Source organism: Hakea prostrata, chromosome 8, assembly GCF_041222555.1.
Source record: "Hakea prostrata isolate BN-2017 chromosome 8, UWA_Hpros_2, whole genome shotgun sequence".
NCBI lineage: Eukaryota > Viridiplantae > Streptophyta > Magnoliopsida > Proteales > Proteaceae > Hakea > Hakea prostrata.
Window position 1 is genome coordinate 6,851,662 of NC_142607.1, and position 144,179 is coordinate 6,995,840.

A 144,179-nucleotide genomic window follows, 5' to 3' on the forward strand; every position below is an offset into this window, starting at 1 on the left:
TGTAGCCATATCCTTTGAGTTCATACTTTTATAATAGTAGTATGATAGTATGATAGTATGATATAATATATACATTTAGAAGAGATGTGATCTAAACATTCACAAGTTAGACCAAATGTGAGGCCTCCTTCCAAATACATGGTGGAAAGATGTGAGGTGACTAAAGTCTTCTACATGCGAGGGTAGAGGATTCCAACGCATAACTATTCTAGTGGTTGAAACCAACACCTCTTAGTGAAGAGGTCGTGGGTTCGATTATTGTTGAGGCATATTAATATCCCATCCCCGGCTTAAATAAAGCCCATTTGAAAAAAAAAAAAAAAACTCTATAAATTCTTATGGCTTGAGTTAGTAATTTAACTTATTAATGATGTGAACAGGATTTGAAAATAATACTTATCGACTGAATTGTTAGATAATGGTATTGGGAAGACTACTATGGATATCTACTTCTCTATTTGACTATTTCCCCTAAACCTGATAAGTTGATTTTCTATTTTTTAATGGGAAACTTAATGTTTTTTGTTCAAAAACATCCAAAGAGAAGCTCCTTGAGGTTACAAGGTTTTGTTGCCATCCAAACTCTGAACAACTATAATCTAGATGAACCTCCTAGTAGAAATTAGCAAGGGAATTCGAAGACATTTACATGAGAGAAACTAATATAGTCAGGACTTGATACTAGTTTGAAGATTTTAGTTGAACTAAAGGTAGTTCAACCGCAAGTGTATTCTTGTTTATTTGACGCCTCAATAGCATGTAAACGACCTGAGTTAATCTGGATTTACCTTAGTTGAAGAGTGCTTGCAAAAAATACGGTGTTGCAAATTGCCTCCAACTCCATGGCCTTGGTGGAACTACTATATGCAGTGGAACATTTGGCTGCAAAGAAACCCCTTTGACGTTCCAAATAATGCATCCTTTGGCTCCCTTTGATGTTTCATTTGACCAAATTGCATCCACAAAGTGAGATTGCATGACTAATGGGAGAGAATGAGAATATGGAAGTGGTGGAGGGAGGAGATATCTCATCTTGCTTATCTTGTAGCAATTGTACCTCATCCAAGTGATAACCAAATGCAATCATAGTTATGTCAATAGATACTTGGTTGCCGATGTAACAAAGGTCGTTTCTCGCTTTCCAAGGTTGCCAGAGCAAAATACCAAAAATAGAGTTGAGGTTATCTCTAGGGGCTGCATCCTTTGAATTCGGTGCGAGTGAAAAGTAACCATTGTTGGATGGCGGTTCTTAAAATCATCAAGATTCACTCTTAGAGGTGAAAGTTCTAACACAACCTAGAGTGTTCACACAAAATTAAAGCATGTGTGACACTTTCATCATTAAGAAAACAAATGGGACAATAGGGGGATGGGAAGCATTTCTTTGAAAAAAGTCACCTATTGAGAGCAAGGCTTCATGACCAGTCTTCTATAGGAAAGCTTTCATTTATGGTTGAATTGGCATGTTCCATGTTTCCTTCCATAAGGGGACTTGATTGGAGGAGGAGGTAGTTGTGGAAGTAGTCACGTGGAAGGTGAGGGCAACAGAATATGTTGATTTCACAGTAAATTTTTATTTCTCCGACCATCTCCAAAGCCAAAGTCCTTCATTTCCCAGGATAGGATGAGGATGACAAGATAGCCTTTATATTTGGCTTATTGAAACACACATGGACAAACGAGGGAGATAGATTTCCATGATTTAGAAACCTACCACCTAGTATAATATATTATTGTTTAACATAATAGAAGATGGAACAAAGAGCGTATGAGGAATTTGCGGTTGCCCAACAACAGAGTTCCAATGACCTTTGTCACTGACATTACTACACAGTCGAGCCCTACCCTTGTCAAGTGGTCTCCACCTTCTCTAAGACACTTTCAAGATTAATTGTGATACATCTCGAACCCAAAGGAAAAGACTTATGGCATGAAAATCACAATCTGAGATCATTAAGGTAATATTAGTTTGTCCAAATCAAATGTCAATAATTTCGAAGATATTGCTGTTTGAAAGCAATTGCAATGAGATTTGGCTTATTGGAAGGAATTGTTGTAGCAGTTAATCATCTCATTGTAAAATTAGACAGCCATAGGCGGTTATGAATTACATCACGGAGGAGATAAACTAATTCATTTGAAAATGCAACCGGTTATTGAAGAAATTAGACATAGAGCCTATTTCATGACCCCTTGTATTTATGTTTTTAGTTATAGAGTTACTAATGCCTTGGTAGATGCTCTAGCTTAGAAGGCTTTGGTTATCCAGTATTTGATAGTATGGTCATATGTCACTCCATGGTTGGAGAAGTGTTAGTAATTTTGTGGACGTGAGTTCGTTATTGGTTTCTCAATGAATTTTTAGTTAGCAAATAAAAAAAAAAAAAAAAAAAAACCTTCAATAGTGATATTTACTAAAACGTGGAGCATAAAGAAGCAATTCTGTTCGGGGCACATGTGAGGCTGGTGACGATACCTAGGGTTATCGATGTAATTTCACGATAACCCTAAAAGCTCTTCATCACTCTCGTCTCTCTGCACTCTCTCGACGCTCTGGTTATGGTCTCTCTCAACGGTAATAACTCGCAGCCTTAGATAAAACCTCTCGTCTCTCTCTGCTCTCTCTCAACTCTCTCTCAACTCTCTCAACTGTCTCGCTCTCTCTCAACTCTCTCTCAACTGTCTCGTCTCTATCTGCTCTCTCTGCTCTCTCTCGTCTCGCTCAAGGATCTGGGTTGCTGGACTCTCTCGAGTTTGTCTGCCTGCTTTGTATTGGAGGTTGAAGAAGAGCATCAAGTTGGGCAAACCGATTTCGCGAGAAGAGGAGCCCTTGCATCTGTGACTGCCCTCCTCCTTTGTCTCTCAGCAATATCGCCCGTGGTATGTTTTTGTCTACTCGGTTTTTTCCCCAATAATTTATCGTTGGATTGGAGTGAAATTAAGGGTTACCCATTTGACCTCTGGTTGTGGATTCTGCTCTGTAGTTCGAGCAAGATTAAGAGCTTTTGGTTGTGGATTCTGCTCTCAAGGTCTCTCACCTCGTCTCTCTCATCCTTATAAAACTTGAATTATATTATACGCGCGACTTAAATACTTATAATACTTTCGATAAGGGTATTTTCGTAAAAAAGAAAAAAATTCTGAAAACACAAAAGGAAAAACCTCAGTACCGCCAAATCAAACGTTTTCTTCCTCTGCTTCTCTAGCTGCTTCAACACTAGCCGCCGTCGTTGCTAAAGCGGTTCCTTCTGCTCCTTCTCTGTCTCAGGTGACCCACTCTACTCGCCAAATAGTTGCAGCAGTTCATATCTTTTCCTTCTTCTCCGTCGCGGCGTCTCCTGGTGGTGGGATTCTGAGAAGCAGAGCAGTTGAGGTTAGCTAAATATACCTCAGAATTTATTTTTCAAAGGGGTTGTGTTTGTCTCTCTGTGTTATTATTCTTTTCGATTCATACAGTTAGTGCCCGGAACACATAGCAATGAAGAAACTTTCTTCTGTTCCAAAGGGGTTATGCGAAAATTTCTTCTTCACCCCCTCCCTTTTTTATACAATAAGAAAAGAAAGAAACCGAGATAGACCCAATTTCTGCAACCTATTAGCAGCTCTTGGCATTGCAAGTCCCCATCATGAACTTGGTAACATGAACCGAAATTGCTAGGGAACTTGCATTGATGGGTGTTTGTCTTTCTATGAGGGGACTATGAGCTGATGGGTTTCCAAATTAAGTTTGTGATTATTTAGGGAAACAACAAGCCTGCCCTGTTTGTCACTTGTGTTCATTGTGCATTCTGTGGCCTGTTTTATTTATTATTTAGTTTATCTTCTTGTAGCATGAGCAGCTCGCCCTTTTGACCTTATAACCAAATTACATGTTCCATATTCTTGATAATCAGTAGGGTTTTCATGTGTAGTGCTGGGTTGCACTGATGCATCTTCTCAAAGTTCCATTGGAGAGTGGAAAATGAAAAATTAAAGCTGCATTTGGAACTATGAGAAGGCTGCGAAGGTCCCATGTTTCATTTTTATGATGAACTTTATCTTTTGGTTTGCTTGATTTATATATGACAAATGCTATATAACTTGTATTTTTTTTTTTTTTTGGTTAGTGAATGTTTCATTGGATTTTCATGGTTCTAGACATTATGGTGTTAGCTTTTATTTGATGGATTTCATGGATGACATGATGGATGTTGTGTTGGTTTCTCTTTGACAAGAAAGATCGTGTGTACTCTTTTCTGTTGTAAATGTCTGTAATATAGGTCTGTATTAAACATGTATGTATGTGTTCATATCATATTCTTTGGAAAGTATTATTGTCATCTAGCCTTCAATTGCTGTAAGTGTCATTACTCGCACGATTTCCAAACTCACTAACTAAACCCATTAGGGAGAGTTAGAAACTTAAAATATCACTTGGAGGTCCCCTGTTTTGTATGATGACTGCCTCATAAAACAAAGCTGAGAACTAATTATGGAGTCTTTACCTAGGGACAGAACAAAAGATAAGTGATTAAGAAGTAATTAATGAGAAATACACAAGCACAAGATATTTTTTTTTGTGAAGCCCTGCTGGGCCTGACCAGTTAAACCTCCGTAGACTTAACCAGATACCTGGAACCAAACTGATCTACACCCTCAAACATTGCCTCTCTTTAAAAGAATGACATAATGGGTTTTGTTTCTGTCGGTTCTGAAATTTTCGCCAATCAGATTTTAGTATATATGGTTTCTTAAAATGAGATGGTTTTGAGTTCTCTTTACATTGGTTGTATGACGGGTGATGTATTCAATTCTTTAGTAGAGACAATTTGGTATTGTTTTGGAACACATTATGTCTTAGTCCCATTTTTTATTTTTTATTTTTAAGCATTAATGTTTGGTGAGATGTTGTTATTGATATTTCAATGTTGTTAAATGATACTATAGTCTTAAGAAATAGGCAATGTCATATTATATTTCCTTTAGTTGTGAGGTTTCTTTTTGACAAAAAATATTGTCTATATGCTATGATTTGCTTACTAGGTGGTGAGTTTCTGTTAATATACCTACATGCTGAATATATGCCTGTATTTTTGCTTATACTTTGGCCTGCCAAACATTTACCATCTGAGCATTTTGTTTCTGTATGTATTTGTATCCATTTGATTCCGTTCCAGAACTTAACTAAAATTTTGCCTTGTTAACCTTTACAGTTAAATACTTCATTGGTGCTTGTGCCTCTGTTTCGCTTGAATGGGAATATTCGAACCCTTTCGTCCTATAGGGTATATTACAAGCAGTGTTCCCTTCTCTGTGCGGAGGTTGGGAACTGAAACTTTCGTCACTGTCAGCGTTGGAAAAGCTTGGCAGGTTTACAATGTATGTTCTTTTTCTTGATGCATTCCCCTATAAATCTTCTAGTCTGTTGGGTTTTATTCTTCAGAAGATTGTGGTAGTCAACTTATAACACTACATAGGGTTTCTCTTTGAGCCCCTGATGGTTTTGTTGGATGTGGAGTGAAGTACATAAATGGGGATGCTTGGTTTGAAGTAAAGTTAAGGTAAAACGTTCTATTTATCCAGTAAAAAAGGGGTAAAGTATTGTTAGAAGCGGGTGGAGATTCCAATATTTTCAGATGTAATAATGCAGAAAATTTTCCAGATAAAATTTTATTGAAATTTGAAAAGGAAGAAACATGTAAGTTCATAATAATTTGCATTAGCACATGAATATTGATTTTCATTGTAGGACATTTATTTGATTACACATTTCATTATTTTGACTAGCCATTTGTTTCAGGCTTTCCGTAGAGAGTTACTTTAAGCTTTTCAAAAGTGACATAGCTAGCTCAAACTACTTTAAGCTTTTCAAAAAGTGACATAGCTAACTCAAAATTTTCTGTTCTATACAACAACAACAACCACCTCTTAACTAAATTGGGTTGGCAACATGGATCCTTGCCTTTCAGTCAGCTCTATTTGAGGCTATACTTGATACAAGGCTTAATTTGCATGTCCTTTCTCACCACTTCTCCTGAGATTATCTTTGGTTTACCCCTAGCTCTTTTAGTTTCTTTGGTCTAGATTAAATCACTTCCCTGATTTGGGGATTTTAAATGCCTCCATTGAATGTGGCCGTGCCACCTTAGGCGACTTTCTTGTAACTTATCATCTATCGGAGCTATTCCTAAACCAGCTCTATTATGATCATTCCTCAGCTTATCCTTCCTAGTTTTGCCACTTATGACTCATCCATGTTAGCAATCTCATTTATGCTACAATGAGTTTATCTATGTGATGCTTCTTAACAGCCCAACACACTACAATGTACATCATAGCTGGTTGTAAAACGGGTACTATAGAACTTCCTTTTGGGCTAAACTTTTCTATTATATGTGCTATACAATTCATTGAGATTAGAAAGCTTAACATTTTGGCATGCACATAAATATGATAGAGCTAATGTTCATTTATTACTTTGGAGGTTAGATTGTGATGAAAAATCACTATTAGTTCTATATTAGCGACGATGAATTTGAAAACAGCCTTTGCTGTAAAGCTGGGGTAAGGGTGTGTAAATTGCTACTTCCAAACCCTGCAGCAGTGAAAGCCTTGTACATTGGGTTGGTTTTTTTATTAGCAGTTGTGAATGTTTACTCAGCCAATGTAATTTGGATTATGTGTGAAAAAATATATATTGTCGTGGTTTTTTTTTGCTGCCTTTCCTCCTTGCTTTTGGTACATGATGTGGAGCCTGTTTATTTTAACCTTAACCAGAAAAAGAAAAACATCCTATAAAATTTCGAATTTGACAAGATTGCTGAAAAGCCTAAACATTTTCGAAATCAGTGTTATAGTTGATGTGGATATCAGCATGGGGAGTTCTCTCATCTTCTACCTATTTTCCTTTGAAATCAGCCTAGAGTTGATGGGTGTGGGGGGTTGGGCATATGCTTAATGTGTTTGACTGGTCATAGACCTATTCCATTAGGCCAGAAGTTCAGTATCTAGGTCAAGTACGAAAATAGGTTAGTTTATTAGTTTAATTCGTCTAGTTATGTAATTTTGTACTTGAGTTATAAGGGAAGAATAGGTTTTTTCTTCTTATATAATATTTCAATTAAGAATTTAAGTCAGTTTTATGTATGTTCCTAGTATAAATCAGTTGTTAAGTCGGACTTCTTATGTAAGGCTATAAATAGCAACCCGTCGATTAGATTGGGGAACAGTTCTTAATGAACAAATTCTAGCTTCCCTTCAAGCACTCTTATGCACTTCTATTTTGGTTCTTTCAATTAGGTTGAAGATCCAAGCATTAGGAGTTCTGGTTCTGTCAGTTATTTTGAAGGTCCAAAGCCTAGAGGGTTCTAAGTGTGATCAAGCTTAGAATCTTGACAGTGGCTGTATAGGACAGCCTTTAATCCCCATTTTCAAGTGGATTCCAAGTCTCCAACTTCATCAGGCTCCATCCAGGTATCTGGCGGTGTAAACTCCATTCACCTTCTCATAGAGTCATATCTTCCTTGTTTCTATTTTACTTTCTTGAATATTTGGAGTTTCCCAAGACACCCAAAACTTCAAATATTCAAGGTTAGATCTATGCCATCATCCCTCATCCCTAGTGACTTAAGGTTCCAATTTGACCCCATTCTGACCACCCAATTTCAAGATAAAAATATTCTTTGTACTCCCTAAGATCACCTAAACAAGAACCCTTATATAATTTAGCATCCAAACCTGACCAAACTTGGGGGATCATATCCCCATATAGTTACCTACATCGCCTCCAAGTTTCTCCCCATTCCAATAACTTTTCATCTCATACCTCAAGAACCTGCCCCGTCCCACCAGACATTCCACCATTCTAGATCTCTTTAAAACTAACACTGTATCACACTTGATACTACTCTATTTCAATTAATCCAGCTGGGGATTCATAGATCACTAACCACCTTACTAGCAAGTCATCCCATCGTGGCTCATTTCACAAAGAACCCCCCATATCCCATTACCAAAATTTGGAGAAAACCCTTTCTTGGTCCCATATGAGTTGGTTGTCTTAAAAGATCTTGGAAGAAGTGATCCTTATTATATTGGGGTTGCATTACTATCCTTTTTTCCTTTTAGAGTTGAACATGTTGACAATATCCCCATATTGCTGGAATGGTGATGCCTCAAGTGAATGAGGGCCAAGAAACCAATATCAGATAGATGATCAGCAGGGTAACTAGGGTTCACACAATCTTTGGCCAAGGCTTTTTTAGGTTTGTAAGGCTCTCGGATGGGAGTATCAGGTCTTACTTAAGGTGCACATCTAGGGTTTAAGAAATCTGAACTGAAATTGTTCTTAATTTCAGATTTCAGGTTAGGATTAGGGTTTGGAGAGGGAAAACAGGGTTGGGGTTGGGATTGAGTGGTGATAGGAGTGGAGGGAATATTGGTCTAGGAGGGGAAATTCTGATGGTGGGTCTGTGAGATACGGAAATTAGGGTTTGGGGATATGGAAAATAGAGTTTGGCGGAAGAAAAAGGAAGATCAAAGAGATTAGTAAGTAAAAACATCAGTGTAAAATGGTGGAAGATGAATGGGATGAACTAAATGGTTACGTACCAAATATAGTGGGGCTGGGATGGAGATGGATGGATGGAATGAAGGCAGATCAGCAGTTTGCTGAGGGATAATTTCTAATTCCTTCAATCAGAAATCCTTGATGCTCAACACTTTGATCTCTCTTTGCAACAAAACTCTCAATAGCATCAAATATGTCCTTCTTACAAGCATAGGCTGTCTATTTATAGCCTTTATTACTGACTCCTCGTCAAATTAAAAACAGAATTTAATTAGTACTTCTATCTTAAATAGAACACTTCAAATAGAAGTCTTACTCATCTCAACCTAGACTGACTCAAATATGAATTTTAGAACAGATGAGGACTCCTATTTATAATTATTCCCGAGCTGGTCGGACTATCAAAATTACTAAACTACCCTGTGGTTTCGTTTGTGCTTCTTGTGCCGTGGGTAGCAACCTAGGCTGCTGGGAAGCGGGCCGAGGACTTCTTTCGAGCCTTGGGACTCTTCTTGGGATAGGTCTGGTGACCTACATCAAATGTATCTATAGGATTACCATTATGTGGATGTTTTCTAAAGGGGCAGGCCTTGGCACAATGTTTGGTGGACCACAATTGTAGCCTGAGGTCCAAGTTATCTAAACAGCCTCATGGCAAAAATTGTTGGGGTAAGGCTGCATGGGAAATTTGCGCCCTCGGACTCTGCTTGTGTGGAAACTTTCATCACCAGGTTCTCCCTTTGTCATTGATTTTGAGTAACCAATTTGTTTGGTCAACTGTTAGGTATACGATGCACTTTAATTGAATATGAGACCTTTATGCAGCAGACTGCAGGTCATAATTCACATGGCTGGGACGAATGAGTTATTTAGTCAAAAGACTGGGTAATGGAAGATCTTTGACTAATTAGATTACAGTATTCTGTCTTGGTTGGTACCATTTAAGATATGCACTCCATATATGAAACTCTGCCTGAGATTTGCTGCAGTTAATATAAGTCTGCTGAGCCAATTGATTTGTTGTGCTTGTTTAAACCTCAGGTGTATAAAAGATGTTATCCTTAGAACAAAGTTCAGATTGATGTTTGCAATGGCAAACTAAGCAGATAACATCAATCTAGCAAGCAATTTTATTAGTAAATTCAATCCTTTCTTTTATGTAATCCCATTTTACTTATGTTTTAAAACAACTTCTTTTGGGATTTGTAGTGTGGCAAACTAATAATGTATGTTACATATGCCATACACTTGTCAATTTGTTTTGTATGTAGAATTTTTTTATTTGGTGTTTACTGATCAACTTTTTACTCCTTTCTGTTGCAGTGTGCTAAGCTGTCGTTGGTGCTTGTTGGTAAGGCTTTGGTTTTTGAGCTGCCTTGGTTTTACTAGGTTTTTTGTGTCCATGTGACACCTGATCTGAGAATTTTATGGATTTATATAAAAGCTGATGGGCAGTGACCACCTGACAGAGTAGAAATTTTGATGTATTCTTATTATGTGGTTCGTTTCGGTATTTCTTACAAATTGAAATTGGGGACCCAAGTCCTTGAATTTTATAAGAAAAACTCTTTCTAGGAGAATGCTGGATTGGTCTTCTGTAAAATTTCAGATTCTAATCAGACAAGTAAACAACCCCCCCCCCCCCCAAAAAAAAAAAAAAAAAAAAAAAAGAGAGAAATATGCCCATGCTTCCCTGTATTTATCACTGTTTATGTATTGTTATGCACTCTCTTTCCTAAATTTTCCAGTAGTTTGTCACCCTCCATCCTAGATCTTCCCTGTATTTTTCACTGTTTGTGTATTGTCACCTACTCAGATAATTAGATCTCTGACCTTCCATATGCTGACCTGTAGATATGTGATGGTCTCAATCAATATGTTTGCTACTTTGGGCTAATCTGATTTTGCTTAAACTCTTACTATGTTGCTATTTTCTTCCTTTGGCAAGGTTGAGATTTTCTGTCCTACGGGCGGACAAATTTCATTTTATTTGGCCCCAAGAACTTCTGGCCTTCTGTTAGCGTTATTATATTTTTACTTTTACTTCTAATATTTATCTATTTGTCTGATAAGTCAGCAGTCATCCATAAATATGTTGGTTGTAAGTTGGAATATTCTTCCTTATCTTGCTTTTCTTGTGACTGGAAACTTTTATGAAGGTCCTCAATTGCCAAAGAAGATACGAGCTCTAGCATCCTATCGGGACTACACATTTGCTGCATATGGGAATAATATTGGCGTTTTCAAACGTGCTCACCAGGTTAGTAGTGTGGTGCTTGGTTTCTAGAGAATTGTAAATTTGATTTGATGAAGAATTTTGGTTATCCGATGCTTATTTTAGTATAACTGTTATGTTCATTTGTACATGTTGATTTCCTATTTTCTTCACTGTGAATGGTTCAGTATGGACGGAGTTATGGCTTGCCCTTCTTGTATTTTGTTATCTAGAATTGGTAAATATCCTGCTTCATGCTTCTTGTAGTAGATTGGTTTTTTTTGTCTTTTTACCACCCAGTGTCTGAAGATTTATGGAGTCATGATTTTAAACATAATTATCTAGTTGTAATACTCAAGTGTATTAGTAAATGTAATGAAGAGAAACGTCTGCTGGTGTTTGACCAGTTGAAGAAGCTAATTGACATGGAAGGTGCGGGTATATTGTAGCCGTGTAGGACTAGGTAAAAGATGACCCAACCTATGAGAGGATTGCAAGTTCATTAATGAATAGCCATCGGTTTAACAACCAGCACCTCGGAGAATAATACCCACAGCAGCAACAGGCCGTCCAATGGTAACAAAATTTGGCATTTTGCGGGCCAGTAGAATAGAAGGAAACATTAATTGCTAGAAAAGATGAGAAGGATAGAAGAAGGGGTACAAAAGGGAATGGCCTCTCCCCCGTGGCTTCTTTATGCTCTCCCCCCTTTCTTTCCATTCCGAGCTACTATTCAGAGTCCCAGAATAGCACCTTATCTTCTCTTCCTTCCTCTATTGCCTCCTCTATTCCCTCAATTATGCCCGCCAGAGCAGATCCTTCTTTGATCTGCTATACTTATGGTCATACAAAATCGATGTGGCTCGCCTTCAGAGGTAGGGCATCATATTCATACATTGCATTGTACCATGAACCCACCAATAGAGTATGTGAGTTAACACTTACCAGTAATCCTTGATACTGGTGCTGTTTACCCACACAACCTTGTACAGATTTGGATGTGGTTCTATTTGCAATCCAGGCTTATCCACATCTTCAAAGACAAAACAGGGAATGCCTCTGTCAATTAGTATGCTCCATGGTTCTAATTCACTGTGTCTGGAGAATATTGTTGAGGTGATCTTCCTTGTTAGGAACCTTGTGTGTGGTCAAATCGGACCAAGAACATAGCGAGATTGTCCTTTCCCATCACTGTCGTTACTGTTGCTTTTCTAGGTTCATGCTTCACCACCAAATGAACTATCTTGAGATTTATCTCTCTTCTGGAGCAAGAGAAATGCAAGAATCTCTTAATGTGAGCTTTCAAATGGTTGGACATTGAGAAAAAATATGCTCATTTACTTAATACTTTGCACATGGAGTGTTAACTTGCAACCTTTGGCATCATAGAGGGCCTGTTAGAGCTAAGTCTCAAGGTGGGAAGTAAGGACATTTTGGCCTTCTGGCATAGGTCACAATGGGTAACTTCTGGCTTTCTGTTGGACTTCTTTGGTGGAGGAGGTTGCTTTTTGATAATGTTACCTTTAGAGAAGCTATACAGAAAGCTCCTCCAGTTGTATGACCTTTTCAGAGTGTTATCTATCTGATATGCTACCTGTACAGTGTGCATCATGCAAGCTTCAAAATTTTGGTTTGGAGGTTCATCCATTCAGCCCCAAAGTCGAGATGTGGCAGGTTTTGACCAACAGTCAATTTAAAACCTGGTACGAACAACTCAAAACCCTGGTTTCAAGACCTGAAAAGTGAAAACTAGATTCTTCTTCTGATTTTCATTGCTTCCTATTTTTGACTTTAAAAAACAATCCAGAAATTAGCTTCTCCAAAAAAAAAAAAAAAAAAAAAAGAAAAAGAGAAACACCTAAGATGGTACTTGTAGTGTTGATCCAAGTTCTCTACTGGGACAGCTTGGGAAGGCAAAAGCCAGAAGCCAACAGAGAAAACTGCAGGTTACTTTGCCACCAAATAACAAAGCCCCAGGTTTCCCTCCAAGCAAAACAAACTCCCTTATGTAGAATGAATGGGTTCAAGTTTTTATACTAGCCTTGTTACAGAATTTAGGCAGATTCCTCGACTAGAACTATTTCTTGATTCGTTTTTTCTTGTTTCATTTAGGAAGTCTTTACTTTCATTTGGATATAAATTATATAATTGCCCTTGTGGCCTTTCTATATAAATACCTTCCAAGAGGTTAGAGAACTAACAAGATTTCTCTTCTTTTGGTTGTCTTCCATATTTCTTCTCATCTTCTTCATTTGTTTTTTCATTATATTATCTCTGGTTGATCATTTGCTCTTGTGTTACAATTTTTATTGCTTAAAAGTTACAATTGTAGGTGGGCTGGTGCAATGGTAACATTGTTCCATTGTGACCGTCATGACTTTGAACTTGGAAACTGCCTCTCTGTGAAAGCAGGGAGTAAGCTGTGTCATAGTCCTCTCTGGATCCTGCAGTGGCAGGAGCCTTGTTTACTGTGTGTACAGATCCAAAAAAAATCGATTATATATCAAAATGATGGAGAGGGGTTGTTGGAGTGTATAAACTAGAGAGTGCAAATATCCAGATGTCATGTGAGGTTTTTCATTACCTCCTTGAAATGTACTCTTCTACCGAATTATATGTCTATAAACAATCAAGTTCTATTTGTTGCTAGTAATATAGTGTCTGAATCTGTTGTTAATGTAGATGACACTAAGAGTGGCATTTTGAACAGGTAGCAACATGGACGAGGCATAATGATAAGGTCAATTGGTTACTCTTGTTTGGCGAAAATGTCTTAAGTGTTGATGCCATGGGTAATCTGTTCATTTGGCCTTTCAAAGGGCTTGATGAGAATCCTGCTCCAATTGGACACATTCTCCTAGAAGACAAATTCAATCCTAGTTGCATAATGCATCCTGACACTTACATAAACAAGGTTATCTTGCATTCCATGAAAAAGTCTCTTTCAAAGTCTAAAGCTTGGTTCTGTACAGTTATTTGCCTTTTTTTTTTGATTCCAGTTCCTTTTGGAGAATTATGGGAGTCATGTAATGTGCAGGTTATAATTGGGAGCCAGGAAGGTTCACTGCAGCTTTGGAATATTAGCACGAATAAGAAAATTTATGAGTTCAAGGGCTGGAATTCACCTATATTTTGCTGTGTTTCCTCACCCGCATCACATGTAGTTGCAGTTGGCTGTGCTGATGGGAAAATTCATGTTCATGATATTCAGGAAGACAAAGAAATAGTTACATTCAGCCATTCTGCACGAGGTGCCGTGACTGCCTTGTCGTTTAGAACTGGTAATCGAGGCTTACATCTTATATGAAGAGTATAGGTGTTCGTAATTCTTGGTCTTTTTACACTGCATCTGTTAGGTATCTACTGGGCCTTTTGTTGTCTGCCTAAATGTGCAAGTATGTATGGAGAACTTCATTTCTTCTTTGACATGTAATCCTTAAACTTCTGTGGTCTTTTTTTCAACTGAGTGAAAATTCATCCTGTCTTACAGATTTAACTAACGTTTGGTAATTCAGTTGAGCCTCAAAGTTCCATTGTATCATATCAGATGTTTAAAAACTTTACAAAAAACTAACATTACTCAATAAGAATCCTGGAAAGTTAAGGGGGAAACCCATATATGATGACTCTATGGTCTAGATAAACTGGAATTTGACAGGTGATCTATCGGTCTTCTTGTGATGGTTCTCCCTAGTGCTCTTAGTACAATTGACCAAGGACCTCCCTATTCCCCCACTCCTAAAAACAAAAATTAACGGATAATTATTTTTTTGGGCATACTGGGTGATCTTTGAAATTATTTTCTGAGCCCATTGAAATCATTATTTATTTCAACATATAGAAAATTGTCTGCTTTGTCTGGTGAAATAAAAAATTGATGGTATGGTGATTTGAACTGTTATGATTCACTCAGTGGGATCCACAGATAGCAGTTTGCGTCAGTAATTTGACTGGTTGGTTTAGTTGGTTATGTATATATTAGTCCCAATGAACTGTGTCATTCAGGCTTCTAATACTTAAAAAGTGTAAGAACTGTGTGCAAAAACTCGTGCAAATTGCTTGATTAGTTGGTGGTCCATCTCCAGTGTTCATTTTGTATTCCCTTTATGGAATTGCTTTTAGATATAAGAATTGCTGACTTCTGGTCAGGGGTAAAAGGAAACTGTTTAATTTAGTCTAAACAATATCACTATCAAATGGCTCAAACTCAGCCACAAAGCAATGGATTAACTCTTGGTTTTTTAATTTGTATCATTACGTAATTCTGGGCTAATTAATCCCACCAGTGGGGACTTGCTTCTGGCAGTGGATGGTTCCACTTTGAATCCTACATCTGAGAAACTCCAATGTGTATGCTGTAGTTGTGTTTCATAAGGGTAGCTATTGTATTTGTTGATTATTTGCATACTCTTACGACTTTCGCCTTTGATTTTTCATTTTAGATGGACAGCCTCTACTTGCATCTGGAGATTCATCAGGTGTCATAAGCATATGGGATCTTGAGAAGAGAAAGCTTCAATCGATCATAAGAGAGGCCCATGACAACTCAATAACTTCGCTACACTTTTTTAGTAATGAACCTGTGCTTATGAGTTCTTCTGCTGATAACTCTATAAAGGTAACATGGTACTGTTTTTCTTGAAAGTAAGGTGTCATCTTATTGAATGCTAATTTTGTTCTTAACACATTACAATTTAACAGATGTGGATATTTGACACGAGTGATGGGGATCCTCGCCTTCTACGCTTCCGAAGTGGCCACAGTGCCCCCCCACTTTGCATTAGGTAAGAATCTTTTATAGTTCTTTTCCTTTTGGTTTTTTTCATCAATAATACACAGACAAGGGATCAAGTTTGAACAAGTGAGCCTGCACGGTTCAGCGGATTGGACTCATGGTTTTTTATTATTTTAATCCTGGCACTTCCTAGCCCTATATACATGCACACCCCTGCTGCCAATGGCCCTCCTCTTCCTAACAGACAGTTCTGCCCACACAGTGAGTGGATAATAAAAAAATTACAAAGAAGAAAGCCTGCAGAACAGTGACCGAACAAAAATAAAATTAAGAAAGAAGAATAGATGGGCGTGAAGGAGAATATAGAGAGTAAGATTAATCCAACTTTAGCACTTATGGACTGCTTGCAAAACTGACCAAGACTGGAATAATAGTATAGTACTATTGATGCGCATCAAATTCAGCACCAAAGAGGCCTTCTTTATTTAGAATAGTGTGCCCAGCCCTTGGTAAGGTACCTCGAAGTTTTTGATCAAAGTTCTCTGTGACATTGAGCACAGAACCTATTGGTTCTCAATTTTAAACTACACAACCCATTGCTGCTCCTCTGTCCAGGTAACTGGCAGCCAGCACCCCATCCTGCATCTCCTACACTCCCCCAGCCTTATTATTATCGCCTTGAATTTTCTTGAATTTTTGGACTTCCAAACCCTAATACAATAGACCACATATCTTCCAATTTGCTATTCAAATGCAACCAAACTTGGAGGATCGTATCACTATATACTTACCTACATCCGTCCTAGTTTTAGCATATTCTGACATCTGTAACCCTAGAAACCAGAACGTTCTTGAATTTCATACTAAATGAAACCCTAAAAACAAGAAACTAGATCTAGCTCAATGTACCCATTAGAATGTCACCATTCCACTAAATCATTGTCTTCATTCCTCTTAGGTTCCATCCTATCCAATCATAGGAAGTCTAGGTCTAAGACTCCCAACCTACATCTTTATGAAACATCTATGTAACTAGTTAACAACTTCTTCTACAGATATCTAGTTGATCCCTAACTTTACAGCTGAGACACAACCTCTTTAGCCCTTCTATTGTCGCACCATCTGAATCCCATAGCCAACAATTATCCTAGGAACCTCTTCTAGGATTTCCCTAATTTCTGGACAGACGGTGATGTAGCCCCAATTTAATGAGGCCATTTCTTCCAAGATCCTTTAAGAGAACCAACTCGTAGTAGACCAAGAAAGGGTTTCTTGAAATTGAAATTTTGGCTATGGGGCTATGGATGAACTATGTAGTGTGACCTCAACTGGATTTGAACTAGTGACCTTTGACTTCCCTGGTTTGGTTATTTGGAATTAGTAGTACCAAGGTTGATGGGGTGTTAGTTTTGAAGAGATTTGGATGGTTGAATGTATGGTTGGATGGGGCAAGTTCTTGAGTGATGTGAACTGGATTCAGGACCACCCAAAAAGAGCCCAGGGAGGTTACTCTACGGCCTTACCAGCAACCCAGGGAATTTCAGCCAGCATAGGGGTATATTGGTCATTTGGGTCCCCTGGTCAAACCCAATCTGACCTAGGTTGATTCAGAGTCCTGTTTGGAGTTTAGATCAACTTTTATTTTTGAATCGAGTCTTTGGCTGCTAAGATAATAAAATATGAAAGAGTCCAAGTCTAGGCAAGAGTCCTAATTAGAGAAGGATTCCTTTAGTTGGATACAGTATGTTAGTAGGATCCCATATCTATTTTTTGTTTTTGAATTTGGTTTTGTTTTGGTCAAGTTATTGAAGAGTCGTAGTTAGGTTGGGATTCCCAAATAGCAAGGGACTCCCCTAGTTATAGTCCACTTCTTACAAGGATTTTGTATCCACTTTTTTTAATTTTTTTATTTGGATCATCCTAAGATGAGTTATGATAGAGTCCTTGTATGAATGTGTCTCTTGAGTCCAAATAGGAGTCCTAGTTTGATTACTTTTCTAAGTTTGAGTCCCATTGTGAGATCCTTCTTAAAGGCTATGAATATAACCTTTTTACTTTGTAAAGATATCAGATTCTGATTATTGAATAAAATTTGAGATTTTAAGGTGCAAGGTTGGAGTTGTAGGTTCCTAAGGAGAGGAACTTGCAGGTGCTGTGGTGTGAGATTTCTGCGGAATTTTAAGGTTCTTCAAGCTCCCATCCCCCCCCAAACACACAAAAAAAAAAAAAAAAAAAAAAAAAAAAATCCTAAGCCTAATTAAATGGGTCCAGCACCCCTCCCTATCGCAAGCCTCCCTCCCCCTTACCCTTACCCTACGGCAGCATCCCCTCACCTCATGTCTTCTTCTTTTTTAATTAATTTTCCTGAATTTTTCTCAAGACCTAAAATTCAAGGTCAGATCTACGGCTTTCTAACCATTATATCTGTCCCAAGCTTTAGGAAACTCTTCCCCCCAATACTAGTGACCTTGTCTCTTATTTCCAGGCCAATTGGACCAACCAAACTCTAGTCTAGACCCTAATTCCTATGCTGCCTTAAGTTCCCAAAAACCCTATAATCCCTAACCATACCTTCAACTATAACTTTCAAGCCCTTCATCCAAAACCTAATTCTTTTTAGGATTACCTTCGCCAACTCCTACTTGAACTTTGACTATAACCCTAGCCCTATCCATTCCCCTAGAAACCCTAATTCCATCAAGCCCTAACTTTCAAAACCCTAAATTGAAAATTTCAGTGCTGAAATTAAATTTACACCAAGGTTTAAGAGTGAATCTCATCAAATCCTAAGTCTAGTCCTACCTGATCCCTTGCCAACCCATTCTAAAACCCTAGACCCTTCAAATCAACTGTGTTCCCTCAATTGTAGAATATTACAAATCCTAGTTCACTACTGAATCACTTGAAGAGGATCCGGAGGTTGAACCTAGATCTGGGGCTTGCATCAATCAATTAAGCCCTAATTCTTGGTTCACGTCATTGAGATATGGGATGAAGCACAGAATTTGAAGGGAATAAAGGTAATAATATAAGGATATGATCCTAAGTTTGGTTGGATTTGGAAGGGTATTTTTTTGGGGGGGGGGTGTTAGGGAGTGAAAATTCAAGAAACTATCTATATCTTGAAATTAGACAGTTTAGAATGGCCTAATGGGGTCAAACTGCGATCTAAGGGAGTTGGGGGGGGGGGATGACTTTTGGCTAGATTTCCGTACATCTGAATATCTGATCACCTGCTCTTGAGTTTTGGCATATCGTTATGTAAAATGAATTTTTTTATAAGTTTTAAATTATATATTAAAAAATATATAAATTTTCTCCTACATGAGGTGTAGGTCATTCATAATAGTCTTCTCATTCTTGACAATAAGTAAAACCAAATTGGGTTTTAGTGGTGAAACTCTTTCCAATGGACTTCAACTGGTCTGAAATTTGGGCATGAAGATGCTTAATATCACTGAGTAAATCCGTTCCAGAAATGCTATGAACGGTTGCACGAAGAACCTGCAAAATAAAAAAAGTATGAGTCATGTTCTTACAGTTGATATCATAATCATCTCATGAAATCAGAATCTTATATCCCCCAGTTGGAAAGGAATCTAAGCAACAACTAAAGAGTTATCTTCCAGCACTGAATTTGAATAATTAAAAAAGAACAGAGAAGGAAATCAGAAGAAAGAAGTAGAGGGATATATCAAGAGATACTGAAGAAAAAGAAAAAGAAGCTGCCGAATTTTATGAATATAAGAACATAACAGATAAATAGAGTTGTTAGAAAACAAGCTTTAAATAATCAAAACAACAGTTGAACGTGAACAGAGAGAAGAGAGATGAAGAAACAAGTAGAAGAGACTTGTGATTCTAGCTAAAGAGTCTAGAATCATAGAGTCCTTTTATTTATAGCTTCTAATGAATCTAATACAACTTGAGATGCAAGTAATTGTCCTTTAGACAAAACAAACAAAAAATTACAGCTTTAATAACTTCCTAGATCCTAAAATAGGAAGTTCTGAAAATAGAAACTACCACCAAAATAGAAATTATGCTTTCTACAAACTCCCAAAACTTATGTAGCAAGACTCATATATTAAAAATAGAAAGTAGAATAACAATACTAGCGTAGTTGTACTGTTCACATGAACAGTAAAATAGCCCAAACTTGCGTATACTTAGACAAGAGTAAAGATTCTGAAGAGGTAAACATTGCCTGCTGAAGGACCTGCAATGGCAACTAATCTATCCTCTGTTTGAAGACGAAGACAAGGCCAAGAAATCTGGAGAGAGGCTACCGTGTCAGAAGTTGGGGAAGGGATGCTTGTTGGGTCCAAAGTAAGGACCACAAATGAGGCAGAGCAAAGCTATCCAGTTAATGGATAGCGTTCTGGTGTGGAACATCAGGTGGGCAACTAAGCATTCTCTACTGGAGGCTGTAGATTAAAGCAGTGGATTCCCCACAATAGGTGCTGTATCGTAGCCATCTCAGAGTCTATGATCTGGATCAGAATGTAAAAGAATTGATATCAGATTGAAGCAATCTTGTAATCCCATCACCATAAGAATTTTGGCAATAAACTATGGCTTTTCTGGGATGGTTGCATCAAAGTGCTTGACTCAGTTGTAGCAGATCAGATTCTCTCTCTCTCTTAAGGTACGGTGTGAACCTCTGAATGGATATTTTGCAGAGCAGGGTTGGTTCAGTGGCGCGAGTGTTCTTGCTTTTATTTCTCGCCAAAAAAAAAAGATGAGATACTGAAGAAGAAAACAGATTCCTTCGAGTGAGGGAGAAGAAGAGGTAAACAGCCCAGGGAGGTAAATCAACTCCTTTTCCCATCCAACCTGAAACCTACGATGATTCCTAGAAGAGAATCTATAGACTCAAAACAGTCCTGTGCCGTTATTGAAACTGAAACAGAACTCTGCTCCCACTTCAGAAGACCCTCAAAATATAAAATAGAAAAGCCCCTGAACTTCAATGCCTGAAATGAAGAACAATGTCTTGAAGAAAAATGCAAGAGATGAAAAACAGCTTCATGAGGCCCTGAACAAGAGGAGCTGAGCAAGAGAGGAGCAGCGTCTAGGGAGAATATGAACAAGGTTTATGGAGGGAAACAAAAAATGTTTTATAAAAGAATGTAATTTACTATTTTAACCCCACATATACACATTACAAGCACAGGGTCTTTTGAAAGCCACCACAAAAAACAAATGAAGTTAGTTTTCACAGAAAATAAAAAACAGGTCTCCACTTGTTTTTGGTTTTGTATTTTTTTAACTAGAAATAGGCTGCATAAATTGTACCAAACACTACTATTTATATTTATTTGGGCAAAAATAAAAAAGAAAAACTATACCAAACACTACCTTAACTTCAGTTTTTGTCTAAAACACTATTTTAACTTGCTTGGACTTACTAGAGTATCCTAGATCCTGGATATTGGATCCTAGATTTATTTTTGGTATTACATGTAAGAAACTTCATCTTTTATATATAATCGGTTGAATGCACTTGTTTTGCTTACCTAGTTCTTCTATTTTTGAATGAATATCCTTTAAGAATTAATTTTGATAAAGTAAATTAAACATTCCTATAGTGTCTTCATTTCCATGAAGGTAAAATAGATATTCTTATAGTACCGTCATTTATTTTCTCAAGATTATTTTAAAAATGTGAATGCTCTTGGCCGGGTTTATGAATCAACTTCCTGGATCTTGTTTAGCGGCCCTACTAGTCATGCCTGATTTGCTTAGTTTCCAATGGCATTCTTGAGTTATGAATATACTTGCAGGTTTTATGCTAATGGAAGACACATTTTATCTGCTGGTCAGGATCGTGCCTTTCGTCTTTTCTCTGTTATTCAGGTTTGGCATCAGTATGATTTTTTGTGACATTGCGTCTGTTAGTGATTAACTTTATGTATCAGTAAAACATGGTAGATCAAATGTTTGCTTCTCCATTTTATAATGGATTCTTATCCTACGTTGATAATGGGGCTGAGTTGATAATTACCATATGTAAATTCAGGCGCATGGTACACGTTGGTACTTTAGTGCATTTCTCCGTCTGAGTCAGAATAAATATGTTTTTGGGCCCTATGTCCCCTATCTTTAAAATTTAAAGTAGATTTACTCGCACGAATCTCAGCAATGACTTGTTCTGATTCTACATATTGATCATTTTAAACTAAAAGAAAACTTTTTGGCGGAATATTCACATTATGTAGAATATCATGACCCTCAATACTCGATAATTACAGACAGGTCTGTTAACATAGAAAGACAGGATGTCCATGACGCGTACGTTTGGGATGAACCAAAGCCTCATTGAGTTTGATGTTTCCAAAGTTTACACAGGGTGCAACTTTTGGTTGTTTTTACTACTGAGTTCTGTGCACGTTTCTTACCACCTAAGCACTTCGCAGTTTGGCTTAATTGGAAGTTCATAAAAAAAGGCGCACAGTGCATGAGGTTCCCTAATGCAAAAGTTAACCTCAAACCAGGGAAACTAGCAGGAGATTGATTGCAGTGAGGATCAAAACAATGTGGATGAACAAACTCAATAAAACCAGAAGTTTTATCGCTTCCCCCCACCCCCTTTCCTTTCTTTTCCTGTTTATGTTGGAAATAAGAAATTAAAAAAGATGAGAAGCGATTCAAGCGAATATAAGAAAAAGGGGGAAAGAGGTAGTAGGTTGTATATCTCAGCCTTGGTGCTCTCAGACATAGCTGTCTCGGATATGCAAACGAGTCTTTCTCAGACCAAATACTTGCAAACTAGCAATTGAAATTCCATGAATCAAGTCTTAATTTTAGTATGACTGATGGGTCCTATTTTTAACTTGGCCTAAGCTTGATAAAGAAGAAGGTTTCAAAGTAGAAACCTAGGAAATAGAGACTTCTAAGTATAAGCTAAGCAAACTGAAATAGAAACTCAAAGTCGCCTACATAACTAAAAAATAAGCTTGCCATAAATTTAGCTGCCATATATTGAATTAGAAACTCCAGAAACAAGATAGTAACAAACTAACTTATAGCTACCTGAATGAAATAAACTTACTTCTTAAAGTTGAATGGAAACTAAACTGTGGCAGCACTAGGATAGAATCTTTCTCTATTTTATTCTTCTCACTGATTCAACTTGACTCTGTTCTGGAAGGAAGAGCTTGTGAGAAAGCTTGTTACTGGGAATGGTGTAAAGTCTTAATTTCAAGGATGAGGGATCTATTCCCATGTAGTTGGGGCCAGTCTCACCCGGATTCTCACTAATTAGAAGGAGAAGGTGGTCTGTGATCCATTTTGATTTGGTTCCTTGGTGTGGAGATATGGATCCATAAGATCTTCTGAAAATCCCCTCCACACAAGGCAAATATGAGACCGTGACACTGTTTATATTTTGATACACATCAACTCTCCACCACTTGGAAGAAATTGGTCCTCAAGTTTTATAGAATATGAGTTTTCTGTCCTTTTCTTGGCCAAAACAGTACTCCAACAGCTCAGATTTTTGGAATGAATTCTTTAAGATGGGGGACTTCCTCTTTAAAACAATCTGGTAGGATCATGGACTCTATGTGGTCAACTTTGATATCATCAGCTGTGTCCGTGCAAATATCTTCAATCCCTCTTTGATAATCTGGAGTCTCTGAGTTCTTTCTTGTCATTCATATACTCAATGGTTTCATCAACCTCATCTGCGTTTGTAATTCTGAGTTCTACATCCTTAAGGGCTTCAACTTTGCTTGCATCATTTTCTTTAATATAAGCTTGAAATATCAAGGTCTGATTCTTCTATGATGATAGAAATTGCTAGAACTTTAATTGTTAACCTCATAGATGTCATTGTTATCAGCCAGGTCTTTACTCTTGTCTCCTTCAAAGGCACCATTAACGGCTCATTCATCTCCAAGCTGTGGTTCACATACCAACATCTCCAGAATAAATTCAATGGCTGTGCTTACTAAGTCTACCTTCCCTGTTGCTCTTCCATATTGAATACTTGAACAATTCCCTCAATAGCATCCTTTGGAGGTGGTGGGTAGAGGGAACCAAGTGTGACTTTAAATGTTTGCTCAAAGAGGCCATTCAATCCATTACTGACACGCTCCTTTGAGAGTTAGTGGCTCTGGGTAGAAATCTTGTCAAAAGGAAAGCCTTTTGCACATGTTCTAGTAGGTATTTGTTCTGCAACTTGGTTTTCATCTCTTCCTAAGTCCTAAATTCATGTCCTTTGGCATGAGTCTCCTTTCATGGAGATTCCGCTTCTGTTTAGCATGATAATTGACAAGTGATTCAGGAGTAAACAAGACAGAATTGAACCAGATTCAATTTGACCAACTACACTAGATCAAATCAGCCCAACTGGTCTTCTAGAAGGGCCATTAAGAGGCCAAAACACTATTCACGTGAAGGATGTCACAATCCTTATTTTGCCTTTGTGTGCATGAAGATCATACAAGATCTTGTTGGGCCCAAGACCAGATCATGTGAAGACCTTTTAAAAGGCTGAGGATCTTATTTTCTTGGTCTGTGTTTTAGTATTAAATAAAACAAGCACCAACAAATCACGAACAAGAACGGAAACAATTTGAAACAGCATGGAGACTTCACAACTTCACGTGGCTCACACACCAATGGGATGTGATGTGCTACATCGGTGGGCAAAGAAGAAGAACTCTTACTTAAGTAGGAAGAAGATTGGAATGGAGATCTTCAACCAATTGCCAAAACTATGCTAGAAAACCCTCACCCAAAACCCTTGAGTCTCACAAATCTCACAATGACTCAATAGGAGAGTGTAAGGTATATATCTATAGAGTTCCAATAGGGTAAACAGGTCGACCCATACAGATCGGGTTGTATGCCCCCATCAAGAAGATCAGTGATGGGCACTAGGTTTGGACCTATCGGCACAAGCCCTTTGCTTCCATCACAAATCTTAGAAAATGGGTTATTCAGCCCCCCGCAAGCTCCAGATATGTCTCTGAGGGTCATTCTTCAAAGCTGGGTACAAAAATTTGGGTTGTACATAACAAGTCTTCATGCATGTGGCTAATTATAAAGTGTGGTAATTTCTAATTTCATTTCTCCTTGCAAGTATATGTGTACTTGGAATGGAACATGTTAATCATCACATTTTCTTTTTTTATTCCACCCACCAGCCCCTCTTTTTTTCCTATATTTTTCAATTAGTGGAAGTTTGCTTATCTTAGCTGACAAAGCAAAGGAAGTTTTATACTACATTCATGTACAGAATTTTATATTGGAGATGCTATTCGAATTTATTTATTTTATTATTATTATTATTTTTTAATGTGTGTTATCTTTTGAATCTGGCTCTGGTGACCAGGATCAGCAAAGTAGAGAGCTTTCTCAGCGTCATGTATCTAAAAGGGCAAGGAAGCTTAAGATGAAGGTATAAAAGGAACAAATTTTCTGCTTTTGCTTTTGTGCATATAGCTTTCCTGAAATCTATGCACTAGAGATATACCCTCACCTTTTTCTTCTCATGTCATTATATTGTAAAGGATCTGAAATGCTCCACAATTAGCACCTGTTATGATAAAACCTGACTAGATGATCGTACCAACCTCAATTGTGGACTCCTTTTCTGGACTATTTTTATGTTATCTTTCTGTTGGAATAGGATAGACTGGAAATTCAAATCAGACAGCATGTTTGTTCCAATGCTATGTTGTGAAATTCATTTGATGAACAATTCCTTAGCATATGCCAGATGCGTAAAAATTCCTTTACGTCCACTGCACCATCCTGTTGTTCTGTTTCTCAAGTAACATGGTTCATAACAAGCAGAAGTATTGATGTACTTGAATCATTTTTGCTCTAGGTGGAAGAAATAAAATTGAAGCCTGTTATTGCATTTGATTGTGGTAAGGCCTCCCTCTCTGTGCTGCTCTTTCAATGACTTTACATTATTTACATGTCCTTCTTGAAGTAAAAAAAGAGCATTGTTTTTCCTTGTGATTTCCTTTGATAATACCATATTTGTGCTTTCCTAGTTTTTGCCGCACTTAAGATTTTGTTACAGGATCATGGTACTTATTTCTTTTTTTATATTTTAGTGAAAAGACAAAGTTGCCATGGAGTGGGATGCATTAGAATTTAACCAAAGTTCCATCTGGTTAATTAGAATTTCTGTCACTTTTTTTTTTAAAAATTTTTTTTTAAAATATTTTTTCCCGTTACAAACCAATAAATTATAGTTATGGGTATTTTACATGCATCCCTCAAATTTCAGCACAAATTACATGCATCCTGGCCATATTACCCTTGAAAGTGTAGGGTTTTTTACATGCACCCCCTTGGATTTCAACCCTATTATGATGATGCAAAAATGTAACTACATTTAACCCCTCCAAACTTGATGGTGTTAAGGCTCTGTTAGTTGTTATTAGGGACACGACAATACCCTAATTTGTAAGGGCATATCTGAAATGCTAGTTTTACTCCTATCTTCTTTCATCCTTTCTTCCTAAATCAATGTAAAAATTCTGGATGGGAAGTTGCAGAATCTTCTCTCCCGTAATTTCCGAAGTCTGGTGCCCCATATCTCCTTCAATCAATCTAATCTGTAGCTGGCAACAAGCTCACTGTATAACGAACTCTTAAAGATTAAAATCATGGTTAATTTATTGATGCATGGATCTTAAGAGATATCAAATCTCACCGTTTTCCTTGATCCAAGTTTCAGCATTCTACTTTACCTGAAAAGAGAAAAACAGAATTTTGACCTTCTACTCTTCTAGAAGTTCTTTATTGCATGAAGATGAAAGAAGTTGCTTTTAAATTTCTAGTTCATGTTTTCTTCTTATGTATCGGTCAATAGTGGTGATGTGAACATGACTTGGACAGTTGGAACCCTGGTGCCCCACAAGAGGGCTTTGAGATGCCCCTTAGGCTGACCGAACCCCCTAGGAGGGGTATTTTGGTATTTTCTGCCCTATTTAGTTGTAAGAATTTAATTTCAGTTTAATTTCTAGAGTTCAAGTTTGTGAAAGAGTCTTCTTTGAGTTAGTAGTTGAGTTAGTGATTGAGTCCCTAGTTGTTTTCAATTCTAACACATGTGGCAATTAGAGTTTTAAATTAAAAAAGAATTTAAGCATGTGGTTATTAGAGTTAAAATTAATTTAAAGTTTTATTTCAGCATGTGTCCATGAGGGACCTTTAGATGTTTAGATTTTATTTCAAGGGTGTCAAGATTATGTGGTGGGATCCTAATCTATAAAGGAATCCCACTTAGAGTCTAGTTCTGTTACTAGGCTATAAATAGCCAATTCTCAAGTCTGATTGAATAAAATTAAAAATACTTGTGAGACACTTGGTCTTGGTTCTCTTTGGGAGGGCCACAGTGGATTTTGAAGCATTCATCATCTACAATCAGCAAATATTCTCAAGTTTCAGCAGCCATCAGGCTATCACAGCAGCTTCCACCAAGTAAGTAAACACCCAGCCCCTCTCTCTTCCCTATCCATGCAAGGATTCCCCACCCCTTCCATAGCTGCCCCTTCCGTATCCTGTGCACCCTTGTAACACCCTGCCCCTTGGTTAGAGATCAACGATCGCAACACAGCAGCAGCACCCCCAACCTCACCCCCTGCCCCTCAGCCCTACAACCCTCCCTAGTCCATTCCCCACTCTCCCTAGCACTGAAAGCTTCTCTGCCCCTTCTTCTTCCCCACGGCAGCACTAAACCGCCACCCCCTCCAATTCCCCGTTCCCCAGCCTCTTAACCTCCCGTATTCCTATAAGATCACACCAACCCCTAGGCCATAGTCTCACAAGTAGTTTCCTAAATAGACGATATTTCCCTAGGTTTGAAAATTTCCTGCACTTCATCTTCTTCGCTAAATTTCTGCAATTCATCTTCAGCCTCTAGACCTAATCCTAATTCAACCTTATCCCTCACCAACACTCTAAATCCTTTAGGAATAAGTCTGAAAAAACGAACAGCAATAACAGTCCCTTTTCCCCACCCAACCAGAACCGTAACCCAAATTTTCAAAACTTTTTTTTTTTTTTTTTTGGGGGGGGGGGGGGGTGGTTAAAATTCAGATCTGGATTCAACATTACATCAAGGTTTCAGGTCCTAAAACCCTCTCCCCCTTTCACCCCATACTTGGCCTACCCTTCCTGGACCCCTCTCAGGGGGGTGGTGGTTAAAATTCAGATCTGGATTCAACATTACATCAAGGTTTCAGGTCCTAAAACCCTCTCCCCCTTTCACCCCATACTTGGCCGACCCTTCCTGGACCCCTCTCACACCCTTGCAAACCCCTAATCCCTACTCGAAACCTCATAGAATCTTTGTTTTCTTTGCTGGAAGACTCTGGGAAGCCCTTGGTTTTGGGGAAAATTCCACAAAAATCCTAACCCTAAAACTGGGTTTGCATCAAGCAGTTGCATTGTTGTTCCACTTGTATAACTATGACTCTCATTCAGAACAACTAGAAATGCTTTTAGAACTCTTCGATCAAACTGGTGAGATCTGAGAACTCTTGATCCATGCTTTGTGCTGCCTGTTTGTATCTACTATTCCATTGAAGAGATGGAAATCAGTTTTTTAGATTTTCTTTGCTTCACTCTTTGTTTTTTTAATTTACTTCCTCTTAGTTCTTACTTTTTCTCTATGTTGAGAGGTTGGCAGAAAAAAAACTTTATGGTATATACTGAAATAAGGTTTGAATAAAAGGATGTAAAGGTCTTATTACCCTTTTGAATGGTTTTATTACCGTTTTGAATATAGTTTTGAAAGCTAACAGCCAATTCTAATAATCTATGTTTTATTTTGTAATTTAGACCTTGTGTGAAGGGGTGCACATAATTTGCGTTTTTGCATGGGGAGCGCCCATAATTGGGTTGATATCCAAGTGTGCATGTACAAAACTCATAATGGTATTGTCATCTTTTCGTATTAACAATTAATAGAGTCTTAGCATCATCAGGTTTGGAAGGATAAAGATAATTCGTGCTTTTGCATTGGGCATATGTAATAGGGTTGAAATTTGAAATTTCCATGTAAAAAACCCTGTTGTTATGTTGCATGTGCTGATCTTCAGGTTGGATTTTTCCCACTGTATTTTTCTGTTAATGATTTCTAGGTCTTTTAAGTCATAAAAGTTGTAAGGCTCAGTTAGATTTCATGATAGACTGACATTTATGAAAAAGATAAAGTGGAGGTTGTAAATTTTACCACATTTTCAGCAAAAGTATCTGTACATTTGTGAAGAATGCCTTAACTTGTTTCTGTTTCATTCTTTTTCTCTGTATGTAAAAACCAATTCTAGCTGAGATCCGCCAACGTGATTGGTGCAATGTTGTGACTTGCCACATGGATACTCCACGGGCATATGTTTGGAGGCTTCAGAACTTTGTCCTTGGTGAGCACATCTTAACACCATGCTCGGAAAATCAAACACCCATTAAGGTATGCTTCTGAGTTCTTTTCACATGATTTTACTTTGTAATCTTATTTAATTACTTATGCACGTCACGTGTCAAATTGATGCAATGATCTTCCAGTGTACAGTATTTCCCTGGTAGCACATTATGTTTGTTTTTCCACATTTGTGAACTTCATGAAAACTCCTCACGTGGCAGGCTTGCGCAATTAGTGCTTGTGGTAATTTTGCTGTTCTGGGGACGGAAGGTGGTTGGATTGAGAGATTTAATCTCCAATCAGGAATCAGCCGAGGCAGCTACATAGACATTTGTGAAAGCAGCGGCTCTGCCCATGACAGTGAAGTGGTTGGAGTAGCCTGTGATGCAACAAATACCATCATGATAAGTGCTGGATATCATGGAGATATAAAGGTGTGTATTCTTGATGCTGTAGACAACTCGAAACGTAAATCACAAAGTGTCGTACTAGAAGATATTGCGCTTAATCTATCTTTGGTTCTGCATGACAGTTAAAACATATAAAAGATAAGAAATAAAGAAAAAAGATGCCAGGATTAATAATTTTTAAGCATGATATTAGAAAAAGAAAAGTCCCAAAAAAAGAAGAAGATAGTGTCTAAAAGTCTCAAATTCACATTCAGACCTTCCTGAAAGATTATTTAATTAATGGAGGAAAGGGATTTTGGGAACCTGGCTAAAGCAGCTCAAAAGTTAGTCAGAAGTGGAAAATGGAATGTGTAACCTTTACCTTTAAAAAAGGAAAGTCCATGTACGGATGTACCAGAATTTTGAGAGAAGTACTTAAAATCAAGGGAATGGATAGGCATGTAGGTTAGGTTGCACTATTGCACCATTAGGCTGCAGGTTCAAAACTTGGAATCAGCCTCTCCAGTCTCCACAAATCTTGGTGAGTCAAATCTCTATACATTTTACTCTCCCTTGTGCACTGGGCGGCTCTATGGGAGGCCTAAACTTGTAAAAACTTGGTAAAAAATAATGGAATGGGCTGTTAAATGAGACAACTTTATGTTAATCATTGTTTACTTTATTCGACTTATAAGGTTGACATTTCTTCCTCCTTTTGGTCAATGACAGAAATATCAATTATAAAAATTAGGGAGGTGAATACAAGGTTAAACAGAACCCTAAGATTGAGAAAATTGGAACAAGACATTCAAACGACAACCTGCAATGCACGTTTAACCAGAAATGATTTCCGACCCAACAACTTCTTGGTACTTGCAAGCTAGCTGAATCTGAATCACCAGCTTATGACATTATTACTCTAACTTAAAAAAAGAAAGAAAATGAGGGGGGGGGGGTGTGTGGAGAACATGAACAGTTCATTGGCCTAGATTTCTAGAATATGCTGATTGTCCCTTCCTGGGCATGTCTTGGGAGAACATACTGTAGTGTCCCAACACTCATTTTTGGTGGTTGAATAAACCTGTGGGAATGAAACACGTTCTAATCAGCTGAGTGCTACATGAAATTTTATATTGGGTGGTTGTGCAGATTTGGGATTTCAAGGGGTGTGAATTGAAATCCAGATTGGAAGTCAGTTGCTCTGTGATCAAGTTACTTTATCACCGATCCAATGGTAATATATTTATGTTTTTTCTTTATCTTTTACTAATTACATTCTTTTGGTGCATATTGTAATCATAAGGTTTCTATGTATAGGGCTTTTGGCAACTGTAGCCAATGATTTGGTTATCCGTGTGTTTGACATTGTTGCCTTAAGAATTGTTCGTAAATTTGAGGGCCATACAGATCGAATTACTGACTTGTGTTTCAGTGAGGATGGGAAATGGCTTTTGTCTTCCAGTATGGATGGAAGTCTTAGAATCTGGGATGTTATCCTTGCAAGACAGATTGATGCAGTGCAAGTGGATGTGGCTATTACAGCATTGTCTCTATCACCCAATATGGATGTCTTGGCAACTTCCCATGTTGCTCAAAATGGTGTTTTTCTGTGGTAAGTTCCTAGTTTGACTTTTTGTTACCATATTCACATCAATCATTTTTCCGTCACGTTGATTTTTCATGCCATGGCCCAAGCTTTTGTAATTGACGAGCGTTTAGTTAGCATATACTTAAATGAAAGAGCTCAGGGACACAAATGTATCATTGATTATTTTTGTATGTATGTATTCCTTTAATTAAATAAAATCATCTGGAAATATTATGTGGCCAATTTGAGGATGCGACAACAAATAAATACTGTAGAGATGATGAAGAAAGAAAATGATAGCTGTCGTGTCCAAATCTGACCCCTTCGCATGAACCGTGGTCAAACCCACCTGATGGCTCTAGAACGTGTTCACAGAGAGAAAGTGAGTGTGGGCCGACTCTGGTCAGCCTCCATTGAAGCTAAATTCAGATTTAGGAGCAACATTGCCCTGAGGTCGGGGAATTAGATTACTGTAGGGAAGATGAATAATTAATGCTTCTAGGAGTAAATGGGCATTACCAGATACTATGGTAGGTGAAGGGTATTTATAGTTGAACCTGATGCTTCGTGGTGGTTGGATTGTTCGGTGTGTCTTGGATTTCCTTTGAGGACAACATGTGGCTCCTAGGTATTTGACTGTCCTGAAGAGTCTAGGCCTGGCATTGGCATGGCAATGGAGTAGAGGCTGATGTTGACAGATCCTAACCTGATCGCATAAGAACTTGGCCGGAATGCCGCCTAGGCATATAGGGGTAAGGTCAACAGAGCTCTTGGCAAGTATGGAATGTCAGGTCTTGAGGCACGATCAATCTGCCTTATCTACCCCGGGAATGAAGGTTGCCATACTTTCTCATCTTTGGTTCTTCAGCTAGGGTGGGGCTCCTCGAGACACTGGCTTTGGGACCCCCCCTCCCAAATCTGAACCCTAAGCTCGGATGTTGGTCGGACTCTATGGTTCCCTTCCGAGGATAAGAGGTCCTGTTTGGTTCGCCTGGACCTAGTTTGGATTCTGGTCTCTCTCGGGGTCAATGCCTTGGCCAAATTTAGCACAACAATAATCACAACAAAAATGCAGACAGATATATGCTGAAGAAAACTATCTTTATGTAGCGAAGTCATAGTCAACTTATCTGCAATACTGTTGTTAGGGATTGTTACATAACTAGATACTTGTATGAAGAACTGATTATGTGGCATTCTTATACAGTGATTAGCCTACAGAGTTGTAATACCAACTACCAAGGTGGTGATCTAGGAAACAGTACCTGTGTCATATCTTGCATGGTTGTCAAAGCGTTACCTAGGCAGGGTGCCTTGGGAGGCTTCTTGTTGCCACCGTTTCTCTAACCCACTTCCAATACCTTGGTTACCTAAGTTCCATCACAACTATCCTTACCATTGTGATACAAAACACCAGACTATAATTCCCTTCCAATTCGCAGAAGACTCCTTTTAATGCTGGGCCTCGGTTTTCCGTTGAACTTCCATCTGCGTTTGAGGCAAACATGGCCAGACAACATCCCTACATGTCTTATTGAAGGAACAAAATAAGCTAATGTAATCAGAATGCCCTCCTGATGTAGCCTCACTGGGATGAAGGCCTAAACTAAGGATCCTTGATGAATAGCAGGCAAATTAGGGTTTACAAAACCCTGTGGTTGGGGAATTATAGGCTGCTTAGGGTTTTTAGGGTCTGTAGGAGGGGTGTCTGGCTAGGGTTTATGGGCTTAGGGTTAATTAAATACAAATCTGAACCTTGCTGTTTTTGGTTTTAGATTCAAATTCCAGAGATTGTGGGATTTTAGAAATTTAGGTTAATAAATTCTAGGGTTTCAAGGTGGTGGCTATGGCTGGGTTGGGGTCGAGTGCTAGATGGAGGTAGGGATGGTAATTCTAGAAGGGCAGGGGATCTGTGGTGGGGTTGACAGATTTAAGGGTTTTATTTTTTTTTTTTTTTTTTTCTGGGTGGGGGGGGGGGAGGGAGCATCGAGTGGTATTGAGGGGAATTCGGGCAGTTGTGAAGGAGGTGAAGAGAGGAAAGAAGCAAGGTTGTTAAGGCATCACCTAAGCATCGTGATGTAACTCAGGGCCTGTGCTAGTCTTCTCTTAAGTTAACCAGCAGTACAATTAGGCATGGTTATTAAAGCGACCAAAGCGATTAGGGCTCTGTCTTGGTGTTTAGGTGACTAAGCGGCGCTTAGGCGGCAGTAAAGCGACCAAAGCGGTTTAGTCAATATTTTTAATACAAATACTTTTTATAATAAACTAAAGTACTAAACAAACATTCAACAATCACATTCATAAAAAAAAAAAAAAAAAAAATTCAAGAATCACAATTATGAATAACAATATTATTCATATATAGTTTAGTCAAATTATTTTTAACGTGACTTTTTTGTTAAATATATATGAATAATATTCGAATTGGAATCAGAATTGATGTATCCATTTTTCCCTTTTTTTAACCAAACAGTGCTGACATGATAAATTAATAGATCTCATTATTCCGATTTCCAAGTCATTGTTTATTTAATGTTTCATTGATTATCAATGTTGAATATGGCTCATGCTTCACATTCTGTTGCCTACAGGAACTTTGGGCCTCGGAGTTCATTTGAAAATTGGGCATCGATTCCAAAATGGCTCACATATTTAAATTTATATACGGCATTGTAGAATAAATGATGATTAAAAAAAGAAAAAATAATATGCACAAATTAAAAAATGTAAAAAAAATATTTGATTTAGCATCTAGGCGGCAATATGGCGCAAAAGGCAGCAAAGCGGTAGTGCCTAAGCAAAAAAGTGGCAAGAAATCAGCCTGTTAGTTATGCGGTCACAATTTAAGCGGTTCAAAAACCGCTTTGCCACCTCGGCGGCCGCTTTGATAACCATGCAATTAGGGTTGAAACCCTGTTGTTCTAGGTCAAATTCTTGTGGACATCAGCTAATAATGCTTCAATACACCTTGCGGATAGGTCAATTTGAAGCCCAAGTTTTAGGGTTAAGTTTTGGGTGGTCTAGGGTTAATTGGGAAGGGTTTTTAGGGTTCCACTGGGTTGGAATTAGGTCTGAAATTAAAGGAAAATAATCTGTTTTACACAAATTGTAATTTCAGAAAATTACCATGTTAAGGTTTGTAAGTCTCCTAATGTGTATAGGACTCTTGATTAGAGTTAGGGCAGGGGAGGTAGAGAAGGTGTAGGGGAAGGTAATCCTAAAAGGGTTTAGGGTTTGGTTGAGGGGTTTGGGAGTTATGAGAGTTTCAGTGGAACTAGGATTAGGGTTAGACTAGGGTTTGGGTTGGTCCAATTGGGATGAAATTGGAAGGAAAGGACACTACGGTTAGGGGAATGATGTTCCTAAAGTTTGGATAGATCTCATGGTTAGTTTGCCGTAGATTTGACTGTTGGGAAATGTCATCTCAGCATTGCCACACCAGCCTTCATTAGTTTGATGATAACAAACATGAAATTATTAATGTCCATATCAAGGTGTGATTGTCCAGTTATTATAAAAGCAAGTGGACCAAACCCAACTCATTGGACCAAACTCACCGGATGTCTCAAGTCAAGGCCAAGACCAAGCCAAGATGTACATGAAGTCTAAGTTAAGATGAGCATGAAGAATGGAGTACAGGAAGACTCAAAGAACATCAATGATAATCAACTCAAGCTCAAGCAAGAAGACTTAGCAAATTAGGACTTAAGTCACTTCATGCACACTCATATGTAATTGCACTCAATTATTCACATATCATGTCATTAGACTGACCTAGGGCATGTTAGGAGAGTGGATGAGGCTTAGGATTGGATAGAAAATCCCAAAAACCCAATCAAGTCCCTATTTGCTCCTAACTGTGCAATCTGTGCTTCAGACGGTCGTTCGTCTGGTCACATAAGCTCAGACGGATTTTGTCTGATCAAACATACATCCTTCTGAGAAGGACGTCCTTTTGGTAAAAAATCTGCAACAACTAAAATTTTCAAACGACTATATTTTTAGACAGACGTCCGTCTGAGTCAAATGACAGTCCGTTTGGGCTAAAATTTGCTCGCTTTCTATCCGTTGGGGATTGGGCTAAGGCACTCACATGCCATCTATATAAGCCCAATTCACCCCATTTGAGACACAAAACCTTGACAATTGATCAACTACTCTCCAAACACTTTCAAGCTCTTAAATTGCAAGAGAACACTTGTTTTGCCTCTCACCCTTACTCCACCCTTGAATAACATACCAAGGTGTCCAAGCAAGCTCATTGGAAGCAAAACTTGAGGTGATTGAAGGCTTTTTATTGGAAGGTTATTGGTGGTGCAAATCATATCAATTGGGCATACAACTCTCATTGCATCACACTCACACAAGGGGTAAAGTGTCACACCCCTTGTTAGGTAATCTCTAGTCATTTATTGTATTTACTTGTCTTCAATTCTAGTCTAGGTAGATTAGAATTGATTTTGGGTGCTCTTGTCCATGAACAAAGATTGAAGAGGGTGCTCTTGCCCTAAGATAAACAAAGATTGTAAAGGGTGCTCTTGCCCCATGACAAAGATTGTAAGGGTTGGATCTCTACCCATTGTATTGAAAGATAATCACTATTGGAATACTCTCTTGAGGCCAAGAGAGGAGTGGACGTAGACTTGCAAAGTGGAACCACTATAAAATACTGGTTTTGTGGTTGATTGTTATTGTTTAATTCATTTGAATTTTCAATCAAACCAAAAAATTGGGACAATCCACTAGTTGCAACCGATTCACCCCCCTCTAGGTTGCGCCAACATTGACTTTGAATTTTACGTGAAAGAAAAAGTCCTAAAATTGCAGAAAAATAGAAAAAGGGTGTTAGGGTTATGGTTTTAGGGTCTAGGAGGATGGCCAAGGCCCTAAGGGTAGGGAAGAGGGCTGGGATTGTACTTGATGGGGAAGGAGATTTGAAGGCTGCTAGAATTTTGAAAGTTGTTCAACTGCTGCAAGCTTGAAGAAGATGAAGATCAATTGCAGAATTTGAAGAAACACTCTTATCCCTCAAAAACCTAGGTCAGGCTTTGTTCCCCACAACTCAAGTCTGAAATTTTATTCAATATCCAAGCTGAATTGCTTACACAGAGGTGGGGCTTTAATAGCCTTACTCTTAAGGGAAAATTAAATTACGACTCAAAAGAAAACCAAGTTGAACTCAACTTAGGGAATCCAATTTGGATGGGAATCCCTTTACATCTCAGTAACTTAAACAACTGGACTCCTAATCAAAAGTAACTTGCAAGAATAAGCAACCAACTTCTAGAAGGCATCGTAGTTGGAAATTGGATTCCAACTGGGAACTCTCAAACAGAGACTCTCACTACACTATCATAACTCAAGGAATTATCCAAGTTAGAAAATAAAAGTAGATCTAGAATCCTTGGAAGGAATGGATTCTAAATAAGGGAACCCCTCTCTAATTGGGACTCCTAGCCAGACTGGGACTCTTCAATATCTTGATCAAAACAAAACCAGACAGAGCAATTAGGAGTAGATATGGACTTCTCACAGTAGTATGCATCTGACTGGCCCTACTAGGGCTCCAAAATAGGAGGTAAAATAACCAAAATACCCCTGGGCACTATTCAGCCAGTTCCTCGGGGTGCTAATGGGACCTAGTTTGTGGTCCAATCTTGATGGATTTTTTGTGGGCTGGGCCTGGTTGCATCATGTTGCCTAGGCATCCTGGACCTTCTTGGGTTAAGGTGATCTGGTGTTGCCTTGTCTCTTAGGCAGCGCCTTGTCTTCTTGCTTGGTGTCCTGTTAATTTTCGTTGCCCTCTATCGCCTTGACAACCTTGGGAGGAAGGCTTGGGAATGGTGGCTTATCAGTTGAAGGACTTGTACATGAAGATTGATTGGAAGAATGTAAAGAACGAAGCTGCTGCAGGAATTTCCTGCACTCGAGAAACCCTAATACCCTACTTGATTCTTGCTCTCTTGCTGCAACTCCTCTTCAATAATTTTATTCATCAAAACTGATGGTTACAAGCATTGATTGTGAATTTATAGCTTTTATGAGACAACACTTAACAGTACTTAACTTTAAAACATAAATTAGAAAGGACTTGTATTCTAGAAGTTTTTTTTTAAAAGTAGGACTTCTACCTATCTCCTCCTAGGTTGACTTGAGTAACAAATTGAAAACAGAATTAGTCTCCTACCAAAATTCTGAACTTAACTAGACCCAGCTGGGCTCAATTGGGACTGCTCAAAATTACAAAATTACCCCTAATGACGGATCAAGCTCATAAGCCGCTGGGCAGCAAGCCTAGGCCTTCTTTCAGGCCTTGGGGACCCTCTTAGGATGGGCTTGGGGTCCTACATCACTTGCCTCTCATAATGTTACAAGAAACCTCTTGAAAACTTTGAAGGTTTGGGTCCAGTTGGCTTCCCTCGGTATAACCTGAGCTACCTTTTCCATATGATCTGCATCCTTTCCTAAGTAACCTGTTCTGTGCTGCTCTCAGTGCTCTACATCCCACAAGGAGTATCTCCATGAGGGCTCGCCTAAGGTACCAAGATAGTTGAAATAAAAATATTGTGGGTTTCAGTCAAATCTGGAGGCATAAAAGAAAGTTGAAACTACTCCCTAAATACAAATACGAAAAGTTGGTCCTCTGCAGTTTGATTTCTCTGTTGCTTGAACACTAAATGGTATGATTTATTCCTAGATTGAAAGGGATCAAGCAGGGGGCGGCTAAACCAGTATCTTGTATGACCCAGCCAAGTTGGAGTAGGTCATGTAGGTTACGGAGCCCACTTGAAGGCTACAGTTAGTATACATGCTAGAGGTTATATTAAGTTGATGTATATTGGAAGTTACAAGTTTACAACTAAATCAGGTCTTCAAATTTGAAGTTATGGAGGATTCCTAGTAGAAGTAAGACATAAGAGTAAATGGGTAATTAGGTGCTATCAGATGAGTGGATTATTTTGAAATTTGGATTGAGTCTCCCTTAAGATTATGAGAAGATTCGGTCATATTTTCAGCTGTGTTTAATGGTAAGATTAGATTTGTTTGGGTAGAATTCTCACGAAAAAACACATATGGCCTTCTAGAAGCAAAGAAGAAGAGTTGCAGGTTTTTCAAAAGAGCAGCTTGCTTGAATTTGAGTCTTGAATAAGAAATTAAAACTTAGTTAAGAAACTTGTAGTTCTTCCAAGAACTTGATTAACATCTTGAACTAGAAAACTTGAAAATCATTGAACTAGTTGAAGGAGAGCGTTATTCAAACCTTCTGAGGCTTCAGACTGTTAAGAAGTCGATTGGATTAGACACTAATGAAGCACCCATGCATCACCTCAAGGTGTTTTCTGGATCAAATACTATTACCATTGGAGTTTGTATCATATGGACATACACTAAACTGAGTTCTCACAAGGAGTAAGAGGGCAGTTGCAGCCAGCTTGCAAGGCAATTTTTTTTTGGGATGAATGCAAAGCAATTTATTAATCAAATTCATGTTCAATTCTTGCCCCTGTTACGACTTTATGTATAAAAGACTCAAACTATACTAAAAGAGACAAAACTACACTCCGGTACTAAAAATAAAAGGCTTAACCCAATCCTTAACCTATTTGGTACCTAAACTGATAGGAAAGTGAAATAAATAAGGAAATTGACTCCAAAATAAACTAATGACAGAAATCCCTTTTACGTAGTTTCCATCCCTATTTTAGGCTATTAAGGAAAAGAAAAGAAAAAGAAAGAAGAAACGAGCAAAGGCTCAATCCATACATAACCCAATGCTAGACTTAGGAAAGAAACCAATTTGGTGATGAATTGGCATCATTATTTGTCGCTCCTGTTTCCATTCATTGAAGCCAATGATATTGCAAGAAATGGCATCTTTTCTGCATAAGACTTGTATCTTTTCTGAATTTGAGGAAATTGAGGTTTTCTGTCGTCCTTTTGAAACACCCAAGCAAAGTTACTTAAGCAGGAGCAGGAATCTTTCCAAATTACTTTGTGAGGAGCAGATGAGGTGCCTAGAAAAATGTATTTTCTGAGACACTTAATTTTTGTGATACCTGTACTAGTTCCTATCATGTACCATCATTGATATGTAAACTCTTACTAGATTTCAATAAATCTTTGATGGGGTTATGTTCTAGATTTTGCTGGTGTTCTCTTAAACCGAAGTACTGACAATGGAATCTTCAGGGTTAATCAAGCCATGTTCTCTGGAGCTTCTTATGTGGATTCATATGCTAGTGGGAAAGAAGTTGTCAGTGTCAAGTTGCCAGCTTTCTCTTTGAAGGAAAAAGCTGGTGAGGAAAATCATGAGAAACATGCTGGTTCTAAATTACATGTGAAGGACTCTGCTTATGCATCACTTTTGAATCTTCAAATCCCTGATCTTGTAACTCTCTCCTTGTTGCCAAAGAGCCAGTGGCAGAGCTTGGTTAATTTGGACATGATAAAGGTTTGCCGTTATCTGATATTTATTTTTCTAATTATCTTTCTAAACTTTTGGGAAATCAATAACAAAATTCTTATGAATGCTCACTGTAGGTTTGTTGAAACTCTGTATGGTCCCCCAGCTGTTGTTGCTCATTTAATTTGACCTTAATAATTGTATACATGATGGTATTTCTCTACCACCCAGGTCCGCAACAAACCAATTGAGCCACCCAAAAAGCCAGAAAAGGCTCCATTCTTCTTGCCGTCTGTCCCATCTTTTTCTGGAGATATATTGTTCAAACCTACTGGCACAGCTGTTGAAGAAGAGGGGAAAAAAGATGATGAGATAAAAAGGAGTGAAACAGAACCTGATCTACAGACCTCCCAGTTTCTGCAATTGCTTCATTCCTCTGCAGAAATGAAAAACTGTAAGTTTGAGTGCTATGATATTGATTGGATCTTTAGAACTATGTATTTATCTCTTATAATCAGTTAATTTTAAGGATTATGTAGAAGTGGATAAGATCCATAGCTTGAAATGTCCACATTAGAATTATTCTTAGAGGTCAGCTTGATATGATGATTTCAACCATCAAGCTTTAGCTGTATGTTTTTTAACTGACAGCAAATTGGGATACTAAGGTTAGTTTTGTAGATTGGATTGTTAACATAAGGAGACTTCTAGTTGGAATCAATGGGTGGTGGGTCCTTGGGTGGATGGGAAAGTCACGGATAAACTAGCATCATGGATTTTTTTTATACAGTTTGTATAGTCTGCCAGAAAATACTTCTTTTCTGGACTAGCATTCTTTCTTTGCTTCCCCCTATGGGAGAAAAGTTCTTACACTATTTACCCCTTTTCGAGAAAGATTTCCCTACTTACTGCTGTTGGATTGCAGTTTCAGCATTTACAGACTACATCAAAGGTTTGTCTCCATCGACAATAGATTTGGAGCTCCGCATGCTTCAAATTATAGATGATGAAGATCAGCAAGAGCCTGAAAAGAGATCAGAATTACATTCTCTTGAGCTGCTACTTGATTACTTCATACATGAGATTTCCTGTAGAAAAGACTATGAGTTCATTCAAGCAGTAATTAGATTGTTTCTTAAGGTATCCATTCACTTTTAAATTCACCCAAGCAAACTATTTATATTTTTCATTGATAAGCAAACTCTTTTGAGCACTGTAGTTTTGGTTAGACAATTGTTGGGGAAAGCCAAACTATTTCCTGTTACTAGCTGTTAGCAGAAACAGCTTTATCAGCCAGTGCTCCTTAAGTAACACACATGTGAGGAGTCAAAAAACTTGTTTATGGGTCTTGCATGGAGGATGTCTGGTGGAAAAACTATAACCATCAAATGATCAAATGGTCTAAATGTCCAACGTGACAATGTTGCAATATGTTCGGTTGAACTAATCTCGTATCTGTTGATTGCAACATGTGATTAATTTGGATCCTGAATCTGGTTCCTCATCATTGGTTATTTTCAGTTTGGACCGAGTTAAATTTGTCAGCCCCAACCATGCCACTTGAATGTGAAGTGAGCAGTGGTTGATAGGATTTTTGTATCGTGTTGTTCTATCTTGGTGAAGCCTAAACTATGATTGATTTTCTTAGATGACGAGTGCTTTTGAAGGCTAAGTTAGATTTGTGAATTTTTCTTGGGATTAGATCTCTAATATCTTTATGTTCTTAACAGATACATGGTGAAACAATTAGGCACCATTCTAAACTTCAAGACAAAGCAGAGAAGCTTTTAGAAGTTCATAGCACAGTATGGCAGACACTGGATAAGATGTTTCAAAATGCCAGTTGCATGCTTACTTTTCTCAGCAATTCACAACTGTAGTAGGAAAGAGGTAAGTCTTTAGCTTTGATTTCTAATAGTGTTATTATTCTTTGTATGTTACTACTTATTGGAAAGATCTCTTGACGATTGTATCACTAACCACAAATCAGCTGATGGATAAATTGGCCTTTAGAGTTTTTAATTCTATATAAGTATTAGTAGTTTATATTTACTTTGGAGAAACTATGTATTGACATGGTGATTTAGCTTCAATTGAATGCGGGCCAACAACCAATATCTGAATATAGAACGATCTTTACACTAATATGGTCATTCTCTGTTAAGGTTTGCTTAGGACAATAAAAGGAAGAATAAATTGAAGAATAACTTTTCCACAATCTTGTACAGAATCAAGTTACTCTTAATGTCTACCATTTTATGCAATATGGTAAAGTGACAGTTTAATCTTTGGATAGACAATTTTAGTTAGATTAGCCTCAGGTCTTTGTTTTTTGGGTTAACATGGACTCCAAGCCTTTTAGTTGACCATTACCATAGTTCTTATTGAAAGCAATGAAGAGCACTAAACATCCTGATATGGGTGACCTCAAGGAAATGATGAATCTGGCTCAGGACCTCACACATAGATTAATCACATGTCAAAATTCAAGAGCGTAGTTCAACCAAATGCATTCCTTGGATTTTTCTATAGTACATTTATGCCCCAATAGCCTCCTAAATCCCTAGGTTTTCAGGATTAATTCACAATTTATTTATATATGTTCAGCTAGCTACAGTAAACATTGGGACTGTTAAAATTATGAGGCATTGTGGTTTGTCTTTAACCATTACCACCATATGGTTCCTTCGATTTGAAACATGGTTGATTTCTTAAAAGCAAATTTAATAATTTTTTTTTCAATTTGATGGTCCTCTATTTCTAACAAATTATGAAGTTAATTATAATTTTGTTATATAAAGATTTTTCTGTAGAAAATATTTGATTCAAGGTTAAAAGATTGTTACCTGGTTGCACGAGTAGCACATATTCTATTTTTTCAGTGACATGATTTATCTTTGGTTTCCCTGGTATGAATACTATTTGCTGGATCCCATATTCCCTATACCTTGTACCTGGTCATCATGTGCACAGTTAGCCTTGGGTGAGTTGTTGATTGCAATAGGGAGAGGTGTCATAAGTAGGTACTCATTATTTCAGTCGTGAAATGGATCTCATTGCTTTTCTTTCTCTAATTTTTGTATGTGTAGTTTTTTGAATGGGGTTTCTGAAGTTTACATATCTTTTGTGAAGGCAAAGCTTACTTGACAAGCACATCTAAAAAAATACATTGAGGATTTCTTTTTGTGCCACATTTTAAGTATAATTTTGCAATTCTGACCATCGGATTTCTAATGAATGGTGTGGATTGATCATATGTAATTTGAGTCTAAATCCTATCATTAAGCATCCCTCAGTGGTCCAAACATCTCTGTCTAGGCACTTTGACAGGCTATAGTTTTCAATGCTTGGTCTGTTCCACTCATCCACAAAATTTCTGCCCCATCCGATCTGCCAGGTGACCAAAGTAAGTGCTGATCTACATATTTTATGAAGAAAAACCCGGCCCTTTTTTCAATTATATTAAATTTCAGAATTGCTATGTCAAAAACCAAGAGAATTTGAAGTGTAAAATGAGGGCTGACAACAACTTGAAAACCTTATTCTGTATGTTTGCTCTCTGTTGTTTCTTTAAATGTCTTGGCTTTGAATTTTTGGCTTACATATTCTAATGATAAAGTTGGTGTATGATTATATGTCTTACAATTTCGTTCTCCTCTCAGGGTAATGTTATTGCTGGGATTGAGTATCATATACTAGTCTACAAGGATTATGCTGTTAACTGTGATGAAATGGTTTACCAGTGTTGTAACCAATTCAAGATGAGGTGTAATTATATTCGTAATGTTGCAGCATGTTTATCACACAAATTCTGAACAATGTTCAGTGGCTTCTTTGTTGTATGAAAAGAGACCTGATATTTGAGCTTCAGGCAGCAGTTTTGACACTTATGGAGCTTGGCTTTTGCAGTTTGCACTGTTGTTGGCATGTCATTGCCATCCCATACTATCTTCTGTACAGTTCAAGGTAGGAGGTTAGAAAAAGGAAATTTATGGGAAATACTTGTCCAGAGGTTCTTTCATCAGTATTGAAGGTTTTTCTGCCTCTCCTAATCTTAAGGTGAAAAATGTAAAAACCAATATTCTCTTTTGCTTCTTTTTTGGTTTGTTTTGTTTTCTTCTGGGGTGGGACCTTGGGGTTTGAAGGAGTTGAGAAGCCCTTGACAGACCATACAAGGCTACAGAAGCACAGAATATTATAGCTTGTATTCATTTAAATTATCCACCACAGTATTTCTATGTGGAGGTGGACCATGCACTGGCTTTTAATATTTCTGCATGCTAATGATCTAATGTTGTTGTTTCACAATTGCAAAGTGACCTGTTTCTCCATGGCCAGAGGCTTTGAGGCAGGGTCTACTAGCCCGATTCTGTAGTTCGATTCTCATTTCCAGCCTCTTTTTCCAGCATTTACAGTCTAGCAGCATTTACTTAACCTAATTCAGTATACCATTCAAACCTTGTTCATAGCAGCTGAAGTTAGAACCTGTAGCTTATAATATGGAAGGCTGTCTGCCTTCTCTGATTGGATAGAGTTATCCATCTAAGATTGCATTCCAAATATAACTCCTCAAGATGTTGTGATTATCAGGTTGATATGATGAATTTCATCGAAGAGACACAGAAAAGCAAGAGAAAAAAGAATAGATGAGGTTTGAACGGTTTCTGTTGATAAAAAACAATCACTTCCATTGTTTTGACAGAATACTAGTTCATCCTAGAGATTTGACATTCTTCTTGGCAACTAAATTCTGGGCATGAACTCTCAGAATCATATGGTTTTTAAATCATAAATTATTTTTCATTCTTTTGGATCCTCACATCATATATTAATTAACTTAGATCATAGGTATTAAGACATCTGTTGATTTAGAAATCCGTCATGGCATATAATCTACATCTTATCGGTAATTCGGTGGATATTGATGGATATTGATTAGTCTAGATCATTTCCCTTGATGGATGTGCTCTCCCGACGATTGTTGACCACAAATTACAAGGAGCCCACAGGATTAAGGGTGATAAAATTTATTTTTTAAATGTTTTATTAATAGGGGCAAATTGCACTTGTATATCAAAATAGAAGCCTTAAATTACTGATACTCCACTTTATGTTTAAAAAGCACATAGGTTCCAAAATTAGATTTTCATTGGATATATTTGTCTAATTTGTCACTGAAAACCTTTCAAACATTGTTTATTATAAGGATATTTTTTAAAATAAACAGTGATAAATTTGATAAATATATCCAATGAAAATCCAATTTAAATCCAATTTTGGGGTCTTTATGCTTTTTATACATAAAGTGGGGTGTCAGTGCTTTATGGCCTCCATTTTGGGGTGCCAGTACAATTTTTTCTATTATTTATTATTTGTGGCCCTCACATAATTTGTGGTTGTAATGCGGTTAAGAGAGATGATCAACAGTCAGATATTGATACCCTTGAACAAATATATATCTATAAATTCAAAAGCAAATTATGATCATTCATTTATAGTCCTAGTAAATATACTAGCCAAAATAATGGAAGTAACAAACATGCCAAAAGCCCACACCACTTTCAAAATACAACTATAGATGAAATGAAGCATATCAAGAGAAAATTAGACACAGAAAAGATGAAATGACCATTCACTCCACGTGAAACGTCGAAAAACTTCATTCTCCTAGGATGGGCCAATACAGACACTCTTGTTGGCCCCACATACCCAAAAGCCATGTTTCCCACATTGAGTGCAAAGTCTTAAAATGATTTAGTTTATATCTTTGGATGGACAATTTTAATTAGTTCTGACATTTTTTCCCCTTTTGTGTTAAGACAGCCTCCAATCCTTTGGTTCGACTATTCCCATAGTCTAGACAGACTTGGGTCATATTGGAGTTGAATGAATGAGAAGTGAGAACTATTCAATTTTCGCTAAGGAGTGAGATTAAAATAAGATAAAGGGAAATTTGAGAGGTTAAAGTTTGAGAGATACTCATTGTTCATAGATAAGTATTTGGGCGACAGTAGTATCATGTGACCAAATGTTAGAGAGAGGGTATTTCTCAAACACACTTAGTGCTTCAGGGAGCCAGGGATCATACCAGAAGGAATAGTGAAATCCATTTTCCACCTGCCGGTTAACCATATTTTTCAAATCCGGGAGAATACTACATAGACTTTGCCTAGGCCATGAACCCCTTCTATGCTTGACTTATAGGATTGAAATAGCAGAGTTGGGGAAGTATTTTGCCTTTAGGATAGAGGCCCAAAGGGAGGGAGGTTCATAGAGGAGCTTCCAACCTAGTTTTAGGAGCAAGGCTTTGTTGATATCTTCCATTCTTTTGAAACCCAGTCCCCCCAACGCTTTTGGTTTGCAACATGTATCCTAAGAAATTAAAGATAACTATTTTTTTTCTTCATGGGTTCCCCAACCAAAATCTATGACAAAAAATATGCTTGCATGTTGTTTTGGGGAAGTGAAAACATTGCATATGATATAGAGATAATGGTTGTAGAACTGACTAGCTAAAGACTTTTCTTCTGGCAAAAGACAAGGTGGAAGCTTTCCATGAGGAAAAGTGTGATCTTGCTTAGAAGGAACTTGAGGTTGTTTGTTTTTGAACGTCCATGCAAAAGATTGGTGTCTAGGTACATCATCTTTTTTCATTTATAAGATTCCAAAGATCGACAAGATTTGGGTTTTTTGGATCATGACAAACATTCCTACTAAAGAAAGCACCACTTCTTTTGAAGTTAATTTCTTGTCCTGTTATGTCAGAAAACAATTCAATTGCCGCCCTAATAGTTAAGACATCCGCTTTTTCTGCTTTGCAAAATAGGAAAGTACATATGCAAAGAAAAGGTGTGAAACTTCGGGTGCATTTTTCTCAATCTTGATAACCTTGAAAGAGCTCAACCATTAAGGAGTCTAAACAAGATTTCCATAATGAGAAGGAAAAGGTAGGGACTGAGAGGACAACCTTGTCTAATTCTCCTTGTTCCCGAAAACCATTTGTATGGACTTTCCATTGATCTTGACAGAGAAGGAACTAGTATTCATGAGTGTGGAAATTGGATCAAACCATTTTTGGTTAAATCGATCATAGGCTTTAGACATGTCAAGTTTTAAAGCCACATAGCCCACCTTGCATTTGGTTTTGTTAATGAAGTGGAAAATTTCATATGCTAGAAAAATATGTTTAATAATTTGTCTCTTTGGCACAAAGGCGCCTTGCAGAGGGGAGATGATATGGGTGAGGATGGGTTTCAATTAAAGAGCAAGAATTTTAGCAAGGATCTTGTAGGTGACATTGCACAAGTTGATTGGTCTATAATCCAAAACAAGTTGAGCATTCTTGGCTTTTCCTTGTACCTAATGCAGGAACCCATTCAAAAACAATGTTGTCTCTTCCTTTCCACCATATTGTACTTCCATCAACGGAATATCTTTCTCCATGAACTTCCACCCAGAGTGATGATCTCAGCCCCCAATTGGCCTTCACCATCATACAAGAATCTGATCACTTTATATTTTCCTGTTGCATCATCAAAGCCAAAACCAGTTCTAGGGATGATCATAGAACCAAAGTTGAGGAATCCATCTGCAATTTCTACTAGATTAGGCAAACTCAAGCCTTTACCCGTGATAGGATTACAAATGATGATAGAATCATATTTTCTTCGTGGAGCCATGCATATCAATCCATTGCAAGAGCCAACAAGCTCAAACTAATTCTCCAAATCAAACTTCAATTTCTCTAGTCCTAAAATAAACTTCTTGAACACTATTAATCAAAAACAAACTCTTTTTCTCATCTTGAAGCATTGATGCAATGATGAGATGAGATGGTACAACTTGCATCACTTTCCTCCGCAGGTAAAAGTTGATGAATTCAGGGTCTCTTAGCAAGTTGTTCCAAAACTTGCATACTCTCCTTAATGGAATGATATCAAAGACAGTAAGTCTTGAAAAGATGTAAAAGAAGACTACATACAGATGGCAAATCATCTAGTTTCTTCCTTGCTTCTTTGCTTGAATTAACATGCTTCTACCTCTTCTTTGGATCGGATGTAGCCATCTTCGAGAATCAATACAATGGAGGATGCTTTGAGAAAACAAAATTTCACTAGAACAGAGAAAGAACCCGCATTTACCAAAATCAATCAATAAGTATCCCAGTGTGTATCCGTAGACAATTGGAAAAAGAAAAAAGAAAATATGCTAATTCAAGAAAGACAAAATGCAAAATTCTAACTTAAGGAATGACTAAAACCTTATGTGACTTCGCTTAATATTCCCTAGCATCAATGTTTACCAAAACCCATGAAGATTTAAAGGGTTCGATTGAGAAAATGCATCTTTCGAAGGAAATGTAGAAAGACAAAAGGATTTGTTTTGTGTGGTTTTTCCTTCTCAACCGTCTTGGATGAAATAGAGCAGTGCATGACTAGTATCCCAAGGTAGGCTTCCCTCCATAAAGAAAGCAGAGACAAAAAGTTGGATATTTCTATGAATAAGCCCCAATGTTTCTGGAAGAAAAAGGCATTCAAACTATTCACCCCTAGTGTTTTATAAGGGCCAAGAGAAAAGACAACCATTTTTATCTCCTCAAGGGTAGGTAAGTAAGGGTGGATGTTAAATCAAGCTCAGGCAAGGGGGGGGGGGGCTTTAAATAAAGGAGGTATCAAGGGGGTTAGAGGAGGAGAATAATTGTTGTATGTATTCAACAAATGCATCAACAATCCCATGGGGCTCATAGAAACAATCTTCCTTCTATGATTATTCATCTTAGAATTAATGTGATAGAACGGGGTATTCCTATCACCTTGAGAGATGTACAAAATATGGACTTTTGAAACCAAAAGAATTCCTCTGCATCAAAAGCTCAAGAGAGTAAAATTTTATTTTCCTTAATAAGCTTCAAATTTGGGTGAGGACTAGATTCCAATGTGTCAACTTCAAGAGTCAATCTTTCAAAAAGCTCGTTAACATTGCCAAAAGTGGACAAATTCCAATGGGTAAGAAATCTGGATAAGTTTGGCCAGCTTGCCTATTAAGGAGAGTCCACTATTTAGCTGCCTAAGAAGTGGTAATGTCCTTCAAGGAATTAGGATGAAGATATCAAGCAATTTGATAGTGAAAGAGTTTCTTTCCCCAATTCTTGATTTCAGATGTAGAAAGAACAAGCGAGCTATGGTCCTTAGAACAATTGGCAGGTAATCTTCGGACATAGGCAAAGCGAGGAGAGCAACTCAACAGGGGTTGGCAAAAATGTGATCTAATTTTTCCTTGACTAAGTGAGGTGGTTTTTGCCTATTTGTCCAAGTGAAATAGGTCCAAGAGAGAAGCTTGAGTATGCTTAGACTCACCTCCCAATTTGCTATCAGGTGACAAGACTTCATTGAAATCCCTAGTAGCGGGTAGGGTTTATCAAGGGAAGAAAGAAAAGAACCCAAATTTTCTCAAAAACTTGCCCTATCTGAATAAGTGGGGGGGGGGGGGGAGGAGGGGGGATAAACAAACACAACTATCCAGGTTGTAGGTTCACTACATGAGATGACTATCACATGTTGGTCCACATGCAATAGAGGAACATGAAGCCCATTTGTTCAAGCATCAAGAGTCCACCCTTAAGTCCCTTAGAACCCAAGTTGTTATTGAAGCCAACAAAAGAAAAATCAAGGAAAGTAATTTTGTTTTCATTTAAGAGGTTGTGATGCCTTGCACACTTGGTATCACGGAGAAAGATAATATGAGGCTTCTGTTTGTTCATCACCTTCTTAAGACTTTGAAGAGTGTATTTCCCATTCACACCCCTAATGTTCTAGGAAAGTAGTTTCATTTTGAAGTAGTCCTCTCCTAAAACACCCTCAAAGGCAAAGCTAAGGAAAAGAAAATTGACAACAACAAGGGCAACAATTAAGGAGATTCAATAGAAGTAGCTAAAACAATCAAGAGAGGAAGATTCAACAATCAAAGGAAATTAATAAACAAGTATAAGCAAGGGCAAATGCCTAGTATAAAGAAGTAAACAATGTATAGATAAATGAAAGAAAGTGATGTGATAAAACACCAACCTAAAAGAGAATAAACAAGATCATGAGCCAAATTAAAAAGAATAGGAGAGCACAATACCACATTGTACTTGCACCACACAGGTAGCTAAGAAAAAACTAGTAATAGAAACAAAATAAAAGGAAGCTAAGCCGAGAATAGGTTGAGAGAACTATAGGCTATTTTGTTGCACTAACAGTAAATAATAGCCTAAATTGAGATGAAAAAGACATTTCAAAGAAGTCACTATAAAGGAGATGGGGGAAAACCTAATGGGCATTGGATGTCGGTGCTGCAATCTCTGTCCGGACGATAGGAGGGAAGAAAGGATCATTCAGTGGGTATGCAAAGATGCTAATGTATCTTGCTTTCATCTTTCCCCAAAAGACATCAAATTGCTCAATAGGTTCCGACGAGGTGACAAGTAGTGAATTAAGTGCAAAACAGAACGAATCCAAAGGTGTAGGTTGGTCATTGGGTGGAGATAGGCACAGCCATTTATGGCTCAATAAGCCACACTATTCCCCTTCTGTAGCAACCACTTGGTTTCCCTCTCCAGCCCCCTCCACCCCCATTGGGAGTCTTAGAGACATTCTAGCCCTCCTTCAGTTTGGTTTAGTTTGCCCCTTATAGATTCTAACTGAATTGATGTTGAACACCTGTTGTCTAAGATTGTTGACATAGTCCTTTCCTTTGAGTTGTGTAAGAAACGACATTACAATAGGCATTGGGGATTGTTAAGCAGTCCAATTTTGAAGACCTATTTGCTTCACACAACACTTTCGTAGCATTTACTCCTTGGTTTAGATGAGTCTTCGGTGCTTCCAATTTTTTGATTTCCAAGTTGAAATCGTTAGCCTCAATAATATTTTTTCCCTTGTCTAAAATCTTGTTGTTTTCAGCTTTTGTTGCAGAAATTTCCGCATTCTTCTACAGGGTGGTAGCTTTTTCTTTACAAGAGAAACCTTCTTTATGTGGTGATTCAAACATCTTGTTTGAAACTTTCTTCAACCTCATTTTCTACTTCTCCACAACTTGAGCAGGATTCAAAGTTGTTGTTGCATTGATTGTTAATTTTGTCAACACCTTCCTCAACACAAGAGGCATCTTTTTCTTTCTAACTTGCGACTTTCCAAAGTTTTCATTGTTTTGAAAATTTTCACTAGTTTCACTTCACTTCCTTTACTTTCTTCCTTTTTGTCTTTATAGGCTATTAGGAAATCACCCGTAATTAGATGATGAAAGGCCTTGCTTGTACCTTCACTAAAAATTGCAAAGCAGCCTTGCCCTTCTTTGGGCAAAAAACATCAGGGGGGTTAAAGTCAGGGTTAGGAAGAGCAAGTTTAATAGGAGTAGTTGGGACATTAGTAAATGTTGTATGGTCCACTGGAGCTTAAGATTGGGAAGTAGGACTTACTTAGGTCACATGGCCAAAGGCAGCACTGTCCTCAGGGTTACTAGCATTTGAATCAAAAGAGGGAGAGTCCATGCTTTTTGGGGGCTATCCAAAAAAGTTTTGACAAACTCATTTTCAGAGATTCATATGGGTCCCCCTTCTACAGTAGTGGGAAAGGTATTGGGGATATTTGGTGGGACAAATGAGGTAGGTAGGTGATTCGTAATAGGTCCATAACTCAATTTGTTAGCAAGATTGAGATTCAGAAGGGAGCTCCAGATGGCATTAGTCAAAGCTTGGTTAAAAAACTCAGATGAAATAAGTCCCAATGAAGGAGAAGAGGTAATCTTGGACGAACTTTCATACAAGGTCCAGAATTCAAGCTCATGAGAGATTTTACCACATTTGGAGCAAATAAATAGGACTTCATAGAGAACCTTAAGGATGAAGCATTCTCCCTGCAAGTTTTTTTATGGGAATGGTGAGTTTAAGAGGTTTATTGATATCCAATAGGATCTTCAAACGTGCAGAGTTAGGTGGAAGTCCAAGGTCAGCATATTGAAGTTGGACGTCCAAAACGTGGCTAACTTTAGAAGTGGCAGTGAACTGCTGATCAACAACCAAACAATTAGCTCTACTCCCTCTGAGTTGGATCCAAACAGCTATAGGAGGGAGTTTTGCTCTTTTTTTCTTATGGTTCTTAGGGAAGGGTTCAACTGCCAGATTTACTAGGTAATCACCAACCCATCATGGGGAGAGAGAAAGAACTCTGCTCTTGGCTTCGTGTGACATGAAAATGGCCTTAATATTATTTCTTCTCCAAGGACACATAGCAAGGACCCCCATTTCTCCCCAGACTTCAAAGAGGGTGCCACTCATAGGTGCACCAATAAGAGGTGGGAAACCAATGGTGTATCCAAACAAAGTTCTATCCATAGGTGAGCCCGACATGAGTTCATGTTTCCAGTTCTCAACAAGAGAACAAGTGGCCCTCCAAATTGGAGATTGGCCTACGCCCTCTAGCCCTAGGAGACATTCCCAGGCCAAATGCAATAGGGGTCGGAGCGTTGGGTAGAGGAAACCATTTTGCGGGTGAGTGGGGAGAAGGGGATGAGAGGTTGTGTCCGTGCATGCTACACCAAAGAAATTGCAAATGAAAAACTCTACTTATTTTTCTTATAAGACCTTTTAGCATGAAAAATGAAAGTACAAAGCTAACAAAGCATCATTTTCGTTTTTAATTTAAATTCAACTTAAAAAAAAAAGATTACTTATGAACAAAGATCATTAAAATTTAATTCGAATCTGTTGAATCTTTGAATGCATATATTTTTAGTATTAAAATAAAAATAAAGATGAGGGTTTTTTTTTCTTCCTTTTCCTTTTTTCGAAGCTACTCTCCATGATTCTAACTTGGTATTAAATCCTAACTTTTATTCTTTGGTATTAATTTCCACTTGAGTTTCATCTATCAACACAATATCATCAACAAAAATCATACACCAAGGGACTTCGTCTTGAATTTTTTTTGGTTAATTTATCTATTACAAGTGCAAATAAATATGGGCTTAAAGTTGATCATTGATGTAGCCCAATTGTAATTGGAAATTCATTAATTTGTCCCCCCCCCCCCGCGCGTGCGTGGGTTGTTCTTACACTTGTCACTGAATCAAGAGGCTTTAAATTAAGTAGAAAGAAGATAAAATATCTAGTTTGTAACTTTAGCCATGATCGGGCAGACGATGAGGTGGTGAAACTTGAATATAAGGAGATTCCTCAGAGTGATTCTTTTAAGTACCTAGGTTCAATCATAGATGAAAGAGATGATATAGATGATGATATTTCCCAAAGAATTAAAATAGGGTGGATGAAGTGGAGAGGTGCGTCGGGGGTCTTGTATGATTGACGTATTTCATTAAAGCTCAAAGGAAAATTCTATAGGATCGTCGTTCGACCAACTATGATGTATAGTGCAAAGTGTTAGGTTGTTAAAAAAAAATCATATAGATAAACTCAGTGTAGCAGAAATGAGGATGCTAAAATAGATGAGTGGCAAAATTAGGAATGATATGATAAGGAATGATCATATTAGAGTTGGTTTAGGAGTTGCTCCCATAAGTGATAAGCTTCAGGAAAGTCATTTGAGGTAGCATGACTATGTTTAATAGAGACCTATAAATGTTATTGTACAGAGAAGTGATACAATTCAGATTGAAGGAACTAGAAGAGTTAGGGTTAAACCTAAGATAACCTTAAGAGAAGTGGTGAGAAGTGATATACATTGCCTAGCAGTGGCTCCGCCACGTAGGGACCGGAGGGGGCATGGCCCATATTTTTTAGAATATAAAAATGCCTCCATATTTTCCTAATTTTTCTCACTTTACGTGTGAAATACCACTATTTGGCCCCCTCCAAAAGTTAAAAATAAAAATCCAAGATATAGATGATGGGTACAAATGTCGTTCTTAATCAATAATCAAATGGTTATCATTAAACCCCTAGTTTTAAGGAATAAAATGTTAAATCAATAAAAACAACTCACTATCATGAATTCTCCGATACCTCTCATATACAATTATCCACAGAACTCCATTTATCTCCTCTCACACCCTCACAAAAATGGAGAGTAGCATACATTGGTCAGCACCTCCAAAATCCCCCACACACCACGATTTCTAATATTCATTTAATAAAGTATAATTTTTTTATTTAGTTGTTCTTCCAAAGATTCTACTAATAGCAATTTGAATGTCGTTAGAATAGCCAAGATACGATCTAATCATAATATTGATTTTTTTAACCTTAATTTCAAAATCCATTAATGGAAACAAATCCGCAGAATCAACAAAACCTAAAATTTAATGTAGGCTCCACATGTCAAAATATAATACAATTTTATGAAATGGGACCCACGGGACTAGGCCCATCAATCTCCTCACCTAGATGCTGATTGGAAGACAATAATCCATATAGTTGACCTCATTTAGTTGGGACAATGCTTGTTCTTGTTGTTATTGTTGTTGCGGGTGGAGGGTTAAAGTACACTCTTAAAACTAAGCTTAAGTTTAAATACCCGTGTTACTTAGGATAATTTCCTCACCTATGATTATTGTCTGGAAATTATTTCGGCTTCATTTCTCCCAACCGAGGGCTGAACGCACATCACTATATTGAAATTAATGAACACAATCATAATTTAGGCATAAGTGCTCGATGGGACTAGGACCTTTTCTGTGATGATGTACCAAATTCAAATGGAAACTACAATATATGTTTTACATGATATTTCTTGGGCATCATATCGAGAGGGGTGATAGCATCTATCAAAAACCCATACCATATGTTTCCCTTCTTTCTTTCTTTCCTTTTTTTTTCTTCTCCTTTCTGAATTGAGATGTCAAAGGCCAACGCACACGCCCAAAAAAGGCCAACTCTTTTCTTTTTTTTGGGTAACCCTAGAAAGAAAAAAGAAGAAAAAAAGCCAACTCACACACACCTAAGGTTAATCCTCAGGAGGGTAGCTTTATATACAAAGGGAACACCTTTTTATCTACACTGCACAAAACAACCACATAAAGGGATTCAAACTCTTGATCCTTGTTAGACCTTGGTCTTTGCAAACTCAGCCAAACCCTTTGAAGTTCTGTTTCCCTTTCTTTCGCCATTCAATTGTTTCAATTATGATTTATTACCCAACCCTTTGTAATTGGGTGTTCCATCCTGTAGATTATTTTCTTTTCTACCACTTACTCTTCTTCCGCAAGGAAAAAAGGTTGAAAATCAAAGATTCAAAACCAAAACTTCCAGCATCAGATGGTAATGGGAGAGGATTGAAGTGAGAAATGGAACTCTTGAGTGAAATTCAGTCTGGCATTGGAATAATGTCATTGGAAGACTTCACAATTATTTTTATTCTCTTCCATAGTATTGAGAAATTTTACAGAACTCAATATCTCAACATAAACAAAACCCAATAAGGGGGGGAATAACAAAAACAATGACCTGGAGAAAGGAACTTAAGGCTTGGGTTTTTCAAACATCTGGGGGTAACAGAAAAATGGATAAATTCATCACTGGAAAACCAATTAAGTAACCTAATAACGCAGCCAGTATGTCCTGCGTCTGAACCAGTTGTAGTCCGGTAAACTTTGAATGGGTCCCATGGCCGCAATGGCAACATCCTGTGCAGATCAAATATCAATAAGAGCAATGAAATAGCAAAGAGAACAAAATATCTGGGCAGTCCATCTCCCCACCAACTGGCATGTAATAAAAAATCCTTACCCTGTCAAAAATAAATCTGTTCGCAACACGCTTGACTGTGCTTGCATCCACGGCATCAATCCTTGCAAACAACTCAGCATAAGGGATTCTCCGGCCATATGTTAGTAACTGCATACAGGCGTGTGAAATTTAAAGCAGCCAATTCATCTGTCAGTACTTTATTGTTGTTGATATTAGTAAATTTAAAAATATGTTCGTCAATACAACATAAATTCCATTTCCAGAGTCAGAAGTAAGCTTCGATGGTAATATAATAGTCAGAACATTTGTTACCAACCCGACCCCTGATAAGAATATCCAGATCAAACAGCCAATTCAGCTATTTTAATTGGAAAGGGTCACCTCTAATATATGTTTTAATGCAAGTGAAAACAGGACAATTAAAACACACACCAGAACCAGAGCAGTTTCCTTCCCAATCTCCGGTATGTGTTTAAATTACTGTATGAATCATTAAACCAACACATGAACTAATCAGTACAGATACACACTCCACACACCTCCTGCATGCATGTGTATTTGTGTGTGCATGCATGTAAAGAGAAACAAAAGGAGGGGGGGGGGTACAGAAAACCTCAAGTACCCCTATTATAAAATCACTAAAAACTGGGGGATCAGGCAGGCTGTGTTACATTCAATTCATTGTTTGCATGAACCTAACTACTTAGCAAAATCTTAAAAAGGAAATTGTAAAAGAAAAAATTATTACGAGGTTACATGGTAACATTTATGTTCCAATTCCTAGTTTGTATGAAAGACAGTTTTTCATGTTTCTATGCTGGCACTGTTTCTGGTGCTAAAATCATGTATGGTAAACATAGGGGAAAAAAGTGTTTCTGTAATAAACAAAAAAAAAAACACCAATGAAACAGGGAAGAAACTTTTGAGTTTTTAGGGTTATAAAAATATGAGGTTGTGTTTTGAGGTGAAAAAGACCAGAACAACCCATTGGAAGACTGTTTCTCTGCCTTTCCAAAAGAAGCGTTTTTTCTTTTTTGTGAGGAAATTTCTCAAAATAGTGCCACAGCATCATTTTGTTTCAAAAATGAAAAGAACACAAGAAACAGACGGCATACATGATTTGGGTTGTTTCTGTTCTAAAAAATGCAAAAAACACAAGAAACAAGAATGTTACCATACAACCCCTAAATGTTACCTTTTCCCTTTAATATTTTATATTACTGGCAATTTGAAAAAAAGAAAGAAATTATACCTGACGACCAATATCTTCTGCTACTGGGCTGGTTCCATCCATGTGGAGTAGAAGAGAAGATTTCAACTGTAAAATAGCACATCATTTTTTTTTATCAGCAAAGGAAGTTATTACTGTGCTCATTACAACATTAATTTTGAACTATCACAATAGCCACATGTACAAAAAGCAACAAAATGTATACACTAAGAGATACTCATAATTAGGATACTGAAATCTATGGATCAAACCATATGGCTCAAATATCAAAATACAGCAATTGAATGACATGAACAGACTGATGCCATGCATGGTTGTCAAGGTCTAGGTGTTAAGTCGCTTTGGTATCAACTAGGCAATGAGATGTCACCTTGTTTGGTATTGCCTTGATTCCCCCCCCCCCCCCCACCCATGATGCAATCTCATCTCTCATCCATTAATCAATGATAAATTTTACATTAGAACATTTGATCCTTGAAAAATACAAAAAGCATTTTTCTCAACTATCTTTCCAAATTAAAATAATATAATGTTCAGTAGTTAAGTTACACAGCATATTTAGTCATCTCAGAGCACCTGTAACAATAGAAAACTCCAAACTAATTGGCCCATGACCAATATAACGCACATGGGACTTAAATTTGGTCCTAACACATTGAATGCAGGTTCAAGTAAACCAAAAAACTGAGCCAAACTCAACTCTGGAAATTCTCCTTACATGGGAAATAATGTGTCACAAGTTATCATTTTAAGCATATCAATGATATCCCCACTTTCTAACAAATTTAAGCACACAAAATCCTTATTTCACACACATACAGAACATAGCAATCATATAGAGCAACTTATTCCTCAAGGATATATATGGCAAACTTCAAATTAGATGAACAGTGCTATCAAGACACAAATATAAGCAATCAAATAACACTTAAAGTATGACTACCTGATTACGAGCACGTGTAACGTCAGCTTCTGAAACGCGATAAGACAGCTTGCTTATCTCATACATAATTGCATATGCCAAATCATCCAAGCAATCAGGCTGAAAAGCGAATGCATGACCCAATTAATTATCTAAAGAAAAAGTAAAATGAGGATAAATGTTGTATAAATAGCCAACGATACTATTGAGGAAAACTGCTCCAGAGCAAAATAATCATTGCCTTGATTATTTTTTTCACCTCAATGCTGAAACTGAGTAACCCTCACCTTGGCAATAGCGTAAACACCAAACAGTCCTGTGTCCTTATAGTTGGTGTTAAAAGCCATCATGCTTTCTGCTATTTCATTAATGCCAACCCTCTGAACGAGCTCTGAACTGTTCACAGATTGCCAAAACCAGTGAGCAGCTTCCCCTTAAGATAGTAAGGGTTGCCAAAGAATACACATTAATATTAACAATTGATATATACCCCATATGCTTTCCTCCACCCACACTTTTATTCCATGAACCCAGCATAGATTGCATGACCATTAATGCAATTGAGTCTGGATCCGTCCATGATGCACCACTAAATGCAACAGCAATTTGTGCAAGAGGAAGATCATCATCAATGATACGAACCTGTTCAAGGATGGAAAGATATACACAGTTACCACAAAGGACAATATCAACTTTAAGTGAAACACCTCTTATAAACAAGAAGGGGGAAAAAACATATATAAGGCTGAATGTCAAACTGTTTTAGCACACCTCCGAACCAGTAAAAGTTGCTGGCTCTTCTGCAACCAGCTGAGTCGCAGTTGTAGGATCTGAAGACAGCTTTGTAAAAAGTTTCTTCACTTGATTCACAATATCCTCATGCTTGACAGCTCCAGAAGCAGATATAACCTGACATAAAGTTCCCATAGAATCACTGTAAAAATAATCCAAAACTCCAATTCATCCAGTTCAACATATGAAGAGACAGCATCAAAAAATTATGTTTTTCTCTTATTGGCTATAGATTATTACCATTCTTGGAGCAGTGTAGTGAGTTGAAATGTAATTTTGAAGATTAGCTTTTGTGATTGACTTAATGTTTTGAGCAGGTCCCAGGATGGTTCTACCCAAAGGTGTGTATTGGAATGCAGTAGCATGCAAATGGTCAAAAATAACCTCCTCAGCTTGCCCCTCCACCTACAAAAGAGAACAATAGAGAAACTTTCTGATTTGATTGTGTCATGGTAACCAACTTCAATAAAAAAATTATTATCTAAAAGAAGTCAAAAGGTATCAACTCCCTTAATTCTTAATATCAAGAGGTGAAATGCCAATTTTCTTTACAAAATAATTACAAGCAACTGATGCCAACATCTTCCTCAACAAAGAGAGAGAAATTACAAACCTCATTGTCACCCAATAACCACTAAAATTAGACACTCATAATCACATACTAGAAAAATTAAATTGAGTCCCTTGCCAGGGTATAAGATCCACTTAAAACACTGAGCAGCAAGATCGATGAGCGAGCTAAGTCGACATACATTTTTTATTCCTTTTCACAATTTTCAATGTTTCATGCTTTGGGATAAAAAATGCATTTTTGTAGTATGGGGCTTTGCAGGTTGGGTGCATGCACTTAGTTTTTAGAGATGTCATTCTCATTGCAATCATAGCTTTTAATCATTTTATTTTATTTTGTACAAGTTGAAATTAAGTCTTTGCACCATGATCATGATCTTCACACAAGAAAGGCAGTGACACAATGTCGTTGGAAGACAAAGATCCATGTAGCCAACCCCGTTTAGTTGGGATAAGGCTTTTTTGTTGTTGTTGTTGCTGCTGCTGCTGCTGTTAAAGAAGCGGCGCAGTGGGGGATTTTCATTTCGAAATAAATGAGGAGGTGGGATAGTTATAGACAGGTTGCTGTGGGACAAACTCTTTTTCTTTTTAAATATGGGAATGAAGGATGGGGCTGAGAGGTTACAGAAGGTTGCTGTTTGAGAAGCCGTGAGTCACCGGATGGGGGGTTAGAAAGGCCACAAGTAGAATGTGATGATGACGATGATTGGATTTTAGCAACAACTGTAAAGTTGGGAGGCCTACACGGTATGATGACTAGAGGTCTGTTTTATCAGTGTAAGCATGTAAATCCAGAATAACACAATTACAACCCACTCCTCACCCTAAAAGACCATAACCTCCACTAGTAAATTCCAGCATTTGCCTACATTCTGGTAATGATCAACCAACCTTTAATGATTAATTTTCTCAATTCATTTCTTCAATCAATAGCTCTAGATCCTCCAACAATACAACACAGGCTCTAAGCCTCTAACCCAACCATTTACCCATTTGGATCATGATATAGTTAACACTTAACACACACTCTAACAAAGACACAATCAGAGAATTTAGTACAATTGGTAGACCTGAGATTGGTGTTTTAAGACCCCAGTTTGATCCACTCCAAGTTGCTAAATCACCAGGCCACTAGGTTGAATATAAAGATAAACTTGGCAAGTCAGAAGGTTACAAAGAGTTAATCAAAATAGTTCTAAAAGAAAATGTAACCAACCTCACTTATCAGTGTGGTTTCACCAAACTAGGAGAAAAAATAATTTTCAAATCTCTCTCTCTCAAACCTATAAGAATCATTCATATTCCACTCACACTATCTACCAAGTAACCACTTAGATTCTTTATGGTAGATAGTGTGTGTGGGGGGGGGGTGTTTTGTAGGATAAATCATAAAAATCATTCATCAGTCAATTTAATTATATAAACATAAATAATCCTGGCTATTTCTTTCCCAGAGTTGAAAAAAGAAAAAGAAAAAAAAAAGATGTGAATGAGACAACACCATTAGGATCCAACATCATGAAAGAGAGAGACAGAGAGAAGGGGAAGGGGATGCATAATTCCACAGCCGCTAAGAACTCAACCCTTTACGGCAACCAAAAATGATATACACAATTGAGACAGCATTATCACGAGGAAGTACAGCACAAAAATCACCAAGTAGAGTACACAAGCACAAAAACCACCAATTCACCAAGATTAAGATCATTTAGACCATGTCCATACTAATTGAAAATCCCGATAAATCAATCAGATACCAAATCAAAAGGTATCTTCACAGTGCTCTAAATATTCAAAACCATATCACCTTTGAGCATATTCTATTCATCTTTAGCCACTCAATATTTGCTTTGCCTACCAGTTTCAGGAGAAAGTTCAACTCATCTCCAATCATGTTTTTCCTCGTTTTCCCAAAACCATATAAACTTCCTCAACAAGCAATGCGCTTCACTAAACCCATTCTCCGTTGGCGAAAATAAGAGAGACATCTCAAAAATGCAATAAATGTTGCATCATCTGCAAGCTCTATCCAGATCATGATTGAGATCCTAAGAAACAACCATAAGGAAACAAACCCATCCCACCCCCTCGTTTACCAAACATCCAAAATACCGAAGTTGATAAGGAAAAAGAATTGCCTTTAAAAAAAATTAACAAGAACTGTTGCTAATTATAATTTCCGCACCTCTTCCATCTCACGAAGAATGACATCCCGCTCGCGTTTGATCCGCTGCTCGCTAAAGCACGAATTTTGTAATATATCAGCGAGAATGTCAAGAGCCTTGGGCACATCGCTCGCCATGACCTTGGCGTAATAAGTGGTCTGTTCTCTCGAGGTATACGCATTTAAATGTCCTCCCATGTTCTCGATCTCCTCCTCCAAAACTCTAACAGACCTTTTCTCCGTGCCTTTGAAAATCATATGTTCAAGGAAATGCGCAGTACCATTGGTCTCATCTGTCTCAAATCTACTCCCCGCTTCGATCCAAACACCAACCGTAGCCGTCTGAGACGTTAGGTTCGATTCCGTTGCAACACGAAGACCATTTGGCAGAGTTGTGACGCGAGTTTCAGGAGCCGATAGGATTGCGGTGTGATCAACGAGCACCGGGTGAGGCGAAGCATGCTTGAGAAATCGAGGATCCGGATTCTCTAATTTCTTGAGCTTCGACTTGACTTCTTCTGCAATTCTGTCGTAAATCATGACATTAGGAGGTGGAGGAGATGGAGGAGATGTTGGAGGTGATGAAGTTGCAACAGCCGGAGAAGTGGAGGCGGCACGGACGGCTTGCTGGAAAGAGCGGTTGTATACAGAAGACGATTTGGGAGACCTGCGAACTAGGGTAAGAAGCTGCTTAATCGCCATGGCGAAAGCTTCAGAGGATTCTATGATTAGGGTTTGACGTCCCCAATTGGGGGCTCTGGGGAAGAAAGCACAGTTTATTTCGAGGGAAGAACCGAAGAATGGAAGTACAGTTCCAACGGTGTTAAAGGTCCGACGAATCTCGAGGGTGTATGGTCTACAGCGTTAGTCAGACTGGCTGGCGTGTGCCGGGTGTGAGGTACGCACCCTTCCTCCACTGTTTTTTTGTTTTCTGTTATCTAAATATAAAAATAATAATAATAATAAATAAATAAATAAAAGAGACCCCACTTTATGTTTGAGAGATATTTACCTTTCAAAATTGGATTTTTATTGGACAAATTAGTCCAACTTATCCCTGAAAATCACTAAGTCATTTTATATATATATATATAAAATTTAAAAAATATCCTAATCAAAATATGAAAGAAAAAAATAAATAGTAATTTAACTGTTTTCAGTGGTAATTGAACTAATGTATCCAATGAAAATTCAATTTAGAGTGTCTATGTTTTTCAAATATAAATTGAGATATCAGTGTTTTAGGGCCTCCATTTTAAGGTGCCATTGCAATTTGCTCTTTTGTTTTTTACTATCAGAAACATGTAGTTCAAATGTGCAAACGCAATTTATCTTGGATTTTATTTTTAAAAACAAATTGATCTAAATCATGAGGATACTATACCAACACTTTCAAGTGAAATATCAAAAAGTTGAAATCTCCTTAGGGCCAAGGGCAATGCCCCAGTATTATGCAATACTCCCATCCCTAATATAAAAATTGTCTGTTACCCAAAAAAACATTGAATCTTTTTGAATTACTTGACTTGAATACTTTTGTCATTTCTGCTTTCTGTATTTTTTGTGATAAGATGAGTTCTCCTAAATATATAGCTAGGGGATAGGTAGGTGCGATTTTACTAGGTTAATGTTGTTGACATGATGGTGTCCATCACTGGTTGATCGCCACCTATGTTTCATTAAGTCTTTTCCCCCCCCCCTCTTTTTTTGTGGTAATCAGCTTCATTAAATCTCAATTCACTGGATAAAACATGGTGTAGTAATCGAGTTTAATTTTGTCTTCCTCAAGATAGCATATCAAACTATCATCATCAGTCCTCTCACCATACATTACATTTGATGAATTCTAGCAACATGGGAGCAAGAAAAAGCAAAGCACTTGACTTCAAATCCCCTCAGGGCTTGGGGCGAAGCCCCGCCTATATTAATTGTATAAAAGCTCCCCTAAGGATGTAGTCGTGGTGCACGCAAGCTGGCCCGAATGAACCTCAAATAAAAAAGAAAAAGAAAAAAGAAGCAAAGCCTAAATGCTAGGACAAGTTTCGTTAAGCATCATGACAGACCTATATGGATCTTGCCTAAAGCTCCAAAGGTAAGGCTTGAGTACGGACGCTCATGGCTGGCGAGAGAAGGTAAGGGAGGAGCTAGAGTAGTCATAAGAAACCGTGATGGTTTACCTTTGTTCGCACACTCTGATCGTAGACCAATAACAGAACTGATGGTCTTTCACTCTGTTTTGGAAGGGGAAGTGATGGCATTGAGGATGGGATTGCTCTATGCTCTAGGCGACTGCCAAGATTTCATGGAAGTGGAATATGATAATTAGCAGTTGATCAAAATAATAGAAGGAATTGAAGAAAGTTCGTTCGATTGTCTTCCCATCATTCAAGACATCCAAACTTTTAGCTTCTAAATTTATGAGTTTTGAAGCATTTTGTGTATCTAGGAAATCTAATATAGTTGTTGATCACCTACCTAGGATGGCTCTCTCCTTGAGGGAATGGAGGGACTTGTCTGTTGTATCCAATACATGGTTGTTAGAGCTTTGCTCGGCCTCGCTTGTTTTTTCTAATCAATAGAATTCTTGTTTACCAAAAAAAAAGAACCATCGTATTAACATTCACAGGTAAGCTCTTCCAAAATGTGTGGTGAAACATTTCGACGATGATGCTAATAAGGGCAAGAACACACACATTTTACTCCCTATCAGTAATATTGGGTTGTACCCAGATCTGTCAACATGAATGAATCATCCCCAGATCATGGGATTGGATTGGTTAGAATCTATTATGATTCTAGAATGGTTTGTAACTTACAACCAAATCAATTGATTCACTAAAATCAATTGGAATCGATTTTCTTTTTTGGTAAATCACAAATTTATTTAGCAAGACACATAAATGACGGCTTACAAAGGTCAATTAGCCATGGAGTAAAAAAGGACCACACTTTCAACATTTACATGGATAGGGCCTTCCAAGCTAGGGGTATCCACAATTAAAATTAAATCCCTAGGAATAAATAAAAGTTTGGGCCCAACTTAAGTGGAAAAAATGAAAAAATAAAATAAAAATCTTAAGATGAGTTCTCCTAAATATATAATTAGGGGATAGATAGGAACAATTTTATGAGTCCGGATCCTCTATTCACATGGATTGGAATTAATGGTTGCCAAGTGTCAATTTTAATAGCACGATTCTTATTTCAAGGAAAATGAACATAAAATATACTTATTAGTGTTAAATCACTGTTAACTATTTTTTCTAGTACATTAAGTTTATTTGACGCCAGCAAGTTTATTTTCTGTAAATCTTGCATAAAAGAATAATCATGTTTTTCAAATTGACAATTGGCAACCATCCTCCCATATTTACACCCAAAAAAAAAAAAAACCCATCCACCCAAGTGTTCCAATCCAGGTGAGTGGAGGATCCAGACTCCAATTTTACTAGGTTAATGTCGCTGACATGGTAATATATACATTGAATGGTCACCATCTAATATTCATTAAATCTCAAGTGCTCAAAACACTATGTGCACATATAATCAACTAAGTGAAAAAACCTTTTCTATTTTTTGGAAAAACAAACAAAACCATATTTTGAGTGGCTGCCATTTAATAATGACTAGATAACGGCCATCCAATGATGTGCACCATAGATAAAACCTAGTCAACGGCACAAGCCTAGCAAGATCCAGGCAGGTATACCCTCAAGGGGAGTAGAATTTTTTTTTTTTGGATTTGAGATTCATCCAAACCAACTTAAGCGCACTTTGACTTCATCCTCAGGAGTGTTTTATATAATTAATATAGGCACGGCTTTACCCTTGGCCCTGAGGGAATTCAAACTTTGACCTCCTATGCAAAAACGTTGGTCTTTTACTAACTTAATTGAACCACCCCCATTCTATCATCAACTTCCTCTACACTTGAAGAATGGAAACATCTTTTCCAGTTTTATGGCTCTCAACTCTCCGAATCTCTCCTCCCTCTCTCCCCCCAATAGGGGATCTCCATGCTAGCTTAAGTTCTCCTGAGGGACATCAGATGACTCTACTAAATGAAAGCTGATTCTAAGATACAGGTCGCTCCTGCAAGTTGACTAAGGAGGTGAAGAGCCCAACAAAGACTTTAGCAAAGACTTTATCCATGACTTGAATGCTATCGTTTCACATTTATATCACCAAGCTAAGGGATCTAATCAAATATACTCCTTACTCCCTTTTCTTATTTAAGCATCTATGTCTAATACAGGTTTTTTTTCAAATTTTCAAATCTTACCTCTTTAAAGCCAACGTACGATGGTAGAACCCCACCTACTCTTATTACCCCTTTAAGTGCTTTATTCCTTTTGTAGTGAAACATTATCCTTTAAAACCCGTTGAACATGTTTATCCTTCCCTTGCTTCTCTTCTCCTCTAACAATGTTTTGTGTAGGCATTTCTCCACTATTCTGTTTCTTTCTTTTGTTGGTGTAGATGGGAAGGCAATCGGATCGAGTAGCTCCCCATTATCCTAGTTCACGATCTTATAGACCACCATTCGTACCAACTGCTGGAAGTGGACGTGGCTTCACAAGGCATGGTGAGAAGAACATGACCAGGTATGCTATTTGGAAACCTTATGATGTAAATGGTAGTTACAAAAACTATAAAGGTAGCTCTTCACAATCTGCAAAAGACAATGACCGAACCTTCTATGGTTACATCATTGGTTCCACAAAGGACACAATAGTCACAACTTGCAAGAAACTAATCGACTTTTGGCTCCCTTTAGGATTAAAATATGTGTTTGTGATGGGGATAAACTTGTTCAAAGCAGTCTGTATCTCTGAGGAACATCGAAATGAGGTACTCTCTCTTTCACCCTGGTGGCTAGGAAACTACCTACTCCACCTAACCATCAATCCGTTGCATTAAAACCAAGAAGGTGAAATCCTCTCCCCCACCCCCCCCCCCCACCCCATTGTTGTTTGGATTCAATTCAAGATAATCAAATATGATAATTTTTCTCTTAACAACATAAGAAAAGTTGTTGTGGAATTGGGAAGAGTGGTGGAGATGCTCATGAACCAAGAAAAAATGGGCTACCTATTGATGCAGCAAGGGTGAAAATTATGTTAGACATCAATAGTAGTATGGGGTACAAAACCTCACACGAATATGTGAATTTTGAGTGGGTCCCTCTAAAAGTGCTATATGAGTTGAGAATGTTATGTATGAAGTGTGGAAAAATCACCCACCCCTCAAACCAGTGTACTGACGAAGGGGTGTGTGGATTTGATGCAAATTTTGAAGGTCTATTGACTAAACCTATTGAGGGAGGAGTAACAAGATTTCGCTCGTCCCAAAGCCTAAAGACGATGTACTCTCTGCCCACCATTGATCTGATCAATAAACTAAATGATGAAACTGATAAACAACCCTCACAACAAAAGTTAAGAGATGAATGCGAGGAGAAAGTGAATCTTAGTTTCATAATTTCTTCTCCTCCAAATCTGATGGAGGAAATGGCACTCGGAAAGGATCTTTTTGTAGGAAACTCACTTCAAAAATCTATTTTCAATCTCATGGTGAATCAAGAAACACCAACACTGTAGTTCCGGTCTCAAACTTGGAGAACCTAACTTAGAATCTTGCTACTACAACCATTGAGGAAAAAAAAATCTTGGACAACAATCCAATAACCCACTGGTGGTGAATTTGGAGGATGCAGGGGAAGCACTAGATGACCACACGATTCCAACAACTACTATTGAAATCAAATCAAGCAAGGAGGTGTTTAAAAATGTTGAAATCATAGAAAAAAGATCTCTTGAAGGATGAGAGTATAAAAAAATCTTGGAAAAGATTGAGCGCCAAAATATCACTAATCACTTCATCAAAGCTCACACTGTGATTTTCAACTGCAACTGCTTGCAGATTGAAGAAGAGAAAGAAAAGAAAGAGAAGAAAGAAAAGATTTCTCTATAAAAAGGTAAAGAAAAAAAATCTTTGAGACTAAACAAGTTCCCAACCATGATACCAATATTCCCAACGAGCAACAACACATGAATTCAGACAGCTAGTTTCCATTCATAAATCTAAATGTTGGGGATATGGGAGCTACTGTCGGACGCCTAACTATATGTAAGAAGAGAAAAATCTCTGAAATCCTACCCTTTATTGACCCTGTGGACAATTTAAATTACATCCTTGAGACCACCCTGTCCAACTGTGCACAACCTACCAAGGTGTTGGAACATTTTCAAAATGGCATTGAAGCCCACTACAATAACCACTTCTCCCAGACCAACCTGCAATCTATGGAGATCATCGGCATGCAATCCATGCTTGCAACACCGAATCAGAGTCAAGTCTTGTAATAGGTCGCTGATGCCCCTCAAGTTTTCCCCTATCACCTTTACACTGATTTTTTTCAATTTTTGTATTGTCCTTTTCATCTATGTTCTTGCAATTATTCATTGTTGGGTTCACAAAATCCCTTTTAGGTGTAGAAATTGGTTTATTGCTTGATATTCTTGTATTATTTTTCTTCTTTTTTCTTCTCTATTTTCTTGATTTTATGATAATCTAGAATGTTGCCTCTTCGTCTAAATGATCTTTGGTTTGTGAATCAATCCTTTGCTTTAGCTACACCTCTGTGGGTAATCTTGATCTTCTGTTTAATTGCTACCTTAATGTTCTTATTTGTTGCTATTGTCTCTTGTTTCCAAATTTGCGAATAGCTACTTATTTGTTATTATAGTTGTGTGTTATACCACGAAATCTTCTTACTCTTAAACATGAAAATTATCTCTTGGAATGTGAGACAGTTGAATGGAAAGTTCAGTTCTGCAATGCATTAAAAAAGTGGTTAAAATGCACTTGACCATCAATAATCTTATGTTTAAATGCAATAATTTGGATGTCCTCTTTTTGTATGAGACAAAATGCAATTGACCATCAATTTCTCATCACAAAAAAATTAGAATCCTTGATCTCATTGCCTTCTCCAACAGCCATGGGAAGAAAAGGATAAAGGGTGTGTGTGTGTGCATTACTAATACCCTCTCTTCAAGTTGCCTTAATACACACAGATCCGTCTTTCAGTGCGATCCAACTCTCTACACATGTGAAAGAATGGATTGCTATTTTTACCTATGCCCCCCCCCCCCTCTTTCTATTCAAATAGAAAAAAGTTTCTGAGATAGAATTATCTCTTTCGCCTCCCCATTCAAAAGCCCTTCATCCTTATGGGAGATTTTAATGAAGTAATCAAAAATGATACAAGCTTGGCATGTTTTTAAACCCACCCCCTCTCTCACCTCTTTTCTTGATCTAACAACCTCTCTTGACCTCCATGAAATCCCTACCCATGGTGCCTACTGCACTTGGTCCAACAAGCAAAAACCTTCTCACCTTGTTAAAGAAAGAATCGACCAGCTTTTCGGGTGTCCTATGTGGGTTGCTATACACCTGAATGTTAATCTGAAAACTCTTCATGCTGTTGGATTGGATCATAACCCTATTCTCCTCACCACCGAACCACCAGTAACGAATGAAAGAAAATTATTCCATTTTCAAAATGCTTGGTATCAACACCCAAAATTCAATAATGTGGTTCACAATGCCTGGATTGAAATGGGATCAACCCGCATGGAATCCAAACTTGCCAACCTCTCTAGATTCTTACAACACTGGAATAGAACCTCTTTTGGCAGGATCAACAACCTCTTTGACAATCTCTCAACAAAAATTGATGCTCTTAAATCAACCTCCTACCCGAACCGAGAACTCATTGCATCTAAATACTCATGCCTAAGATGGGCTTTATAGGCTAAAGAATCCTTATGGTTCCATAAATCTAAACAGATGTACATCTCAAATGGTGATAAGAATACAAGATACAACCACCTTGCCTCTAAGATCCATTGCCACAAGAGGAGAATTGATGCATTAGAACACAATGGAGTTGTTGTCAATAACCCAAGAGATATTGCTAATGTTTTGCCACCTTCATGAAGGACCTCTACTCTACTAGGGGACCCCTGGATCCACTATTTGTGGAAGGCATCTTTCCCCCCATAGCCAAGATTGTTTTCCTTCAAGGATGTCAGATCTCCCGTCCTTGGATGAAATTAGGACACCACCATTCTCCATGGAACCAAACAAAGCTCCGGGCATAGATGGTTTTAATGCACTCTTTTATCAGAGAAATTGGAATCTTGTCAATTGTGAGCTCTTTGATTTTGTAAAGAATTTATTCACCTCCATGTCTTTACTGTTTTGAGTCAACCACACCCTACTTAGCTTCATTCCCAAGAAAGACCAACAAAAAACTATCTGATTTCTGACCAATTAGTCTTTATAATGTCAGGTACAAGATTTTGGCAAAAGTTTTAGTTAATCGCCTCAAACCACTTCTCTCAAGTGTAATTTCCCCTTGTCAAGGAGTCTTTGTGCCACATAGGCAAATAACCAATAATATCATGATAACTCAAAAAAATTTCCACTTTATGAACAAGACAAAAGGAAAGATTGGTTATGTTGCCCTAAAACTTGACATGTCAAAGGCATATGATAGGGTTGAATGGGGCATAATCACTAAACTATTTGAATTATGGGGCTTTGATGCACATTGGTGTAACATGATTTACACAATCATATCTTCGATCTCCTTCTTTATAAAACTAAATGGTTGGCCTATATGTGTTTTACTGGAACTAGAGGGCTACGGCAGGGGTGCCCACTAAGCCCCTATCTCTTTCTTATTGTGATGGAGGTCCTTTCTAGATTTCTATCAAAATACAGGAGACTGGATATGTTTTATGGTATTAAAATTATCAAAAGAGCCCTAGAAATCTCTCGTCTTTTCTTTGCAGATGAAACCTTTCCTTTCTGTCAAGCTGAGAAGAAAAAAAACGATGTGTTGGCAGTAAAAGCTACCGTTGAGTTCTTCTCGGACATCACAGAACAACAAATAAACTTTGAGAATAGTAGAGTTTTCTTCTCAAAAAATGTGAAACAAGAGGAAAAAAAATTGTCGTGTCCATACTAGGTATATCAGAAATGAATATAAGTGCAGTCTATCTTGGTACAAGCTTATTCCATGGAAAAAACAAAACAAATAACCTGCAGTTTCTTCTCAAAGATGAACCACAAACTGTCTACTTGGAAGGCCACAACCCTATCATATGTAGGAAGAAGTGTACTGATGAAAGTTGTACTTCAACCACAGTCACTCTACCATATGCAATGCCTCCGATTCCCTAAAATCTTCTTCAGAAAATTGGTCTCGATATGTCAACGGTTTTGGCTTGGAAAACCTACAAAGACCAACCCGTTAACTCTCATCTCATGGGACAAATGTTGCAAACCAAAAGAAGAGGGAGGTCTAGACTTCAAAATAATGGAGGATATAAATTGCGCTCTATTGCAAAAACAAGGTTGGAGGATGATCAATAATTCAGAATCTGTATGGATGAAACTACTGAAAGCTAGATACTTCCCTAACACATCACCCTTTGATCCCAAAGTAAAGAAGAAGAGAGGATCATAGACTTGGAACAGTATATGCAATATACTACTACCTATGCTCCAAACCATGATCCAAAGAAAAATTGGGAATGGCAAAACAACATCTTTTTTTATTTGACCCTTGGATCAAAACAACCCCCGACCACACAGTGGGTCAACTAAAATTTTAAATTGGCTCTACTAAAGCAATAGTGGGAAGTAATCAACTTTAAAAGGCAACATAACAGGGAGTATCTTCTCAACTCTAACTCTTCTAATCCTACTTCTCGATCTACTTTTTTTAATTCTTTCATAAGCACAATTCACTTGACTCAAACCATGATAAATGGTACTCTTTAATTTCAACAAATGGCAAATTCACTGTCAAAAAAGCAAGGAAAGCCTTGGGGAAATTAAAGAACCACAACATGCAGAATGTTTACTTAGGATGGTGGAAATTATCACTTCATCCTAAGTTCAAAAACTGTTTTTGGTGTCTCATGAATGCAAGGCTTCCTGTTAAGACAATTATTTCCAAAATGAATGGCAATCAACCTAGACTGCAAATTTTGTAGTTCTTCTAATGAATCAGCTTGGCACATCTTCTTTTCTTGCGAATGGACAAAGAGGATTTGGGCGGCAGGACCACGGGGAATTCGAATGGAGTTCATTTCCAATTACTCATTCCTTCAACTTTGCGCCTCTTTCTTTTTAAATTCAAAGATGAATACACAATCCAAGAAATGGTTCTTCTCTGTTTTCATAATAGCTTATTACTTTATATGGACTAAAAGAAACTTTAAGGTTTGTAACAATAAAGAACACAACCCCACTAGAATCCTGCATAATGTAAACAAGTGGATAATTGATTTACATCTATACCATAACTCTAATACAAACCCTAATGATAACCACATACATAGCACAAATTCATGTATATAGGACTATGTAAATCTTTTTGCTCACCCACTTAATTGTGTGCCTATATAATTAACTTCTAAACAAGATAGATTGGAGAGTGGGACTTTTTTAAAATGGCAATGTTTTTTTGTTAAGTACAAGTAAAATAGAGGCTGGATCAATGCAAGAGGCAATGACGAGAGGCATTTTGCAAAGCATGAGCAAAGCGAAGGATCCAGGGGTACAAATCAAAGAAATCCAGTGCTAGGAAAAAGAAAATCTAGCCATGCTCAAAGACCATGACTACAACATATGGCCTCTAAATTGATACCCCTTTTTGTAGAATTGATAAGCATCACTAGAAACCTCAAAATGTGCAAACTTCAATCCCACCCCCTGGAAAAATGGTTACTATAACTAACCCCATCTACTAGTGTTGAGAGATACTATATAGGACTCCTAATTGTAACTGTAAGCACTATTTTAACTGAATGCATTTTCTCCTTTTATCATCAAATAAAAAAAAAACTGCACCACCCCTCGAGTTAAGTACAAATATCATAAAAAAAACTCAATTTTCTTTTCCTTTAGTATCGCTATGCAACCAATGTAGCAGCTCATTGGATTAAATATGATGTAATTGGATTAAATATGATGTAGTAATCGAGTTTAACTTTGTCATCCTCAAAGATAGCATGTCAAATTATCACCGTCGGTCCTCTCACCATACATTACACTCTGGCAAAAACGATCCTCTCAACATTCAATATAAGCTCCTCCTAAATGTATGGTGAAACGATTGGACGACGACACTAACGAGATCAACACACTCCTTTCGCTCACCACCAGTAATACTGGGTTGTACCCAGATCTGTCAACATGCTTGAATCACCCAAGATCATGGGATTCGCTCAGTCAGAATCAATTTTGATTTTGGAATGGTTTGTAACTTAAAACCAGATCAATTGATTTGCCAAAATCAATTGGGATTGATTTTCAATTTTTGATAAATTACAAATTTATTCAGCAGGACACATAACTGAAGGCTTACAGAGGTCCACTAGCCATGGAGTGGAAAAGGACCACTGTCAACATTTACATTGACAGGGCCTTCCAAGCTAAGATATCCACAATTAAATTTAAATCCCTAGGAACATAAACAACTCTGCACTCTTCAAGATCTGAAGCGAACCTCCTGATGACCTCAATAAGTGGTGCAATATTGATAGGGATACTCGTAGATAGGTTGGGAGATGAGTTAACCACCTGTTGGCAATCAGATTCTACAATAAAATGATCCACCGCCTGAGCAACCCTCCAATAGACCCATACAAATAGCAAGTGCCTCCCCAACCATAATGCCATTAAACATCGGCACATCAGAGACTTCTTGTAAACCTTTGTTTCTTCTTGGTAGAAAAAGTTCAGAATCACAAACAGAAAGCCACAACTTCTGGCATCAGGATGGGAAATGGAGAGGACTGAAGTGAGCAATGGAACTCTTGAGCCATTTCTGGCATTGGCATAATGTTATGGAAGACTTCACGATTATTTTCTCCTCTTACATCAAAAAAGAATAACGTAATATCCCAACATACATAGAACCCCAAAAAAGCAGGGGTGAAGGGGGAGGGGGATGTGTAACAAAAACCACTCCCAGGAGGAAGCAATGGAAGCCCAGGTTTATCAGACAATTGATGATGACAGAAAAATGGATAAGTATGTCGCTGGAAACCAATAGAGTACCTAATAACGCAGCCAGTATGTCCTGCGTCTGAACCAGTTGTAGTCCGGTAAGCTTTGGATGGGTCCCATGGCCGCAATGGCGACATCCTGTACAGAACAAATGTGAGCAATAATGTAGCAAGCAATGACTAGCATCTCCAACTACTGTCATGTAACAGAATCCTTACCCTATCGAAGATAAATCTGTTTGCAACACGTTTGACCGTGCTTGCATCAACAGCATCAATTCTCGCAAACAACTCAGCAAATGGGATTCTCCGGCCATATGTTAATAACTGCATACAAGCAGACCAAATGTGAAATTTACAGCGAAGATTCAAGTGTCGGCACTTATTACTGTTGATACTTATAAATTTAAAGATCAGCTGGTCAATGTACCCCGATATAATTCGGGTACCCAAAATAATTCCATTTCCAGAGTCCAGAGTCAATTCAACAGTAATGCAATAGCACTACACGCACACAATTATAGTTATTCATGGATCAGAACATTTTCTCCCCAACCAAACCAGATTTAGACATTCAGATCAAACAACCAATTGGCTTTTTTAACCAGAAAACGCCACCTTTCCTGTGTGAATTGAAGCAAGTGAAAACAGGACAATAAAAGCACAAATTATACCTGACGACCAATGTCTTCTGCTATTGGGCTGGTTCCATCCATGTGGAGTAGAAGAGAAGATTTCAACTGTAAATAGAACAGTTGTCAAGAGTTATGATATAAATCACTGCAAATAATTGCACAAACAAATCAAAATGGAAGACAAGTTGCTACCATGCTCATTACAGCATTAACTGGGAACATTAAAATGGCCACATGTAAAGAACGCAACAAAATGTATACACTAAGAGATACTTGAAGGGTTAAGGTAATGAAACTTATGGGCTAAACCAGCCAGTTCATAATATTGTATACGCAGCAATTTATGACATGAACAGACTAGTAAGATGTCTCTCATCAACTGACCAATGATACATTTTAGACTAGCATTTGATCCTAGAATAATACAAACAGCATTACTCTCACTCATTTATTCAGATATTAAAAAAATATAATGGTCCAGCAGTTTAAGTGTCAAAGCATATTTAGCCGCTGGAGAATGCCCCATCAATTAAATTCCCACTAATTGATCATGTCGAAACCATGTCACAATATCCTCGGAGGCTACCCTTTAACCTTTATTTGAGAACCTCAGTCCCAATTCAAAATAAATGACAAAGTAAGAAGAGCATAAAATTATTTGGTTATGCATAAATTAAATAACTTAAATCCTGAGTTTTGGTATAAATTCCAACTTCTGATAAAAATCAAGACAAATTCTCAAGGCTTTTCCCAAGTGTAAAGACCCAGAAATAGAAAAGTAGCAACGAGATTCAGTGGAGCCAATGAGCAACTAGAGTATGTATACAAGGACATCAACTGACATCATGTAAGACAACCATCAGCAGCAGTAGTGCAAGGATTGTTCCGCAAGTTAATGGATCTAAAAGCTCAGAAGAAGACCAAAGATATGAAATTATCTACTGATGAAAGAAACAAGAAATGAACACTTCAGTAGAGAATACGACCACAAACTCAAGCGGGAATAAGTAGCATCCAAAAGCACATATTCTACAATTTAACAATTAGACGTTGTGAGTTCAAAACTCGAATGCAGCCTCTTCGCCAAGCAGGGTAAGGCTGCATATGTATGCCCCTCCAATTCCCTGGTCCCTGCAGCAGCAGGCGGATCATATACTAAGCGCTATTTTAACGCTTCAAAAGTTACAGAATGATCAGAACTAGCTCGGTCCAAACAATAATACCAAATCAAGCTCCACTTACAATAATAATCTTATAACCCTCCAAATCTTTTCAGAATATCACAGCAGGAACCAAGGATGCAATAAGAACTAGAATTATCAAAGAAGCCAAACTGTCAAAGTAGCTGGGGGAGACCAGAATGTTCAATAATGAGAGAAAGCTAGGTGAGAAGCTAGCCCTCAGAAATGAATGACTGAAGATTTGTTGTCCACAGCATATTATAGACACAAAAACAGTCCAGATAATAATAGAACCTAAAAAACAATAATAACAAATCAATCAATCAGCCAAGGAAGTGTAGACATTACATGACAAAAGTCCACATCAGGGAGGAATAGGTACTCGAAACCAAGTAGAGATGAGAGAGAAAGGAAGAGAGGAAGAAGTGAACAACTGAATATGACCAACTCCCTGCACCACCCATGGATTGTGGGAAGAGCTTCCCAGCCAGTCCCAAACCAAGGATCCACCCCATCCACTAATGGTGATAACTGATAAGACTAGGTAGTGTGGTTTCTTATCCAAGTAAACACCTTGCATCCTCATTTCTTTTTCAGATTTGAGTTTTTTTAATCATCCTTGTAAGTTGTCTTAACTTGTTACTCCATATAATGTCAAATCAGAACCTTGTGACGTAACCAGAAGGGCCCACCCAGAGAAGTCCCCACTTGCCAAAACAGGACCTAGGGATGCTACCGGGCATCCTATAGCCTAAGGAGGAAGCTGAACCTGGACAAGGGAATTTTGGTCATTTTGGGTCCCCCATTCAAACCCAATCTGACCTAGTTTGATCCAGAGCCAGTTAGGAGTTTAGATCTACTGTTATTTTTAATTTTGAGTCCTTGGCCGTTAAGTTACAACTTACAAAAGAGTGCTAGTCCCTTTAGGAATGTCAAGTTGGCATCCTATTCCACGAGAAGTAGCTGGGCGTATTGTATGTGCCAATAGCCATTTAGCTGATAAGCCCATGGGTTCCCTTCTTAAATTAGGATTTTAAGTTCTTATTTGCAAAGGAGCTCCTTAAAACAGAGTTCCTTGTTTGTTTTTGTTTCTAATCTAACTCCTAGTGCAACTACTTCAACGTAAAGGGGTCTAGATTCTCCACCCACATGGAGAGAAAATTTTCCAACACACTTGGTTAGATTCATGACACGTCTTCAATCTAAAAATAAAATCCTTTATTTGAGGAAAATTCCAAAAATGTAGGAATTCAAATCTTCTTTGTCCGTCATTCAAAAGAGGATTTTGTCATTAGATTGGACATGTGTCATGAATCTAACCATGTGGGTTGAAAATTTTCTTCTTCATGTGTGTACGGACCCACACTCCACTGTAAAGGCTATAAATAAAGCCTCCCTCATGCAACCAAAACAGTTTTTGATGATTAATAGAATTTGATGGAAGGAGTTAACAATTGGAGTGTGAGCTGCCAAGGGACGAAGCCTGGAGCGGCCTAGTTGTTGCCTAGTATTCATGCGAATTGCTTTCTTCAAGTTCTACGTGATGCGGAATTGAAGACATATTTACGAAAGAAGAAGCCCATTGGGTTAGGCCCATCAAAGGCCTAAAGTTGTCACCTGAACCAGCCCATGGCTTTTATGGGCTAGGGCTGTTTTAGTGGGTTAAAATTAGCCCACATATGTTGAACTTCATAGTCTAGACCTAAGCCTAAGTCTAGTTTTTAGAAAGTCAATAAAAGGGGCTTTAGTTTGAAAATAAGAGAACTCATTGTCAAAAGAGTTCTCATTTGTCAAGAGTTAGGTAGTAGTTGAGTCATTAATAGGTAGGTGGTGTTAGCTAGTGGTTGGATGTTGCCATTAATATTTATGTCTCTTTAGAATGCTATATAAAGAGACTTATGTAAGTGGTGAAAAAACAACTTATGAATTGAAATCAAATTGCTTGCTAGCATTCCTCCTCTTTGGAGAACCCTTGTGTTTGATCAAGGTAGGTTGGGCGATCCACCGATCCACCCGGTGTGAAGCCCGGGTGTTACTTGTTGTCCTTATTGTTCTCTTAATTCTCTTATATTGTTCCATCCATTCTTCTTTAAGCATCTGGCCGAGTTAGTCATTGTTCTTAAACCAATATCCTTGTTCTACCACTTGGTTTTCAGCCCCATTATATCTGAATTATCTACCTAAGTCCATCAAATTGCAATTGTCCCCGTGAAAAGGTCCTATTTGGCTACTGTTTTGATCTTTCAAATACAGTACTACATTACTACGTCAAGTAAGCAAAGCATCCCCACCCTTCCCCCTCTCTCTCAAATAGCACCTAGCTGAAGACCTTCTCCCCATCCCTGTGGCAACCCCCCCAAAATCCCATCTCCTATAGGCAACCTCACCCCTCCCCTCCCCTAATTTCATTCTCAACGTTAGGCATAACCATCCTCCTTAACCCTAGAAAGATTGAATCCCTTTTTTTTCCCTCCTTCCCCAGTTTTTTTTTCTCGAAAATTCGCCAGACTTTCTAAGACCTAAATTCAGGTCACTACGGAAACCTACCGTTAGATCTTGTCCCAAACTTTAGGAGCCTTATTCCCCCAAAATTAGTGACCTTCCCTTTTGATTTCAGCCCAACCGGACCAACCAAACCCTAGTCTAAACCCTATCCTTCTTTCACTAAGATATTTTAAACCCTTCACCCAAATCATATTTCCTTTTATGATCATCATCTGCTACACCTCCTTTACCTTCAACCCTAACCTAAACCTAACACCCCCACCCTTTGGAAACCCAAATTTCTAATAATCCCTACTCTCCCTAAACCCTTGACTTGAAGTTCAATTCAGAATTTTAATTTACTGCAAGGTTCAGATCTGGAATTCAACACACCCCAGACCCTAGACCTTCCAGGACCCTATATGCCCCATTTGCAACCCCTAAAACCCTTCAAGCCAGCAGGTTATAAAACCCTAATTTACTGCCGGTTCACTTGAATTGATCCTGAAAACAAACCCTATATTTGGGGTTTACATCACATTTTTCTTGGTATTTTGTCCCCATTCATGTTGACATGGCCTGCATCTCCAAGCTTGCAACTGACAGATCTGGCGTATCTTTCGTTCAATGATGCCAGATCTTTGAATGACCGAGCACTATGGTAATGAGCCATAAGAAAGAAAGTAATTCCTCCCGACATCATTGATGCAGTGCACTAGATAGACCTCCAATCCTGCAGCAGCATCTTGCTTGGGTTGTCTGGTGTCACATTTCAATCAGCCCACACTCCCTTGTACCAGCCACACAAATCCATCAATCTAATCAAGCACCACCTTGGATTGCCACTTGCTTTACTACAAGTCTACAATGGCAGTGGCTGATTCAAAATAGCACACACTCACATGGAGCATACATTTATCTGATATAAAGATCTGTGGGCTAGTGTGTCCTTCTCTCCTTTTTTATAATAAGCACAGTTGATTACAAGAAGATAAACTTCCCCTACGGCCCTACTACATGGCTTCCAAGCAAACACTCAAAGGAATCCTTCTATATCGGATCCTTAGCTATTACAAATAAAATAGAAACTCGGATGGAATCCTTCAAGAGGATCCATTGCAACAACACGAATTTACAGTAACAAAATTAGAAACTCTATTTAATATCTATGTCAAACCAAGTAACTCAATACACAATATTGGGAACTACCTACTTAATCCCACAAGGAAATTAAACATCTCACTTGGGCTAATAGAACAGGCATGTAACAATAGGAAAGTAAGCAATACTTGGCCCATGACCCATGCAGCTAAAGGTGTCTCAAATTTGGGCCTGACATATTGAATGCAGGTTTCAAATTGTTTGAAAATCTGAGCCAAACCCAAATCTAGGAATTCTTCTCACATGGGAAATGATGTGTCACGAGAAATTTATCATTTTGAGTATGTCTGCTTTCTAACAAATTTATGCACACAAAATCCTAGTTTCATGAACATGCAGAACATGGATCATATTGAGAATCTGACTTAATTCCCAAAGACATATATGGCCAGCTTCATTTTGAATAACTAGTGCTTTAGAGGCAAAAAATATAAGCAATCAAATAAAAATTGAAGTACACCTACCTGATTACGAGCACGTGTAACATCAGCCTCTGAAACGCGATAAGATAGCTTGCTAATCTCATACATAATTGCATATGCCAAATCATCCAGGCAATCGGGCTGAAAGCAATGCAAGACTCAATTAACTATTTAAAAAGAACTAAAACAAGGATAGAAGTTGATAAATGGCAGACTACACTATAGAGGAAGACTGCACCAGAGCAAATTAATCATTGCCTGGAATACATTTTTTAAAATCTCAATGCTGAAACTGAAGAATCGTAAAACAGCGACCAAGATATGTTTCAATTCGAAATTTTATTCTCTGGAATTTACCTAGGTCATAAAGTAGAATGACAGATCAGAAATAGCCATGATCGTCAAAATTTTAATCAGACCATCAAGAAGCAGATTTTTAACCCCCCCCCCCCCCCCCCCAAAAAGAAATAAATAAATATAAATATATATATATATATATAAACACAGAGATAGGAGAATGCAACTCTGCTGTTGGTTCATTATTCACATTCCCACATTGTTTTCTTGAAGATCGTTGCTTGCAATTTGCAGCATTTACACCAATACTTCAGCTTTGTTGGATGATACATCCTAAAAGCCCACCCACCCCCCTAGTGAAGTCCTCATTTCTTAATGTCTTTAGGAGAGAGCGAACAGAAATGCATGTTTGTATTCATAATTTCTGTTCTTGGTCTCTGTTGATCCATTAACCTACTACTAAACTTTCCACATTGTTCCTTGATTATTTCAAACTTTCTTTACTCATTCACCCATCAATAAGTGCCTAGCTCCATTTTAATTAGATTCTCTAAACGGGTCATCTTGGACAAGTGGAAATCACCGATGTCTGGATTCTGATATTTGTTCCTGGTAAGGGGAGTCTCCCAGGAGATGTATGTTTTACCTTTAAGGGTCCGAACCCACCCAAAACACAAGAAGCAAGACAAGACACGGTCGCCCCCCCCCCCGGGGCCCACACCTCTAAACACGATCCCTTACCCTTGTCCCTATTTTACCCCAATTATCCCTCATTTAATTTCATAACCCACAACCTCATTCCACGGCCTCCTAGGGAACCCAACTGGTAACCAATTATTCCTTTTTTTTCTTTCCCTCTATTTATTACATCATAACCCTAACTCCCTCCACAAGGCTCTCATCCTGGGCCTACGTATCACCCTCACAATACCTGAATACCTCCCCTTCTCTAGTACTCTAGCTTTGTTCTGTTTCTTGATATACTCTTAAGGCTATGTCCTTACAATTCCTTCCCTTCTCCAGCTTTGTTCTGTTTCTTTCGTTTACTGTCTTGCTACTTGTTTCTTCTTCATATTCTGTAATTCCTCCCTACCCTGTTTCTGATGACCAGATGGTCATTCTTGGTTTGCCATTGTTCTTTTCACATCTTCTTTTCCCCATTGTTTGAGGGTAAGGTCACAACCCTAGGATGAACAGAAGCTTAAATTCCTCTTCCCCCCCCCTAGGGCATTTGTTTCATTCCCATTATAAGATATCCACCTGGATTCATATCTGAACCTGCAACTCCCACTGGTTCCTGTTTCAGCAAAGCTGTCTATGATCTTCAAGATCTTGAATCAATTGACTGCTTGCTAGAAATCATAAGTATCAGAAGCCTAGACTAGAAGTTTCGAATCAATAGATACTGAATCAAGCAAGTTCTTCACTCAAGATAAAGTTTGGCTTCAGCCCTCAGTATTTTGGTTTCTAAACCTACTGTAAGGTTAAAGAAGACTGGTGAAGTGAATTTACACACCATCACGTTTCCCACATCATCCCTCCCCTTTTCCTTTTATCTTCATTCCAAGTCTATCGTCATCCAATAAATCAACTTCCCTTGGCATTCCCACCAACATGCATCCTCCTAGGCGAACTTTCATGATTCTGTTCATTTACGGTTCTCTAACTCCCCTTTTCATAGCGGAGGTTAACAGAATTGACATCATTATTACATAGTGATCTTTTTAGCACTCAGGGGCACATAAGCAATTCAAACAAAGTATTTTGAATCTCTGATTGCATTACTAAAGCCATCACCAATTAAAATATTTATTTTGCAACCCTACCCCCTTCTTTCTCTTCAACTATTAGTCCCAAATACTTGGCCAATTGCAAATAATCTGAAGAACTAAAAGTTTGTAACGTTGTTGGATATTAAAATAGGAACCCTTTTTTGACCGGTTTTGCAATTAATTAAGAAGAGAATGAGAGAGCTTTAAAAGCAGTCTTGTGTTAGAAAAATCAATCATTAAAATAAAATAAGATCCTCACTATTAAACAACAGAAAAAGAAGGACCCCCACCTTGGCAATAGCATAAACACCAAACAGTCCTGTGTCCTTATAATTGGTGTTGAAAGCCATCATGTTTTCCGCTATTTCATTGATGCCAACCCTCTGAGCAAGCTCTGAACTGTTCACAGATTGACATAATCAGTAAGCAGCTTCCCCTTTGGAAAACAAGGGTTTACACACAAACACACATGACACAACAATATTAACAATAGAGACCTACCCCACAAATCCCTTCCCACCCCCCCCCCCCAAAAAAAAAAAAAAGAGAAGAGAGAGACACATACCCCATATGCTTTCCCCCACCCACGCTCTTATTCCATGAACCCAGCATAGATTGCATAACCATCAATGCAATTGAGTCGGGATCCGTCCAAGATGCACCGCTAAAAGCAATAGCTAACTGTGCAAGAGGAACATCATCGTCGATTATGCGTACCTGTTCAACATTGGAACACACAAAATTACCAATTAGCTCCAGATAAAGCATGTCTTATAAACCCCGCGGGGAGGAAGGAAAATTGCATGTGTAACTGCTTTAGCATACCTCAGAACCGGTGAAAATTGCTGGCTCATTTGCAACCAACTGAGTAGCAGTGGTTGGATCTGAAGATAGCTTAGTAAAAAGTTTCTTCACTTGATCCACAATATCTTCATGCTTGACAGCTCCAGAAGCAGAAATAACCTAACAAAAAGCTCCCACAGATAACTGTGAAAATAAATTCACTCCAACTCATCCAGTTCAGCATAATGAAGAGAACATTATAATCTCATTTTTTTTTTCAAACAGAGGGTGCGGTTGGTGGGGTTGATGTTCCCTCAGTGTCTAGAGGCAATTACCATTCTTGGTCCAGTGTAATGAGTTGAAATGTAATTTTGAAGATGAGCTTTTGTGATTGTCTTAATATTCTGAGCAGGTCCCAGGATGGTTCTACCCAAAGGTGAGTATTGGAATGCAGTAGCATGCAAGTGGTCAAAAATAACCTCCTCAGCTTGCCCCTCCACCTACAAAGCAGAACAAAGAGAAATTTTCCAAGCGACATGAGAGACATTCCAAGCGTCATAGCCTACCAGTAATCACTACATCTAGACACTCATAATTTGCAAATGAGAAAAATCAAATATGAGTTCCTTGCCAGGACATAAGCTCCACTTATGACTCTGAGCAGCAAAGCAATGAGGGAGCTAAGTCAGCATGCACTATATTTTTCTTTAACAATTTTTAACTTCACGTATTGATATAATAAACACACTTTTGTAGCAGCGGCTTTGTAGGTTGGATGAATCCAGTTAGTTTTTAGAGATCACTATTAGGGCAATAATATGTTTAAATTGTTTTGTTTTATTTTGTAGAAGCCAAAATGAAGTCTTTACACCATTACCATCACTTAAATTCAGAGTAACCTTGGCTGAAACTTTTGATTTGTATGAGCTAAGCATCATTTTGAAGTGAATATCTTTTGGGAAGATACTGTTCAAAAAATCGGTAGAATATCAAAAAAAGTATCCCAATGGTAAATGTATTCATTTCCTCTCTTTTGTTCTGGATGAGTTCAGCATATCTCCAAATTCGAGGTAATGCAATTCTTTCTCTATTTCTCTCCTTCCAGTTAATAATTTTTTTGTTTTATTCTTTCAGAAGATTTGAGTATCTATACCCAACTTGACAGTCATTACTAAATAATTTCTGATGTCTCTTTGATGGGGAAGCTAGGCATGAGGTTCACAATGGCCACAGGACTGTCAATCAATTCTTCAACCACAAGATTGATTGGGCATTATATAGAGAGGGGGAATGCATAATTCTGCTGCTACTAAGAATTCAACCCTTTGCAGCAATCAAAACAATATCAACAATTGAGACAGCATCATCAGAATGAAAATCATGCACAAAAACACAATCATCACCCAAAAATAAAAATACACCAACAACTGTAAGGGACAAAAATCACCAACAATAAAATCATCTACAGTTTGGCCAAACTTTTAGCGATAAGACATGCAGATAAACCAATCATGCCAAATTAAAAGGCATCTTCACGATGCTGTAACAGTCAAATCCATGCCATCTTTGAGCATTTTCCTCTTCTGTCTTTAGCCACTAAATTTGTGCTTTGCGTACTGATTTCAGAAGTAAGTTAAACTCATTTTTCCACATCCCTTTAAACTTTCTCAGCAAGTACTATGCTTCAATTTTCAATTGGCAGATTATAACAGAAACGTCTACAAATGCAATAAATGACAAATCATCAAAAAGCTCGGTATAAATCATGATTCAACTGCCAATAAACTACCTTAAGAAAATCAAGCAATCCTCATATCCTTTGCAAACATCCAAAACACCAAAATATATCGAGGAAAAATATCATTAAAAATAAAAAAAATACCGACTTGATCCTGCAAACCATCATCCAAAAAGTTCCTTCTTTTTTTTTTCCGGGTGGGGAGGGAGGGTGTGCTCTAGAATGGAGAGTACAATTTCCGCACCTCTTCCATCTCACGAAGAATGACGTGCCGCTCGCGCGAGATCCGATCCTCACTAAAGCAAGAATTTTGTAATATATCAGCAAGAATGTCAAGTGCCTTAGGCACATCGTTTGCCATGACCTTCGCGTAATAAGTCGTCTGTTCTCTCGAGGTATATGCATTCAAGTGTCCCCCCATGTTCTCGATTTCCTCCTCCAAAACTCTGACAGACCTTTTCTCCGTGCCTTTGAAGATCATATGCTCAAGGAAATGTGCAGTACCGTTCGTCTCATCTGTCTCAAACCTACTACCCGCATCAATCCAGACACCAACCGTAGCCGTCTGAGAAGCTAAGTTCGACTCTGTTGCAACACGGAGACCATTAGGTAAAGTCGTCACGCGAGTTTCAGGGGCCGACAGGATCTTGGTGTGATCTACGATCACCGGGTGAGGCGAAGTGTGATTGAGAAATCGAGGATCAGGATTCTCTAGTATCTTGAGCTTCGATTTAACTGCTTCAGCAAGTCTATCGTAGACCATGACATTGGGAGGTGGAGGAGATGGAAGAGATGCTGGAGATGATGAAGTGGCCACCGCCGGAGAACTGGATGCAGCACGAAAGGATTGCAGGGAAGAGCTTTTAGATAAAGACGACGGCTTGTGATACCTGCGAGCTAGGGTAAGAAGCTGCTTAATCGCCATGGCCAAAGCTTCAGACGATTCTCTGATTAGGGTTTGACGTCCCCAATTGGTCTCAGGGAGCTAAGTACAAAAATGCGAATTGGAAGCGGAACTACAGCGTGCGAGGTGTGACGCACGAGTCCCTAAGACCATAACTTGACATAAACGCATGATTATACTTTATAGTAGTACTATACACAAAATAAGAATATTACTTAGCTCCCCTTTTTAGTTAACCAAATAGCAATTGAACCCCCTGGATAATATTATTTAGGGTAATTTTCATCTGGACCCCCTGAAGTTTGGTCCATGTCATTTTTAGTCCAAAAATATAGAAACTTTGCATCTGCCTCCCGTGAAGTATTCAATAAGATCAATTAAGGACAATTTGTGATTTTTATGACCAAAATACCCTTACATCTATTTTATAGTAAGATTTGCATATTTTCTTCACAATTAAATCCAACGGTGAAACGTGGATCATTCCAATCGGATGAACATAAATGCATCTGAACAAATACACATTTAACTTTCCAACTCTCTCGCCGCTCGCTCCATCCTTGGCATCGCCGCCATCTCTCCCTTTCTTCCTCTTCAACTCCGGCGGCGGCGACTGTTCAATCGGTTAGAACACCGTTTTTCCTCATCAACATTTTTTTTTTTTGTGGTAAAAAAAGAGAGTCGTCTTCCCGTATTTGCCCAGCCGTTTTTGATGGCTTAGAACTAACAAGATCAACAAGAAATTTGGAAATCTTATCGGAGTAACGGACATCATGAAGATGGATCCGACGGAAGTTTTTCGCATTTTTTCATAAGAGCATTTCGCCTCTAATTTTTATTTCCTTGAGGAACCTCTCGATCCGAACACCAGTGCCACCGCTTGCTTCAAACAGAGGACCCAAACCTAAGAGTAAGTGCGAGGTTCTAAGGCCACGCGAAAGGACACCCACCAAAGGTAGCAAATCTACAACCTGCCACTGGAGAATCAAAACGGAGTGGAGAACAAAACGGAGAGAGATTGAGGAATACAGAAACAGAGAAGAATCTCATAATAGAAAACCAAAAGATTGGAAGAGAAAGAGAGATCGACCAAGACCCTCTCTCACTCAAGACGCCGTTGGGGCGCCCCCCCTCGCACCAAAGCCACCGGAGACCAAGAAAGAGCAAGGGGACGGAGGAGAAAGCACCAGAGTAAAGACAACAAGGCCGCCGGAGGAAGAGGAAAAAGGCAAAGAGGGAACACCGGAGAAGAGGAGACGAGAAGGAGAGAGAAAGAAAGGGATAGAAAGATAGAGAGGATTTAGCACCGATAGAAGACCACCGCAAAACTAACGGCCAACAGAGGTAAGGAAGAGGCGACAAAAGCGGACCAAAAACGCCTCACTGATTCACCGTGGATAATGGAAAAATAGCAAATCTACGATAGAAAGATGGAGGGTATTTGGTCATAAAAATCACAATTTGCCAAATGATCTTATTGAATACCTCAAGGGTGGTAGATGCAAAGTGCCCATTTTTTTGGACTAAAAATGACGAGGACCAAACCTCAAGGGGTCCAGATGAAAATTACCTTATTATTTATCTCACCTGCAAGGTTTTTTTTTATTTTTATGAAACCTTTAAGGTTATAACCTAACAAAAGTATCAAGTGCCTCCTTTCTTGTAAATTTTTTTCAATTAAGATCTACTTTTACCGTTAAAATAATTTTTAGTTAGGTTCTCCTTAATCTAATGATTGAATACAAGTTTTTTTTAGCTATCATGCACCTCCTCTTAATCCAATCAATGGTTTTTCCAACAAAGTCACTCGCTTTGGCTCCTTTCTAGTCACCCCAACCATTGTACCTCCAAAACCCATACAACCCTCATGTCATGTATGAGTCGGTATGACCAGTGTGATTTTTGCTACTTATTTGTTGACATATTTACGATCATATTTTGTTTTTAAACGTATATCTTTTTCGGTTCCATTCTTTTGTCAGTGACAAGCAGAGATACAAATTTGTGAGTTTCAAATAAATATGGAGAAAAAAATGTAAGGCAAAAGCTATGTTTGTGTGACAACATATGTGGATGGAAAACAAATATGAGAGGCAAGCTCGTGCATTAATATGATGTCAAAGCATGTGTACATATTCTTCCTTTTCTTTTTTTTTGGTATGAAACTCATTATTGAAAAACCCTAGAGCAATGCATGTGGGGGCAGCAATAGAGTTGTCCAACCATGGAGTGGTAACAAGCCATCATGTCTAGATCGGGATTCACAATGCCACCTTTGCTAGTTCATCGGCCACAGAATTGGTCATTTTAGGAACATAAAGCAAACTACAACTGGGAAACAATGAAGAAAGATGGAGTATGTTAGACACAATAGGTTGAGCGCTCAGTGGAATTGGTTTTGAGTCTATTGTGAAGAATTGAGATCACTTCCAAACTATCAGTTTCCGCCATCACATGCCCTAGCCCGAGGTCCTTAGCTGCCTTCAATTTTTTCTGTTGGACGAGAGCTCCCCATCAAAGATCAACAAGCCGGGGAAGAGAGCAACAAAGCAATTCACCTAAGAGCACAAGGGAAACAGGACATAAACATGCAACACACAGAGTGGAACACCGGGAGTGGCAGATTAAGGACCAATATTAAGCAAAATTGGAGGATGAACAGCAACACACGCCAAGAGGCCAAAACCAAATGCGAAAAGGGCCCGACCGAGCAGAGGGCAGAGAGGATAGGGCCAACCCAAAATTAAGAGATAAAGAAAGCAAATGACTAGCCGAGATATAAAATCAACAAACACAGAGAAATAAGAGAGTCCAAATGGAAATAAGAACCGCAACCAAACACATCGGGATAATTAAAGAAAGAAAAGAGGAAAAGAAAATTAGAGAAAGAAGAGGCAAAACCGGAATGCTCGCCAGCGACAAGCCCCATCGAACGGCACCGATGCCGATGGTGCTGAGGAGGAGAGCCACGACACAAACCCAAACCAACGGGGAAAGCACGACCAAGGGCACGAAGACGCAAAACCCAAGGCGAGGAAGGAACCCCGAGATCAAAAGGCCAACCAGAAACCAAAAAGGAGAGCAACCCACAAAGGAGAACGGAAGACAGAGAAGACAGAAGGCAGGCGAGGAGAAAAGAGAAGAGGAAAAGAAGCAACAAGCAAGCAAGGGAAGCAAGCGAAGACACAGACAGAGGGAGGGGGAGACGAACGGCAAGCAAGAAGAACCAAACCCCAGCACACCCAAAAAGGAACAGAACAGCCCCACCGGACGAAGAGATGCCAGGGGAAACCACGAAACGAAAGCCCCACCGGACCGACGAGAGCACAACGCGAAGGCAAGAAAGCGAACAGAAGAAACCACCCCGAGGGGAGCACAAAGGGCCACGCAAAAAAAACCCCGACCAAAGCGAACCATAGGAACCCAAGAGATGATAAATCGAAGATGCAAGAGATAGATTATAACATTAGTTTAGTTAATAGTAACAAAATGAACATACACGAACATGAAGTGATAAGGGCAATTCTGAGATCGACCCGTAGCCACGATACCGGCGGGTTATTTTAAATTTTACAAACAATCTCCATCATGAATAATGAGACCAATCCAGCTTTTCCTACAACTTTACTTCGAGTTGCATCCGTGTTAATCTTCGAAGAGCCTTGATGTGGAGGAGTCCAATGGCTTATCGTTTGTATTTGCTGCCTCCCACTCGGGTTGTTGGAGACTTGCGAGCTGCTATGCAAAAATTTTTGTGCATGTCTAGTTGCCTTGTTAATAACTTCATTCAGCTTGTTGTTCCTTCCATTGAAGATCTATCATTTCGAGCTAGCTCGAGGTGCCATAACACAAAGGTTGATATGCATTCCAAGCTCCTACCTTCCTCTTTAACATTCACATGGAAGGCATTCCATTGTGCCATCCAATCAGCTAGCTTCTTATCTAAGTCAGTAAGGTTCATGGATAAAGGGTGATCAAACCAAACAGCTGTTGCAAAGGAGGAGTGAAGTAGCATATGGTCTATAGGTTCAACTTCATCATCATAGCAACTACAACTGGGGTCCCTCTCTCTCTATATCTCCTTAGGAAACCTTCACCACAAGCCATACCATTTGCCATGGCTCTCCATAAAAAACTACGAATTTTTGGGATAGTATGACAGTTCCATATCTGCTTCCAAACCTCCTTAGGTACCTCTTCCCAAGCATCTTTTCTTGAAGATGAAGGCTAATGTTTCTCCCATTTATCCCTCACCAATAGATGATATGTTGACCCTTTCTATCTGCAGCCCATACTAGCTTGTCTTCACTTGGGAACATAGGGAGATGGATCTTAGTATTATTGCAGCAACCTCTGGTTCAAAAAGTTGTTCCACCATCTCTTTCCTCCATACTTTCTCTTTGTATCCTCATCTGCAACTTTTTTCAGTTGGCACTTTCATACTCTTAATTGTGTCTTTAATGTTAATTTTTCTTTACCTGTTATTTGATATGGGCAGAGAGGAATGAAGCTCATTTTAGTTAACTCTTTAAATCCAAGTTTCCTTATAAAGCAAATTCATAAATGGACAACAGAGTTAGATAAAACTCTTTTCCTATGTCAGTTCAACTAGGGATGCAGAGGTGATTGATAATTTTAGTAATTCAAATTGGAGTAAATACCCTAATAACACTGTTATAATTGCAGTAACCAAATTGGAGCTGTTGCCTCATCCATGCTGGTTCATGCAGAATACTAAGAAAAGGACCTGCAGCTGATAGATGTCCTAATGGTGGCCCTTTATCAAGGTTTTCAAGCCAAAATAGTTAGGAATTCCTATTTGGTACATCATATCATACAGTTTTGTTGGGAGAAGTTGCTGCAGGTTTTATATATACCATAGCAATCCTAGTCTCTCTGCTATTTTTTTTCTTTGGTCAAATAGTCTCTGTCACTAACTATTTTTAGGGTATATGCTATCTCATCAGTCAGTCAAATCAGACATCTCGGTCGAGATTTCGATCCGACAGATCGGAAAATTTTTCGCATGACAATCCTGGGCTGAAGCAAGGTCCATATCTTATGATGAACCAGGTTGCAACCCCCCCCCCTTTTTTCCTTTTTTCCTAGTCCCCTCCCCCCCCCCCCCCCCCCCTTTTTTTTTTACTTCTTTTTTTAATAAAAGGAAAATAAAAGGAAAGTCTTTTATTTTCTTGAGATCCAAAATGGTCTTTATGGTGCAACTTTCAGAAAATGCCAAAAAGGGAACTTTTACTAGAATGTCAGCAGTAGCTTCATGGAGGCTGCGTTAGTGATTGTGACATTCAAACAAACGGTCATGAGTAGTGAAATTTAAACAGACTGACGTAGTATTCAGGTAAACCACACGGCACTCCAAACAGCACCCACAAAGACTCGTTCACCTCTCCTTGATTGTCTTGTCTGCAACAAGGCCAAACAAAGCCACCAGAAGCAACAAGCCCCAAAATTGACAATCATATACCATCTTCTGAGAAGTGAGAAGTGAGAAGTGAGAAGATCTAAAACCATTTTCAATTACTTATTCTCTGCATTCACTCTTAAGGCCTCCATGTATCAAATCACCCATAAGGCAAATATAGCTGCTGTGTATCCAGGTCAAAGCAATTAAATCTCTGGGTATACTCAATGTTTTATGAATTACCTGAATCCAATTCACGCTAAGTACAGAACCAAGTGAAATAAGAGAAAACACATTGATTCAGACAGTCACTGAAGACTAAAATCAAAAGCAGAAAACCTTAAAAATCCCGAAGGATGGAGAGATAGGTAACTCCATCCTTGGGGGAAATATCTCATGGGGGGGAAATAGAAAGGGCAGAAAGAATTTTAAAGAATTATCATTATCCGAAAAGTGACTTTCTTCCCATTTATGCCACAGCAGGCATGTCCTTGAGCCATGGGTCCAGAGGCTTGCCGATGGAGTAGACAATGAAACCAATCTCCCTCAGCTTCTCCACATTCATAACGTTCCTCCCATCAAACACAAAGGCTGGCTTCTGCATGTTGTCAAAGATCCTCTGGTAATCAAGTGTTTTGAATTCATCCCATTCTGTCAAGACACAGATACCATGGGCACCCTTTGTTGCTTCATAGGCATCCCAGCTCACACTCACTTGCTTCACAGAGGTTGGGCTCATTGGCTGCAGGTGAAGTGGATGATCCCAATCAAATTTCTTCATTGAGAGATCTCTTTGGATTTGATCCTCATTGACTTGAGGATCATAGATGCTCAACTGGGCCTTGTCTCCAATCAGTCCTTTGCATACATCAATGGCTGGTGTCTCCCTTGTGTCCCCAGTGTCCTTCTTGAATGCAAACCCAAGCACTGCTATCTTCTTGCCTGAAACTGTATTGAACATGGAGGAGACAACCTCTGTTCACAAATCGGTTCTTCTGGTAGTCATTCATGATGATCACCTGTTTCCAATAATTTGCTACTTCAGGGAGACCATTGCACTCACAGATGTACACCAGGTTGAGGATGTCCTTCTGGAAGCAAGAACCTCCAAAACCAACACTAGCATTGAGGAACTTGGGCCCAATTCTTGTATCCTTACCAACAGCATGAGACACCTCACTAACATCAGCTCCAGTTGCCTCACAGAGAGCTGACATTGCATTCACGGATGAAATCCTCTGAGCCAAGAAAGCATTGGCAGCAAGTTTTGAAAGCTCTGCTGACCAGAGGTTGGAGGCAATGATTCGGTCTTCAGGCACCCAATGGGCATACACATTCTTCAAAGCTTGGATTGCCTTCTGGCCTTCAGGAGTTTCCCGGCCACCAATAAGAACCCTGTCAGGGTTGAAGAGATCTTGGATTGCAGTCCCCTCAGCAAGGAACTCTGGGTTTGAGAGAATTTGGAAGTTGATGCCCTTGCTATTGTGGTTCAGAATCTTCTCAATTGCCTCAGCGGTTTTCACTGGAACAGTTGATTTCTCAACAACAATCTTATCAGATTTTGAGACATCAGCTATCATTCTTGCTGCACTCTCCCAGTAAGTCAAGTCTGCAGCCTTGCCTGCTCCAAGACCCCTTGTTTTAGTTGGGGTATTGACTGAAACAAAGACTATATCAGCCTCTGCAACATGTTTCTCTACATCAGTGCTAAAGAAGAGGTTCTTTCCTCTGCACTGCTTAACCACATCATCCAGACCTGGCTCATAGATGGGGAGCTGGTCACTGTTCCAGGCATTGATGCGAGGTACAGAGATGTCAACGACTGCAACCTCAATTGATGGGCACTTGAGAGCAATCACAGCCATGGTAGGACCACCGACATACCCGGCTCCAATGCAACAGATCTTCACCATTTTTTCTTTGTAATTGATAACCTGCAGACCAAAAACTAAAATTTAAAAAATTACAAAAGCATTTGATACAGTCACGAATTCAGATCTCCTTGTAATATCATACCAGTAACAGATCTTAAACAGAACCACAAAAACCCTTCTCCCCCACAACCGAACCCCTCAAAAATTGGTCATTAACACAAATGAAGACACCGGACAACAGTCTTGTTATTTTAAGAAAGAATTATTGTCTACTGAACTATATGTAACTACAGATCTGAAGGCTTAATGCAAACAAAACAGAGATCTGCACAGGTTCAAATTGGATCCAAGGAAGCTCATGAGATTGCAACATCAATTAAAATATTTCAATGGATTTCCACCAAATACTGGCACAGTGCGATTTGTTCTCACTCAAGATTCGGATCTCTGACTCTTATTCACAGTGACCTGAAAACTATAACACCAAGCCGGAACTCAAGAGACAGGTCTTGAAACCGAAGAGATTACATAAGAAAAAAAATAGAATTCCCAGAACTGGTCCCAAGTTTCAGATCTAATGTAAAATGTAAAACTACCAACCGATCTGTGAATTCCAAAGGCAACCCATTTCAGATCAGATGAATATCTACTGAAACTGAAAGAGCCCACTAAAGTAAAACGGAAAACCAGATAACCATCACCAACATACAAATTTTCCTCAAACTGAAAACCAAAAGACAATACAAATGCAGAAGCCTACAGAAGAAGTTAATTTGAATTCTGAAGTTCAGATCAACATACCCACTGAAAAAGCTTCTTGTCCTTTCCAATAGAACCGTAAAAGGCGCAGAGAAATGGCAGAACTCAGTAAAGAAGAAGAAAGACCTGAGTTCCTCTTTGCTTGAATACGAGACGAATAACTCCTTAAATACCCAAAAACCATTAACCCACCTCAGATTTTTAACAAAAACAAGCAAAGTCAGATTTAACAGCTGAACTGGAATGTCCTACACGTTTTCAACATAACTGTGATTCTTTTTCTTGCTTTAAGAGTTAACAAAAAAAAATTATTGATTTATAAAATAAAAAATGGTTCCATGAAAACGAAATTTGCAGGCAAGTGAGGGAGGTAGCACACCCAGATCACACGATTCCAGCACACCTCCAGTTCATTAAAAAAATATGCTATGGCAAAAATAACGCAGTTCGTAGCTGCTGTAGATTGAATAAAATCTTGACGCGTTTTCAGTAGAAACTCATACAGGGTAATAACCGATGGGGGTTTCACCTGTTTTGGTACAAGGGATTGGGAAAGAACGTGATTGATGGGCTCCAGTGGAGTCGAGTAAAGTCGAAGCCACCGATTTTTAATAAAACCAAAAGCTAGAAATGGAAACCCCAATTCTAAGAAACGAAACTAATGGATCGTTTCAACTTTCAACTTTCAACCAGAAAAGAAAAATAATGGATCTTTTTGAAGAAACGAGGAATGAGTAATTTACTCTATAAAAAAAAAAAAGAGTGATTTACCTATATTTTTGCACATATTCTCAAAGATTTTCTTAGGGTTGTAAATTTTTTAGATTTCAAATCCTCTACTTCAATAGCTAGAATATAATCGCTATTATTTTGTTTTGGCAAAAAAAAAGATAGTCAATACTTAAAGTTGGTCCTTTTCCTATAAATGTGGTGAAGAGATCTTTTGGAGAGTGCAATCTTTTATTTGTCGGGATAGAGAATTTCAACTCAGTTTTCGCTAGTTTTGTTGTGCACTATGGTATAGTCCCTATTTGGTGTTTTTAAAACAAAATTTAATGGATTTATAGCCTCATAATATCTATGATTCATTGATTCTGCTGTGTGCATTCTCATTAATTGCTACACTACTAGAAATACCATTACATCGGGTATTTTATCAATGTAGTTGATCTTATTTTGGAATAAGCCCCAATCATCATTTTTTATGGGAGTGGGCTCGAGATGCCACCAAATTTTCCAAATGCACACATCAATCATATTTGATTGAGTCTAACCTCTTTTCTAGGCCAGGCCAAACCTTGAGCTTGACCAAGTTGGCTCTTGTTCAAAAGAGAAAAAAACCGGGGGGGCCCCCCCCCCGGGGGGTGGGGGGGGGCCCCCCCCGGGGGAGGGGGGCTCTCTTTTTTTTTTTTTTTTTTTTTTTGGTAAACAGCACTTCATTTATATAACTAAACAAAGTACAAACACACATGCATGAGAACACAAGGTTCAAAACGAACCAAGGAGCGGCAAAAGACCAAACTGTCGTACATGCAAGAGACAGGGTCAGCCAGGGTAAGGGTTGGGTCAAGCCCAAAGTGGATCACAGCCACAAAACCCTTAGAACAAGAACACCAAAACAACATTACACGCCGCAAGGGCGGACATAACACCCACATAGGGGGACAAAGTACACGCCTCAACGGCGGAGTCAAAACTCCTACAATTACAGCGATGGTAGCAGCGAAAGTGTGGAGAAGGTTCAAAACCTCCCATCCATCGATGCCGTAAAGGCGTACTTGGTCAAGCTCGACGCAGAAGAACTTGGACCCGACTTGAGTTGTTCTCAGGTGTGCACCGGGAAAAGTCAGTAACCAAAGGAGTCTGTTATGAAGAAAGAAAAGTCAAATAAAACAAAAAACAAAAACAAGGCACGCAAACGACAGATCCAAGGGGAAACCCTAGATCCGGTTATTAATGGAGAAAGCACAACGGAGGCGGGAATAGGGAGGCGGAGACGGGAAAGAGGACGGAAAAGAGAACAGATGAAAACAGAGAGAAACGGGAGAGAGAAACGGGAGAGAGAAATGGGAGAGAGAAACGGGAGACAGGAAACGGGAGAGAGAAACAGAGAGGGTGGGAGAGAGAACAGAGACACCGGGAGAGAGAAAAACGAGAGAGAGAAACGAGAGGGCGGAGAGAGAAGCGGAAACGAGAGGGCGGGGAAGCAAGATGAGAGAACGAGAGGGTGGGAGAGAGACGAGACGCCGGGAGAGAGAAACGGGAAGAGAAAGGAGAGGGCGGGGAAGCAAGATGAGAGGAGGAGGGAGGAGCGAAGCGGAATCGGACGGAGATGGAGTATGGAGGGAAGAAGATGGGAGAGGGGAGCGGGAGGAGGGAGAAGGAGCAGGGAGATGGGACGGAGAGAAGCAGGGGGAAGAGTCGGAGAGGTGGCGGGGAGGCGGAGAGCCGCAGCGGTAAGGCTCTCCGCCTCAAATGGGGAAAAGCCGGATTTTTGACGGGTGGAGAATCGCTTGATATGCACCTAAAGAAGTGCTCTGGATCGAGACCTAAGTGATATTCAACTTGAAACAACAATTGTTGGATCGAGATCTCAGTCTGATGGTTGCAAGTTTCACTGAACATGTTCATGCGCATTTATTGAGTTGAACTGAAGCAAGGTCCATGATATTCTCCTCTACTAACATGAGGAGAGCAATGGCTAGATGCAACACCATGCCCCAACAGTGACAACATAAGAGGGTCATGTAGAGCAGGCACCTAGGCAGTTTGTTGCATTGCACCTAGGGGATGCGCCAGCATATTCCATATGCTGTTTTAATTCTTTGGTAAAATCTCATTAGTTAAGAAACACCTTTGGCATGACCAAGATATGAGCAAACTTAAATTTTATATTGTTTACCAAAATCAAAACCATAACGGTAACATCATATTATACCAAATAATTTCAGTATGGTAATGGCATGAGACATCTATATCAAGACGACATTTTATATAGTGTTGATTGCTATATACAATAGTAAAACCGAACCATGTTATACAGAGTTGGGATCATCTCCCCGTCGAAATGGCTTATTGACCACAAAAACAGTGGGGCTCACAGGTGAAAAACATTTATTGGAAAAAAAAAATTATTTGGAACCCACCACAGCCAGGTTTGCGACCCGGGTCGAACATCGGATTAGTCAGGGCAAAGCCTTGAAAACTAGGGTTGGCAAACCAAAAAAAAAAAAAAAAAAAAAACCTCACACACACAACGGACAATGATACATCGAGAACACTCTTTCGTAAGTTTTAGGCCAACAAAAACTGAAGTAAATTTATACATCCTTCTATCGAAAAGTACAAAATCTTCATTTCGTTGACTTTCATGACATTTATTATATATAAAAAGAATGGAATTATTTTTCATTTAAAAAAATTAAAAAAATTTCACTAGTAGGTCCTCAAATTGATGTATTACCAAACGATGACTCTTGCCATGGGATAAATGTTGTAATTTTCAAATATAATGGATGTATTTCTTGTCTGTTTTTAATTAAATAAAGTGTCTTATTTAATTATATAAAAAAAATTTATGTTCAGTCTCACATTGGATATCGAGGAGTCAAATAATGTGTTTATTAATATGTGCTACCTATTAATCTCAGTTTATGATGAAAAGGACATACTATTTCGTGTTCACAATATATGAGTGAGATTAGTTTACCGTTTGAGCACCCACGTACACACATGGCGTGGACAATAGGGCTATTTAGGCACACTTGACACCACCCAGCCGGAATACCGGGGGATACTCTCTCCAAGGGAAAGACAGAGCGGGGAAACAAGGGGCGAAGAGACGCGGGCCGCGTTAAAACGTACCTCTCATTCTAACAAAATGAGATTTTCTCTCTATAAATATTTTGTGTTTAGATTAACTAAGTACAAAATAAAAATCTGATAAACAATTTCTAACCCTCTTGCATATAGTGGTGATGGAAGTGAATAAAGTTTTACGGAAAACAATGTTGTAACGCGTCTGAAAGTTCTAATTTTCTTGTGTTATTTCGGACTAAATTTTCTAACAAGAAGGATGTGTGATCCATGACAACGTGCCTGAAACATATAAAATATTTTTTTGAGTAAATAAACTTATAAAATATCACTATGTTAGTTGTACAATGGTTTGTCTTAAAAAATTAATATTATCATTTTATAATTCAATTAAATTTTATTAAGGAAGATTATTTTTTAAAAGCAAGACAAAATTTACATTTTTGAAACCCATAGAAACCAACGAATCAGCTATATGTTAGTTGTAACCAAAGTTCTAAAAAATATGAATTTATTTACCCAAAAAAATATGAATTTAATAATTTTTTTGGTTTGAATTTTCTTTTAAATTGTATGTAGAAATTAAAAAAAATTTTGATTATGAGATGAGAAGAGCTTAATAAAGAAACAAATCCCTCTTTTCTTTGGTTGGAAAGAAAATTTCTCCGATGTATAGAATTTACATTTGTTTCTTTTTTTTGTCAGTACTTCTGGAAAATTTACACGGCTATAATACACAAAAGGTTTTATGTTCACATATAAATAATCAATTAAGATATCACATTATAAAATGCAATTGCAAACCATATTTCTCAATAATTGAATTCTCCTTTCACGAGCTACAAAGAATTCGCTACTTCCTCATTTTTTTTAAACCAAGTTGATGCCAATCATCGTGATTGGGGCCCACAGGCCTTTTGAGGATGGGATGGTGGGGGGGGGGGGAGTGTAGAGTCCGGATCAGCTACCCGAGTGCTCCCTCGACGCCTTTACCACCATAAATATAGGGGGACCCAGGGGTTGGGTGATGGGATCTTTTTTTTTATTTTTTACCTGTGGGTGCACAGGATTTGTGGTGGTAAAGCCGTCGGGGAGCACAGAGTGCTCTCCTGACGAGGTGATGATCCGGATTCGGGGAGTGTGGGGAACAAATGATTGAACCACAGATCTCTTAGAACTTCTCTCCGAATGTGCTAAAAGTACACCCACACCACTACCTCAATAAGTACTACTAAAGAATTGCTAGCAAATAACAATTATAAGGGAAACACAAAGAAGCTAATTGGATTTTGTTGGAAAGGGTGCAAGTTTGGCTCGAACCTTCTTTGACCTTCTCTAAGCTTGATCTATGCTCAAAATTCTCGCCTTGGGATTAGTAGCTTCGGTCAGGTAGCCCAAATTAGGGTCACATCCTTCGAAACTCCTATCCTACAATTCCCTGCCATACCTATGTAGGATTGTGACATGTGGCATTAAATAATTCATACCAAATCTTATTTTTCTTAAAATCTACCTCTATTTTCCTCTATCCTCTCTCTTCACAAAATTAGAAACAATCCCTGAAATCTCTATGATTTTCTCTGTCTTTGTTATATGCTAATGGCAATAAATCCCTATTTCATGACTCTAAGGAAGCTCTTTCTCACTCTCTCTCATTCTCTTTGCTAACGGAAGGCAAAAGTTCTAGATTTTCTCATTGTGTTGAAGAAGATTTATCTATTCTTCCATTTTTCATTCTCTTCTTTTCCAATGATGTTTGACAAGTATTTTTTTTTCTTAACTAAATTCTTGAGCATTAATTTCATTGAGGATTAGGTGTCTGATAATATGTTTTGACCATTGGTACCGGTTTAAGATCCAAAAGTTATAGTTTTGGAACTAAGCGTATGTGTAAAATGAAAATATAGTTTTGGATTTTTTTTAAAAGTATGCGTACATTTTCTATTTACATTAGAAGCCCATTCTCTACAGTTGGTGATCTCTACCATTGCTCTTAAATAAATTCCTAGTAAAGGACTCACGAAGAGAAGACTATTTACAGAGTGTTGCACTAGAATATATGATTGGAAGACCATTGCACTTTTGGTTGTCTATGGTTTTGTCGTATTCCTCTTTAAGATAAGGAACTCAAGGTTGTTAACAACCAGTTTAGAGTTTTCTAACTCACCTGAAGATGTGAAGAGAATATCAATTTGTAGAGATTCTAGGGATTGTTTCTAAATTCGTGCAGAGAGAGGAGAGAGGAAAATACAGGTAGATCTTAAGAAAAATCATATTTGGTTTGAATTAGGTGACCGTAGGATTATTTAATGCCACATGTCACAATCGTAGTTGGGTATTGCAACGAATTGTAGGAAAGGGAATTACAGAGGATGTGAACCCGTCAAGACCAGGCCCTACCCTATCGTCTTCCTCTGGAACCCAAATTTTATCTTTATCATTTTTGAGTTCAAGAAATTGTATGCTTGAACCCTTTTTTTAATTGAAAGCCAAATCATTTTGAGCCATGAGAAGGCATGTTTTGAAGGAGATGGTTTCTTAATTTCTTTTTTCTTCTGAGTCCTTAGCTTGTTTGAATCCAATCTCTGTCACTGAAGAAGATAAAATATATTAGTTGTTGCTCCAAAAACTGCTCATTAGTACAAGCCGAACTAACTTGTAAAACAACGTGCTCAGCCGGGATAGCAAAGGAATGTCTTCGATGATCAAGTCAGTGAATGCTCACAACTTTAGAGGTAGAAGACAAGTTGTAGAGCTCTCAATACTAGGTAGGAGACTAAAAGTGTGCATAATTGGTTATGGCAACAAGCTAGGTTTATATAGATTCTAGATTATTACCTTGATTATACGATCTGTCTACTAGAGCACTTCTTGATTGTTTGATTCAGGGCACGCCAAGAGTGATAGTGATTAAGTCCGACCTAGACTTTATAAGCAGTCATGACTTCCCCAAGTCGACCAAGAACCTTATCAGGGAAGTCAAGAGGATTAGCTTTAATTTCATCCTCATTTATTGCTTAGGTTTATATAGATTCTAGATTATTACCTTGATTGTACGGTCCGGCGTCTGGGGGGGGCCGGGTTGGTTGGGGGGGGGGGGGGGGGGGGGGGGGGGGGGGGGGGGGGGGGGGGGTGTTTTTGGGGGGGGGGGGGGGGGGGGGGGGGGGGGAAGGATTTTGGGGGGGGTCAAGAGGATTAGCTTTAATTTCATCCTCATTCATTGCTTGTTTAGCATGGAAAACTGTTTGGTTTGACAATTGTCAGCTAGTTTGGCCGACCATTCCTCCGGTCCAACCATATCATTAGCTAAGAAACTACAAGAGTAATTATGGTTGTTTCAAATTTCAAAAATGGGAGATTCTCCTTCATCCATTAAGTTGTGCATTAAAACACACTTCAATTGGGACTTTTAAGTTAGGGCATGGATATTGTGTTCAAAATTGCAACATTTACTTTAAGTGTCTTCAATAAGCCGCACCACCAACTCTCCCCCAGTGACTTTGCATACCACCTTCTCTCCTCTTTCTTCCTATCAAATCCCCTCTAGGTACTAGTTTTCCTCTCTGGGGATGCCAAGAATGGTTTTACAGCTGTGAAAGAAAGACATTAGTGGGAGCAATTAAGGCTATGTTTGATTGAAGTGAGAAAGCAAGCCTTGATTGCAACAAAAGTCTCTACAGCTCTCTAAAATTAGATCTCAATGCCTCCTTCTTCCTTCGCCTCAAGTTCCCTCTTTATTTCTCTTAATATTCTCTATACGATCTCTATTGTTACCTATCTACCATCCCACATTTTGAACCTAAACTTGAATGCACCATCTCTTTCTTGCTTTGCTACTTTTGGATGTTCTTGCCTCTTTTGTTTTGTCTCTACTGTTTTGTCTCTTCTATGTTTTCTTGCATCTCTTCTTTGATGCTTACATATGCAAAGACAGTTGGTTGTTGGGACTTCACACATCCCTCCCTTCAAAGCTTTCAACTCAAGTGGCTCACGTTCTCCTGCATGATTTCAGCCTTCTCCAAAGGACAATGTCAAGGGTTATAGAGGTTCAATAGGGGTGGAGGGAAGCAGGGGCTTCAAACCTATTTGCAAGGTGCATGAGCTCAAAAATGTTATATGGATATGATATTGGACACCCTTTGCAACCCATTGCTGACACCTGTAGAAGGTTAGTCGAACTTTGGGTTCCCTTGGGAGCGGTGGATATCCCAATTTTTGGTAAAGACGGATTCAGGACAATCTTTGCCTCTAAAAGTAACAGGAATGAAGCCCTATCCATGGCTCCATGGTGGACAGATCATTTCTTACGACAATTGACTTTGACTCCAATGCTTGATTGCAAAAGGGAAAGCGTGTTGCCTCCTATTGCGATTTGGGTTCAAATGAGGAGAACCTGGTATACTCTCATGAGTATGGGATTATACTCAATGTAGCTTCTGATCTAGGGAAAGTACTGGAAATCCAACTTAACACAACTCAACTGGGGTTACCAGTGGACTCGAATCGAATGAAGGTAATGTTCAATATTAACAATCTTGTGAAGCTACAAGCAATGCTGCAAAGCATTGGTGAAGAATGGGTGCTTGTAGATCTAGTCTATAAATTGAAATTGTTGTGTGAGAATTGTGGACATATAACTCACAACACCAAGTGTTGTCAAGAAACCAATGATCCTCACTTTCGAAAGGTGAATGGTAACAGAAATATTTTGACTAATCCAATCAAGACAGGATCGGGTAGAATCTTGTCCACAAAAAGCTTGGAATTTTTTGCATCTTCGAATAATTGTAATACACAAATGACCAAAGGGGTTGGAATAGGAGTAAAACAACGAAAGAACTGAGGGAAGTTTACCACCAATTGAAAGCCACTGTGAAGGGCTTCAAAACAAGGGAAACAATGGGTATAAAAAGAAAGAACAAAAGTATAAGCCAGTAAAGGGAATAGTGATAACAGAGCAAAAGGAAACAGAACAAGTACTCTCGAATGCTAGTCACGGAAAAAAAATCTGGATCATTTAGATTGGAAGGCAATTTCAAAAGATGTTTCCAAAAAAAAAGGGAAACATAAAGCAAATTGCGAGGAAATGGGTCTTGATTTCCTGTTTGAGATGATGCCAAAAAATAAGGATGTTTTGACCAATGTCAACAATAAAGTCATAGAGGAACTTGCAGCTGTGGGTGTTGGGATGTAAGATCTACTTGGCCCCAAGAGTATGATGAATGAATTTTCACCTCTATCTTATGCAAATGCTAAGAAAAATATGCTACTGCAGAAAATTTTGCAGATGGTGGAGCGAATGGAGAAATTGGAAAGGGTCACCATTCACACCCTCAACACACAATCGGTGTTGTTAGAAACTAAATGTAATTGTCGAGCATCAAATGTAGCTCATCCTATGGAGCATGAGAAGCCCATGACTGCACTTAAGGTGGATGCTATGACCCAAACAGAGGTGAGTAGGACGATGGAGGGAGGAGAGGACAAGGAACCAACAACAACTGTTTTGAACCATTAGAAATGATGAAGAATTTCCCTTGAATTAATTCAAGTTGCTCTCGTTGATCGTTTCAATCTCTTTCTGGGTTCTCTTCTTCAAGAGTCTTTGGATCATATTTCGTTGTTTTGGGCAACTTGGGATTGACGGAAGTGGCTATCTCCTGAATGCCAACATACAACTGCAACCATTCAATCAAGTTACTCCTCAAGTGGTCTTTCATACACAGCTGTCGAACATGCAACTGGCATCCCCCAGGTCTTCCCTTATCACAAATACTCGGATTTATTTGACTGGTGTATTTTGCTCTTTATCTCTATTATTGCCATTTTGCATAGTTGGCTCAAAAACATCCCCTCTGATGCTATAAATATATTCTCTGCTTAATTTGTCTTTATTTTTTGTACTTGAGGTAGGTTGCTCTTTATGATAGAAAGCCCGTTCTACTAATTTTATTTCAAAGTGAATGAAGTTTGTTAGCAATTTTGTCTTGTTATGCTTCTGTCTCTTTCATTGCCCTTTTCTTATTCTTATATTGTGTTTCTCTTTTCTTTCATATCCTCTTCACCTGTGGTCTATGTTTTGGTGTTGGTGGTGTGTAGTTGATGCTTATCTGTGGACAATTCTCTATCTATTTTTTCCGCCACTTTTAACTCTCTAATCTATGCCATAAAGATTCTTGTGTGGAATATAAGGGGTAAAAATGGTAAATTTTCACACAATGTTTAGCTAAGCTTCTTAAAAGACACAACTCCGATCTTTTGTTCTCATGTGAGACCAAGTGCCAAAATCACTTGACTCTGTTGGCATGCAAAAAAAGGATTTTCATGGCTATTACTCCATTGGCCACATGGATAGCTTGGAAACCAAAGGTCTCAAGGGTGGTCTATGGTCACGGTAATTCTAAAGAATCATTGATTATGATTAAGTGGACTTCACCTACTACACCCACTGTCACACCCCACCAGTTGGTCTCGGTTACCCGCCTGACAACCCGTGGGTGCAATCCGTCACAAAATCCAAGGTTTTAGTCTATCAACAATATTTAAGACAAATAAAGATAATCAAGAGCAAAGAATATTCAATAACTGAAATAAATGAATTACAGGAGTCCAAAATACTCCAATATCAAAGGAAAGAAATAAAGGATAAGGATAAAACAAAAATGAGGGCAACGGAATAATTCAAAAGTGTTTATATCAGTTTCTTTCCAGTTTGCTTTTCTAAGTCAATGAACTTAGACTCTAGTTTAATAAGGTGAGGGGTCCTCCAATTCTTCTCCAGTCTCTGAGCGAATTGCCTGACCACCTTTCGCCTCTGACCATCAACTGGTGCGATAAGCGCACTCCATGCACCCGCAGGAACTCCCGCACATGCTATTTCCATTTCCCATTGGCGGTGCCACATCTTCTTCATAAGGGATGGTTCCTTCATAGGAAACCAGCCCATCTTCAGATACAAGTCCTTCCTCTGTGCAAGCTATAAACATACAAAGAATAAAGGAATGAGTTCTAAAGAACTCAGTAAGAAACAATCATAAATCTCATCCATCATCCAATAATGCCATGATACAAAAGTAATATGAATGAATGCAAAAATATGAATGATACTATGATTTCTAACTATGCAAGTCTCTAACAGTTGACATGCTTTAAGATAAACACCAGCCCTCCTCTGGGTAAGTCTCATCACTCTGATCCGGCAAGGACTGGTTACCTCTGTAGGGATCCAGGGAAAAAGGGAAAGTCCACACCTGGCTCACAAACCATGGTTAGGGGTTAAGTCAACACTCTCTCACCACGACCATTAGTAATTAGTACTGGCGCATGTCGGGGTTTCTAATCCAATGCAAGGTCATAATGGTTACATGTCTACATGAAGTCCAGATACATCCCCTATGGCACCAACCAACTCGGTTCAGATCCTTCGCAACCTAGGAGTAAGAATCCTCACGGACCGCTACCCGTTGGACTCCACTCCTTAACCCTATGATCATCCACATATTATTGGGGCGGATGCTCTCATGACTTCTCACGACACCCGGTCCGTTCCTTGGACGTCCATGAGCCCAACCCTAACATATGCAACCCTACCATTGCATGACTAACAGTGGACCACCAAGTCACATCACTGTCATCACGGGTCACTCGGTTTCAATTCCCCTACCGAAAGGGTAGTAGCATGTGGGGTACCTAGCCATGCGATCTAGACTCATCCTAATAATGTCATTAATTAATCATGATAGTGCTGAAGGTATCAGCAGGCATGTGTCCCATTACACAGCCTTCTAATATCACTAGCCAAGATATCTCAAAAGGAACACCCCAACTATCATAACCATATACCAATTACCATCATCATATAACATTCACAATTCACCAGGTAATTATGAAATCAAGGCAAACAGCAGTAGTATATTAGAATTAAATACAACTACAGCAACATATAATAATAGAAATTAAGACTAACAACTATCAAATTAATATGTTCAAGTATATGTAGATAGATAAGATAGATTGTCCTTACTTGCATATAATTGGAATGTCCGTAAAATGGAATCCAGTAACTATTAGAAGACTTTTCTTTCAAACAAGAAACACCTAAACGCAGGTTATTAGAATATATAAGTCACATGAATCAATTTGAATCGGAACCAAAATCCAATTGGTCATCGTTACGCCGGCCGCTAGGTTGAGCGACCGCCACTAGTGACCGCCCCAAAAACAAGTGAGTTTCAATCCGAAACTCGGGCCTCGATTACTCAATTTCAATCCGGATTTCGAGTAATCTTGACCTAAGTCTCGAATCAAACACTCCCTAAGCCAAAAGGGTGAGGGAAAACTAATCATTACCATCAATAGATTACCCATAACCCTCCCCTCGACTGGATTAACCATCTCACGGAAACAGGGTTTCATTACGGTTATTCAATCTCAAGTAGATTTAAAAGAGAGTTAAAAATATCCAAGGGGTAATCATAAAGACGAGGGAAAAAGGGTAATACTAATTTAACGGACCGAGAGAGTAAAAAACGAAGGGTTAATTCAATACCTCACGCCAGAGAGTCAGAGAAGGAAAGAACTGATCTTCCAAGTCCACAGTTAGTACTCCCGAGACTCTTTCGGATCTTCCCCGCAGCCTCTAACCTCCCAAATAAGCAACCACGAATAAAGTATTCGTAATTAGACGGAGGTTGCCTTTATAGAAGTCGGGGGCAAAATAGGGCAAAATCCCGACGCGGGGGCGGTCGCTAGGTTGAGCGACCGCCACTAGTAACCGCCCCCATGTAATTTGCCATACAAGGGTTCTTTTACTAGGGGGTGATACCCAAGGCCAACCGAGCCTAAAATAGGAGATGGGGGAGATCTTACCTTCAATCCGGACATCTCTGAACAACACCTGACTTCCAGAATTCCAACTTCCAGCCAAGGCAGGCTCTTCAGATAAAGGATCCAGATCCATGGGTCCTGGGTATGGATCATGGGCTTCAATCTAGATACCCCACAAGTTCACCTAACTAGACCTTCGGGTTCTCGGACTTGGAATACGGATCTCGGATTAAAAATATGGGGGGTGTTACACCCACCCTCTTATTCCTTATCTATGCTCCACCTTCGTACTCGGACCGAAAACCTTTCTAGGAGCAATTAACCTCCTTATTCACTCTATATTGGAACCTTTCGTTGTTGTGGGTGACTTCAATGAACTCATTCATGCCAATGATAAGTTTGGCTCACAATTTAAACCCTCTCTAGCCTAACCCTACCTGAAATTGCAAATTAGGGATGCTAACCTCTTTGAGCTCTCAGCCCCTATGACTCATTTCACCTGGACCAATAAATAGAAACCTACAAACCTCGTTAAAGAAAGATTGGACAAAATCTTTACTTCACCATCCTAAATTAGTCTTTACCCGAACCCCTTGGTGTCCAAATTACATGCTATTGGCTCGGAGCACAATCCTATTCTATGTCAAATTGTCTCCCCCCCCCCCCCCACTTGGAGGGAAGAAACATTTTAACTTCCAGAATGCTTGCCTCCTTCACCCCAAATTCTTGTCAAATGTAAACCATGCGTGGAATTTGAACAAGGAGATCTCCTTGCTAGGTAAGTTAGTGAATCTCTCCATGTTTCTTAAAAAATGCAATAAAAATGTTTTTGGAAATGTGGACTCTCTTTTTCACAAGATGACTAGTGAGATTGAGACTCTAAGTCAAGATACTGATCTTGATCGGACTCTTATCTCTCAAAGCATATTTCTCTTTCTTCGGCTTTGGATGCTGAGGAGGCCTTTTGGCTCCAAAAGTCTAGATGCTCCTATATTTCTAATGGGGATAGGATTACAAGATTTTATTACATGTCAACTAAAATCAATCACCACAGTAGAAAAATTAATTTCATTGAGCCTAATGGTGAAAATTTCTCCCAACCCAGAGAAACAACGGAGGTTTTTGCTCATTTTATGAAGAATTTATATTGTTCCTCTAATCCAATAGATCCAGATTTTATCGAGAGCCTTTTCCCACCTCTAGGGGTTTTGTTAGAAGGGTTGTCTTCTTTCCCAGACCTTATTGAGATTAGAAATGTAGTCTTTTCTATTGGACCTCATAAAGCCCCAGGGTTTGATGGCTTCAATGCCCTCTTCTACCAGAAACACTGGGATTTAATTGGCAATGATGTTTTAAACTTTGTCACTTCTTTCTTTTCTACTGGCAGCTTACTTCTTGGGGTAAATCACACAATCTTGGGCTTTATACCCAAAAAACAAATATTGCTTGCCTAACCTTTGACTTTAAATGAATAAGTTTTTATAATGTGAGCTACAAAATAATTGCTAAAATCTTGGCAAAATGTCTTAAGTCTCTCTTGCCCACATACATTTCTCCCTTTCAAGAAGCATTTGATGGTAATCCAAAAAGGGTTGGACAAAGCAAGAGCCTTGGATCTAGAGATCAAGGAAATATGGAGCAATAACTTAGATCTTTTGACACTTCTGCCTAAACCCGCTAAACCTTGGCCGATTAGTAGTATTAATAGTTGGTAGTAGTGGCTGAAGCAACAAAACAAACTAAGTACACTATGTTTAAGTCCCCCTTGTTCTTAGAAATCTATGTTAGTATAGCTCAGAATGCGTCTAACAATTATCCTGTAAGTTTGGAACTACAACCTCTCATGTGTAATTGTTTTTAAGTAATGCTTTTGTTTTCTCATGAAAACCAGGACCTTTAAATTTCTTACTTTATATGCAGAAAAACAATATTTTTTTGAAATTTGAATTTAACAATTATCAAATTTGCACAAGACTAATAGAAAAGTTGAAGAGGGAAGGGGGGATGAAGGGAAAAGTAGCAGAGGAAGGAAGGAATCAAGGGAAAAGTTGCAGAGGGAAACTAGGAAGGGTACTGATGTCACTTACTTATATAAGGGTATTTTGGTCACGCCAAATTATAAACTAACAAAAGTCCTCAAATTTTGATAGAGCGTCCTTTTCTTGGACTAAATCTGACTTAGGCCAAATTCAGGGGTCTAATTTAAAAATTAGACAAAATGTGAGAATTCCAATTATTTCACAATCGCCAAACATATATTTAAGCACCCATTGTTGATTCAATCCGACGGTTCCTATTAAAACAAAATTTTAAACAAACATCCAACGAACAAAAACAACGGCTCCACAAAACTAGCCGTTACAATGAGTCGAAGCTAACGTAAACTTCCATACGTCTCTTCATCTTCCGACACTCGTTCAACTAAAACACAAAACCTTCTTGGTGAATAAAAAATTTGTCGATCGAAACCCTCATCATAGAAGCCGATTAACTGATCTCCAACCATCTCTTCTAATGGATTTGGGCGGAAAGAACTGCGCAACCATGACAACTCCTGCAAAAGACAAACAGAGGTCCCGAATCAAAGGTTCAGAGGTTGAAAATTCGAATCCCAATCTCTCAAGTAGAAGTCCTCTGCAGAAACAAGCGGATTCTCCAGTTGTAAAATCAGGGAAGTCAAAGAAATCTGGCCCGAAATATCCTTATCAGCTCGTTTCTCCGCGTACCAAGATTCAAGAGAGGAAATTTGTAGTGGCCAAGAAGAAATCGAAGACGGCTGCTTCAACCATTACCTGCAACTGCAAAGTCCAGACGGGTGGAGATCTCAAGAAATGCCCATGCGTTGCTTACGAGAATCTCCGGGCGTCTCAAGAGGAGTTTTTCAAGAATAGGGGTAGCGTCAAAGGAGATCCTGATTTGGATGAGTCGCAGAACAGCAAGATAGCTGATAAGGAACATGAGAACGCGAATTTAGTTGTTCAGAATTTACAAACTGCCGGGGTTTCAAATGAAAAAGCTATAGAAGTTAATGGGTCATTACCCAAAGGGTCCAGTGACTATGATCAGGAGCAATTCACAAATGAACTGGGTAAGAGGAGGAGAAACAGATCGCTAGAAGAAACCAGAATCAGTATTCCGGAAGCGGTTTCTGGAAGGGTTTTGAACTTGGTACAAGCATTTGAGAAGATTCTGTCAATTCAGAGTTCCAAGGATTCAAGGGAGAATGCAGGAGACAAGAAGCCTTCGAAGTGGGCATTTGCAGAATGGAAACCCAACGCACCTGAAACAGAAACTTCTTCATCTTCTTTCAGTCCATCAGAGCCGTTATTCACTGCAGAAAATTTGGGCCCGGATTCAAGGGTTTCCTCTTCACCGAACAGCAGCCAAGGAAGGTTAGTTAGGATCTACTAATACGCCTACAGTAGTATATTTGGTTCACTTCTATTTGATTATTACTGACTCTCATGTCTTTCCTTTCTGTTGTAAAGCTTTACTTTCACAAGCAGGACATCTGGAGAAGGGGAAGGAAGGAGAAATAGGAACAGGCGGAATGTAAGAAAATCACTGCTCCTTAATTAACAGTATTAATAATTGGTTTTCTGTAGTCATTGATCTTATCAGCTATTTATCTTTCATCACTAAACATTTGTGCATTTCAGAGCGCAGAGTCCTTAACGCCTCTTGGTGGAAGAAAGTGGAAGAAGAAGCAGCTCAAAGTGACCAGTCTACAACCGTTTCAACTGAAAACAGAGGTACTTATAATCATCAACGACCAAAAAGCCTAAGGAATTTGGTTTTAAATTGATCAAACTTGATTCTGGAGGAATTGCCAGTAATTGGGAATTCAAAGCGCAGTGGCATGTAAAGAAAGCTTCAGAGATAACTGAAATATACAACCTCCTACTCTGTCAGTCAGTTTATCTCTTTCTCTCCCAACTTTTCAGTCCCTAACCTTTATTTGATGATTTCCATTTGTTGCTGAATGGTAGTATCAACTCTCACCTTGAAACAAGTGGTGAATGGCATCTTTAGTTCTGTCCCGTTGGACCTGTTACTTTTAATTCCATCATGGCTCCATCTAGCATGAAATTATATAAATTTGCTATCAAATTTCAGCAAAGAGGGAGGTCTAAAGAAGAAGAGTTTCTCAAGAAAGTGCAAGAAATGATCATGGATGAGGAAAAACAGCGGATTCCAGTAGCACAAGGCCTCCCATGGACAACAGATGAACCAGAGGTGATGCTTTCTGTTCAGATATACTATCATATTACATTATGGAATGCTTTGGCATCTTCAGTTACTTAATACTCTAGTTGTTATGATGGCAAGACAAATGCCAATTGCGTACAGCTCTTTAGAAAGGAAAATTGCTCTTGTACTCTTTATAACATTTTCCTCTGTTATATTGTGGTTCTAGTGAAATCTTCTTCTGGAATTGGAAAAAGCAGGTAGTATATATGTTGGAGGAAACTCAAAAATTTGTATTCACAGTTTGATTGAAATTATTATCAGTTCATCCGTCTTACACTCGAATAAGAAATACTTTCCATGGATGTCAAATGTTTTTCCAGTCACTTGATGGTGATATTTCATATTTTCTTTCTGCTGTCATATTTTTTATGGTTTTGTTCCCTCAGCGATTGTTATTCAGATCTAATCCCATGTACTACATGCAAATCCTACACATGTTTTTGGTTTATATTTTGGAGTACCTTCTTATTTTTCAACCAAAAGGTCTTAGAAACATTCTGGGGATCATTCTGGAATCATTTGGAGAGAACTATTATTTATCACTTAGATCAATCTTGGTAAAATGAAATCTTGTTCCATATTCCACAAGTAGTTTTATACTCATGATTTTAGTTTATTTTAAAAGATTTATATGTTCCCAAGGGAAAAGGTCTTGGAAAATTTTGTTGTGATTGGTCCAGAGTCATTTAGACAGGTAACTTCTTTATGTTAGCCAATTAGATCGATCTAAATCCTGTAATTTCAAATATTCCTGATTGGCGTTTCTTCTCCACTGAATGATCATTGCTTCAACCACTAAGGTCAATCCTAGTATGGGTATCTAAGAATATTTGAGTTCTCAAGTTTTCGATACCATTTTGCTCAAGTAATTCTCACTTGTCATTAAGATAGGGAAATATAAAATTTTTCTGTTTACTCAATGTAAGTTGTCATTAAGATTGGGAAATATAAAGTTTTTTTGTGTCTACTGATACTTCCGTTTTCTGATTTATGAGATCACAGTGCTTGGTGAAGCCTCCAGTGAAAGAAATCACAAACCCAGTCAATTTGAAGCTTCATAGTGATCTGAGGGCAATGGAAAGAGCTGAATTTGATCACCATGTAAGTTTATAATGTTAGACATGGTCTAAAGAGTTAAGTTTCTCCTACTTTTATGGCACAGGAAGTATTGAAGGCTTAAACCTTTATTTCTTATGTTTGAAACTCTCAATTATTCATTTGTGGGTCTTAAGTCCAATGATAGCAATAACTCTGCACCAAAACTTTTTTCAGTCTATTGCTCTATTTTATGATACTTTGATATATGACTTTCACACGCAGAAATTTTCTTATCTTCAGGTTTTGGAGAAACTGAACTTCATTGAGCAGTATAAACTAGAGAGAGAAAGACAGCAGAAGGTAAGTGATAAGTAATAAAGACAAGTGAACCATGTCAGTATCATTTGCTATCATTTTACATTAATCTTTGGAACTGTTTTGTGACCTGTAGTTGGCAGAAGAACAAGAGATTAGGAGGCTGAGAAGAGAAATTGTTCCAAAGGCTCAACCCATGCCTTACTTCGATAGGCCTTTTATCCCAAAAAGGTGAGGAATTGGTCCTCAAAATGTTTTTGTGTTCCAAGCCAAGATGGCTGCCCTTGAGATGCTCTCTGGACATTTCTCTAGTCTTTCATATATCTAACTTGAAGAAAGAAGTTCTCGTTCTTACATTTTTGTCACCTTTTTGGTGGTTTTGTTTGCAGGGGTCTGAAACACCCAACTGTGCCTAAAGAGCCAAAGATTCATAATCCTCAGCACAAGAAAATCAAATGCATGGCTTGGAATGACACTAACATCTCTGCCAACCATTAGAATGGCCTTAGATGTTCAACTTCTCCTCCTCTTCAGAAAGAATATCAAATTCTTTAATCCTGTTGTCCATTTGTAAGCACTGAATGTAAGCATTTATTGAAACTGTTCGAAATAATTGCAACATTGAGCTAGTGTTGCTCCACTTGTGGTTGCCCAACTGATACTTTGTAATTAGTTTCCTTTTTATGGATGTAAAGAGTCACTTGCTGTGAGTTATGTAGATGCTCTATTATTTTTGACATGTACAACTGAACAAGGAAGTAATTGCAAAGTGAATTTTCCAAATATACTTTTCTTCTGTCTTGCTTTCCCTCATTTCTTTTTCTTCTGAGCGTACAAGAAATCGGAACATGTTCACATATTAAATGGTACAAGTTATAAGAATTGGAATGAGGATGGAGTTAGTTCGAGTAAAGATTTATTAACTGCACAAAAGCTAAGACAGCCAACAAACATGGGTCACACATCAAAGGGCAGAACCTGTTGTCTTATTGTAGCCAATCCTTACAGTCTTACAATTATTCTAAGGCCTTTGTGGACTTCAAATTCCATCAACTAATGCAGTCTTGCTACATGACAGAAGGAACACAAGCACACAATGATCTCCTTGAGATCAAACACAGATTCCCTTTCACACTGTAGGAATTAAGGCCTCAACACCCTTCAGTGCACAATTGCCATGAAAGTAATATATAAAGAGGCTCAAATGATACCTCACAATTGGGTTAAGGCCACACACAACTGTGAAAGTGATACACAGGCTCAAATGACAAAACACTGGTCACATCTTTTACAAGTAGATCTGTAGGTTAATTTGAAATTAAAATTTTATTATCAAGGCAAGTTGAGGTGCTTACCATTTGTTTCTTGGGGAGAAATCGTGTAGAGATACCCTTAATCCATGGTTCCAACCAAAAGTATGTATTTCTTCCATTCCTCTTGGAGAATTACACTTTCCTTTAAGAAGAGGTAAAACTAAGATAATGCTGTTCTTGATCCTTGATCCCCTCTTTCTCTGAACTTTTGGGGTCAAAGAAGGATAGGTTAGAGATGTATTTTGCCTTACAAATTCTACCCCAGATTGAAAGCAGTTTATTTGAAGGCACTGGCACTGGCTCTGGCTCTGTCTTTGGCAGTTTTGTATCTTTTCGGTTTTGCGGTTAACCCAAACCCACCAGTAGCTACTCTGGTTCACCCAAACCCAAATTTAAAGTAAATTGAAAATCAGCCCAACTCATCAACTATCCCAACACATTAATTAACAAGTCCATATATGAGTAAATCCGTTCTTCTGCAAATAAAATACCAATTCTGAACTTAATTCTTAAAATCAGCTAAAAAAACACACATAAGAAGTCGATTTAGAAGGAAGAACAAGTCTTCAACATTAACATGACAAAACAAAAAACAGAAAGAATCAACTGCTCACAAACAACTACTAAAGTGGAAGAATCTGTTCTGTTTCATTTTATCTTTGCTTCATTCCTTGTCTTTCATGAGGTCATGTCGAGTCACCTTCTTCAACTTGGTGACTTTCTTCACAACTCGAAATATCTTGACATCCATGGCAAGTTTTTCTTCACTTGAAGCTTGTTGGTTGAGCTGAAAGACGCATACATCACCTTCTTCCAGGTTGTTGTCCCACACAAAGTTCATCCACCCCCCATTCAGGCCAACTCCATAACTCCTCCAACCGCCATCATATTTAGTAAACCATGTCTTCAATCTTGGAGATACAACAGAGAGCATAATCTCTTTTGTGTTCGATGGGATGTGCTGTCTCACAAAAGACTGAGGAATTGTCTGTCCACACGAATAGAGAAATCAAGAGAAAGCCATGATTTGTCATACCAAATTACAAAAATCTGAGAAAGTAATCTGTCAAACACAACATTCCTAATTTCCAACTACACAGGCCCATATCATCCAATTAATGAAGGAAATCGCAGGAATTACCAAGAAGAATCTTTTGTAAACATGGGTTGGCAACATGGCAACAATGAAACTGGGGTTGCTTGTTGGGAATCTTCTAGCCAGTTCATAAGCTTTTTCTTTCTCTGCAATGGCTACTGGTCTTCTCTCTGATATAAAATATGTGGGATAGGACCTCTTTAGATTGATGACTTTATTGCCTGTGTCTGCAGATCATATATGATTCCATTAAGTGCAAGTAAATCAGAATTGAAAAACAAATCAGAATTACTTATGTCCTAGCTAGTTAAACAATCAAATTCAGAAGATATATCTACCTCTTGAGTGGCTGCCGCTGCAAATAGATTTACCTTTCTTAGAGTATGAGGAACTGGTGATTTTAGCATTATTTCTTAGTGATGGAGTGTAATCTTCTTCACTTTCTACAGGAATCATAATTCAAAAACAAATAAGAACTAACTTGAAAAAAATCCTGGTTAAACAATCAAACTTAGAAAATATGTTTAATTACCTCCTGAGTTTCTGTCTCTGCAAATAGATTTACTTCTAGTAGAGCAGGAGGAATCAATGAGTTTAGCATTCTTCCTTGGTGGTGGAGTGTAATCTTCATCATCACTTTCTATTTCAACATTACTCTTCCTTTTTCCACCTTCTAGTTCTTCCCTACTACTCTCCAGATCAATAGGGTTTGTTGTGTGGTGACTGCTCTCCTGAAAGGATTCATCACAAGAACGATCTTCACTGGAGTTCTCCATTGTCTGCAAGCTTGGTGGAATAGCTTGCTTCTCATAACCACTCTCACCATCAAACATTGACACGTTGAATGTAGAGTCCCCACCATACTCAAACATCAGTGTATCTCCATTTTTCAAACAGTGAAAGCTCACAAACTCAGACCATCCATCCTTAAAGGCCAAGTCTTCGCCCCTTTTCTGTAGCCTAATTGTAAATGCTTGACCACTCAAATTCTTAAGTGTTGCAGTGGTTGTAAACTGTTCTCTAAACTTAGAGACAATAAGTCTTGGAATAAACTTTTCAAAATATGAGAAACCCTTTTCAGATAATAACCCAGAAGAATATAGAACAAATCAAAGAAAAATGATGCAACAAGCTAGGGATTGAAGATTGGAAAGTTACCAGTTCTTGATGTGTATCAATCAAAAGCCTAGAGAAACGAATTTTTGTGGGTTCTCGGTGTTTCCAATACCAATGTGCTTTCCACCTTCTGAATTCCTTGCATGAGTAGTTCTCCATTTTTGCAGTCTAGAAACACAGAGGGAGAATTCAGAAGTTGCTACTGGATTTGTTTTCTACGTTGCGTATGAAATTATGAAGTGTGAGAGATACCTAACCTTTAGTGATGTTCAGGTGTAGTAGAACTGCAAAATCCAGCTGTTGGTGTTGCCTTGGAGATGTAGAGAAGTTTACAGCTGAGGTATGGGAATTTTTGATGGGTTAACTGTCTCAGCAAAGGTCAAGAAGCTAGTTTATCTGTATACAAAAAGGAAGATCAGACTCTTCTTGGTGATTTAGACCAAAAAACAAATCAAGCAAATCTCAAGCAATGACACCCATATGAAATTAAACCAACAGAAGTAGGAGTTGGTTTTTCTTTTTGCAGATTTTAAGTCGAGGTGTTCTCTGAAGGATCTCTAGCGGATCACATCAGAAGAGAAGATCACTAGGTGGAGAACAAAATTTTGTCCTAATTGTAAATTGAAAAGTCAAGTGAACATCACATATGGGATTTCCTATACTTCAATATGGTACAGAAGAAGTGTTCACTGTTTTCCAGGTGGGATGATGGGAGGATAAGTAACAAATTATTCATAACAAGGAATATTGGTGAGGAACAGCATACAGCAGAACAACCAGTGAAAGTCTACAAAAGACTCTAAACCAAATCAGGATAAGTAAAACTCAAAATTTCAAAGGAATTCAAAAGAGTTTGTCATAAATCAAGCAACAGTTGTTTCAGAACAGCCCAAGTTGATTTGATATAAAACAAACGCTACTCTACTTGGGAAGAATGATACCACAGGCAGAATGGATAAATTCAAGATGAGACAAGAAGTGCAAATGATGAATATACACGTGCAGCTGATTCCTCTTGTCTTCGGGTCAGCTGAGACAGGGATCACATCTCATTAACCATATCTATACATTATGGTTACAGTGGAAATATTACAAGAATGCAGTTCATGGAAGAAAGAAGCAGCAACTTCACAGATTTGAAAGCTAGCCAACAGTCTTACAAATGAATTTCCACTGCCAAATCAAGGCTTAAGCAAAGAGAAAGGACAAACAATACATCAAATGGACAAGACCTGGAGATGGTAGAATCAAAGATTAATGTTGATGGAGCTTCTAAAACTAATTTCTTCAAAGACTTTTCAGGCAGGATATGGAGGTGTTGCGTGATGTTCTAAGGGAAGGATGATCTTCTACTTTGCTCAACCTTGTGGGAACCAACAAACTTTAATAGCAGAAACAATGGCTAATTAAAATCAGGAAGTGCAAATGCTTGCAACTGATGTCTCTACTCTTCAGGTCAGCTGAAAACGATATGCATACATTATGGTTACAGTGGAAATACTACAACAATGCAGCTCATGCATGGAAGAAAGAAGCAGCAACTTCACAGATTTGAAAGCTAGCCAACAGTCTTACAAAAGAATCTCCACTGCCAAATCAAGGCTTAAACAAAGAGAAAGAACAAACAATACCTCAAATGGACAAGAACTGGAGATGGTAGAATCAAGATTAATGTTGATGGAGCTTCTAAAACTAATTTCTTCAAAGACTTTTCAGGCAGGTTATGGAGGTGTTGCGCAATGTTCTAAGGGAAGGATGATCTTCTGCTTTGCTCAATCTTGTGGGAACCAACAAACTTTAATAGCAGAAACAATGGCTAAAGCTGAAACATCACAAGTACCATGGAGACAATGCCACTGTGATTAACATTCTCAAAGCTGAAACGTCACAAGTACCATGGAGAATGAAACATATCATTTCAGACATTTTAGATATCTTATGTCCTCTTTTTCATCTTCAACAATTCATCATGTACATAGAGAAGGCACTTTGTTGCTGATCATTTAGCTTCTGCAGCAGCTTCTGGACTTAGTCTTTTTAGTCTCTCTCGTCCTCCAACACCCCAAACCAAAAAAAGAAAAAGAAAGAGCGTTTAAGGTTAAAGCTCAATAAATTAGTGTTTCCATCAAACAAGAAAAAAGAAAAGAGAGACTATAAATAGTCGTTATTTATTCCCATGCAGTTTATAGGAAAGACTTTATCATGGGGGGGTTGGGGGGAAGACCTCTAAGAAGCCTTTAAATTAACGTTCCACTAAATTCACTTGAGCTACATTTTTTTTCTTCTTTTCTTTCTAAGTAATTTTCATTTAGACTCTTTAGGTTTTAGGATCTTACTTGTGTGTGGTGCATCTAACGTGGTGATGTCTGTGGTGGTCACTGTTATGCATACCAAGTCGATCCTATTAAATTCTAACTGTTCAAAACATGGTTAGGTTCATTTGAAAGAAAAACTGATTTTCTTTCACTTAAGTTGATTAAATGTGCATATGGTATCGAAACCTTGTGGATGTAAAAATCCCCGTTGGGAGACTCACCCACCACAACCAGGTGTGCGACCCGGGTCGAACACCGGATTAGTCAAGGCAAAGCCTTGGAACCGAGGTTTGCAACCAAAAAAAAAAAAATGTGCATATGGTATTTTGTATGTTTCAAATTTAATTTGAAATCCACGTAGTGTGCATCTAATGGTGAGCACCATAGACATCCTCCCTTAATGTTAATAGGCTAAGGTTGAGATTTTTCATTTTAGGATTTTTTGAAGAATTATTTCACCCTTTTTTATGTTAATCTAGGTGTAGGGCTCAAGCAATATTGTGATAATCTTATTTTTCTAGATAAAGAATGCTGCAGGAGAACATATTCTTTTCACATTTATATATCCAAATAAAGCAAATGTTATAGTTCTCCATCATAATTTGAAATCCCTTTAACTTTGATAACGAAAGCTAACAGAAATTTTAATTGAGAAATTAAGTAATTAATTGGCATTACCAAAACTTACTTGTTATAAACCAGGATTAGAAAGGTTCAAAAATAGAGTGTAAAGAATAAGGCACTGGTTCTGTAATTTTCACTGTTATTTCTTGAATAAGCACCAGCTATTTGTTTCATAATAAGAAAAATAGATTACTTCTTACAAAGATCAGATGAGGACATTCATAACTTGAGGGACCATCTTTACATCACATTCCATAAGTGAATAAATTAATACTCAAGAGTGTTCAGACTTCTTAGTTGGTTTCATCAACTTCACCAGACACCCACAGAAAAAACCCACCTTTCTGTGGGTTGTCTCTACCCTTGCAAGGGCAACTAATGAATGAAGATTCTATAATTCTCATTGTTCTTAATTTATCATATAAAAAATGCTACTTGTATCTCCTGGAACACTTATTTCCTTGCAAAAAAGCTTACTTCTATAAGCTTTGTAACATCAGATGCTCCATCATTTCAATTATGGACTTGAAAGCTACAATGCCTTATGGTCAAAATTTTACTATGTAAAGCACCTTCAAATATTATTGACGGGGAAGAACAATTATACATACCAATACCAGTAAGGAAAGTAGAAGTTAGCCTCTTTATTAAAAGGTGTTGGGCATTGTTTACTGTGTCAACCCTTTAGTGGTGGTAAATTTTATATACTCTTTCATCCTTCATGGGTTTATTACTGTATTCATTTCCTTAGATTCTCCCTATAAACAAATAAATAAAACCTAGACAAGTATTTATTATATATAAGAGTTTTTTCACAGGTCAACCTACGTTAATGGGGTGAAATGCTAGACACTCCACTTTAGTCCAAATATTACAAGTGACCCACCTCAAAATTACAAGTTATCCACCATTAACAATCTAGGCTTGATTTTGTCGAGTCATTCAAAATTTGAAAGTCAAATAGCCATAATGCCCTTAGGGGTAGCGTAATGACTGAATTACCTTCTCTTACCTAACCCTTAGTTGGGTGATCCCTTCACCCATCTTCTTCTTACATTTCACTAGAAACAGCCCATCATTGCTGGAAGCCACCACACTTCATTCCCCTGCCGGTGACCACTGCCCCCGCCACTTCCCTCCTCCTTTGTCGAAATTCACCCACCAGCACTAGCTAAAAACCACCCAACAAAATGAATAAAATCCTTTAAATCTTCCACCACGTCTTTCTCTTTGTCTCTTTTTAGACGATGGAAACCCATGTTCTTGAACTGAGGATTCATCTTCAACCTCCAATAACCTTTGCCCTTGTTATCGTCAACCCATATTACATACGAAGTTGATCTCTCAGAATCTAGAATTGATGATCGCTTCAAATGACAACGCATCCTGAACCGCTTTGGTTCATCCAAATCCAATTCATTACTTCAGGTGCACTCGAACTTATCCCAATTTGTTTTTAGATTATGGGATGTTTGTATTGGTTTCGGGTCAAGGTTGGTGGGTTTTCGATCAAAGATCTGTTCAGTTCTATAATTATTTGATTTCTACCCCAATGGTCTATTCCCCAAGCTTGATTTATTTTGCAAGTTTTTTGATCACCAAAATTGACATGACGACAAATCCTTTACATATGAGACTTCTTAAGACTTATCTACCTCTACCTATGAGGTTTCCACTATTGCGCTAGAAGCACATCTAGAATACTGAAGGTGTACGAATTGAATTGAAACCAAGTTGGTTTGGAATTGAATTGAAACCAAGTTGGTTTGGAATTGAATCTAGAACAACTCAATTCTTAGATTTCGAATTTGAATTTTTGATTGCACCATCATTGCTTATAATCGAATCCTATGCATACCAAATAACCCAAATTTGTCCTTGCATGTTTCATAAGAGGCTTTGATCCGAACTCTTACATAATTAATTGATTATCTAATTGCACCATCATTGCTTATAATCGAACACAAACAACAGCTAGGAATATACGGTTCGAGTTGGGTTGGACCAATGGATTGAGTTCAGTTCGGTTTAGATCAGTTTGAGAACCATTACCAGCCCATTTCAGCCCTTCATATCACTTTGGGCCTTGGGTCTTGGTAATGGGCCTGAGGGCATAACACGCTAAAAAAATGCTCATAAATCTTATGGGCCAAAGGTAGGTCAAATAAATCAGTTGATACTGGATTGCTTTTGTTTAATGAGCCACTTCGGTTCAGGTTATCTGACCATTGTTAGGTTAAATTGAACCGGCTAAAACAGTTTGGTTTTTAAGCGATATTTGAAGAGATGGGGGAAAGGATATTGGTCAAAGATGGATGCGGATCTTCGATTTGGTGGATGTGGATCTGGACCAATATTAGGTCCATTTTCTTGTAGATGTGTGACAAATGTCCCAACATCACATCAAATGGTAGAAATTCATTTACATGTCACATCAATCAATTGACTGATGTGACCTGTAAATGGATTTTCACCATTTGATGTGATACTAGAACACTTGTCACACATCTACAAGGAAATGGATGGTCCATTTCGACAAGGAAATGAACCTGATAAATTTCCGATAGATTTTATACAGGCTGCACTCTCTTCGGTCATTCTGTGAACTGGGTATGCACCTTAATTTTAAAAGAAACTTAGCTTTTTCCCAATCCCTTTCCCCTATCTTCAAATTTAGTAGAAAAAAATAAAGCATTTATGTGCTAACTACTAATTAACTAAAAAACAAACCAGAACAATAGAAAGGAATCAAAAGGTTAACTAAATATATTGAAAAAAATCCAGACCAGTCCATATCAGTAGGGAAAAGAAAAAAAAATCCAACCTTCTTGAGAGCGTCTTGGTGATCAGGGTTAAAGCAATTTCGAAGGCATGCTTCATTGGAGATTGTTTTTTGGAGGCAATATCTGGTTTCCTTTTTTGACCAAAATAAACGTTTGGTTTCCTTCGTGTGGTTGTTTCGGGCGTTTTGGAGCCGACGAATGGCACCGCGGGGGGGGGGGGTAGGGGGTTTGAAAGTATATGGCTAATGTGGAGGTTGTTAGTCAAGTGCATTATGGGTCATCTAAAAAAATATACCATAAGTAAATTGAAGTTTTAATTTTATATGATAGTATGATAGTAAATGATAATGCCAAACATTAAGAAAGGGAAATCTGTGTCCCCTGTATTTACAGTCTATTTATTCTTATTCCCCTAACTTATGTTGATTTTATTTACTTGTTTTTTATATTTTAATCATTTTCTCCTTTGGTAGGAATTTATGGTTGGATGTATTTTTTTTTCTTTAGAAATGCATTAAATGCGATCAGAAATTTTTACTTATTTTTCTTATTTACTTATCTTTCTCCCCCTTTTATAAAATATCATCTATGGAAAAATGAAAATATAAGGAAATTTTATAAAATAAGGGGAAAAGGAAAATAATAAAAAACAAAAACACATTTAGGCACATATATTACATTCTTATATAAAAAGGGAAAAGAAAGAAAAAGAAATTGTTAAAAGTTTACTTTAATCGACTGAAAAGACAAAAGAGGGTGGATCATTTTAAAATATCAAAGAGGAGGAGAAAGAGAAGTAAATTTTTTTTTTAATGAATGAATGAATGAAGTAAAACTTTAGAAAGGGAAATAAAAGTACATAGAACCCAAGGGGTGGCTAGTAAAAAAATCAATAGCTCTAAGTAGGAGAACAGAGTTCAAATCCACTTGGGGCCAAGAACATAGCCTTGCCTTAGGGCTGTCTAGTTATTTGAGTTTGAAGATTTAAAAAATTTAGAAATTTCAAATATATAGATTTATGGTTCATAAAATTAACTGTTTAGTTAGTTTGAATTTTTAGAATGAAATTTATAGATTCATCATAGAAAAACATTTATAGAGTCATGGTTCAAATGTTTAACACTTTTATAGTAGAGATGAAATCTTTGAATTTCAAGTCCGGATCAGCACCCTATCAAGTGAGTACTCTGTGCTCCTTGACGACTTTTCTAGCACAAAACATGTGGGGTCCACAGGTTAAAAACAATAAAACATAAAAAAAAAAAAAAGCATTCAACCCTTGTGGGCCCCCACATGTTTTGTGGTGGAAAAGCCGTTGGGGAACACAGACAGGGTTCTAATCCGTTTCCTGAATTTCACCTTATACCCATAAACCTACAGATTCATGTTTTTAGTGTAAAAAGGTGATTTCTAGATTTCATGAATCTAGATATTCACACAACCAACAGGGTATAAATCTTCAATTTATGAATATAGAGATTTGAAATCTATATAATGTTATACTATACCTCCATTGCCAAATATATAAAATTTTTTGTCATAAAAGAAAGTAAATAGTAGGAAGATAGAGAAATTTTGTAAAAATTAAGGAAAGAGAAAATAAAAAAAATGATACGCTAATTTTCCAATCTTATTTTAATTTATGTTTATGCCACGTCAGCATTTGTTATTACATCTCAGCAAAAGCCAAACGTAAACCATCTGTAACGGCGACTCTGAACCATTTGTATATTACATTACATCTCAGCGTATACTAATTCGTCTTCTAAAGGCGACTCTGAACCAACTTCTTCCATTCTGAACTCCAAACCATCTTCTTCCTTTTTCTCCAATTCAGAATCCATTCTGTAACGATTAACTATTTCGTTCTCCTGAGTTTCATAGCTTCGGGAGATCGAATGGTGCTCTCAATTTGGTCGATCTATCGTTTATTGAATTGGATTTAAGGAGAAGGGGTTTGAAGATGGGATGCTGTCAAAGTACAAGTGCTGATTCCAGCGCGAATCGAATTGCCCGATGGCGACTCACTGGCATCGTCGCTCTACGAGACGCCAAATTGAAGGTTGCTTCGTTTTTCTTTTTGATCCTCTCTCTATGAATTAGTAGTTGTTTGTCATATAGGTTTCTGTTGTTTCATCATCATTACCGAAATTTTTAAATGTTTTTATTACGTCTTCATATCGAAGAAATGAAATTTTACAATTGAAGTGAATCAGAACCAAAATCATGGTGGGCTTCGTTGGAGAGGATGTGTTGCCCGTAGAATTAGAGTGGCAAAATTGAAATGAAAAGGAGGTTTTACAGTGTTGCCTAATCAACATATTTTTTAACAAAATAACAAAGTAAAGTATAAGACTGATTGAAATAGCCAATGTTGCATGGAACTAAACGATGGAAAAAAATATGTCAAATGGGTCTATTTTGATAAGTTTGACTGACAAGTTTCGGAAGTACTGAGGGGCTTAGAAGTTTCATTAGTAGGCGACAAGATCATGTAAGGGTAACTCAGACTGCTTCACCATGGACAAAGAAGACCAATGAATTCCGCAGTAGGAAGGAGCAATGTGGTTAAAATCAGAAGCAATAGAAAATCAACAGGATGGCCATATGCATTGGTTAAAGTTATCAAAACAGATGTGAGTATTTATTACTCAAGAGCAGTTATGGATCAAATAGTGAGAAGTGGTGGACACAGGTTGTATGTTTGATCTGAAGTGGATAGGATCTGGCTTAAGTGAATTGAGTTTTTTGGTACTCTTTTTGTATGTTTTGTGAATAGAAGATAGTTCTCAAAGTGATGTAGTATGGGGTCCTACATTAGAAAGACGTAAAAATTAAGAGTAAAGGAAGACAAACCAAACGGGTGAGAAATATGCAAAACAAACTATTGATGCCCCTATGTCGCTACCGAAGCATCTATAATTTAACTTCTAACTCTTATGAATTCTTCTTATCATTCGTAAAGCCTATGATCATAACTACTTACTTTTTTAAGGGGTGTGCCTTCACGAAATGGTTGGCTGACCATAGTTGTAGCCTGAGGTCAAGGTTTTGAAACAACCTCTCAGCAAAAATTGCTAGGGTAAGGCTGCATAGGAAAACTATCCCGTTGGGCTCTGCTTGTGTGGAGGCCTTCAGCATTGGGTTCGCTCTTTAATGTTTCTGCTTGTCATCATTTTGATCCAATTGTTTGTGCTACTATGCCCATGATACATTGTTCTTTTCTATGTTTTTTCTCTCTCCACCCTGATCATTGGTATACATGAACATGCATGTGTATGCCAATTTCGAGAGAACGTCTGTATTGGAGAAACTTATGAACATACAGATTTGAATTAGCAAGTTTTTTTTTATTTGTTTTACTTATATGTTCGTTTAACCTCGAGATGCCATGAGGAGGATGAAAGTAGGCACGGCACCAAGCCCAGGTGAGGTACCAATAGAAGAGTGTAAGAGCTGAGTATTTTGTAGTTTAACTTGCCTAAACAAGTTGTTTAATAATATTTTGAGAAAAAAAGAAAATGCATATGAATGGATTAGAAACACTGTGGTTCTGATATACAAAATTAAAGGTAATATTCAGATTTGCAATAACCATAGAGGAATAAATGAATGAGTCATAGTATGAAATTATGGGAGACGGTTTTGAAACCAGTATGAGATAAGAAACTACTATTTTAAAGAACCAGTTTTGTGTTAGGAAGCACAATGTAAGCTATTTATTTACTACCATAGAAACTCATGAAAGGATCTAGGGTGTTGCAAAAGGATCTCCATATGGTATTTATTAAATTGGAAAATTCTTATCATAGAAACCCCAAAGAGTTTGGTGGCAAGGGAGAAGAGAGTGCTTTAGGTAAATATGTTGGCATAATTAAGTATATTTATGACGGTGTATTAACTAATGTAAGAACTTTGGGGTTAGTGAATCCACAGTTACTACTGTTCTCATCACTTAGGCTTTACAAAGTGGTAGAGAGGTTAAAAAAGCAAGAACACTAATAAGGCAAGCAAGTTGACCAAGGCGGTAGGATGGCTAGGCAATACCTTCACAACTACGATTACAATTGGGTTACATCAGGGATCAGCTTTAAGCTCATTATTTGTTTGTGCTTGTCATGGATGATTTAACTAGAGAGACTCAAGATGCTTGGTGTATTCTTTTTGTGGATGATATTGTTTCGGTGGGTGAGAGAAAAATAGTGATCAACCTTCAAATCAAAATTCTTAAGATAAGTGATGGAGGCGAGGATGTCCATGTGGTTCTATTTGGCTTTGGAATACTTCTTTTAGCCCATGGGTGGGTCTAGTCATTAGGCTTCTTATTTTTGGGTTTATTGATGTAACATGTCTAATTTATAAGCCCATGAAGTGGGGGCAACGCCAGTATGCGGGATTAGTAGTTTATTTCGGTATATAAGTCAGTATTGGGGTTAGATTAGGATACTTAATTATTTGATAGAATTCTGTTGAACTCCTAATTGAACTCTTTTAACTCAAAATAGAAACAAGCCAAGACTATAAAATAGAATACTAATTTAAATAAGTCATTATTTTTCAGACCTTTACGTGGATTAGGACCCTAAATTATGGGCCATTTAATGACTTAAAGACTCATTTGAATTACTGAAATACCCCTTGGATTTGGCATGATCACAAAACTGCCACTGAAATTACTAACATTAATTAAGAAAATTAGGTATTTAAAAAAACATCAATGACTTGAAGTGCTACAGGGCAGCAGGTCTAGCTGCCAGGCAGTAAGCCTAGGGGCTTCACGTCAACTTCTAAGGATAGGGTAGCAAGTCTGAGGGCCCTAATTAGGTGCCAGATCTGCATCAGTAAAATCAAAACAGATTTCTATCAAATAATTAAGTATCCAAAATGTTCATCTCCAATTTTTTTTAAAAATTTTTTCTGGAAAAGATAAAAAATTAAGTATCCTAAACACAAGAGAATACTCGAACTAAGAAGCTTTATTAAGATGTTCGAGTATTCTCTTGTGTTTTGTTGCTGCAACCGTGTTTGTTCAATTTAGAAGGTCCAAGATTGAAGAACAAGTAGCATCTGTGAAGTCAAACCTAGCTTCTTGCTTTGGTTGAAAGAATGGCAGCTTCTACAAGGCACCTCGCCAGGTATTTGGCAGTCTACTCTCCATTATCCTTTACCATATCACCCTTTTTAATTTTTCTTGAACTTTCAAACCTCCTAAGATGCCCAAAATTCAAGGTTGGATCTATCACTCTAACCCTAAAAACCCTAGAATTTTGCCCCCCCCCAAAAAAAAAAATCACAAACATTAATTTAGAAATATTTTGTAGACTATTATTCTATTAAAACAAAATCAACAATAACAATAAGCCTTGTCCCAACTAAATGGGGTCGGCTACATGGATTCTTGCCTTCCAATCAGTTTTGTTTGAGGCAATGCTAGATACAAGCCCTAAGCTATGCATATCCTTTCTCACTACTTGTCTTGAGGTAATCTTAGGTTTACCCCTAGCTCTTTTAGTCACTTCAATCTGGATTATATCAATTCTCTGTACAGGGTCATTTATAGGTCTCCGTTGAACATGGCCGTGCCACCTCAAACAACTTTCTCGAAACTTATCACTTATGGGAGCAACTCCCAAACCAACTCTAATTTGATCATTCCTAGTTTTGCCACTCATCCATCTTAGCATCCTCATTTCTGCTACACTGAGTTTATCTATATGTTTATTTTTAATAGCCTAACACTCTGCGTTGTACATCATAGTTGGTCACACAATGGTCCTATAAAATTCTCCTTTAAGTTTTAATGAAATACGCCGATCACACAAGACCTTGGACGCACCTCTCCACTTCATCCACCCAATTTTAATAAATATCATCCTCTATATCACCTCTTTTATTTATGATTGAACCTAAGTACCTAAAACAATCACTCTGAGGAATATCCTTATTGTCAAGTATCACCATCTCATTGTCAGCCAGATCATAACTAAGTTACAAACTAGATACTCTGTCTTCATTCTACTTAGTTTAAAGCCTCTTGATTACAAAGCTGCTCTCCATGATTCTAATTTGGTATTAATCCCCACTTGAGTCTCATCAATCAACACAATATCATCAGCAAACAACATACACTAGGGGACGTCATCTTAAATGTCTTTGGTTAATTCATCCAATACAAGTGCAAATCATTTCTTTCAATTCCAGATCTAAACCTAGCCTGGCCGAACCCTGAAACCCCTCCTCAATTAGCCCTTGACTTCCCTAATCATAACGCCAAGGTTTGGAACCCAAATCAGCTTTAATGGTAAGGTGTTTGGTGCATTATTAGCTGCTGTCCACTGTGTTTTGACCTAGAACAGCAAGGTATTGACCCCTCGATTGCCTGTTGGTTCTTAGAAAAGATCCTATTGCTGGCCTTGTATTCCAGGGTTACATCACATTCCCTTTAAGTTTCAACCTATTCTAACACCTATAGACCCCAGTTCCCCATCTCTAAAATACTGACCCCATATCTCTAAGTTCCACTCATGGCTAAGTATCCTTGATGCCTTGGACATTATCTAGAGTGCATTACTTTTAACCATATAACCCTACTAAAAACTTTTTTACCAAAACGAAACATATCTTCTTCACACAAGTTGGTTCTGTTAGATCCTGGAAGAACTGGCCCTTATTCAATTGAGGCTACATCAAAGTGATCTTCTAACCAAATCTACCTCATCCTTCTTCTTCTACTTCTAGCCTTCTGGATTGAAATCTTGGAATCTGGCCCCTAGTTGAACCTCTTCAATCTAGGCTACATTAATCATCAATAAGTAGAATGAAGATAGAGCATATGGTGTGCAACTTTAGTTATTCTTGGAAGGATAATGAGGTGGTCAAAATTGATGAGACAGATTCCACCAAGTGATTATTTAGGTAAGGTGATATAGAGGATGGTGTTTTATAGATAATTTTAAAAGAAAATGGATGAAATGGAGATGTGTGTGAGGAGAGTAATGTGATTGACATACTATTTTAAAACCTAAAGGAAAATTTTCCGGGACAATCATACGATTAGCTGAGGCTTATGATGTGGAATGCTGGATAGTTAAGAAGCATCATGTATATTTACTCAATGAAGCAGAGAAGATGTTGAGATTTGTTTGTGGCAAAACTAGGGGGAATGAAGTAAGGAAGTATCATGCTAAAGCTGATTTTTGAGTATCTTTGATTCATTATAGGATACAAGAAAGTTCTTTTGAGGTGGCATCGCTAGGTTCAAAGGAGGCATTTGGATGCTCCAATATGGAGAACTGATTTGATTCATATTCAAGAAGCCAAGCAAGATGAGCCCTAGGAGAAGTAGTGAGGAAAGAAATGCATAGCTTAGTCCTTATTTCAACTATGACCTGGGTTGGAGCTTATTGGAGGGCAAGAATCCATCTAGCTGACACCATGTAGCTGGGTTGAGGCTGGGTAGTTGTTGATGTGTATAATATGGTAAGCAATATTGTTTTGGTTTTGATGTGGGGGCACTACCTTGTACGTAGCCAATCCTGATGGAGAACCCACTACCTTGTACTTACCCAATCCTGATGGAGAACCCTCCCCAGGATGAACCAAGTCCCAAACTTTTTCTGGTATGATATTCAAGATTTATTTTATCTGGGAAAGATATGTATTGGGTAGCTAATAAACATGTAAGGAAGTTTCCAAATCAAGTTTTATCGAGTTTTTTTTATAAGTCTAGATCTTGGGTAGTAAGTAGGAGACTAGATTTTAATTCTCTTGCTGTTTTAGACTAAACTTATGAAACTTGTGATTTTGTTTTAATAAACTAGTTTGTAACTCAATTCATTGGGAGATCTGAGAGTGAAATGAAAGTTAAGTTTGAAGTGCCTGTGTGGCTGTGGCTTCTGTGATCTCCTTCTCCCTCCTCCCCTGCAACTCTAGAATTCCCTTAAGCCTTTCTACCCCACCAATTTGGTATCAAATCTGAAGGATCTGTCACTTTCTCTTATGCATCTTCTTATTTGCCTTTCTCTTTTCTTCCTCCTTTTGTTCTTTCTGATATTTCTTTTCTTACTGGTTTGCCTAGGCAACATTGGCAGTACCATCTCATCCCATGGAAACTCCTTTTCTGTACTAGGTGACAATACTTCCCAACTCCAGCAATAACCTAAAGATCCCTACCATGAACCACCTTTTTCTAGGGTTCATCTCCCCCCCCCCCCCAAAAAAAAAAAAAAAAAAAAAAAAGAAAAGGAAAGAAAAGAAAAGGTGATTAAAAAAAAAAAGATCCTCTCTCCCCCTTTGATTTCCATTCATCACTCAACCTCAACTGCAACCATGAATCCATACTCCTTTTTCCTCTTCTTTTTGCAACTTTGTCTGGCCCATCCTCTTGCCCTAAGTTTTCGTCAGAAACTGAAAAAAAGACGTGATAAGTGACAAAAGATAAATTTGCATACTTGGTTTAAAATCCTTCCTCTAAGTTAGTCATCTTCCCTGTATCATGATCTCCTTGGTGAAGTCGAAGACCAAAATTCAAGTGGAAGATGAACTCCCATCCAGCTCCGAGTCCTTCTGACGTAGCCTCAATTGAATGAAGGCATATAATCCAAAATTGAGATGAATAAACTGTTATTATTAATTTTTTTTGGCGGGGGGTGTAACAGGGATTGAAGGTAGGATTGATGACCTAGATTAGGCTCTCTAAGTTTTGCGAAACTTTGATGGTGGCTGCTGGATTAAGTCCCTATGAATCTGGACTTAAAGGGTTAGGGTTTCAGGGAATTAGGGCATCAAGGAATTAGGGTTTTGGATGGGAAAAATGGGCTGTAATTGGGAACATGTGCTGGTAGGCGTCTTAGGGTAATTGATCTGCAGTTTAGGGGATTCTGATGGTTGGATGTTCAGATATGAATGGAGGTTTTATGGACATGGAGAAGGGCTCAAAAGGGGTTGCAAATCAAATAGAAATTAAAAGTGATAAGAAGGGGGGATGGGTGTGCTGGCTGCCAATTACTTGGAAGAGGAAGTCTTGTTTTGTGTTGTGAAGATGATGGACTGATCTGGAGGGAGGCTGAACCTACAGCCATGGAGGAACCTCAGCTTGATTTTTCGAAAGACCCTATCACATGAGCACCTAGAGTCTGGACATACCTTAACACTGCTGGAGCATAGTTGTCTCGAAGAGCAACAAAGCAATTGGCTGCAATAGCTAATTTATTTATATATCTGAAAACTGAGTGGCTATTACATGCAAGGGTTGGTTTTAATAGCCTTATAAATACTGAATCTTTGGCCAGCCCATGATGGTAGGAAATATCGGCAAAATATTGCCGAAATCGGGGAAAAATTTATGTGTGTCGCTACCTAGCAACACGAAACATGGGTCGAAAATGGAAGTCTTAGAATTCAGTGAAATTTCAAAATTTCATTTAAATCTCGAAAATTCCAAGGGGTTGTACCATACAGGGCTTATGGCTATGGATATGGATATGGTGGTTCATTTGCTAATTGTAGTAGCATGTCTGCATAAGTATGGACGGAGATGGACAAGTGCATCATTTGTGACTCCATCTTTGGATATCCATTAGGATCAGCACAACTAGTTATGTAGTGATGGACTACAAAAGTCAAATTATGCCTCTTCAGTAGTCTAACTAAGGAGCGGTCTATTGGATAACTTTATCTGTATCATTTCATGGTATACTTATGTCTAGTATTCAGAGTACTCCTCCATGACCCAGGGGATGGATTCAACATGACACATACTTGTATATTGAATTCTACTTCTTGTATGTGTTGTTGCATTTTAATGATAATCTTAGTGTTGTTTTGCATAATATTTATATTTACATTGGTTAAAATTCATGTTCCAGATTTCCAGTTTTGCTTGCATGCAGTCGGGCAAGTGCCAATTAAGAACACTACTTTTTGTTAGGTTTTAGGAAAAAATAACACTCTTAGTGTGTTTATTGGCCTAGGCTAGACACAAAAAACCAGCACAAAATGACTACCAAAATTCCACCCAAATATTCCCAAATTTCAGCGAATTTTTTCTAAAGTTTTGGGGTTTCAGTCCTAAAATTTCGTACCTTGGGCCAGCGTGGGCTCTAATTGAATTAGAAACAACTTTAAGTAAGAAATGCTAATTGGATTCTAACAAGTTACTGAATAGGAAGTTAATCTGTAGTTCTGTACTAAATTTGGAAACTAGCTAGGAGGGACTTAAGAAACTAACTAGGACGGAATGTTTAAAATTTCTAATTGGACAGTTAAGTCCCTAAAAAAAGATTTCTTCTGGTGCATGGTAACCTGGACAGGAATAAATGGATTACCATAGTACAACTGTCCTAGTATAACATGGTCTTCTCCTCACTCCAACCCTTCACGATTCTTATTATTCCGCTTAGTCCCTTTATTTGAATTTCCTTTCTATTCCTATTTCCCACCTTGTCCCTCCTGATTCTGCACTTATTCATTAGTCCGCTTAGTTCTCCGTATTATTCTTTTTTCTTTTTTCCTGAAGCCCCCACCATTCTGTTCTACTTTGTTGTCATTTTTATTAGCTTCCAAGTTTACCCATCCCAAACCATATGTTACACCACACTTCTTTTCTTATTAATTTGCAGTCCAGTAAATCAATATTCTGCCATTGTTATCATAAACCCAATAGATCATGGAGGTTGACTAATACAGTTTACTCTTTTTGATTAGAGATGGTTCCCATCGATTGCAAACACCGTTTCTTGGCTTGAAGACAGGTTTTCAGGAGTTGGCCAAAAGTAGTGACATATTCTGTGATATGGTGTCAAGTATGATAGAATTTTTGAAAAGCAGATCAGCAGTGGCCAAAGGACATGATGATCAAGCTAAAGTGAATGACACTGTCAAGGTTGTTGAATAATTTATCCACAGTCCGATTCTGTTGTGAAATCCCCACTTTCAGACTCCAATTGAAGATCTTTATTTTCTAACAATCATCAAAAAATCGTGTCAATTGATCATGAGATGCGCCGGATCATCCCTGATCAAAGATGATGTTTGTGGATGTTGATTGAGTGGGGCTGACTCTCTCTCTCTTACAAATCTCAAGGTCGAGTGTCTCAACATCCGGGAATTGATGCAGGTGCTAACCTGGAACCAAGTATACCTGGTTCTGTAGGATCTTCAGCAAATTTTTTTCCGGGGGGGGGGGGTTGTCATGTAATCTTCCTTTTTTGGGTGGTTACTTTAAATTTCTCTTTTGATTAGTCTAAGTTTTAGGAAGGAATAGTGTTATATTTTAATTCTATTTCTGTTTAAAGCTTCAATTAGGAATTTGATCTCATTTTTATGGAGAAGCTTGTAACCCAGTTCATTGCACGGACTTGAGAATGAATTGACATTGAGTTTGACCTTTGAACTACCCTTGTGGCTGGGTGATGCCACCCTAGGTTGAATAGGATCAACTAGGGGGCACTCTTCCATGATATCAATTCAAAAGGTTAGGATTTTTGGGTAGTTGATTGGGGCACACAAGAATATATGTTATACTGGTTGGATGGGGATGAAAAATGCACAGAACTTAGGCAATGATGTATGAGGATGATTGCTAAAGTTTGGGGGTGGTTCTAACAGTCAGATTGGTGTAGATCTAATTTTTTCTGAGAATACAAAAATAGGAAAGAAAATAAACTTAGGGTTGGGGAACTTAGAAGGTTAGAAGTTTTTTTTGGGGTGAATAATAAATATATGAAAACACCTTAAAGTGGAAAGAACCTACTAGAAATGGGTTTGGGGTGGAGGTTCCAAAAGAGAAGTATCTAAGTTCCATACAACAACAATATGCCTATTCCTTGGGTGATTTGCAAGAAGTTTGAGAGGCAAGAGGGATAGTTTGGAGGTTACATCCTAGCAGATGGCCTTTCAATTTTGATTGTGGGTTCTAGATTTGTGAATCCATTAGTCCATCTATGGATATTATGCTCCACCCAATTGTGGGAGATGCAGGCATCGAACAAGAGTTTCCCCTTCTTAGTGTCAGTGATTGTAGATCCTCCCAAAGAGGAGGCTATCTAGATGATCTCTATGGCAAAGGGCTGAGGGCATCTAAAAGCTAGAAGATTAGAATAAGAAGAATTGGGATTGGGGATCATGGACCAAGTCTCACTCTCGAGGGCAATCTCGCCATTGAGAAAAAGTGAGACCTGGTATTTTTTCTTGGCTAATTCGAGTGACCTCAAGGGCCCATCTCGGGGGTTGTAAGGGTCAGGTTGGGTTCAAAGTTGGTATTTATCCTCTTTTAGGCCTTTTGAACACACTGGTGGCCTTAGATTTGTGACAACACAACCCTAAGTATGAGTTCTAACTTGAGGCTAAGTTTGAAATTGAAATGGTATAGGAATGAACATGCAAGGTTATAAAACATGAAAGATAGAACTGTTAGGACATATAAATGAAAAAAAAGTGATAAGATACATCAAATAACTTAAATAACAACATAATTCTATCCAAATGAGTACAATAGAACATCATATTCTCAACTCATAAGAATACAATAACACAACAATCATAAGTTCATAATAGAAGTGTCGGGTATGGCTCATGCTTCACATTCTATTGTCAATGACCTTCCCCCCAGCGCATATAGGGGTTCCGCTCCCTGGTGAGTGGGTGGGGGTTGCAGGGGTTGTAGGGGTAGCGCCCTCGGGCCTGTAGAGGCCTTTTATCACTTTGGGCCTTGCGATTTCCTTTGCGATTTGGGCTTAGGCGCATGGAATAGCTATTGTGGCTTCGGGAAGCTGTTGATGAGAGGAGACAAAAAATGAACTTGGGAAGTTGTCGACGAGTTGGGGAGGCGAGATCTCGATCAAGTTAGTTTGATTCGAGAGTCTTGCCAGAGATCTTGTCTCAAGATCCCAAAAACCGAGATCCTGCTCTTGAGATCTTGAGTGAGATCTCATTCCATGTTGGGGATAATTCAACTTACTGTTGTTTAAGATATTCTTGAATGAGAAATATATTTTTGGGAGAAGAAAAGAGAAAAAGAGAAGATAATAAATCGTATAAGAGAGACCTGCTACGATAAACAAAAAATACATTGACCCAAAATACTGTCTAGTTAATAAGTAAATAAGCTCAAAACATAATTCTATGAGAGAGTTAGAGGATTGTACCTCATCAGAGCAATGAAGAAAAAAAAATCTATACATCCAAATACTATCTAGTTAATAAAAAAAACTAAATAAACTCAGAACATAGTTCTATCTGGATGCCAACTCAAACATTGACTCAGATACGGAAATTAACTACTGATCTCATGTACTGGCATTGCCCCACTTTATGGGCTTATAAGTTAAGCCTGTTACATCAATAAACCCAAAAACAAGAAGCTTCATGCATATAGAACCCACCCCATGGGAAAAACTTAAGTATTTCAAAGTCCAGTGACCCTTTAGGACATTCTTTACTGCATCACTGGGGCTTGTGCAATCTCCTTCCCCCACCACCTCACCTTTTTCTTCCTATCTGATTTTCCCTCGCCCCTGAGACTCTGATATTCCCTACTTCCTTACCAGCCCATGTGGCTGTAGCTTGTGTGATTATTTTATTCTTTTTCCTCACCCACCCTTTTCCTTGTTATCTGATTTTCCCTCTCCTTTGCAGCTCTGAAGTTCCCTTCTTCCCTACATTGCCCTGTCAAGTTCATATTGTATTGTGTTATTGAATTTATTGCGAGAAGCCACACTGATTGTATCACTTCCACATGACTCTTGGTTTTTTCTTTTGGTTGCAAGTCTGTAAATCCAATCCTAGCAGTTTTGTATGTAAATTGGTACCCAAGTAAAGTTGTAGGTAAAATTCCCATTCAGTAATAGTATGATTGGTATCTGTGGTTCTAAGCATTGGTATAATATTGACAACATTGGATGTATTGGCGGAATAATTGGCTCATTATAGCCTGATTCATATCATTATCAGCCAAGACAGATACAGACATAAATACTGAGACTTATAACCGTGATGGTATCACATAGTTGAATTAACGCATGGAATTTATTAGATACAATAGCTTTTACCAATATATGTAGTTTGGATCACATTTTTCTTTTGTTTGAAAATATTGACTCAGGAGAAATCACATTTTCTGGAAAGTGGGAACCAAGAGCACAAATTGAGGGACATCTCTTGGTGGCCATATTTAAACTCACATATATCCTAATAACATAACCAGCAACCAAGAGCTTGGTTTCGCTGACCAGCCAAAAACTGAGATATGGCTGAAATGTGTCAAAACCATGTCAAAACAAGGGATTTTTGGGGTCAAACTGGACATCTAATGGGCTGCCTTAAACTGGTTAAAACTACCAGAAGTTGTTGAAATTTGCCAAGACTATTGAAATTCGGTTAGTTGAAAATTGTGATAACTTGGTATTTATTGGTCGAAACTACCGAAATTTCTGAATGAAACTGCTGAAATTTCTGAAATATTGTTACATACTTGTTGAAACCTGGGACTTCTAAAACTAACCCCTGGTTTTGTCTCAGTTTTTTTGTGAAACCAAGATTTAGCCAGAATTTTGACCAATCTTGGTGGAACTTTGAACTATGAATGTAACTGAGTGCTAATTTCATGCGGGTTATTTTCCTCATATATTTGGCGTTTATTTGCTTTCATTTGGTTATCCTTTCTTCATGGATAATTGGTGTATTCTTCTATTTGTGTTGAAGATTTGATAATGGAATTTAAATTGTGAAGAATGTGATTTGTTTGTGTGTTCATGATAGGTAGCTAAAACATGATAGAAAATTTCCCCCCACTGAGACTGCTAACATGGTGTTTTCATTTATACAACTTCATCATGACAGCAAAAATTACTTGATTTCAATTTTGGTTTTCTTTTAACTTGTCTATTTGTTAATCGGCTAACTAAATCAACTGCCTAAATTTTTGTTTCCACAGACGCTGCCGGATGAAGTTCTTGACTTGGAGAAATCTATACGAACTTTGGACTTGACACACAATAAAATAGGTCTCTCTCTCCTTATGCCTCTTTTGTAAAACTGTTTCAGATCACTAGAGTGTTGTTTCTGGAAAATGAGACATCCCTAATTGCCATATTGCTGTGGACCACTTCCTTCTGTGCAAGTATTAAAATATATAAAAATTCTTGGTTGGAGGGATGCAGTTTTGCTTCATGCACAGCCCAGCCCGTATATGAGTATGATATGCAACCATATTACCTTGTTAGAACTTGGGAGAATGGATGGATTACATATTTTTGCCTTAGCATTGGATTGGAAAATTAACTTTTGATTTTTCACTTCTATTTGCCGTTGATTTGCTATTGTAAATCATGATCCTTCGCTAAGCTAAGGCTTTGGTTCTACAGTTGACATTCCTATGGGCATCAGCAAATTGATCAACATGCAGCGGCTGGTAAGAATTTGACAAGTTTATATTCATGCATCCATAATGTTGCAAGGATTTCCAGTATCATAAAAGGAAGGATGGGATCAAAGGACCATACTGCTTTGAAATAAGTGCATGGTACACATGCACTATCAGCAAGGTCTTAGAAATCCCCCATTTGACTGGTGACTAAGATTTCCCAAATCAATTCATCCCCCAAAAAAAAAAGATTCCATATCTTAATGCTCAACCACCTGCTGATTAGCTGGTCTATGGATTTCTTCCTATCTACTCTTCTTAATATTCAAGGAGTGACTGAGTGAGTACTGGTTTTTAGAGTAGGAGTTTATGTAGGTTTTTTGACATTCACTTTGACTGAGGTAGTGACCAGGAGGGTTCTTCCTGTTTCTCTAATTTGTTGAGTACTAAACAAGATGGACTGGTAAACCCTTCTAGCATGGGCAGCCTAATCATATTTGTCAAGGCATCTAGACACTGTGGTGATCTTGCATCCAGGGCACCTCCAAGCTATTTAGATGCCATGACAACTATGCTGAATGTTCTGGGTGGTCCGGTCAGTCAACTTGAAAAGAATTTAGACCCTGTTTTGGATTGATTCTGATTATCCAGAGTAAATCTTCTGGAAAGCATTTAATTTAATTTCTACAACGATCTTACAGTAAGAAACTATAGTGTCACACTGTCACCCTCAAAAAAGGGAAAAAGAGATTGGTGGTTGAGGTAATTTTTTTGCTTCTGGAAAACCACTAGGCTTGCCACTTGGTGCTGTTATAAGTTATAACAGTTAGGGCTGCAGCTTGAAGATGTGGTTTGAGTCACTTTGACTGTGCTGAAGGTTACACCTGACCTGGAACTGTGTGAGAGTGGGATCTGCTGGGCAATTGCGGGCCTTTTTTCTAGATTCTTTCCAGAATAGCATTGAGTGACTGAACCGCTGAATAATCAAACCTGGGCCAGGCATAATTCAAGGCAGAACTCAAGAGTATGCCAGAGAAAAAAATTCCCTCTATATTCCTCCAAACCTCGCAAAGAGAGAACGGTTTCCTCTCTCTCTCTCTTCGCGGGGCGGCAAGCGGGGCCGGCCCCCCCCCGCTACCTGGGAAGCAAAGAGCACCGAGGAAGGGTGCAGCTCTCCTTGGCCTTTGGAGAGGAGAGGGCAGAGTGAAACAAAATGCGTCCTATCATAAATGTGAGTTTCTAGCTTATGGATATTGTGGCTTAAGTGGTGGTAATTGGTGGAATATTTTGTAATTGTTGTTGAGTTTAAATATTAGTGATGCAAGTGTTCCCTAATTTTATTAATGTGATTACTATATTGGTAGTCCATGTCCTGGCTGTTTGAATGATTAAAGTGCTCAAGAATTTGAATCATCATGTCTGTTGATCAGTCAGTGGCAAATGGGAATTAGGCTGTAAACTGTTTTAATTTCATAGGTTGGTCTGACCAGCTATTCCCTTGATCTATGGATATAATGAATTTGTCATCCTGACATAAATACTCCTTCATGCATCACACACTTCTAACCGACATTTCTCATGTGAAAACTGTTATTGGTCATTAGTGAATTGGATACCTGATAAAATGATTCTTTGCTTTCAGGTCTTAGCTGATAATCTCATCGAACGCCTCCCAATGAACCTGGGAAAGCTCCAGTCTCTAAAAGTTCTCACACTTGATGGCAATCGAATAACTGTTTTGCCTGAAGAATGTAGGCTATTCTAAAATTGGAAAAGGAATATTCTACGAATACAATATATTCTGTGCAGTATCCTTTACATGAACTATGTTGTTGTCAATGATCCTAACCATATGCATGTTTCCTCTGTCCAGTGGGCTTGCTGGTGAAGCTTGAGAAACTATCCATATTAGGGAATATGTTAGCTTCCTTGCCAGAAACTATAGGTAGCCTGCGCAATGTGAGTATGCATTATCTAGTGAATTATGTGTCAATGTCAATTTTGTGCAGCCTCTGGTCTTGGAACTCCCTGCATTCAGAGGTGGTGTTAACTACACTGTTAGTAACTGTAGAAATTGAATTTGACCTGGTCATTAGTCTTTTTTTCCCCTTAATTGGGTTACCATCGCTTCTAGGCTCTTATAGTTTCATGTGAGTTTCTTTTTTTTTTTTTTTTTTTTTTTTTTTTTGGGGGGGGGATAAATAAAAAAATTCATCACCCAAAGCAGAAAGGTTCAGGGGGAAGAAACAAACAGAATCCAAACATAAAGCCCTGCCAAGTGAGACTAAAGTCCATGAATAAGGGTGCCAATTTGGTGCAGAAACCGCATATTGAAACTGAAACTATCCATATGAAACAATACTATCCCAAACCATTTAAAAAATGTTATGGTCTTTAAAAATGGTTTGTATTGCGGTATGGTACCAATACAGTTTTTGGTGTTGGACCATTGATATAAACCACAGCTCTACTATAGTAAGTCCAAGGTTATAACCATTTTTGTATCCAATATTGCATACATGCCGTTTTTATACCGCAACCATACCGCATCGTCTAATACAGCATACATGACATTTATATATATCGTTTTTATACCACAACCATACCATAACATGTAATACTGCATACGAATAACTTATTACGTACCGCTTATTTATGCCCTTTTTTAATACTGCAACCATACCATACCGTGGTGGTGTGGTAACAGTTTGGTAAATGAAGATACAAAATGGTATGGTACGGTTTCAATTTTGGATAAACATTTTCTGTACCGCATCACATTTCCGGAACTGTACCACTTGACATCCTTACCCGTGAGAGAGATGGAGATGAACCCCAACTAAGTTCAACACTAATCATTAAAACACTAAAACAGAGAGAGTAGGCTATGACAACAAGAAAATGAAGCCTACTCGACAAGGCACTTTATCCAGTAAAAGGACTATCCTAAAGCCTGTGTGTTCCTTACCATTGAGAAAAGAAAAGCCCCCCATCAGGTTCACTCTTCTATGGTTTTTTATCTGACAATATTCATTACCACTGAGAAAAGCTTGTCTTGTTCCTTCAAATTCCTTTATGTGGTCAAGATGTCAGCCATGCCTTCATATAATCAATGACCATCTTGATCAGTGATTATTGTCATGTATTTGGTTTAGTTATAACAAAAGCCAATTTTGTGGTGTTCTAAATTTTATTGCGCATAGAATGGATCATTAATATGATACACCTGGCTAAACCATGTGTTTTCTTAGTGGATATACTTGTGACGTTCTCCCACAATTAGTGATATTTTGACTTCAATGAGCATTGTCGTACAGTGTGGTGTTCTAGTACATTATGGAGATTGTTTGATGTTGCAGTTATTGCTATTGAATGTGTCAAACAACCAGTTAAAGTCCCTGCCAGAATCAATTGGGAGCTGCTTCTCCCTGGAAGAATTACAAGCAAACGGTACTCTTATGTCTGGCTTTTCTTCATTGATTAGGCATTCAATAGTACTTTTCCCGTCATTTATACTTCAAGATTATTATCATCTATGAAGCACTCTGTTGTATCTAGTGTAGAAATTTAATACTAATAACCCTCATTTATCTCTATCTTTTCTTGTACACATTATGCAATGCAATGGACTCAAAATCCCTTTTCTTGATGGTTCTACCAGAGTTTTTATTGGTGGATATTTTACCATATGAGTATGGGTTTTGGTAGGTATCAACACAGTACTTACTGATAAGGTACTAGTAAAAAAATAGAAGTTTGTATCAACCGATGTGGTCATGTCTTCTTGAATATATACTGGTTTGGAACTGATCTGATCTAGTGTCACCTTGCAGCACAATGGGCCTGTTTTTTTTTTTTCTTTCTTTCCTCTCCCCTCAGCAGAATGTTGCTGTATTTAATACCATTTCCATGATCATGATGCTTTGTTTTGATCACTAATATAAAATATTGCAAGATCGCATTTTGGTTAATACTTTGATAGTAGGCTTCTCTCTTATATTTTCATCAAAACCTTGTTTTACTGAGCATTGCATTGGCAGTTCCTAGTTGCGGCCCAGTTCCTGGTAATGCCTTTTTTTTTGGGGATGAATGAATAAATTCATTAACCAAATGAGAGAAAGAGGGAGGATAAATAATTCAAAAGCAAACCATGGGAAAAGAAAACAGGGCTTAACAAACGGCATATTGCCTTGCAACAAAGCAAAAAGCGTAACAGTAGAACAACACTAAGCAATGGACCAAAAACCAAGGCCATTGGGCTAAGCTAGACCAACATAGTCTCATGTTCGATGAACGGGGGTCTTCGTCGCGGCAATCACAAAGGGCATTGCAGCAAGGACCAACGCAGCATCGCAGAGGGCAACAGGTTTGGTAGCTTTGCAGATTGTCTGAAGTTGTAGCAATAGTGGGAAGACAATGCGAGTCAGCGACAGGGCAAGAGATTCCAGCTGTTTTGATGGGACACTGTGACTAGGAGGAGGAGGAGAAGCAGAGTTGAAAGGAAGAGAAGAGATGAGCAAGTCGTTAGGAAAGAGCAAGAAGAAAGGAAGAGAAAGAGATCAAGAAGGAAGGCAGGAGGAGGGGGAGACTTAGAGGAGAAGAGAGGAAGAATCACTTGCCAGTCCCAATGAACCTACAAGCAGAGGAAGTCCTTACTCCCATGAGAGGAGGAGAAGCAAAGGAGAACCATACCATTAGAGAGGGAGAGAGGAGGAGTAGACAAATGGCAAGGAAGAGGAGAAACAGATTAACGGCAAGGGAGTGAAGGAGAAATAGAGGAGGAGGAGGAGAACCAGAGGAACGAACAGGGAGAGTGGAGGAGACAAACAAAGAGGAGGAGAGGGAGAGAAATAGATCAATGGAGAGAGGAGGAGAAATAAATGAACTTAGCGGGAGAGATGAGGAGAAACAAAGGGAGGAGAAACATAGGCAAGGGGGAGGAAGAGAGGAGGAGAATCAAGGAGAGGACCAGACGAATAGAGAGGGAGAGCAGCAGAGAGGCAGAGGGGAGAAGGAGAGGGAAGAGGCAATAGACAAAGAGGGGGAGAGGAGAAAAAGCAGAGAGGGAGGAGAAAGAGGCAAAGGATTTCGATTTTCCTCAACGATTCTCACCTAGATTTGGCATTACCACAACTTCATCCCCTGGTAATGCACTTGGCCAAAACCAAGATTGCTTCTAATGGAACCTCTTAAAATAAAATTTTCCTTCTTGACTCTAGAGGGACATTAGAAATTTTTTTACTCTAATTGATCAAGTTACAAATCATGCAATTACTAAAGGCATTGGTTTGGTAATATTTTCAATCTTCAACTGTTCCAACTTCTGGGCATGGTTGTCAAAGCATCTGCCTAGGAGGCAAGGCAGTTTTTCAACCGCCTTGTTTTGAACCGCTTAATTGACATGCTGTTTTTTTACCCTTTTTTTGTTTAAGCGCTACCGTTTTGTCACCTTGTGTGCCTTATTGCAGCCTAGACACTAAAAGAACTGCTTTTTTGACATTTTGTTCATAATACTTTTTTCTTAATCTTATTTTTTAAATCAAAAGTTATTCTATAGAGCCGTACATAAATTTAATAGTTAGTCATTTCGGAATCGAGGCCCAAATTGCAAAGGAACCCCGAGGCCCAAAGTGACATAGGACCTCTACAGGCTCTAGGACCCCGTGTCTGTCGGCAACAGAATGTGAAGCATGAGCCATACTCAACATCAAGAATCAATGAATCATTACATGGACAATGACTTAGAAATCGGAATAATGAGATCTATTTTTTTGGATCAATGTGATTATTGAATGTTTGTTTAGCTATTCTAAAAGTAGTTTAAAAGTAGTTGAATTGAAAATTTTTTGCCCAACCGCTTTGTTCGCCTAGTTTTCCCCTAGACACTACTTTGTCACCTAATCGCCTAGGCGGAGCCCCAACCGCTTTGGTCGCTTGCCGCCCTTAACAACCATGCTTCTAGGTCAATTTGAACATTTGGATGATGGCACACATAAATTTTATTTGGATGAATAAATAACTAAATTAAAATAGATGCAAAGAAGGATTATACAAAGCAAGGGAGGAAGGGGGGGGGGGAGACCACACTCAGGGCCGCAGGAGTATACGAAATGGAAGAGTCTAGATCTTAGGTAACAACAAGGAATCTATTATTTGCGCTCATGTTTTTTTTTTGGATGATTAAAGTATTCATTACCATAGGGAATAAAAGAAAATACAAGAGCACAAGGGACAGAGCCCAAACCAAGTGAGAAAGAGGCCTCAACTAACAAGCAACCTAAGAGGCATTGAGCCTAGCAACTACCTAAGAGCAACAATTAAAGCAAACTAGTTACACAAGCATAAGTGGCCCAAAGCCAAACTAAGAAGCAAACTAAGAGACATCGAGCCAAGCAACTATTTAAGGGCAACAATAATAGCAAACTGGTTACATAGCACAAGTGGCCCATGGGCCATGGCCATACAATTAGACTAGAAAATAACCATGGAAGTGGACCAAAGGGGTCCAGCTAAACTGAATCGGTCTCCCATTCGATTGGAGCTATGAGATCTTTGCGCACATGTTGACTGGCTGGTAACATGATATTTGTCATTTACTAACACTTTAAATGGCTCTTCCTTGATAATGATGATAATGGGTTTCTTCTGTTTTGCATGCATTCTAGAGCACAAGATGACATAACAATTTTAGTGCACATCAAGGTTTTATTTCGGTTTGTGAATAGATTTTGGCTTTGTTTGTCAAAACTAAAGAATATAATTGAAACTGCACCTCTCATTATACATTTCCCCCAAACTCTATGTCTGGCCATATTCTTTGGAGTTGTTTAAATGGGTTTAAATTTGTGGTATAATGATAGTAAACTAAGGCTGATAAGTGTCCCCATACTGGTCTTGCAGTCTGTATGTTTTTCAACAAATGTGTCCACCAAATCACTAATTGACCTTAGATTATTGGATTTTCAAAAGTACTTTGTGGCTTTTTATTTGAGTTTCTGCTGAGTGGTTGCACATAAATTCATCTTTGTTATTTTTTTGAGGTTTTTGTCATTAGATTTTGATAGATTTGCTTCTATGTACCTCCTCCTATTAAGTTTATGAGTTGTGCCTGCAGGAAATTCAATTGAAGAAATTCCCTCATCAGTTTGCAATCTCATTCACCTAAAGTCCCTCTGCTTGGACAAAAATAATGTGTGTAAGGTACAATCTTCAAAATCTTATCAAGTTATATTGGCTTGCAAAGGGTAGATATTAGGTATTCTATCAATTATTATCAAAATTTTCCTATCTAATAGCTTTGTTGATGTTCATTTGATTCATCATTGATTATTGTTCAACAACAGCAACAAGAAGCCTTGTCCCAACTAAAGAGGGTCGGCTATAGGGATTCATGCCTTCCAATCTGCTCTATTTGAGGCGATGCTATATACAAGGCCTAAGCTATGCATATCCTTCTCACCACTTCTCTTAAGATTATCTTAGGTCTGCCTCTAGTTCTTCTAGTTCATTCAATCTGGATTATATCACTTCTCTGTATAGAGGCATTTACCGGCTTGTGTTGAATGTGGCCGTGCCACCTCAAACAACTTTCTCGTAGCTTATCACTTATCAAAGCTACTCCCAGACCAACTCTAATATGATCATTCATTTTCTTATCCTTCCTAGTTTTGCCACTCATTCATCTTAGCATTCTCATTTCTGCTACACTGAGTTTATCTATATGATTTTTTTAACAACCCAACACTCTGCACCATACATCATAGCTGGCCAAACTGAGGTTCTATATTATTGTTCATATTCCTATATTATCGTAAACAACCTACTACTTTACTGAAACATGTACTGGGCATTTGTCACACTGATAACCATGGGAACAAGGTCCGCAGAGTGAAAACTTAATTTATAACTCAGGGTGAAAGTTTAATTTATCTTTTTGTCTTGGTTGGTAGTATTATTTTCTCACTCTTCATTGATCATGACCTGATTCAAATATCTACTGAAGCAGTCATTGATTGAGTTGCTTTCATGTAGCAAAAGAAACCCAAACTTTTTGTTTGGTGTTCCCCCCCCCCCCCCGGGGGGGGGCCGGGGGGGGGCCCCCCCCCCCATCGAAGACCAATGATGCAGAATTGGAGCATATACAGGAAGAGAAAGCCCAATGGCAAGCCCATCAAAGCCTAAGGATATGAGCCAAAAAGCCATGGCTTTATGCTATGGTTCAAGGAGGGCCTTTGAACTAAGCCCAAGTCTAGCTTTGAAGTCATAAAGGAGCTAGTAGGGGGGGGGGGGGGGGGGTGTTTTTTTTTATTGTTTTGACCAGTGGGTCGTCATATTTGGCTTGTGTAGGGGGCGGGGTCTCTTTAGAATGCTTTGGACTATGAAGAGGAAATTATGCTTGGGGAATCCTGTGTTTGATCATGGTCCCTAAGACTAGATCTGTTTGTCAATGACCTTTTTTTGAAGAAGACCAGATTGTGTAAAGACTTTTTTCGAAGAGTCAATTTTCTTTATCCATGGGGTTTTTGAAGTTTCGTTTAGTTTCTAATTTCAGATTCAGAGAGTAGGCCTAAGTTTCTATTTTTTATAGGACTTTGTTTCTGTTTTAGAACCTTGCAGCTTACTGTTTCTATTTTAGTTTCATTACCCGTAGCCAAGTCTCAATATTTACGGACTTTCTAATGTTAGTTTCAATGCTCGCGGCATAGCAAGCTTAGCTTATGTCTCTTTGTAACTTGATTGGGAAGCTATGCCCTTTATTTATATGTACAGCCCACAAAGGCTCCCCACAATTTATTAAAGTTGAATTCGAGATTGCCTTTGAGCAAAGTTTGTTGTCCTACCGTATTTCATGAAGGTCTGAGAGGCCTTGCGGGTCAGAACCAAAACCTGAACAATTGACAGAGCTGAGTCTTCTTCTCTCTCTTTTCCATTTTCTCCCATCTTCTTTCCCTTATTTAATCCCCTATTATATTGCTGCTATCTGTGTTTCCTACAACTGCTGGAGAATACTATCAGTTGAGAATACTGCTATGGTCAACAGTAAAAGCCATAAACACTCCCATAGTTCCATTTCTGCTGAGGCTCCGCTGCAGATTTCAATTTTGAATAACTCCTCAACCCTCAAAACAGAATCATCAGAGATTTGGAGCAGGATCACACCATCCAAGGCTATAC

At 38.3% G+C, this 144,179-nt stretch overlaps 8 protein-coding genes across 16 annotated transcripts in view; 3 read left to right on the top strand and 5 right to left on the bottom strand.

Moving 5' to 3' along the window:
* The first annotated feature begins 2,444 nt into the window (after window positions 1-2,444).
* LOC149006550 (transducin family protein / WD-40 repeat family protein) lies at window positions 2,445-43,686 on the top strand. 5 transcript variants are annotated; one of them, XM_089165726.1, is made up of 22 exons: window positions 2,680-2,880; window positions 2,985-3,029; window positions 3,269-3,373; window positions 5,193-5,358; window positions 9,872-9,899; window positions 10,708-10,808; window positions 13,474-13,677; window positions 13,801-14,044; window positions 15,206-15,381; window positions 15,465-15,547; window positions 21,285-21,357; window positions 24,842-24,907; window positions 25,340-25,382; window positions 28,797-28,936; window positions 29,110-29,322; window positions 30,427-30,511; window positions 30,595-30,889; window positions 39,056-39,317; window positions 39,501-39,723; window positions 40,195-40,409; window positions 41,000-41,159; window positions 42,932-43,686. In XM_089165726.1, the coding sequence occupies exons 4-21, from the start codon at window positions 5,233-5,235 to the stop codon at window positions 41,147-41,149; spliced, it is 2,727 nt and encodes a 908-aa protein (XP_089021852.1). In that variant the 5' UTR covers window positions 2,680-2,880; window positions 2,985-3,029; window positions 3,269-3,373; window positions 5,193-5,232; the 3' UTR covers window positions 41,150-41,159; window positions 42,932-43,686. The 5 variants fall into 5 exon arrangements, with proteins under 5 accessions (XP_089021851.1, XP_089021852.1, XP_089021853.1 ...); XM_089165725.1 differs by adding an exon at window positions 2,445-2,575 and having other exon boundaries at window positions 2,728-3,373; XM_089165727.1 differs by lacking the exon at window positions 2,985-3,029.
* Window positions 43,687-54,559: 10,873 nt separating this feature from the next.
* Window positions 54,560-61,499, bottom strand: LOC149006551 (putative mitochondrial-processing peptidase subunit beta, mitochondrial). Its single transcript, XM_089166038.1, has 9 exons — window positions 60,652-61,499; window positions 58,137-58,301; window positions 57,876-58,013; window positions 57,595-57,746; window positions 57,392-57,500; window positions 57,126-57,224; window positions 56,204-56,269; window positions 54,991-55,098; window positions 54,560-54,887 (listed from the first exon to the last, which is right to left on the bottom strand). The coding sequence occupies exons 1-9, from the start codon at window positions 61,330-61,332 to the stop codon at window positions 54,801-54,803; spliced, it is 1,605 nt and encodes a 534-aa protein (XP_089022164.1). The 5' UTR covers window positions 61,333-61,499; the 3' UTR covers window positions 54,560-54,800.
* Window positions 61,500-72,042: 10,543 nt separating this feature from the next.
* On the bottom strand, window positions 72,043-84,236 carry LOC149006552 (putative mitochondrial-processing peptidase subunit beta, mitochondrial). Its single transcript, XM_089165319.1, has 9 exons — window positions 83,440-84,236; window positions 81,793-81,957; window positions 81,500-81,637; window positions 81,240-81,391; window positions 80,965-81,073; window positions 78,648-78,746; window positions 73,397-73,462; window positions 72,942-73,049; window positions 72,043-72,861 (listed from the first exon to the last, which is right to left on the bottom strand). Exons 1-9 carry the CDS (start codon window positions 84,118-84,120, stop codon window positions 72,775-72,777), a joined length of 1,605 nt encoding a protein of 534 aa, XP_089021445.1. The 5' UTR covers window positions 84,121-84,236; the 3' UTR covers window positions 72,043-72,774.
* Window positions 84,237-89,794: 5,558 nt separating this feature from the next.
* LOC149006553 (UDP-glucose/GDP-mannose dehydrogenase family protein) lies at window positions 89,795-92,438 on the bottom strand. 2 transcript variants are annotated; one of them, XM_089165797.1, is made up of 2 exons: window positions 92,194-92,438; window positions 89,795-91,466 (listed from the first exon to the last, which is right to left on the bottom strand). In XM_089165797.1, the coding sequence occupies exon 2, from the start codon at window positions 90,477-90,479 to the stop codon at window positions 89,988-89,990; it is 492 nt and encodes a 163-aa protein (XP_089021923.1). In that variant the 5' UTR covers window positions 90,480-91,466; window positions 92,194-92,438; the 3' UTR covers window positions 89,795-89,987. The 2 variants fall into 2 exon arrangements, with proteins under 2 accessions (XP_089021923.1, XP_089021924.1); XM_089165798.1 differs by having other exon boundaries at window positions 89,795-91,452; window positions 92,194-92,282.
* Window positions 90,521-92,335, bottom strand: LOC149006554 (UDP-glucose 6-dehydrogenase 5-like). The gene is made up of 4 exons (XM_089165475.1): window positions 92,198-92,335; window positions 91,993-92,115; window positions 90,582-91,452; window positions 90,521-90,537 (listed from the first exon to the last, which is right to left on the bottom strand). Exons 1-4 carry the CDS (start codon window positions 92,333-92,335, stop codon window positions 90,521-90,523), a joined length of 1,149 nt encoding a protein of 382 aa, XP_089021601.1.
* A 14,765-nt stretch (window positions 92,439-107,203) lies between the features above and the next one.
* LOC149006555 (microtubule-destabilizing protein 60-like) lies at window positions 107,204-111,447 on the top strand. Its single transcript, XM_089167495.1, has 8 exons — window positions 107,204-108,185; window positions 108,282-108,345; window positions 108,453-108,545; window positions 108,910-109,029; window positions 110,047-110,145; window positions 110,383-110,442; window positions 110,534-110,628; window positions 110,787-111,447. The coding sequence occupies exons 1-8, from the start codon at window positions 107,308-107,310 to the stop codon at window positions 110,893-110,895; spliced, it is 1,518 nt and encodes a 505-aa protein (XP_089023621.1). The 5' UTR covers window positions 107,204-107,307; the 3' UTR covers window positions 110,896-111,447.
* A 927-nt stretch (window positions 111,448-112,374) lies between these two features.
* On the bottom strand, window positions 112,375-114,081 carry LOC149006556 (B3 domain-containing protein REM16-like). Its single transcript, XM_089165478.1, has 5 exons — window positions 113,965-114,081; window positions 113,339-113,858; window positions 113,178-113,249; window positions 112,852-113,033; window positions 112,375-112,698 (listed from the first exon to the last, which is right to left on the bottom strand). The coding sequence occupies exons 1-5, from the start codon at window positions 114,079-114,081 to the stop codon at window positions 112,375-112,377; spliced, it is 1,215 nt and encodes a 404-aa protein (XP_089021604.1).
* A 7,277-nt stretch (window positions 114,082-121,358) lies between these two features.
* LOC149006557 (Leucine-rich repeat (LRR) family protein) overlaps window positions 121,359-144,179 on the top strand; it is a 50,084-nt gene continuing 27,263 nt past the window's right edge. For all 4 annotated transcript variants that reach the window (XM_089167541.1, XM_089167539.1, XM_089167543.1 and 1 more), the window contains exons 1-7: window positions 121,359-121,706; window positions 134,577-134,646; window positions 135,007-135,053; window positions 136,648-136,756; window positions 136,879-136,964; window positions 138,365-138,455; window positions 142,120-142,205. In XM_089167541.1, the coding sequence (XP_089023667.1) occupies window positions 121,608-121,706; window positions 134,577-134,646; window positions 135,007-135,053; window positions 136,648-136,756; window positions 136,879-136,964; window positions 138,365-138,455; window positions 142,120-142,205 (588 nt within the window). In that variant the 5' untranslated portion in view covers window positions 121,359-121,607. The remainder of the gene's footprint in view (window positions 121,707-134,576; window positions 134,647-135,006; window positions 135,054-136,647; window positions 136,757-136,878; window positions 136,965-138,364; window positions 138,456-142,119; window positions 142,206-144,179) is intronic.

Coding starts and splice junctions, on each gene's coding strand:
- LOC149006550 (XM_089165725.1), top strand. CDS start 5,233: ATGGGAATATTCGAACCCTTTCGTCCTATAGGGTATATTACAAGCAGT. Junction 9,900..10,707: donor GCTGTCGTTGGTGCTTGTTG/GTAAGGCTTTGG, acceptor ACTTTTATGAAG/GTCCTCAATTGCCAAAGAAG. Junction 39,318..39,500: donor TTAATTTGGACATGATAAAG/GTTTGCCGTTAT, acceptor TCTACCACCCAG/GTCCGCAACAAACCAATTGA.
- LOC149006551 (XM_089166038.1), bottom strand. CDS start 61,332: ATGGCGATTAAGCAGCTTCTTACCCTAGTTCGCAGGTCTCCCAAATCG. Junction 58,014..58,136: donor ACTACACTGCTCCAAGAATG/GTAATAATCTAT, acceptor ACTTTATGTCAG/GTTATATCTGCTTCTGGAGC. Junction 57,225..57,391: donor GTGTTTACGCTATTGCCAAG/GTGAGGGTTACT, acceptor TTCGCTTTTCAG/CCTGATTGCTTGGATGATTT.
- LOC149006552 (XM_089165319.1), bottom strand. CDS start 84,120: ATGGCGATTAAGCAGCTTCTTACCCTAGCTCGCAGGTATCACAAGCCG. Junction 81,074..81,239: donor GGTGGGGGAAAGCATATGGG/GTATGTGTCTCT, acceptor ATCTGTGAACAG/TTCAGAGCTTGCTCAGAGGG. Junction 78,747..80,964: donor GTGTTTATGCTATTGCCAAG/GTGGGGGTCCTT, acceptor CATTGCTTTCAG/CCCGATTGCCTGGATGATTT.
- LOC149006553 (XM_089165797.1), bottom strand. CDS start 90,479: ATGTTCAATACAGTTTCAGGCAAGAAGATAGCAGTGCTTGGGTTTGCA.
- LOC149006554 (XM_089165475.1), bottom strand. CDS start 92,335: ATGGTTTTTGGGTATTTAAGGAGTTATTCGTCTCGTATTCAAGCAAAG. Junction 92,116..92,197: donor AAGGACAAGAAGCTTTTTCA/GTGGGTATGTTG, acceptor TTTGGTTTTCAG/TTTGAGGAAAATTTGTATGT. Junction 91,453..91,992: donor CCTTTGGAATTCACAGATCG/GTTGGTAGTTTT, acceptor TTTGGTCTGCAG/GTTATCAATTACAAAGAAAA.
- LOC149006555 (XM_089167495.1), top strand. CDS start 107,308: ATGGATTTGGGCGGAAAGAACTGCGCAACCATGACAACTCCTGCAAAA. Junction 108,186..108,281: donor CCGAACAGCAGCCAAGGAAG/GTTAGTTAGGAT, acceptor TCTGTTGTAAAG/CTTTACTTTCACAAGCAGGA. Junction 109,030..110,046: donor GGACAACAGATGAACCAGAG/GTGATGCTTTCT, acceptor ATGAGATCACAG/TGCTTGGTGAAGCCTCCAGT.
- LOC149006556 (XM_089165478.1), bottom strand. CDS start 114,081: ATGGAGAACTACTCATGCAAGGAATTCAGAAGGTGGAAAGCACATTGG. Junction 113,859..113,964: donor TTGATACACATCAAGAACTG/GTAACTTTCCAA, acceptor TATTTTGAAAAG/TTTATTCCAAGACTTATTGT. Junction 113,250..113,338: donor CAGAGACAGAAACTCAGGAG/GTAATTAAACAT, acceptor TGATTCCTGTAG/AAAGTGAAGAAGATTACACT.